General features: G+C 50.2%; 2 protein-coding genes and 1 long non-coding RNA gene across 4 annotated transcripts; 1 reads left to right on the forward strand and 2 right to left on the reverse strand.

Moving 5' to 3' along the window:
- Positions 1–17,284: 17,284 nt before the first annotated feature.
- VDR (vitamin D receptor) lies at positions 17,285–73,927 on the reverse strand. The gene is given in 13 exon segments (XM_038577464.1): positions 17,285–19,726; positions 19,728–20,050; positions 21,634–21,750; positions 21,976–22,127; positions 27,945–28,057; positions 28,059–28,117; positions 31,446–31,566; positions 31,789–31,973; positions 39,096–39,226; positions 49,601–49,748; positions 52,414–52,493; positions 72,592–72,683; positions 73,872–73,927. Coding segments are annotated over 10 exon segments (1,506 nt in total). The 5' UTR covers positions 49,747–49,748; positions 52,414–52,493; positions 72,592–72,683; positions 73,872–73,927; the 3' UTR covers positions 17,285–19,567.
- Positions 73,928–107,083: 33,156 nt separating this feature from the next.
- On the reverse strand, positions 107,084–110,524 carry LOC119866303. The gene is made up of 3 exons (XR_005379668.1): positions 109,748–110,524; positions 109,233–109,604; positions 107,084–108,054 (listed from the first exon to the last, which is right to left on the reverse strand). It is a non-coding gene; the product is annotated as an uncharacterized LOC119866303 (long non-coding RNA).
- Positions 110,525–122,515: 11,991 nt separating this feature from the next.
- Positions 122,516–127,771, forward strand: TMEM106C (transmembrane protein 106C). Of its 2 annotated transcripts, none has more exons than XM_038577465.1 (8): positions 122,516–122,655; positions 123,123–123,334; positions 124,244–124,307; positions 124,780–124,939; positions 125,032–125,172; positions 125,619–125,668; positions 126,129–126,182; positions 127,036–127,771. In XM_038577465.1, the coding sequence occupies exons 2-8, from the start codon at positions 123,151–123,153 to the stop codon at positions 127,130–127,132; spliced, it is 750 nt and encodes a 249-aa protein (XP_038433393.1). In that variant the 5' UTR covers positions 122,516–122,655; positions 123,123–123,150; the 3' UTR covers positions 127,133–127,771. The 2 variants fall into 2 exon arrangements, with proteins under 2 accessions (XP_038433393.1, XP_038433394.1); XM_038577466.1 differs by lacking the exon at positions 122,516–122,655 and adding an exon at positions 122,879–122,981.
- Positions 127,772–135,842: the final 8,071 nt, after the last annotated feature.

The following is a 135,842-nucleotide window of genomic DNA, read 5'->3' on the forward strand; positions in this document are numbered from 1 at the left end:
CCAGTTGATTGTGAGGACCAAGGCAGGTGGAGGGAACTAAGCAGGTCCCTAACCTGGTCCCCTTGCCTCCCTCCAGTGTCAACAAAGGTGATGTGGTTTCCCCTGTGGTCTGTTGCCCTAGACACCTGCAGTTCTTAGTATACATGTGTGTGTCTGTGTGCCAACAATGACCTGGGGGGGACACAGGAGAGAGTGATGGGACAGGATGGGGAGGGGCAGGAAGCCAAAGACAGGGTCTCCTTAGCCCCGAGATGAAGAAAGAAGAATAAACGCAAAACATAAACAAGGAGGTCAAGTCACCTCCTTGACTACTCTGGGACCCCAACCAGCTAGAAGAAAGGCATTGTGGGAATCAGGGCTCTGGGCTGGGAGTCTGGGGACTCGAGTTTCAGACCCAGTTCTACTATTAACTTGCCGGGTCCCAACTCTCTACGTCTCAGTTTTCTGCTCTATAATATGGCCATCTCTTGGCTACCTCTTCACAGGGCTGTTCTGAGGTCACGTGAAGTACATACTCAAACATTTGTGCCCCTGTGAGTTTTAGAATCATTGGCCTGATAGGCCCTGGATGCACGGCACACACGTGTGCACACACACCACAGTGGAGATAAAGAACATTAAAGGCAAAAACAAAAACACGGCCTCTGCCCTCCTATCGATCACAATGTGTGGAAGAAACAAAACAAACATAAAATACTTGAAAGCCTCTTGTGAAGAAGCCAAGTCTTATTTTTTTATTTTTTTATTTTTTTTAGAAGCCAAGTCTTAAAATCTCACTACTGCGTGACCTCCGGCCAAGTCACAACCTCTCTGGGCTTCAGTTTTTCTCATCTATCCGATGAGGGAGCTGGTTTAGGTCCTGGCAACTGATTTTTTTTTTTTTTTTTCTGAGTCTAAAGCAGTTTCCCTGAGACTACTATTCCAAGGGTCAGTGAGTCCACAGCAAAGACGAATGACCCAAGGGGATCAGGGCCCGAATGAAGCAGAGAGTTTTGAGCTGGGTTTTGGAGGAGCCCAGAAATGTGAATCAGTGTGGGGCGAGGGGGGTGACATTCCAGGTGGGGAGAATGGCATGTGCCAGGCGAGGCAAGGAAGCAGAGGGGTGGCAAACAGATTACCGAGGCTCAGGAATGAGGTTGGTGAGGACTGAGGGCATCTGGAGAGGGAGTCGGGACAGGAGGAGGAGGAGAGGCAGTCACCGGGCTGAGGCCGCTGAGATAGAAAGTGGGGGAGGAATATGGGTGGGGAGACGCTCTCTCAGCCCCAGAGGTCGGTGCCAAAGCCCATCCAGCCAAACTCCACCCAGGAGAGAAGGAAAGCAAGCTTCTCCTGCCAAGAGGCCCCACCCACCCTTCCCTTCTCTCCAGGCCCTACTCCCAACCTTGAGGTAAGCGAGGGCCCCCTGAAGCCAGAGCCTCCGTTAGTGACGGGAACCCACAGACGGGGCCCTGCCACGGGCCCCCACAACAATAATACTGGCGGCAAAATAATCATAATGGTCATGGTGACGATGACATAAACTGCCCACCACCTGCTCTCTGATAAGCCCCACAGCACTAAAACTCTTGACACAACTGTTCTGTTTACTCGAATCTTTGCTGTTTGAGAGCTGTAAGTAGATTTATAGGATTATCTAGTCTGTAGGATCCCCCAAACCTGACAGTATATCAAAATCACTTAGAAGGATCTGTGAAAAACAGATTTCTGGGCCCCCTCACAGACTGGGTCAGACTCTGGGGCGGAGGCTACTCAGTAACCTCAGGTTTTGGCCTCTCTGATCCAATCCAAACCACTCCTTTTACAGATAAGGAAATGGGGACCCGGGTGGGGGGGGGGGGCGGATAACTTGCCAGAGATGACACAGTTAGTCGGTTAGTCGGTGGCAGGGAACAGACGGAGAACTCAGGTGTCCCAGCTTCTAGATCAGCACTCCTATCAGCCCACACTGCCCAGCCCTGGAGATGCCTGTGCCAGCAGAGATTATGGTCAGGGAGGCAGCCACTGGGCCATACTCTAATCATGAGCAAGAAGAAATTCGTCTGAGTTGCAAAATGCCTTTCTGCAGCCAGCTCACAATTACTCGCTCCAGTGGGCCCCTGAAGGGATGCTGTGGTCCACCGACTGGCGGGCTTGGGGCTTCGGAACTGCCCTCAGTTGGACCCTCTGGAGCCCCAGTAGGTGTCCCGGCTGGAGGGTAGGGTCCGACTTAGTTATCAGTCTTAATGATTCCTTTTTGGGAACACTCATTTCTGGCCCCAGAATCTCTAGGAAGACCTTGAGGAGGCCCTGGCTTAGGGACACGTACTGATCTTCCCCAGAGGTGTCTTTCAGGGTGGGTTTAGACGACATCTCTGTAGGTCAGGGGAGTGGAGGCAGGAAAGGAGTGAGGAGCAGAGGGGAGAGCACTAGGGTGAGGCTGGCTACTCAGGATGTGAATGGGGTGTCCTTGTTAGGGCTCTGAAGTACCCCACTCCCATGTGACCACAACTACCATCTTTTCCATCCGACATAATTGCATATTTATTGAGCATCTACTCTGTGCCAGATTCTTGGACACAGGAGGCAAAGAAGCCACAATCCTTGTCACCGAGGAATTCATCATCTCCTGGAGAGTAGGGTGTGGCCAGGGAAAAGAGCCCGGATGGAGAAAACTGACAAGCAAGGGGTTCCAACACCCATCCCGTCAAGGACGCGCTGCGTGCAGAGTCACAGGAGTTCCATGTTTGTAGGGATCTGATGGACCATGGGGTCCTGCTGGGCTAGGGCAGTGGTCTTGCTTTGATGTGCTACCTCTGTACCTGAATCAGTGATTCTAGAAGTCTCTGACCCCGTCACATCCCTTAGTCCAGCTCTGTCAGAGTGGCTGGGGATGGGAGGGCACAGGAGGCAGAGAAGATGCCCCTCTCTCCTTGGGCAGACCCAGAGGCTAGGCTCCACTCTTCTCTTCGCTGAACTTTCAAGGAAACATTTAAAAATCTGTAAAAGAGGGATCCTTGGGTGGCTCAGCGGTTTAGCACCTGCCTTTGGCCCGGGGTGTGGTCCTGGGGTCCCAGGATCGGTTCCACATCAGGCTCCCCACATGGGGCCTGCTTCTCCCTCTGCCTGTGTCTCTGCCTCTCTCTGTGTGTCTCTCATGAATAAATAAATGAAATCTTTTAAAAATTCCAAAAAAATCTGTAAAGAACGGCTAAAGAGAGGGCGTGCTGTATTGTGGTGCAAAGCAAGAATTTAGAGTCAGTCCGCTTGGGCTGGAGTTTGTTGCTTACCCATTGCATGACCTTAAGCACATTCTTTGACCTCTGGGAAACTCATTTCCTCATCCTCAAACAGGGATACGAAGTGCCTGCCTCATTAGGGTTGCTGTGAGGACCAACTACACGGGAAGTGAAGCGCTTTGTGCAGCACCGGCCCACCCTGGCCTCTGTTGGGGACAGAGCTCCATGGGGACATTAGTAATAGAAGACAGGGTCCTGTCCCCTCTGTCCCTCTACGCCACGGTTTTCCCCTACAAACTCAGTCTCAAAATAAATACTGTCCTAATTTATGCAAAGAAATCCAGATAGTCTAGCACAAGCTGACCCTTCTGGGGTGTGCAGAGCAGCTTGGCAGGCCTATGGGAATGGGGAAATATGTGGGACCTTCCGTGACCCTCCCGAGGTACAGGTGTTGGCTCAGTTGAGGGAAGTCTGGACGGCCTGGCTGCAGAGAGTGGCCAAACAGACTGCAGAAAGGGCCTTGCCGCCTCTCTCAAATCCTGGCACCGTGCATCTGGAGTGATCTGCACATCTGGCTGCATCCCTGGGGCAATGTTCACAGCTGCTGACATTTGAGGGAGGAGAGATCTAGCTCCTCAGCCAGGGCCTAGGGGGCTATAAATAACCAGCTAAGAAGACCAGGGGGATGAGGTTGACCTTTGGGGGGGCGGGAGCAGTCAGCAACTTCCCCCACCCCTTTGGGTCCAGAGCCAGAGTTCTAGCAAAACAGGAAGAGGCAGCAGCAGCTGCTGGGAAAGTAGGAGTGGCTCCCCTTCCCCCACTTGCCTGGGGCCTTCGGATCCCAGCCAGGACCTGGGAGAGGTGGAGCCATCTGGGCGGGGGGAGGGAAGGGCGGACCCACGCAGGCTGCTGCCCCAGCTCCCAGTGCCCTCCTATGGCTCCTCTGGGGCACAGGCCAGGGACCTCGAGACAGACTGGGGCCACCCAGTGGGCTGGGTCTCCCACCCCGGCCCCCCCTCCTGTTCCCTTTCTGTTCCCCTATCAGTGGGACGACAGGAAGGACAGGCATTAGAAATGGAGCTTAAAATATGTATGCGAGGCAGGCAGTGTATCTAGAGACCCAGTGGTATGTCAAGCCCACCTTCCTCTCTCCTCCCTTCCCAGACCACAGGTGGGCTGAGCCTAAGCCAGAGCGGGAAGGAAAGAGGGCTCTAGACTTGGAGGAAGGATGCCTCTGAGTTGCTGGCGGGGGCCAGGGCCTGGCCCCAGTGGAATGATGGAGATCTTCCCCGTGAACCGTTGGGGTGAGGAGATCCAGAGCACTAGGGTGGCTCTGGGTGACTGTTTTCCTGGAATAACAGGGCATCCATGGGGACATGCTCTGGAGAGCCAAGCCCTAGGTCAGAGGGTCTCATGAAGTCCAGGATTAGAGAAGTTATCCCAGAAATGTTGCTTTGCTTTGCTCTGCTCTGCTTTGCTCCGTTTTGCTTTGCTTTGCTTTGCCTGAGAGAAACTGGCCACTGAGAGTCTGTCCTTCACTGTCTGGCTGGTTGATGACACGTTTGGGGCTCTGGCTGGCCCACATCTTCAGTGGGGTCTGTGTCAGTATCTGTCACGACCCATCATTGCCTCTCAACCCAGAGCCCTGCGCTTTGCCTAAGCCGAGACCAGCATCATCCAATAGAAACAGAATGTGAGCCATGTGTGTAATTTTAAATTTTCCAACAACAACAACAACAACAAAGCAAAAATAAATAGATGAAGTTAGTTCTAATAGTGTATTTATTAAATCTAATATGTGCAAAATATTATCATTTAAGCATGTCATTGAAACAGAGAAATGGGTGATTTTTTTTTTTAAAGATTTTACTTATCCATTTGACAGAGAGAGAGAGAGAGACCATAGGCAGAGGGAGAGGGAGAAGCAGGCTCCCCATGGAGCAAAGAGCTCAACATGGGCTCTATCCCCATGACCCTGGGATCATGACTTGAGCTGAAGGCAGAGGCTCCACTGACTGAGCCACCCAGGTGCCCCCAAAACAGAGAAATTGTTAATAAGATATTGTATCTCCTTTTTTCATGCTGAGTTTTTGAAATCCAGTGTGGCTTTTTAAAAAAATATTTTATTTATTCATTCATGAGAGACAGAGAGAGAGAGAGAGGCAGAGACACAAGCAGAGGGAGAAGCAGGCTCCATACAGGGAGCCCGACGTGGGACTCGATCCCGAGACTCCAGGATCACGCCCTGGGCCGAAGGCAGACGCTCAACCACTGAGCCACCCAGGCACCCCCAGTGTGTATTTTGCACCTGACTGGCCACATTTCCAGTGCTCCACTAGCGGCCACTGTAGTGAACAGCACAGGTCTAGACGGCTGGCTCGAAGCTGAGCTGCTTCCTTAGCCCTTCTAGTCCCTTGCTGGGGAACAGGCTCCAGAAGTGGAGGAGGGGGCCAGTGAGGTCCATAGGAAGGGCTGACCACCTCTAGGAGGGAGGCCACCTGCTTTGACTTTCAAGCATCTACCTCTAGACCTGGAACCAGCCCTAGCATATAGACAGGCAGGGAAACTGAGTCACAGAGCAGCATCTTCGTAGACAACGGCCTTCTCCTCCTCCTCCTAGACCTCTTGCTCTAGGCTGAAGGTTGGAGGAAACCTATTTCCTCTTCAGGTGTGTCAGCCTCTCCCCTCCTCTTTCCCCCTCCAAACAAAGCCCAAACCAGAGGGATTCAGGAGGCAAAATTAGGCAGTGTGGGAGCAGAAGTGAATTGGGAGGGCCGTAGAGTCAAGTGGCGGCCCTGTCGAGTTCAGAGGCCGGTGGGACATTTGGGGCGGGGTGAGGGGTGCTGAGTGGACAGTTGCTCTGTGAGGAGGGAAGGCAAAATAAAGAGGTGGCATCATCAGTGAGATCTGGAGCCGTAGGGAGGAGTGGATGAGATCACAGGAGCAGGGAAAGGAGGGGAAGGGAGCCGGAAAGATGGTTGTCTATAGAAATGTGAGAGAACAAAGATTTGGGGTGGGCAGAGGGGAGTCTGAGAGGGAGCAGTTGGAGATTTAAATGAAGCAAGATGAAGCAAGAGGACGTGCCACGTCCAAAGTGGGTGAGAAGGGTGGAAAAGGGGATTTGCCCTGGATTGTGATTAATGATGCTCTAAAACCATTCTTTTTTTTTAATTTTTAAATTATTTTTATTTTTATTTTTATTTTTTATCTATTTATTCATGAGAGACACAGAGAGGCAGAGACACAGGCAGAGGGAGAAGCAGGCTCCATTCAGGGAGCTCCACGCAGGACTCGATCCTGGGATCTGGGATCATGACCTGAGCCGAAGGCAGATGCTCAACCGCTGAGCCACCCAGGCGTCCCCATTCTTTTTTTTTTTTTTTTTAAAGATTTTATTTATTTATTCACGAGAGATACAGAGAGAGAAGCAGGCTCTGTGTAGGGAGCCCAATGCGGGACTCGATCCCGGGTCTCCAGGCCCAGGCCATGAGCCGAAGGCAGGCGCTAAACCGCTGAGCCACCCAGGGAGCCCCTCTGAAACCATTCTGGCGGAAACAGCTCGCACAAGTTATGCAACGAACGTGAAAAACGGTGGTAGACTGAGGTTGGAAGCTCGGAAGACCCTCCAGGGAAAGGGGGGCTACAGCGAGAGGCAAGCAGGGCAAAGTTTACCTTGCTCGACAGCAAAGCGATGCCAGTGAAAATAAGACGGAGGTAGCCGAAGTTTTTGAACATTAGTGAGAATCTGGCGAAATTTGTGTTTGACATCAATTTGGCAAGAGACAGCAAGAGCTATGAAACGTCCTCACCCTTTGCTCAGTGACGCTCGCCCAGTGTACCCTAAGCTGGGTGTCTAGGGCCAAAATTCGGGAGGGGAAGTGGAATATGTGCATAATGACGTTCAGCCCTGCACTGCTTAGAATGTGGAAAGTGAAAAACAATTTGAACACCTACAGCTGGAAAATTGTGAAGCAAACGATATTTCCACTTAATAGAAAATTACGAAGCTGTTATAAAGATGTTTATGAATGCAACACAGCATCACAGGAGAGTATCGATTTGTGTACGCACTGTGATGGCAACCGTATTTAACACACACACACACACACACACACACACACACAACCACCAAAACCCCAGCATGGGCATAGAGAAAAAGCTGGCGAGGAAATAGGCAGTAGGCACTGCTTAGGTAGGTGGGTGAGTCTACGTGTTTTTCTAGTCATTTAATGATTGTCAACGTTGTGAAGGGCTGTGGAGAGCGGGAACGAAGGTCTATGGGAAGCCGAGGCTGGGCTTCTGACAACCTTGTGCGGGTCATGAATTCATTGATCCACCTGGTTTATTTATGGGGCTCCGTGCATGTGCCAGGTGCTGTCACGGTGGGCGCGTTAGCACCGCACTTTCCTGATGGGAAGAGCTCAGGTTCCCCTGTCTGGGTTCCAAGCTCCTGGAGCCTCACTGGCTCCTGTGCCCCTGACGGGGGGTCGGGGGGTGGGGGCAGCCCTTGTCCTGGGCATGGAGGGACAGACCCCGGAGGGCAGGACCCAGGCAAGTCCACAGCAGGTACCTGGGAAAGGGAGCAGTGTGTGTGGGGTAGCAGTGGCCCCAAGGAAGCGAGGGGAGGGTTGGGGGGATCACCAAGGAGCTGAGGGGATAAGAAGACTGCTCTGCTCTGGGGGAGGAGCTGGTGGGCTGTGGTTGCCACCTCCTGTTTCATGTCTGCCCGAAGGTGACAGGGAGATGGGAGTGGGCCATCACCTCCACAGCCCCCCACAGGAACTCTCTACCTGGGCCCCACCTACGGGCACCATCCGGCCTGGGCAGCCTGCCCCTCCCCCCACCCCCTGCTCTCTTCCTACGTTGACACACTGGGGCCTTGAAATAACACATCTTTATTTATGCCATCATTTCCACATAATTTGCCTATGATTCACTCGTTTTGTCAAGAGGCATTAAAACCTCCATCCCCAGCTCCCAGGTACCTTACCGGTCCCTGCCCGCTGCCCCCAGGTGCCACCCCGCCCCTTCCCAGGATGTCTTCCCACCCTCCAGACCCCCACTCTCAGCACCTCCTCCCTGCCTACCCCCACCCCAGCTCCTCCCAACTTGGCCTTTTTTGGGGAGCAGGAGGCAGGGGCTGGGGCTGCACATGGCCCAGATGGAATCCATCGGCTTCCCCAGCCTAGAACCTGGCCGGCAGGGAAGGCCCAAGGTGTTAGGACTGGAGGTGACCTCTCACAAACAGGGAGCCCTGGAAAAGGGAAGAAGTTTCTTTGGCCTAGAAGCTGTGGAGCCCGCAGCCCCAGAGGCAGCCCCTTTTGGCAACCCTCCCCTCCCCCCAACCACCACCCCCTCACTTCCTCAGGCTGGATTTTCCTCATACCTCAAGGCTGGTCCTTGGGTCCCTCCCCCCCACTCTGTTTCCTACAGGGCACAGGGGTATAGAGTTTCCACCGTGTGTGTGTGTGTGTGTGTGTGTGTGTGTGTGTGTGTGTGAGAGAGAGAGAGAGAGAGAGAGAGAGAGAAGGTGTTGGGGGGTAGCAAGAGTTGTCTTCTCACACCCTCATTATCCAGTGGGGCCTTAAAGCTTTGTTGCCCCCCCCACCCCTACCCCAGAATCTAGGTGAGTCAGGGAGCTATGAGGTGGGGGAGGCAGGGGAGGAAGAGGGGGAGGAAGAGAGCAAGCAAGGGGGCGAGGAGGGGGCTGCTGGAAGCCGGGTGGGGGCGAGGGGAGCCGCTGTGGTTGAGTTATCTGATGTGAGGAGCCAGGTGTGCTCTGGGGGTGGGGGAAGAGCAGCCCGAGAGATGCAGAAACTGCCAAAGCCGCCTGGAGACACAGAGAGGCAGAGGCAAGAGAGAGAAGCACTGAATCAAGAGCAAGACCGAGGGCGACTTTAGATCTCTCCCCACTGGGGACCCCAGACCCCCAGGACACCTGCCTCCCGGCTGCCCAGCACTGAGACGACAGGCAGCCTCCCCTCGACACGGAGTGACAGAGGAGGGGGTGGCCAGGGACAAGGGTCCAGCCTTATCCCCCTGATCAGAGCAGTTGGAGGACAGTTGAGAGTCTATAATCTCGGTTGGGGGTTGGAGGGTGGAGGAGGCTTTGCAGGAGGAGATAATGGGGTGGAGCAGAGCCTCTCTCTCTCTCTCTGTGTCTCTCATGGATAAATAAATAAAATCTTTTTTAAAAACTTTATATTTTATTTATCCATAAGAGACACAGGCGAGGGAGAAGCAGGCTCCCTGTGGGGAGACCCATATGGGACTCGATCCCAGGACCCCGGGATCACGCCCTGAGCCGAAGGCAGATGCTCCACCACTGAGTCCCCGGCGCGTCCCGTTGAAGAGAAGTAGAACAATCAAGGGTAACGGTCATCAAACACTTGCTCTGTGCCGGGCACACCCGCTCCGTCCTCGGAACACCTCCGCAGCCAGCGTCATTATTATCTTTCTGACAGCGGAAAGCTGCCAGCACCTGACGTGGCCTTCATGTTATCCTCGCAGAGACACTATGTCACCATCATAAGTGAGGAAACCGAGGCTCAGAGACCTCAAGTCATCCCCCCCCACCCCAAGGAGGGAGAACCTACTTCATAAGCCCATGCTCTTCCTCGCTAGCTTGGCTGCTTCCCTCGGGCCAGGAATGCAGGAGAGGGGGTAGGAGGGCACCTGAGCTCCCTCTGTCTGTGCCACCCACTCAGCCTAGCCTGTGCTGGTCCCCAGGGGGAGGAACTGGGCAAGCATTTGCTCAAAGAACCAACTAACGACCAAGCACAGGTCCTCTCCAAAGGCCCCTGGTATCTGGCCTACTGACGGCGTTCCCTTTCCTCCCGTCCCCTCCTCAACCACCTCAAGGCCTCCCCGTAAACACAGCAGGAGGCAGGGAGCCCCTGGGGTGGGGGGTGGGGGTCCTATCAGAGAGGAAGTGGGGCTGGCTTCTCTCCCATCCGTGTTATCATGTCTGCCCATCCCCACTCTGACACCACCGGCTGTTCCCCGTCCCCTCCTGGCCGCTCCCCTGTGGCTCCAGGGTGGGCGAGGGAAAGAAATTGAACTCAGAGGAGCTGGGTGTGGGGCTGGGGGGGTGGGGTGGCTGGAGGAAACGGAAGGGACGCAGGTAAGGGGTTTCCCTGGCACTCTGGACCTGGCCTGGCTAGCCTGGGTTGCCCATCCTTCTCTGATGGGCCGCTTGCTCTCCGCCGCCCATCCAGGTAGGCGAGCAGAAGAAGAGGAGCCAGGCACAGGCAGTTAGGACCCCAGCCCTGTCCTGGGCCTAACCCCACACCTGCTGCCACAGGCATCAGCAGTGCTTTTCATTAGATGGGGTTGGGGCAGAGTGGCCCAGGCCTCTCCAGACGCCCTGTCGGATTCTGCGCACAAGTGGCAAAGGCAGTGGGAAGGCCTCGCGAAGCTATGAGGGGTGCTGGGCGGGGCTACGTGGACTTCTCCACTCTCCACCGGGGTAGGGATGCCTCAGGAGCTTTCTGCCCACCACCTACGGCCTTCCGGCCTTCCTCTCCTCGGAGGCAGCACCTGGGAGACTAGGCCTTTCTTCCTTGAGTTCAACACAGAATTTGCAGAACAATCCAGCTGGGAAGTGGATCCATCTCTTCCTGCATTCTCTGTATCAGCTCTCCCCGGATCCCCGACCCAGCGCCCAGATCTGGCTTAATTCTGTAGGAGTCTGTTCAGACTTGGGTGAGACCGTTGGGTCCCGAGGAGGGATGGGCTGTGGAAGCATTGACATGTTCCCCAATTCCTGTGGATGCCTGGGTCTTGCCAACTACTCCGCTCTCCCCAGATATAACGTCTCATTGCCCCCCCACTCCCCTCACTCCCATTGAACAACTGAACCCCAGCGTTTCTGGTCGGGCACTCACGTCCACCCACAGGAAGACCTCGTCTTTGACTCCATCTCGGCCAACTCTGTACGTGGTCCGCAGGCCTAAGTTTCGGAAGATATACGATTGGGGGAGATGGTCACAATATTGAATGATAAAGTGAGGACTCCAAGGATTTGAGCGGCCTAAGATGCAGAGTCAATCACGTCAGCTAAATATGAATCGAGATAAATGCTAAGTCCTGCATTTTGGTCCCCAAACAAACTGCCCAAGTGAGGAATGAGGGAAACGTGGCAGAGGCTTCAGGGGGATGTAGTCAGTGAACATGTGGGCTCTGAAGCCACAGGGACTTAACTTCTCAGTTTCCAAAGTTCAAGGGAAGGTGTTTAAATTTGCATAAGCCCGTTTGCATTTCATTCTCTAGCAGGGACCCAAGCAGAATGTTTTTCACTTGACATCTCCGGCGAAGGCCAGGTCTTTGGGGGGTCACAGAGGTGGATAGCACATTGCCTCATATCATTCATTCACTCGTCCATTTATCCAGCTGCATTTGTGGAATCTCTCCTTTAGTCCAGCCTGGTAGGGAGCCCCAAAGGCAAAACAGAAACTTAAAACACACCCACAATGGATGCTTCATTCTACAAGAGGGTGGGATGCACACTTCTACCCATGCAGGGGCTTTGCAAGGTCAAGACTACTTTCATTATAAGACTAAGGCACGGGGCACCTGGGTGGCTCAGTGGTAGAGCGTCTGCCTTGGGCTCAGGTTGTGATCCCGGGGTCTTGGGATCGAGTCCCTACATCGGGCTCCCCGCATGGAGCCTGCTTCTCTGTCTGCCTGTGTCTCTCCCTCTCTCTCTGGGTCTCTCATGAATAAATAAATTAAAATCTTAAAAAAAAAAAAAAGACTAAGGCATGCTTTGCCTCTTTACTCTCATTCTTTCACTGTGTAGAGGAATTATCCAGAAGTTCCGTGATGCGTGGTATCCTAGACAGATGGAACGCAGAGCCAGATACGAGACTCTGGCTGCCTTTTACTGAGCCAGACATTAAAAAGATCTGCGAAACCGTACAATACCGTCCTGTCACTAGATTTGTTTTGCTTCGGAGAACGTTTATTTATTCATTTACTTTGAAAGAGTTATTTATTTATTTTAAAGAGAGAGAGAGTGTGCACATGTAGGAGGGGGGGCAGGGGTAGGAGAGACTCTCTAGCAGACCCCACCCCACCCCACCCCACCCCTCTGAGCACAGGGTCCCCACCACGAGTCAGATCACATGACCTGAGCTGAAACAAAGAGGTAGATACTTAACCGACTGAGCCACCCAGGCGCCCCCATAAAAAGTTTATTTTTAATTAAAAAAAAATGCTATGTACTTTTAACTTACATTCATTATTGTTGTTTTTTTATTTTTAAAAATTTAGGGAAGCCTGGGTGGCTCAGTGGTTGAGTGTCTGTCTTTGGCTCAGGGTATGATACTAGGGTTCTGGGATCGAAGCCCACGTTGGGCTCCCTGCGAGGTGCCTACTTCTCCCTCTGCCTGTGTCTCTGCCTCTCTCTCTCTGGGTCTCTCATGAATAAATAAACAAAAATCTTTTAAAAATTTTTAATAAATAATTTCAAAGTTTCTCAACTTACATTTCCAGCATGGTGAATATTGACACATATAACCCACATAAATAAAAGCTCTTTGGGGCCCTCATTTTTTTAGGGGCCCTCATTTTTAATAGCATAAGGGGGATCCTAAGACCGAAACATTGAGAACCACCGGTGTGGAGGCCGGCCACCAAGTCACACACGCACAGTCAGGGAGAGCTGCCAGTGACCGGGCTCAGCAACAGCTTGAGTTTCAACGTCTGGACAGTGTCACTGAGAGGTGGTCGGGCTAGATGACGGTGGGCCACGTACCTCGCTGAAGGAGCAAGTGTCTAGTAGGCCCTGGAAGAGAAAGACCATACTTGAAGGAAGTTGGGGACGGTATTAACTAGAGCTCCGTGTGTTTCAGATGTCTGTGCCTAGCTTCCCATCTCTCCCACACCTCTCTCTGCAGCAGGGCTGGTCAGGTAGGGGCTGGTCTGGGCTCCTGGAGTTGCACACCTGCCCCCTGCTGGCCAGATGGCACAATGATGCCTCCCCCCTCAGCTCCGACAGCTATTTGGGGAGCAGGAGACGGAGGGTCTGTCCCAGGGACCAAAGACACCCTCTGGCGTGAGTCCAGAGGGCTCAGCAAGGATGAGTGGTCAGAGGATGGGACCAGTGTCACCTCCTAATGAAAACTTATTTGAAGCCCATGAAGCCCAATAACGATGCTGCCCAGCATTTCTGAGTCGTGGCTACGTCCGGGTAGTGTGATAAGCTGTTTACACTGATTATATCACAACAACAAACCCCGAAGTAGGCACTACTTGGTTGCCGTTGTGTAGATGAAGATTTGGAGGCTCAAAATCGTTAAGCAAATTGCCCAAGTTCCCACAGTGCCAGGATGGTGACCCAACTGTTTATGGCACCGAGTGTTCTCCTTGCCATCTACTTGGGCTGCGGGGGTGCTCTTCTGCAGGTCTGTCTTCTCCCATCGGACTGTACCTTTCTTGGGGGCAGTGACTGTCTTAGTCACCTCCGCGATGAGCTCAGCGCTTGGGCCTGAGAGCACTAAAGGCCTGCATGAGCAGGGTGGACGTCAGAGGGAACCTGGAGCCAGCATGGAAATGTCCAGAGCCACAAGAGCTCCGTCTAAGGGGGAGGCCCTTGGCTAAGGTGTGTCACATTCTCCGCTGGCTGTGATTGCAGAGGCAGCCTGGGAAGCCGGAGAGCAGGTCCCTTGTCCATCCTGCTTGGTCCCTGGTGTGAAGAGGGGGGCCTCTTCACCAGGGGCCTCCAGCAGCGGGAGTCAGGGCCTAGCTGATCTCAGCTGTCCTCACAGAGATAGAGGAGGAAGGCAGGAGCGGGAGATGGGGAGATGGGGCGAGGGAAGGGGGAGAAGCCAAGCAAGGCGCTCGAACTTGGCCCTCTAGGGCAGTAGCACCACCTCGTGGCGACATTCAAGATGATGTAGGAAAAAGCACCAGATGGTCCCTTGCTTTTTAATTCTTGCATCAGCTAGCCAGCTTCCTCACCTCAACTCGGGGTTGAGGGTCATCCCAGTCTCAGAACTCCCCATAAGGGTTAGTTGAGGCCATGGGAGAGATCCCACTTGCTTCCCTGCCACCGAAGCTGGTGGTCCTGAGACCTCTCTTCAATAAACTCCTGGTACTTCATTCTGCATTTCAGACTCAGCTTCCCAGGAGCCCTAGGAGCCACACTATCCCCTATGTCCCATATGACCCGTCTGCATATGGAGATTCAGGGACCCCCACCAGCCGCTGGTCCACATCCCCCTGTACTTCTGGGTCACTTGGAGCACAGACCGCTTCTCACCTACGCCGAGTGCTAATCACCGAAAGGACCTGGGTGGGATGAGACCTCCCCTTGGCCACGCGTAAAGACAGACCCCACACTGCAGAGAGCCTCCAAGGAGCCCTGGCTGAGGCCAGAGACACCCACCAGAGGGCTCTGGCCCCTCCAGACCGACCCTGTCCTCTTGCCCCCTGGGCCTGAAGGAATCAGTATGGCCCAGCACACTGCTGACCTATCTATGCCACATAAAACCCCCAACTATCAACCCCACAGCCTGTGATTTCCCTCTTCGTCTCTTTTAAGGAGCAGACCTGTTGACAGCACTCCCATTACAGCCCTGCCTGCTGTAAAGGGAGGCTGTTTCCTTTAGAGCTTCTATGGAAAGCTCTAGTTCACTACGGTGGCTGTCTGTCCAACAGATCAACGGAAGCATATCCTCCACGGTTAGGGCCAGACAGGAATGCTGTGTGCAGGCCTGCGCTGCCCAGTAGATTTTCGGGCGGCGAAGGAAATGTTCTGAATCTGTACTGTCCATTCCCGGAGCCTTGGGGCTGCTGAGCACTGGAAATGTGGGTAGTATAACCGAAGAGCTAAATGTTCGCTTTTATTTATTTTTAATGAATTTTAACTTCAATAGTCACCCGGTGGCTGCTCTATCAAACAGCACAGGTGTAGAACCAAAGTGCCATACGAAAACCCAACGTCGCTTTCGCCTAACCAACCATAAGGCCTTTCAGGGGTGCATTCCCCTCCGTGTATTGTAACTCACAGCCTTGGAGATTCTGTATTCCTCTCCGTCACCCATAAAATGCTAAATCAGATGCTCCTGGCGATTTTCAAGAACTTCCTCTTCATACTTCTCCAGCCAGAGACATGCCCATTTAGGCAGCTCTTGACTTTCTTCTCGACGCCCATTCATCTTTCATGACAAAATAGCCCTCAGGCCGTACCCCCAATTCTTCTACTACCATCCCATCTTGTGCTGACACACTGCAGCCTTTCGTCTGAGATCTTTACAGATACTTCTGAAAAATTCAAGTAAATCACACCTACAGGTTTCCAGACAAACCGACATAGTTTGTCTATGCACCTGCTGAGCATTATTTCCCCATTCGCAGATCACAGTGCTGTGTGTTTGGTTGGTTATTTTTGCTCGCTGCATTTAGGGAATGCTGCCTTTATCATAAACCTCACCTCCTTGGGGAACGGAGTGCGGTGCCTCAGCTCCTCTGGGTCCCTCAGGAGTCTGTCTGTGCATAGGAGTCACCTACAATTCTCCAAGTCACCGACTGGCACAGTGGCCTGGTTATCATTCTTTTTTTTAATTATTTTTATTTTTTAAAAGGTTATTTATTTATTTATTAATGAGAGAGGGAGAGAGAGAGGCAGAGGGAGAAGCAGGCTCTGTGCAGGGAGCCTGATGTGGGACTTGATCCTGGGTCTCCAGGATCACGCCCCGGGCTGAAGGCGGCGCTAAACCGCTGGGCCACCGGGGCTGCCCTTTTTTTTTTTTTTTTTAATTTTTATTTATTTACTTATGATAGTCACAGAGAGAGAGAGAGGCACAGAGACACAGGCAGAGGGAGAAGCAGGCTCCATGCATCGGGAGCCTGATATGGGATTCGATCCCGGGTCTCCAGGATCGCGCCCTGGGCCAAAGGCAGGCGCCAAACCACTGCGCCACCCAGGGATCCCCTGCCCTTTTTAAATTTTTTTTTTTAAAGATTTTATTTATTCACGAGAGACACACAGAGAGAAGCAGAGACACAGGGAGACGGAGAAGCAGGCTCCCTGCAAGGAGCCCGATGTGGACCCCGGGATCACGCCCTGAGCCAAAGGTGGATGCTCAACCACTGAGCCACCCAGGTGCCTGCCTGGTTTTCATTCTTGAGGTTGTCAGGTAAGTGTCACACTCGGTTGGACCCGACGCATGTGACCACATGCTCTCTGCGAGTAGAGCACCGTTTGACTGATCACCGCCAATTTCCGCATGTCAGGGCCTACCTGGGGAGTGGGAACTGCCCTTACATCCTTTTGGGCAGAGAGCTGACAGGATTGTCATTTTCCAGGCTACTCAACCCAGTTGGAAGCAGCATAGGGCAGCAGTTAAATAATGGCTTCTGGAGCCAGCTGCCAAGGGTTCAAATCCCATCTCTGTCACTTACCACCAGTGTGGCTCTGGGCAAGTCACCCAGCTGTCAGATGGGGTTCGTAGTAGTCCATCTGCCCCGGCCCCAGGGGTCCGTGTAAGGATAAAGAAGGTTGGTTTGCAAGAGGCTTTTATTGACAGCAGGACTTGCCACAAAGTAAGTGCAGTGTAAGTATAAGCTCATTTTATTGCCATAAGCTAAGCTTCCTTCGTTCATTTGACAAATCTCTGGCAATTTGTTATTCTCTTTGGAAATCACTCAGGAGCCACTCTTTAAAGCCTTCTTTTGCTCCTTTTCTCCTTTCCCCGCATCTGTCTTACATTCCAACCTTCTCGGTTGGCCTCCCTTGGATTCCCCGACTGGCTTCCAGGTAGCCAGCTGCAGGATTTTCCCATCTCCCAGAATCTCGCGCCTTCGGCATTTAGGTGCACACTTTCCAGCATTTCCAATAACCCAAACATTTTCGATTTATAAGTGTCCACCTTCGTTCTCTTATTCGGAAATAGAATAGATGATAATATTTTCTCCCAATTCAGTCCTGTGAAACAACCTCACTTCTCCTCCTGTCTTTTCCTCCCCCAACTCCTAGACTTCCCTTTGGTAGCGAGCTGGTGTTGCGGGCCCCAGGGCCAAGGAGCTGGTGTTTCCAGGGCCAGAGGGAGAACTGGAAAGGTGGAAACATTACAAAGACAAATGCACTTTATTGATAAGGCAACAGCATTATACAGAGCTGAGGCAGAGACCCTGTCCGGCCAGGGCCACATTCGGAGGGTTGGGGGGAGAGAGGGTTGGTCCTGATTCACATTGAGACACAGGCTGAGGTGTCCCTCCTCATCCTCCTGATGGGTCAGCAGGGAAGGAGGGCAGGGGTTCAGGGTCTAGATTTGCTGTCTAAAATCCAGACCGTCCCCTAGGGGACTAGGTCAGCCTTCAGGGGAGGGGGATGTGGGGTCTGAGCTCAAGCCTGGTGTAGTGAAAAGAGCACTGGGCAGGGAGTCCACAGACCAGGCCCAGCCCTGGAGCTCCTTCTAACCAGCTGTCTGAGCTTAGGGGACCACACCCTTCTCCAAGTGTCGGTTTCCATAGGGAGTTGAACTAGTGTAGCGATTTTTAGGCCTTTTTTCCCCCACTGACCAGCGGGCTAGACCAATGTCTGCTGCGGCTAAAATCCAACAAGGGTCTCTCCCTAATTTGGGAAATAACAGCAGGACAATAACAATAATTGATGTACAGATTTTTTTTACAATGTAAGTTTTTCCCCCATAAATATTTCCTAATCAGTGGTGCCTACTACCTGCTACATTAGAATGTAGTACAAAATGGGGTCTGATTCTGAAAATAACTCATATCTAATAAATGTCAGCCTCGGCCATATAGAAGGTATTGTGCAGTAAGAAACATGGCTGCAGGATGCTTCTCCACCAGAAGAAACACCGGGCCTGGTGGACATGGACTGTGCTCACAGTGGAAGTGTGATTGCTTCTAGGGCTTTCAGAGAACAACAGAGGGTGGAGGCAGCATCCAGGAACTCCTCCCCATTGAGACAGGGAATGCAGTTGTGTTCTCCAAACTCAAGCAACCATCCGAGGGACCCCCTCTGGCTCCTGGAGGAAGCCCCTCTGCGGTGACCCCACACGCTTACAACTCACTCACCCGGGGACCCCACCCCAGAGTAAACAGAGTAAGACTTCCCACCTCCTGGGCTGGGCCAGCCCTGGAAGGGAAAATGGAATTTGACCCTCTTACCACTTTTGAATTTGGGGTGGTGGAGTGAGAAGAAGGGAACCAGACCCACATGACTCCACCCCTAAGAGGCTCCCTCTGCCTAGCCATCAGAGGCCAGCCCACACTCGCTCTACCCACAGTGAGGTGTTGGAGCACTAGCTCCTGGGTCTCTGGGGACCAGCACACTTGCAATACACCTACACAGGTGGGGAGAGCATGGCCTGGGCTGCTGGGGTCTGGGTTCTTCTCTTCCATCCCACCTTGCCAGCTGGAAAAGACATGGCCCCGCTGGTAAGCCAAGAGTATGCCCATCTCAAGATCACCCTTGACCATCCTAGGATGAGGTCTCTCTGGTACCCGCGGCCATGGTTCTCTCTCTCCTGGGTGGGAACTAAGGTACTGGAAGGGTGAGGATGAGGATGCTGCTTGGCATTTCTCTGCAACCCGGGGGCAATTCTGTCTTGCCATGTACATGGTTGGGAGGAGAGCTCTCGCCTCCACCAACCTCTTAGATGCAGGTCAAGGAGCCATGGGCTTGGAGACAGGGACAGCTGTGGCCACCATCTACCATTCTGCTGTGGGGCTGGGTTTGCCTGTCTCCCACTTCCTGGGCCCTGCTCTCATCCTCTGTGGGCCTCTCAGTGGGTGAGCTGTGGCCTTAGTGGCTGGCCCCTGCCGTGGGGAGAAAGCCCACCTTACCATAGCTACTTCTGGGAAGAATGTTACCATAGCAGTGGGATGAAGGTGGGCACTGAAGTGTTAGGCGAGTGCCCCTTGGCCAGCAGAGGTGGGTGAGGAGGGAGTTGTGACCTTTGTCACCTTGGTTTTGGTCATCCTTGGCAGTGAGTGTCCTAGGCAGGCCAGGGGCAGGAAGGCAAAGGGAGAAGACCCCATCATGGCACGCTGCCCTGGGACAGAACAGCACAGCTTGGCTGCAGAGTAGGATGGGGGTGGGGGGTGGGGTTTTTGGCTAGTGATGTATGGTGGGTGGGGCAGGGGAAGGAGATCCCCACAAGGTTATGGACGGATGGGCCTGGAGTGGGGGGAGGTACAGGTATCTCTGTCCCTGAGGGATGGATGCATTTCTCCTGTCTGACTGTTCCCTCAGCATCAGCCAGCAGCCACTTTTGGAATGGTAGGGTTATCCCTGGGCAAGGCCCCACCTTCAACGTCTGCCCTCTGCCCCCACTTGAGTTTCTGTGTCAAATAAACAGCAATTCCTCATGACTGAGGTCTCAAGGGATGTGGGGGGGGGGGGTGTAGCCTGTGGCCTGCAGGAAAGGGAGCCTGGTGTTAGGTTGGGCAGGAGACAGGGGTTGGGTGGGGAGGGGAGGTGGGAGAGGAAGGGCTGAATTCCACGGGGTGAGGGAGGGTTGGTGTGGCAGCAGCCAGCTCCAGACCAGGGCACAAGGCCCCAGAGGAACAGCCCCACCCAAGAGCCACTGCAGGCCGTCCTAGTCAGGAAATCTCATTGCCAAACACCTCCAGCACAAGGGGTGTGAGCTTCATGCTGCACTCGGGCTGGAAGGAGAGGCAGCGGTACTGCTTGGAGTGCTCCTCATTGAGGCTACGCAGGTCGGCCAGCTTCTGGATCATCTTGGCGTACAGCAGGTGGCTGCCTGGGGGCGGGTGGCGGCAGCGGATGTAGGTCTGCAGTGTGTTGGACAGGCGGTCTTGGAGGGCCTCAACCAGCGCAGCATCCTGCACCCCGGGACGGTCTGCGAGCACAGGGAGACAGGAGAAGTCACAGGAGCTTGGAGCCAGGTCCCTTAATATTTCAATCTCCCCAGTACCCCTATGCCCAGACAGACACACAGCCTCAGCAGCCTCCTAGGTCACCCCTGTATGACTGCTGACCTGTGACCCCACAGTCCTCCCTCAAGCCTCTCAACCACTTCCGCTTGCATTTAGGATCAAGCCCCATGTCTCACCTGACCCCATCTCCAGCTCAACTCTCTCCCTCTGTCTCTGTGCTTTCTTTCTTTCTTTCTTTCTTTCTTTCTTTCTTTCTTTCTTTCTTTCTTTCTTTCTTTCTTTCTTCTTTTTTTCTTTCAGATTTTATTTATTTATTCATGAGAGACACAGAGAGAGAGAGAGAGAGGCAGAGACATAGGCAGAGGGAGAAGCAGGCTCCTCACAGGGAGCCCAATGTGTGACTCAATCCCCAGACCCCAGGATCATGCCCTGAGCCGAAGGCAGATAGATGCTTGATCACTGAGCCACCCAGGCATCCCTATGCTCCCTCTTCCCATCAGTATCTTGATGTGCCATGCTCTTTGGCCTCCAGGCTTCACATTTGTGTTCCCTCTGCCTGAACTTAGCTCTTGTATCTTTGCCTCTTACAAATCTTTTGGATAACAGCTTAAAAGATCTTCCTCAAGAGGGCCATTCCTGATGAGCCCCTATCTCTAGTCCTTAGACTGCATCAAATTCTCTCCCTCTATTATACCCTGCTATAGTATCATACATGTCTTTATTTTTAAAAACGCATCACATTAAAATTATCAATAATAGTGATTGTTTAATGTTTCCTCCTATACATCATGGAATAAAAGTCCGTGTCCTGTTTGCTGCTGAATCCCAAAGCCCAGCACAGCTCCTGATACCTAGCAGGTGCTTGAGAAATTTTTGCTGGATATATGAAGGAATGAATGCGTGAATCTGGCTGGGCAGGGAGAGGGGAGCCCATATTCCCTTCATGGGTCCCCAGCCCATCCCTGATCAGAGGCCATTTGCTTGTTCCGTCAACATAGGCAGAGGCAGGGCTGCCCCCTTTAGGCCTCATCACCCATATAATATCCCCAGGACCACAATAACCTCCTCCTCAGCTTGTCTCTCTCTCTCCTCCTACCCCAACAAACAGAAGAAGAGCTGAAGGACCAGATTGAGCACACTGCCTCCAAAATCTGTCAGGTAATCTTTCTAGGCAGAACCATCTTATAAGCCCCAAGTTTTTATACCTTACCCCACAGGTGATCTCAAGTGGCAGCAAAGTTCAGTCCAGTTCACACAAAGGCAGAACCTGAGTACTGGGAACATCTAGACCTGTCTGTGTCCTGAGAAACCCCATTTATCTGGTTCCTCAGAGTCCCACCTGTGAATTACCTGTGGTCTCAGGGCCAAAGGCAGTGAGGGACCCCTCAACATACACATATCATATGGGCTGTGCAAAACCAGAAAAGTGGGTGTTTCTTAATCTTTCTCTTCTATTGCTCACTCCGCCCTCCAGACCACCCTGCTGGCCCTCAGCAGGGCTTAGTGCTTCATATTCCCCCTTCCCAGGTTCCCAAATTCCTCATACCTGGGGAGAGAATGCAGATGGCCATGAGCAGGACATGCTCCTCCTCATGCAAGTTCAGCTTCTTCAGTCCCACCTGGAACTTGATGAGGGGCTCAATCAGCTCCAGGCTGTGTCCGGCTGCGAGAGAGATGGCCAGAAGCTGTGGGCAGAACTGAGGAGCCACCTACCCAAACCATCCCTCCAACCCCACCCACCTCCAACCCTGCCTAGGTCTGCCTTTCACCCTTCTCTCCCTGTTGCTGCCTAATCCCTCCTATGTGCCTCATCAGGGTCTATGACCCCCAGGAAGGGCAGGGCCAGATTCTGGGAGCTGGAGAGGGCGGAGGTGGGGCCCAAAGGTACCTTTGGCCACATCACTGACTCGGTACTTGTAGTCCTGGCTGCCACAGGTCCAGGACATGTCGTCCATGATGAAGGACTGGTTGGAGCGCAACATGATGACCTCGATGGCACTTGATTTCAGCAGCACAATCTGGTCCTCAGAAGTGAGGTCTCTGCCAGGGAGGGCAGGGAGAAGTCAGGTTACTGGTCAAGAACTTCAAGTCACGCAAATCAGTGGAGTGCCCTGGGTCCTTCATTGAGGAGTTGGTGGTCTGATCAGAAAGGGAAAAACTTGTTCCTGATGGAGAACAACTCAAGGCTGTGATTGGACAGCAAGGCTGGAAGTAAATGAGCTCACTTACTAAGGCAGGGAAAGCCCAGGGACCCACCAAGTGTCCCCGGCCTAAGTGGCCAGAGCTGTTAGGGACAAGAAGAGCCTGAGGACGCCCTCAGGGTTACAGTGTGAATATGGAGGTATGGTCACAGTCGTCTTCAACCCCTCTCATGCCTTCTTCTTCTCCCCCTCCTGTCCTCTCGTCCTTCTCAGAAGTAAAGCTCAGCCAACTCTGTCTCCAGGACATCTCTGGAGCCCTTGGCCTCCTTCCCACCACCTCTGGGACCGTTCTGGTTCACAGCTCCATCATCTTTGTCAGTTGCCTGTTACTCGCACTCTGGGATCCCATCGCCGTTGGGTCTCTCTTCCATGTTGCTTATGGTGACTGTAGGGAGATATCGCCTGGGCTCGGAAACCCTCACTGACTTTCAACCCCCTCAGGATCAAGCCCGCACTCCATCGCCTGGCTTCAACCTGTCTGTCCAGCCCTCTTCCCTTCACAAACTCCACCAACCCTCTATCCTAGCAACTTCAGACCACTCCTTGTTCAACATTGTGCGCGTTCTTACTCCAGCTTGCCTCTGGGCATGTGACAGCTCCAGCCAAGGAAGCCCTTTCTCCTCTCCTGCACCACCACGTCTTCCTGACTCTGAAGCCAGTGAGATGTCTGTCAGATTCCCTGCCACCCGGTGACCTTTAGGAGAATAGAGCCATTTCTTCATGGCCTGCGGCTTGCACGCCTGCTTTGCCCTTTCTCCTTCAGCTCTGCTCTTCATGGGCTTGTCTGCAGCTTGAACTGTAAGCTACTTGAGGGCCAACAACACTTCAATCACCTCAGTGTTGCCCACACTAGATTATTGAGCCCTGAGCACAACGAGAAGGTCAGTAACTGCGTGCTGATGAGTCAAGAGGCCAATGACTAGTTCCACTCTTCTGAGTCACTAGCTGGGCTTGCCTGAACAATGACAAGGAACAAGCAGCACCCACAGATCTGCTTGCTTCCAGTTTTCCCTCCTTTTCTTTCCCTGAGTGTCTAGTTCCACCTGGATATCCTGTAGAAGGGCTGCCATCCTCTCCTGTGGCTGCACTTTGCTACATAGAAAGGTGGGAACTGGGTGTTCACTGATGAGAGTTCCGTATCAACAGGGGACAGGTGATGGCTAGGATGGCCACAAAGGGTCTGCCCTGAAAAAAATCTCAAAGCCCTAGAGTTGGAAGGCTTTGTGATCTTAAAGGCATGTGATCCATTTCCTTCTTCAGCATTCCCTACAGATGCAGGGTCCTTCTGGGGCCAGGATACTGGTGGTCTCTGGATGTAGCCATGAGGTTGTTAACCTCTGGGTTACCAGCTTCTTCTGCTATTGAGCTGCATCCACTGCTTATGGTTCTGTCCTCTCAAGGAACACAGAACCAGACTTCTCCATTAGCCATGGGGCATCTTTTAATCATTTAAAGAAAGTTACCATGCTCCTCTGCATCTTCTCCTGGACAGACAGCCCCAGTGACACGGGGTCACACATCTCACCACCTTTGTCACTTTTCTCCTGATGCTCAATACACAAAAATAAACACTGATGCCTCATTGGGGATTTACCTCATTATACAATAAAAGATGCTCATTATTAAATCTTTGCAAAATACAGGAAAAATATAAAAGCAAATAAAAATTGCTCATAACCACAATGACCATTTGGGTGTATTTCCTTCCTATCTTTTTTTTAAAATGCAAATCTCCCTCTTTTTTTAAAAGAAGTTACTTATTTATTTGTGAGAGGGAAGGAGAGAAAAAGAGCGTGCACCTGCACACACGACCATGTGAGTTGGGGGGAGGGAGCAGAAGTCGAGAACCCTCAAGCAGACCCTCTGCTGAAGTGTGGAGCCTGTCTTGGGGCTCCATCTCAGGACGCATGAGCTCACGACCTGAGCAGAAACCGAGTCTGATGCCCAATCAACTGAGCCACCCGGATGCCTTGCCAATCTCCCTTTTTAAAACATACTTGAGTTCATAGCAATTCTGTGTCCCATTTCCTACACCATGAACATTTCTTTAGCCCAGTCCATAACGAGTTGCATACAATTACAGCTTACCAACATACTACAAGTTATTTAACCAGTCTTCCCGCCACCTATTTTGGGACATTTTGGGTGCTTCTAATTTTTGCCATTTTAAGCAATTCTGTAAGGCATTTCTTTGTATGTAACCTTTTGTTCAATGGCCCATTCGAAATGGATGGCCAGAAGGGAACCAGCATCCACTTGTGCCTTGCCAGAGAGACTTTAGTGGTACCTTGCTGCTGTGATCCAGGCACGCTGCTTCTATGAAAGCAAACCTAGAACAGCCTCACATTATGGCCCAGCAATTCACAGACTTTCTATGTGCGACTCACAGCCAGCAGAGGGGACAGTAGTGGGTGGGGGTACAGGTGGAAATGAAGGGGAAATCGGTCAGAGATCGATTCCTGCTGACAGGTGCCAGCTCAGGCTCCCTGCCTCCTCCCCGGACCTGGGTAATATTTATATACCCTGATCGGTTTTCACACCGGTGGCCGGCTGCTTCTGGGCACCTGTGAGGCACTCTGGAGACGTGCCACTGTCTGGTCTTCCCGGCCCCTCCTCGCCGGCATTCCCACGGTACCTCCAGCAGGCCTCTTTGGGTTCTTATCTCTTCACCGCAATTGTCTCAATGTCTATCTCTCCCATCAGACACTGAGCCCTGGAGGCCAGGAACTGTGTCCTAGTTAGCTTGTATCCTTCACAGCTTATGGAGGAAAGTTTGTTATACTAGGTGACCAAGGGGATACAGAGGAAAGAACATGGGAAGAGGGACACACTGTGACCTCAGGCCTCTGACCAGGAAGGAGCCCCTGGGAATAGAAATGGTAGTGAGGTCAAAGGCCTTTTGCCCATAGGGCTGGGCTCTAGCTGGTTCGGCCTGGTCCCTCTTCCATCTCTCTTTGCAACGAAACCTGGAGGTCCTTGGTTCTTAGATCCCAGATCGCTCCTGGCCATTTGGATGCTGCTCCGGAGACCACTTCCTCCAGGCCTTCCTTCTGAGGCGCTGAGGCAGGGAGATTTGTGGGGTGCAGGCTGAGAGGCTGAGGGAGGGGAGGTGGGAAGCAGGAGCAGGGCCCAGGCCTTGACCACAGTGCAGTTCACACCCAGCACGGCCCATTCGGTCCCGCCCCACTCTGGTCCCAAGCCTGCGCTGGAGTATCAGCCTGCCCCCGCCACCCCCCCTGCACTCACCCACACAGAAGTCTCATCCTGCCCTCCCCACACCCTCCACCCCTGCCTACAGGCAGCAGGATCAAAGACACCAGGGCCATAGCCACTGTTCTTTCACTTCTTGGAACAACAGAACCCTGAAGCACAGAAACCAGCAGAGCTGGGGAGCTGTGGGGCTGGCCCCCCCTGGGGCCCACCGGAGCCGGGCCTTTGGCCTCCATCCAGGCCCGACATCACCTCCGTCCAGTCACAGGGAGTATCCACACCAGTGTCTCCCCCACCCCCAGAGCTCTTGGTAAGGCCTGCTCCATTTTTACTGGAACATCTTCCATTCTGAGACTTCCTAAGTCAGTCTGGAGAGAGAAAAGCCAACCCAAGCACGGGTAGGATCAATGTAACCGATTTTGGATCAGCAGCTGGATTGGGTCAGTGGCGGCTCCTATATACCTTACTTTGGCCATGACTGCCCAGCTAGGCTAGGGAGCCCTGGAAAATGAGGCCGGATACGGAAGCCAGGGGGCAGACTACAACTCATTCCTGGAGAGAGACTTTAGGGGTGGGTTGTGCTACTTGTGTCAGGGTGTGTGAGGCAAGGGGAAGGGCCAGGGGCCAAGGGCATGGGAGAAAAACGGAGGTTTGGGTTACTACAGGGCGGGGGTTGCATTGGGGTCATCCGGTTAAATGGATGGTTTTTTTGAAGGACAGCTTTGCCATGTGTGCAATCCTAGCCACCACTTCGAAGCAGCAAATCTGAGCCTCTGGACAGAGCTGGGGGGCCCTGTACTCCAGCTCCCCTACCAGGCTAAGAGAAATGAGGACTGCTCTCTAGAACTAGGATAGGAGCCAGGTGCTACCATGTTTCCATCGGCACCTTGAAGTGTTTTTGTCTTTAGCTGTTTACACAAAACAAGACTTTGGAACAGACCTAGTTTGCAAACACTAAGTAGAAGAGTGTGGGAGGGAGCTGGAACTCGTGCTAAGCGGAATGTGTTGTCAGTTCCAAGGAAAGGCTCTGGAGGGTAAATCCCAGGCCCAGTGCAATCCTGAGCTCACAGGTGACACTCAGTAGCTCACTCCTGCTGGATGCCACAGTGGCCCTTGTTCCTACTGCGACCAAAATGGGCAAAGCAGTAAGGACATCTCAAGGGCGGCGGGATGCAGGAAGCGAGTTTGATGTTTTTACAATCTTTACTATTCTTTACAATTTTCAATGAATTCCTGGGGGAAGAGCATAGAAGAACCTCTGGCATCTGGGTTGCTGAGGCAAAAATAACACAGAGCCCGGCTGTCTCAGGGCGGACACAAACTGGGAAGAACTGGGCTTGGCTCTCTGAGTGATCACCAACTAGCTGTCAATGCAGTCATTGAGACACTAACTTGTGGCTTCCTCGCGTGGCAGAGAGAGTCACCAAACAATAAATAGCACGTTGCGTTGAGTTTGCATTCAGAGCGGGCCAATGTCAAATAATTTGGGGACTCCCAGAATTCCAGCACTGAATCTGAGCATCAGCATCTAGAAAGCACTCACAAGCCCCTTCTGCTGGCAACTGCAAATACTTCGCCTTGAACTCAGGCTAACAGCGCTTACTAGTGATTTCTTCCTTTCTATTTCTCAACCACATTGTATATATATATATTGCATGGCAATGCTCCAAATGGTGTAAATAATATGGCAATATAGATATAACTACCTCCCAACATTCCTCTAAAAGCGTCTACACTCTCTTACTTTAAGAATATTTAACGACGCATGCACAGCTATTTAAATAGAAGTATACGTGTCATTATTATTATTTTTTTTATACGTGTCATTATTACCAAAACAATGAAACAGCTGAATGAATGAGATGCATCAATGAATCTAAAACTCAGGATCTTTACTCCAGTAGAATTCCTTACACCTGTTTTGGCAAAAGGTCTCAGTATGGTGAGGGAAAGGCCTTTTCACAGAAATTTGAGTGAAGGAGGTCCAGGTTATGCGTGCTAGGAAATCTGTCTTTCTCTGGGATCCCTAAATTATTTCGCAAGTCCCTTGTGCAACACCCCTTCTCCTATCATTTCATTTTGGTTTCAGATTTTGGTGTGGAGGGTTAATGAAGGTTTAATTTAAAGGGTTAACATGAGGATTAGACCCAAGCCAGCTAAAGTGTCCACAGCAGTGAACTTGGAAATCTAGACCTTGGCTCTGACACATACTGGCTCTGAGACTAGAAAATGATCCTGACTGGCCACTGAACCTCTCTGGGCTTCTGTTCTGTCATCCAGAAACTGTGGGGTTTGGATAGCTCTCCAATGCTGGCCTGCTGAATAACGCTGGATGGGCTGTACTTCTCAGACATTGTGATGTAGGCGGTCTGGGGTAGGGTCTGGGTCTCTATTTGGGGAAGCGGTGGATTGGTGATCTCCACCAATCTAGGATTCTGACTCTTACCTGAACCCTGGAATCATCTTGGCAAAGCCAATGACCTTTTGGATGCTGTAACTGACCAGGTCAGCTAGGTGGGGCAGCATGGAGAGCTGGGACAGGTCCAGGGTCAGAGAAGAAGTCATCTGAGTCTTCTTCCCTCAGATCCAGATTGGAGAAGCTGGTTGGCTCCATCACGTCTGGGGAAGGATGAGGAAAGAGAAAGAGCTGCTGATACTTGAGTCAGGTGCCCTCCTCCTTGGCCCTGTGAGGACCTCCCATGCCCTAGCGTCAGGGCTAGCCAGGAATGCCATAGTGACTGCCTGTCTCCAAGGTCATTCTTCAGCCCAGCCTTTCTTCTAAGACTCCCCCTGGCTTTTCTTGCAAGCAGAGCAAGGCACTAAAATCAAAGACCAGAGATACTCCAAGAAATGAGATTTCCTCAAGCCATGATTTTGTAGATCACATGTTGTTTCTAATGACCTCAATTCAAAAATGAATTTGGAACCAATGAACTTATGGAAAACAATGTTCAACCTCACTAATGATCAAATGACTGTGGAATAGAACATCTACACTGTCACCTATAAACTAGAAACAAATATGTTTAAATGTGGATGCCAGTGTTTGTAAGATGCAGGGAATTAGGCAACCCTTGTGCCATGCGGCGCTAAACGAAGCATAAATTTGTGCAAAGTAATCAGAGAGCGATTTGACTACAGGCACCAGAAGCCTCCAATTATGTATATTCTTTGACCAGTAATCCTACTTCCATAAATTCATCATAAGGAAAAAAATCTGGAATAAGTGCAAATATTTAGCCACAAGCATACTGTTATCTTAATGAAAATCTGGGACACAATCTAGATTAGATATGCTATTGAACATTCATGCCCCAGAATACTAATCAGTCTTTAAGCATGATATTCTAGAAGTATATTGAATGACATGAAAATGATATATAATGTACTGTTAAAAGAAAAAAGAAAATTACCAGATTTTGTATAGCATAATCTCACTTGTAAATATACAAATGCATTTAAAGAAAAAAAAAAGTGGGAAATAGATATATCACAGTGTTAATAGTGATTACCTTTGGGTAGTGGGTTTAAAGATTTTACATATAAAATAAATAAAATCCTTAAAAAGGGGAGAGATGGGGCAGCCCGGGTGGCTCAGCAGTTTAGCGCCGCCTTCAGCCCAGGGTCTGATCCTGGAGACCAGGGATTGTGTCCCACATTGGGCTCCCTGCATGGAGCCTGCTTCTCCCTCTGCCTGTGTCTCTGCCTCTCTCTCTGTCTCTCATGAATAAATAAACGAAATCTTAAAAAAAAAAAAAAGGTGGAGGGGGGAGATGCCTGGGTGGCTCAGTTGGTTAATCATCTGCCTTCGGCTCAGGTCATGATCCCAGGACCCTGGGATCGAGCCCCACATCGGGCTCCCTACTCAATGGGAAGTTTGCTTCTCCCTCTCCTGCTGCCCCTCACTCCCTCTCTGCCCCACTTGTATTCTCTTGCTCTCTCTCACTCAAATAAATAAAATCTTTTAAATATTTTACATTTATAAAAATCTTTATTTTATATGTATATAACTAGCTTATCTTATCTGAATGCCTACAATAAACATGTATTACTTCTGCTTAATATTTTTAATTAAGAGTGCCAATGAGTTTGAATCTTATATATTTTGATTTATTTTTGAAAGATGGTATCTATTTATTCAGGAGAGACAGAGAGACAGAGACCTAGGCAGAGGGAGAAATAGGCTCCCCATGGGGAGCCCAATGTGGGACTTGATCCCAGGACCCCGGAATCACAACCTGAGCCAAATGCAGACACCCAACCACTGGGCCACCCAGGTGCCCCTATTTATTTATTTTTATATTAAGTAATCTCTATGCCCAACATGGGGCTTGAATTCATGGCTCCAAGATCAAGAACTACATGCTACAACCACTGAGCCGGGCACCCCTTTAAAATAAATAGATGCTATCCTGAACATACCACTAGTGGGGCTGAGCACCTCATATCAATTAACCTATGAGGGTATCAAAACTCCCAAATAATACGGGATTATTAAAAGCTGAATGTATAACATGTAGACTGATCCTCATTGATGCAAATACATATCCCACCAAGGGAAAAGAGCAGCCAAGTGGGGAGAGAAGATGAACACTTGAGAAGAATCCCTATAAGACAAAGGGCTCCAAGGGTCCGTCAATCTCTGCAAGGGTCACAGCTTCCCTCTAGTCCCTGACCACGTCCCTCCTGTCACTCCCGGGTGGGTAGACACCATGTCTGGCTCCACTGCTATCCTTTCCTGTCCATCTGACACTGAGACCCTCTCCACCTCTTTTGGATCTGGGCACAGATCCATCAATAAGTCTGGAAGGACCATATCTGAGGGTCCTCATTCCCCAGAGGAAAGGGGTTTTCCCACGCCTGCCCTCCTGTGGGATCCACGCACAAGGTGGTAGGGTTGGGTGAGAGGCAGAGGGATGAAGGACAGGGGGAGAGGGAGGATGGAGCAGGAAGTCGGAGAAGACGGTAGGGATGGACCATAAGGAGGAGCTGGAGATGACGCGTGCTATAGCGGTCCCCCAGAGCTTGGGATGGGGGGAAGGGAAGCTGCAATGGGCCCCAGTGTTCTCCTTCTACCCCAAACCTTTGATGACTATGGTCAATGATACTGTTTTGTACATCTGAAAGTTGGTAAGAGGGTGGATCTTAAAAATTCTCATCACAAGGAAAAAAAAAACTTTGTAACTCTGAGATGATGGGTAGTAACTATACTTACCATAATCATTTTGTAATTTATACATGTATCAAACTATTGTGTAGCACACACCTGAAACTAATACAATTAGTTCTATGTCAATTATATCTCAATAAATATATTGGATACTGGGAAAAAAAAAAAAAAAACCCAAACCAGAATCCCCTAAAAGGCCTAGGCTCAAAATATCATTTAAAGGAATCAGATTACGCACATGGAGGGGGGCAGGAGCAGAAGCCTGGCAGGAAGGAAAGAGCAGGGACTCCCCAGACAGACCCTGCCCGGCCAGACCCCAGCTTGGCTTCTTCCCCAGCATGGGCCCTCGGGCTACTTAGCCCTGAGCTGTAGAAAATGGGGGGTTGACCTGAGGACACTGTGTGGCACACAGTATGGCAGTGCTGTCCTCTCATCCACAGCCAAGGACAGGTGGGCTGTGGAAGCTCTGGGCTCTTGCTGGGCTCCGCTGGCAGGGCAGGGGCCGTGGGGGCTCACCCAGAGGGGCCGGGTAGGGACCCTGGCTGGGCGGGGGCTGCGGGGGGGCTCACCCAGGGGGCCGGGTAGGGACTCTGGCTGGGCGGGGGCCACGGGGGTTCACCCAGAGGGGCCGGGTAGGGACCACTGGCGGGGTGGGGGCCGTGAGGGGCTCACCCAGAAGGGCCGGGTAGGGACCCTGGCTGGGCGGGGGCTGCGGGGGGCTCACCCAGAGAAGCCGGGTAGGGACCACTGGCGGGGTGGGGGCCGCAAGGGGCTCACCTAGAGGGGCCGGGTAGTGATCCGAGCAGGAGGAAGAGGAGTCCCCGGAGACGCTGGGCGTGTGGGCCGAGGAGGGCCTGGACGAATGGCTCCCTCCACCCCCATCTCCACGAACTGGAGGCTGCAAGGGAAAGCCGGAGCATCAGAAGCGCACATTTGGGGCCACCCTCCCACCCTGCCCCGGATCTCCAACAGGAGGCTTGGAGGAAGGCCTGCGGGGGCGGAGGCCTCCCCAGGGCCAGAGCAGCCTCCACCGCTGCCCGGTGCTGGCTGCCCCCCGCGGCCCTCCGTCCCTCTCCCCCGCCCGGCTCCCACCCCGCGGCTCATCGTCCAGGCCACGTACCCGGAACTGGGTGAAGTCGGCATAGGTGGGGTCGTAGGTCTTGTGGTGGGCATCCAGCAGGATGGCGATGATGCGCTGCTGCTCCTCCGACAGCTTGGGCCGCAGACTGTCCCTCAAGGCTTCCTCCTCCTTCCGCTTCAGGATCATCTCCCGCTTCCGCTGCACCTCCTCATCTGTCAAGATGACTGTGGGGCAGGAAGGGGGATGTTGGGGGGACTGAGCCTGCAGCTCCCCTTACTCCAGGTGCTAAAGGCAAACAGATGGGAGGGGCCAATCCCCTCACCCTCCACCCTCAGAGCTCCTAAGGCCCGGCACTTACTGCCATGGGGGGCTCCAAGCCCACTATAAAGGTGGAAAATTGGGTTTCCTATTGAAAAGGCAGGTGCATGAGAGAGGAGGAAAAAGGATCTGAGAGGTGGGATGGTCAGGCATTATTAGCGAGTCTGGGTTCTCAGAAGCAAGTGATATGACTCTGGGCAAACTGAACTCTCGAGGCTTTGGTTACCCCACTAATCCAACAAAAAGTTTGCTCCATAAAACCTCTATTAAGGTCGCTTTGTGGTTCCTTCCTCCAAAAAGTGTGTGCATGTGGGGCGGCAGGGTGATACCCCCTACCTTGAAGGGTGGACAGTTTTGAGAACTGAATGCCTAACACAGAGCAGCTGCTCATTAAATGTTGGTTCCTGTCTTTTCCCCCTCACATTCGTTGCCCACGATCTTGAGGGAGACACTGGGGGAGGAAGGGTGGGAGTGGCCCTCTGTGGCCAGTCCCAGGGTCGGAAGCCAGGACATGCTGAAAGACCCTTCTACACGGGCATTTCCACGTCCAAGTTTCCAGGCATGGGCGTTTGATCTACTCTGACCAACTTAGAAAGACTTTGCTTCTTTGGTTCCCTGCAAAACAACCTCTCCTCCAGCCTGTCCAGTCTTGACAGTTCTGCCCAAGGAAGTCTTTGAGCCCTCTGGAAGTCCCGAAGATAACACCTTGAAGCTCCGATCTGCAGCTGTCTCCAGCTGCTAGCCAGGGTGTCTGATGACGGGGAGACCCTCCACCACCATCATGCTGTGCGGGGGCTTCCGCGGTGGTGCCCACCTCACCGTGCTGGGCCGCTGCCCGGGAGGGCAGGGCTGTGAGCAGGGATGCCTGGCACGGCAGCCAGGCAAACAGACCTCCTGGCCAGGGCTTGCAGAGTGCTGACGGCAGGAGTGGGCACTGGGGCCCTTGGCCTGTAGCTACTTGCTCTGTGCTGGTGTTGCCAGCACTTCTGCCCACAGAACTGGGGAGTTTCACAAGAGCAGGGAAAGGAACCAGAACCCCAGAGTGGGTGGGTGCTGGGCTTCAGGAGAGGCCCACCGGCCCAGACCCCTCAGGTGTGGGTGTGGGGGAGAACGAAAGAAGCTTCTGGGAGGTGAGGGAGAGCCTATGGGGGGCGGGGGGGAGGTGGGAGTGGGTAACCAGGGGCGAAGGATGGCAAGTTCCCTCCATAGCTGAGGTAAGCCATACTAAGAGGAGGACTGGGGGAGGCCACGCCCAGGTGAGTGACTCACCTGCCCAAAGAGCTGCCAACCCTCTCCCACAGTGGGTGTCTGCTCAGACCCCAAGAGGTCAAGTGGGGTGGAAGAGTAAGGAGCAAGGAGTGTTCCATTCAAGGCAAGGTACGAGGCCCTTACCTGGGGAATCCAAGAATAGGTGTCTGATCGTCCCTGCTCACCTGAGGGTGGGTGCAGGAGGTGGTGGGGTGTGAGGGAGGGAGCTCTGCGATTCATGCCACGGGCATCCGTGGACACGCTTCTCGGCTTGACAGGGCTTTGATAATCTCTTGTGATTCTATGATGTCACTCTCCTGCTCAGAAACTTTTTCTGGATCCTTGCTGTTTACTGTGCTCCAAATTAAAGTCAAGATTCCCCAAGATTTTACTTTTTCCTAACCTTCCAACCTCATTTCCTAGTGCCTCTGGACATAGCTTCTGTGACTATGCTGAGATTACTGACGGGCGAACATGACCCATTCTGTCTCGCCAATGCATTTCCACTTACGCGGGATGCCTGTCCAGCTGGGCCCTCCCTCCCCAGCAGCTGTGCAAGTTCTATCTATTCTTTTATGTATATATATATATATTTTTTTTAATTTATTTATTCATGACAGACACATAAAGAGATAGGCAGAGGGAGAAGCAGGCTCCACGCAGGGAGCCTGATATGGGACTCGATCCTGGGGCTCCAGGATCATACCCTGGGCCGAAGCAGGCGCTCAACCGCTGAGCCGCCCAGGTGTCCCGAGTTCTATCCTTTCTTCAGCATCCAACCCATAGCCCTCTTTCACCATGAAGCCTTTCTGGATTGCCCTGATCTGTACTGAGCTTTCATTTCTTATTTCTGTGGTATGTCCTGTCTTTCCCACGCACATTGGCACCCAAGTGTCTTCCACTCCGTAATATTTCTGGTTAGTACAGGCTCCAATAAATGCCCATATAGAGAGAAACTAGGACGTTCAAGATCTTTCTTTTCTTTTTTTTTTTTTTCAGATCTTTCACTAGAACTATAGGCTCCCTGTGTTTCCCCCTTAATGGCCAGCCCAGCGAGGCTTCCTGGCCATGGTGTTTGCTCAATAGTCTGAGAGATTGGACACCCAACACATCCACACTGATCATACCTACGAAGCTCTAGCCATCGTCCTTTGCTCAGAAAATGACAGGGAGAAGTGCACTACTACATGTGCCTTACGATGTGAGGATGGCACACATCAAATGCCTGTCCGCTGGGGAACTGAACCCAGCTTACCCTTTCAATTTACATAATTGCGACTGAAATATTTTCAAGATAGAATAAGGTTCTTATAACAGAACACCTGTAACATTGTATAACCTTTTCTTGGTGATTCAGAGGTATCATTCAGAACAATTACTGGACTTTGCAGGAACAAGGTTATGACCTCAGAATTGTACAGGGCTGTGTCCATGCACCGTATGACTCAGCCTGCTATGATCTGGAGCTCTTGTGCTCCTTTGCATCGCTTTCGGTCTCCCCCTCTCTGGTAAGCTACGTGTTGTCTCTTCTTATGGGTGCCTGCCTGTAGAAGGGGACCTTTCTTCCCCTTAGCAGTTATCTTCTAGTCTGCTGGGGAGCTGGAAATCCTGGTGGTCAAGTTTTATGTAAGAAAAAAAAATCATATTAATAAAAATGGATTAAAAATAGAATTTTTTTTTTTTATGATAGTCACAGAGAGAGAGAGAGAGGCGCAGAGACACAGGCAGAGGGAGAAGCAGGCTCCATGCACCGGGAGCCTGATGTGGGATTCGATCCCGGGTCTCCAGGATCACGCCCTGGGCCAAAGGCAGGCGCCAAACCGCTGCGCCACCCAGGGATCCCAAAAATAGAATTTTTAATGTACTGGGCACTCTGCTAAATGCTTCTTAAATATTAGCTTACATATATTTAGTCCTCATAACAACCTTTTAGCGCAGGTGCAATTATCCCCATTTTGCAGATGAGGGACCTGAGCCCCAGAGGCTACGCACTTTGCTTAAAGTCACACGGCTAACACGTGCTGAAGCTGGTACCCAGGCCTGGGCATTACAGTTCTAGAGTTCATGGTTGTAACTATTGCCCCATACCCCCTCTGATTATAATTGGCTATGGTTGCTCAGTAGGACTCTTGTCCTCAGCCATGGAACACACAAAGTGTTCCAATCCATCTGAAGAGTATGAAAAAAAAAATAAAGTAGCAAAGTTTGTAAATGATTTGCTCCAAAAGTTAAGAAGATTCAAGGTTAACCTTATGACATTGTTCCTCTCAATCCCTGTATCAAACAGTGACTGCCATCCGGCGTGCAGTACTAGAGAAAGAAATGCTGAGATCTGGCATTTTCTAACAGGGCTGCCAATCCACCGGCCTCCCTCCAGGCAATGGTGTCTGAAGACTAAATCATAAGTCTCTCCCATGTGCAGATGCTGCTGTGATTTATGAAATAAGTCTTTTTTTTTAAGGGAGCTACTAATTTAATAAGAAAAATTTTAAAAATCGTTTTCTCAATGAATTGCTACTGAGAATGCCATTACTATCTTGTAGGAGGACACCTGTTTTGCAGTAGAGAAGAGCACACAGGTTCTGAAAGAGCATTTGAAGGGCTCTCCAATGAATAAAGCACAGGAGCTGTGTCCAAGGACTTCGTGAGACCCATAGGGCTGTTCAGTAGCTTCTTTGCCTTCCTTCTCAGGTCCTTGCTGAGCGCAAATATGACTCTGCACACATTTATTCCCATGCAAGATGCTCTCTGTTTCATGAAGTCTAGAATTGCGGTTGGAAGTCAAGATCTGGAAGCATGAACAACTTAAAAACACTTCAAGTTGCCCCAGGTGGCCTAAGGGCAACATCAGACAAGAGAATATAACGTGTTTCCAAATGAATGACATAGACAATATCAGATTTGGGAGATATTCCGGACCTGTAGACCAGTGGGAGATGTAGAGATGCAAAGAAGCATCACAGGGAGCTAATATTCAGTCATTCAACACGTATTTATTGAGCAGCTGCATTGGGCCAGGTGCTGTGCTAATGTGGAGTAGGAAAGACCTACATCTGTAAAAACATTAAGCAAAGGAACATATAGGTGTTTCTATGCAGGACAGGCCACCAAGAAGCAAGAAGTTGACCATGAAATGTCTCAGGCTCCATGGACAAGGTCAAGTCATCTAAGACTTGAAGAGAGAGAAAGGGAGTCTTGGATGGAAACGGTCCCTGGAGCCCATCCCTGAGGGCAGCAGGCAGTGGAGGAGCCCTGGCCCCTGGGGGTGGGCCTTTGGAAGCAAAGAGACCATTTTAGTAGCTTAGAAGCATGAAATCTGAATTCCTCGGAGCTTCCCCTAATCTATGAAAGAAACAACAGAAGTATTTACCTATTTAGGGATTCCTGTGAGAATCTGATAAGAAAGCTCGCGTGCTCCATGCAGTATCTGGCACTGGGTAGGCGCTCGATAAACATTTGTCCTCAGACCCATTCCCTTCCCTTCCTGGGCTTCCTTTAGGGAAGGGCCCTTCTCTAACCCCTGCCAGAAGGCAGCCTGCGTTTGCAGCTCCCTTCCTAGGGAGCCCTGGGGTGTCCTGTGGTTTTACAAATGTTGACACAAAATTGTCTCTGGGAGGTTGAGCCTCAAGGCAACCACGGCCCACATGATACATGAGCAGCTCTCCTAGGGAGCTCGAGGCCCAGACCATTCTGACAGACGCCTTTAAGCTGGGCTAGCGCGAGGCAGAGAACCATAGCCTTTCCCGAAGGACCTTCCCTTCGAGTAGTGGAAAGAACGAGCCTAGTGCTGGCTCAAGGTTTTCATTTAACTGGAGCTCTGGGGCCCAGACTACAGGTCCCCGCACTGGCACCCTGAGAGTGGGGGACACAGGGCGGCCCCGGGCAGATGGCGGGGTGGGGCCCAGGGCTCTGTTGGGGAAGACTGGGGCTGTGTCTGGGGTGGCTGGAGCACAGAGATGTCGGGGGCTGGGGGTGGGCGTCTACTTCGGGATTGCTGGCCCCCCTCAGCACATGGTGTTCATGGGCAGGGGCACCGGACGCACCCAAAACCTGTTCATCGCCAGCGGTGCAGTGTTCGCTTTGGGGACCAGGGGAGATCTGGAAGCAGGCATGGAGACTTGCTTTCTGACCCCGATCCTGATATTTTTACCTTTGTCACTCCCAGATGATTTCTAAGTGTTCTTCCCATTCTGAGTTGTTAGAACATCCCCTTCCTCCTGAGACGTAGGAAAGGAGCCTCTGGGACAGCAGTGAGGCTGGCCCCGACCAGAACTTCTGGGGCAGAGTCTTACTGACTCCCAGTGGTGGAACTGCACCGTTCTTGGTTGGCAGGAGCCGCAGAGCCAGGAGAACGTGTGCCCCTCGGGGTAGGAGCAGGGGCTGTGCACCCCGCATCTTGTTTGTGGCCACCCTAGGGCCTCGCACACAGCAGGCCGCACTAAGCCAATGTGTGAGGAGCCCCATGAGCACCAGGCCTCGGCCTCCTCTGCTCCAGGATAAACACAGGAGTCGGGCGGGGCAGGGGACCGGGCTAGGAGAGATCAGCATGTCCAGGCCTGCGCACTACTGTGGGGGCGAGGAGGAACAACAGCCTGGAAACTTTTCCAAGGCCTGCCAGTGTTGACTGGGGAGCTGGGATCAGGAGTGAAGGGCTGTGACCCACCAGAGGGTAACCTGCCTCTGTTCCCCAACAACAGAGAATTTTTCTTTCCAACAAGGAGGAAATTTTCTATCCCCTGAGCCCTGTCCTGTGACTCTTCCCTTGTTCTGGACGTATCTTCCCTGTACCTGCTTCCCTCACCCCCCAAAGCAATAGCCCCATAGCCAGGAGGGCCTGCATCTGAGCGCCCTTCCTAAGCCTCCTCAGGTCCGCAGCTTAGCGGGGCATAAGCCCTGTCCCAGGGCCAAGGACGGGATCAGTGTGCAGACTGCAGACAGGAGTGAGCAAGAGGCAGCAGGGGGGCCGGGTGTGCAGAGGGCACCTGTGCCCAGGCCGGCCCACAGCTCTGGTCTCCAGCCCAGGGAGGGCCTGACCAGCCCCTCCTAGGCGCTACTGAATTCGATGGCTGTTCTGGTTACCAAGTAACTGTACCAGAGCTCAGATGCAAAGTCCAGGGGTTGTTTTTAACTGAGGGTTGGAACAAATGAATCTGCCATTCGTCCTCTCCTCCGACCCCAGAGCTGGACAGGATGTCCTATAGGACCGCCCTTCTCTCTCCATCTGGATCCAGAGGGTCATCCTAGAGTCCAGTGCTCCCCCTCACAGGCTCTTTCCCCCTGGTCTTCCCTGGTCTCTGGCCCCCAGATCTGCCCGTGGGGCCAGAGTGGCTGGAAGGCTGGGGCAGGGTGGCACCCGATGCCAGCCAGGCTCTGCATATTTATTCTCTCCATCACTCCTGCCCTTCCCCAGCCTCAGCAGCTCACTCTCCCAAAGTCCAAAGAACCCTGGGTCCTTGGGCCTTGCCTTTTCCCGGGAGGTCGAGGAACAGGGAGGTGAGAATAGTGACGCCGTCCTGGAGGAGGACCCATCTGGGAGATGGGTCACACGGGAGAGGGTGAGGCCCCTCCCAGGACTCTGTGACACAGATCCCCAAGAGGCTCGCAGGACCCCCTTGGGGCCTCTGACCCTGCTGTCCTGGCCGCAGCGCCCCAGCTCCAGGCTCTGGGTGCCTGTAGCCCCAGGGGAGCCGCACGCAGCCCGGTGGGGCCAAAGCTGCCCGAAGAGCAGCTCAAACGGTCCCCCTCCCGGGCCACCCCTGCCCTGGGCCCGGAACACTCACACTCCTTCATCATGCCGATGTCCACACAGCGCTTGAGCCGGCAGGCCTGGCAGTGGCGGCGGTTGTCCTTGGTGATACGACAGTCCCCGTTAAAGGGACAAGTGAACAGCGCCTTCCGCTTCATGCTTCGCCTGCCCGGGGAGAGAGCACATGCCACCTCCGGGTGACCCACCTGCCAGTCTCAGCCCTGGCTGCCTGCAGGGGCTGGGACCCCCGAGCCCTGCCCACAACCCCCCCCACCGCCTGGGTCTCCATGTCTCCCACAGAGGACGTGGGGCCCAGCCCTAGGCCGCCTCAGCAGCCACCACTCCCCACCTCTACACTCTGGGTGCCTCCTCCTTCTTTCCCTGCTACTCTGCTCCCATCATTGCTTTGATTTCCTTTTTTTTTTTTTTTAAGATTTGAAAGGATTTATTTATTATTACTTTTATTTTTTATTTTTTAAAAGATTTTATTTATTTTTGAGAGACAGAGACAGAGAGACAGAAAGACAGAGAGGCAGAGACACAGCAGAAGGAGAAGCAGGCTCCACGCAGGGAGCCTGACATGGGACTCTATTTTTTTTTTTTTTTAAGTGAGCTCTATACCCAATGTGGGGCTTGAATTCATGACCCTGAGATCAAGAGTCACCTGCTGTACCAACTGAGCCAGCCTGGCGCCCCTGATTTACTTTTATGATACTCTACTTCCCACGCTCTTTTTTTTTTTTTTTTAATTACACAGGAAACGTGAGTGAATTAACCTAGTGAAACTTTTTTTAAATATGAAAATCTGCAGAGCAGCCCTCACTGCTTCTAGGGAGCCGCTTGGGGAGGTGAGGACGCTGGTGGAGGCTTTAAGTCATCCAGAGTCTGGAGATCTATGACTAGAGCATCCCCGGTCCAGGGACAGACACGTGCGCAGGTGCATGGAGAAGGGAGAAAGGGCCCCAACTATAGCTTGAGGCATCCAGATAACACACCCAGAGAGAAAAGGCCAGATGAGTGGGTGGGAGACCTCAGGTCTGGCCTTGGCCTTTTGAGAGGCAGAGGAAACAAGGGCTTTGCCAGGACAGAGACCTACCACAGGCTCTTAGCTACGAAGCCGGTACCCCCAGGGCCCCTGGTATCCTATGTAAAATCACACGTGTGCACGCGTGTACATACACGTGTGCCCATGCGTGCATGAGCAAGCTTGAACACTGCACCCCATGGGACTTTTGGGAAGCTTCCCATGTCCTAGAGGTTCCTCATACTCTTCCCAGCCCTAGCAGGTGCAGGCCCCACTTTTTTTTTTTTTTTTTTTTTTGCCCTGGAACAAGTGACAGGATTTGGTTGGGGAAAGATGGTAGCAAAATCCCTTTCTCTGTGAGCAGCAGCATCTTCCGAGGAGATGCTCAAGTCTTTAAGTAAAAGCCCAGGCCCAACCATTTCCCTCTCTCAGAGGTGAGCCGGTCACACACTAGTTATGTTTCTTGGTTATGTTTCTTCACTGTTCACATTCGCTAGAAGACATTCGGGGTTTAGGGCAAACATACTCATCAGTTGACCTGGACAGAAGGGGAGCAAACCAACTTGACCCATGGGCTGGAGGAGAAGAGAACATAGAAATGACCTGCAGCAGTCACAGGCAATCAGACTCCCAAGAGACTATTGGCGTAGTCTCACCTCGTTTTATAGGTGAGACTACCTGAGGGGAGGAAACTCATCAGTGAGGTGATTTGGCAAGAAGTGAAGGCTCCCCCGTTGGCTGTTGGAGATGTGAGGCTCAGCTTTTGGCTTCTTGGTTGGAGCCTACCGCTCTCATCCCTAGAAACTCAAGCTGCTCAATGAAATGGAGCCCACAGGCCAACAGCTCAAGGCCCATGAGGTGGCTGCTCTTGGTTTGGGACCTGGGCCCCCAGCACTTTCCTGTTACCTGTTTCCTGACCCAAAGGGCACCCCCACTCCCCGCCCCACCCCAGTAGACGGGTCTATGTGGGAAGGTGGGATAACATAAAGCTATTGGGGTAGAGTCCAGCCCACCAACGCCACACCCACCCTGTGGTGACTGCCCAGAGACTGTATCAGGCTTTTGTCTACCTTTATGGAAACAGACAGCCTTTCTCCTTGGGCCTCCATCCATCTATTGCCGCTCTCCAGAGGGACAGGCAAATATGGAGGTACCTTGGCTACCCCGAAATGAGAGGCTACCATCACCACAGGACATGAGATTGATTCACCCCTTTACTCCTTCCCACTCATGGTTTCTGAGGCTCTGGCTGTTACCACAAATGTTCAGGTCCCAGAATGCCCGTAACTCTCTAAACTTACTCAAAGGCCAGAAGTTTCTAATTCAGAGTAAACTCTCATTTCCCTTTTTTTTTTTGTTGGTTTTTTGTTTTGTTTTGTTTTTTTACAACCAGGCATTCTGCCCAGGAGCTCAGGGTCGGTCCTATCCTCCCACCCGCTGTCTTGTCTGGCTCAGAGCTCTTCCTGTGAATTCTCCAGGGCTTTGGGGACCAAAAGGAGCACCTCCAGACACATGAGCCAGAGCATCCCACCAATCCTGCGCTGGGGGCCAAGAGTTTCCTGACGCCCCAGCTGGGAGGCAGCCCCGCATCCCCCACGTCTATTGCTCTGTCCGTGGGCTCTAGTGCGCCTGTCTCTGACTCTCACGGGTGGGCATCTCCCCAGCTGCAAGGTTGCTCAGAAAGAGGTTGTGGCACTTCACCACCTTTCTTTTGTTTTCCTCACTGTAAATCTGAAGCCCAGCCCAGGCTTCCACACATAGAAGAGTTGGAGGTGGCCACTCAGCCCAGCTTTGCCTGACAACAGGAATGGACTCCAATGAGGTTGGTTGGGTAGGAATCCCCCAAAATGCAGGGCTGGCTTAAAAGAAAATACTGGGAGGAAAAACACCAGTGTCCTTGCTTCCAGCTTTGCAGTTACAGAAGGGAAGGGAGCTCATGAATACTAAGAGGCAAAGGAGGAGGAGGAGAAAGAGAAGAAAGGGAGGAAGGGAGGGAGGGAGGGAGGGAGGGAGGGAGGGAGGGAGAGGGAGGGGAGAGGAGGGGAGGAAAGGAAGGAAGAAAAAAAATGCTAAAAGTCCTTCTGGCCAGGTACACTATCCCCACAGCAAGGCTCAGATCTAGGGTAAGAATGCCACACAGGTGTGTGCTCTTCACCCTTTGCCATACTTCGTCCCAAAGCCCACCAACTGTGCAACACGTCTCCACGCTATTTGAGTGATGCAGAAAGCAGCCTGTAAATTTATGGAGCTCTTAAATTATTATTATGAAAAATTATACTAATTTTTTCATACTATACTAATTATACCAAGCTCTTCCTTGGCTCCTCTAGATACAGAATCAGAGAAAAGACCCCGGAGTTGTACCCAGGGAGATGGAGGTTAGCGAGCACGAAGAGCTGTCACACTCTGGAGTGTCGATCAGTGTTCAGGGGATGGAAAGCTCCCTCACCAGCTCCAGCAGGCAGACCCAGGTCCTCCCCCAAACCAGCTTTCAGGTGCGTCCAGCCCAGTATAGTTGCCAGGGCTGTGGGTCCCGTGGGCTCTGGGGCCCAGTTCTTCCCCATTCTCCCGCCTTCTAGGGGCACTTCCACGCATGTGGCTGTCATCTAGCCTCTGCCCGTGAGGAGTCAGGGCAGGCAGATGGGCCAGCTCTGGCTCTGTGCTTTGTCCCGAAGATCCACACCCCATGCCCTGCCTTCCTCCCAATGCTAATTGCTTGTGAGCTGGTTTGGTTTTGAGAAACAAGAGCTGCGAGTTTCCATGGGAGCGCATTGCCTTAGCTGCTCTCTGAGCCTGGACCCTGTCATCCTCTGGGTGGTTGGCAATTATATCCCAGCTCAGGAAGGAGGGGTTGGGGTGGTGCAACCGGACTAAATATAAACACAGTTTCTAGAAAGTCAGGGGTGAGAGAGGACATTGACCAATTCATCAAAACATGACAGACAGGCTATTCACAGAAGCATGAAGTGCCTGGGGCCAGGGTCTCCAGCCTGGGTAGGTGGCCCTATCGTCAGAGACACACCTTATAAAACCCAAGCCTGGGGCCCAGTGCCAGCTCTGGCTTTGTCTCCACTGCCACTCTGAGTATCTGGATACCAGAGCCTGATGGAGTGCCTTCTGTGAAAGGCCTACATGGTCTGATAGGTGGGACCTACATGGCACATTTGTATGTGGCAGCATCAAGGGCTTCCCCGGGGGGGGGGGGGGGGGCTTAAAAACCAACCATAAAGGAAGCTACTTTAACACTATGGTAAAGAGCACGAGGCCTTTTTTTTGGAGGCCAGTTTGGCAACATGTAAAACACTCGGAGCCTTTAAGGCAGCAAATCTACTTCCAGGAATTCATCATGCGAATAAATCAGTCCACGGGCCCAAAGGCACGTGCGTAAAGGTGGTCACTGCAGCCCTGTACGGAGAAGCAGAGGACGGAGCCTGAATGCTCATCAAAAGAGAAGGGTCCGTTACACCATAGTGCATCTGCACAAAGCGATGGGGCTGTGGAAAGGACAGAGGAAGAACGTGGACCCGGGAACTAGACCGAGCAAACATTCTGTAGTAGGTCAGAGCAAGATGCAAGAGGGCGAGGACTGTGTACTCCCATCGTCCTGTGCAGGTGTGAGTGTGCGCGCACACCACGTGAACCCAGACACACGCTTTTTTATATAAAGAGTTTGGAAGTGAACACAATGAGCTGGTCACAGCGACAGCTTCGGGAGGAGGTAGGGACGTGAGAATGGGGTAGAGACGACGTACGCTTCGCTTAGATGTCCTTTTGAACTATTTATTTGCTGCTGCTTTTTAAACCATACTCAGGGGTTATTTACACACACATTCAGGTTCTGTGTTAGAGGAGAGAAAAGGACTTCTGCTCTCAGACACAAGCACTACGGAAGGACAAGGATACAGCGAGCACCTCCTGAGAGCTCTCTGCGCCAGGACTTCGGGCATTCCCTCCGACGCACCCAGTAGCCGTGCAGGTAGGCTCTATCCCTACCCTACAGGTGACAGGGAAAGGCGCTGGGAAGTTAGATCACTTGCTTCTTGTCATACAGCTAGTAAGTGTGAAGATGGGATCAGAACTGAGATCTGTTTGATTCCAAAGCTTCCGGTATTCCTCCCCAATAATGGTCCTCAGCATGAATTTACCATATCCCAATCCAAGCCAGAGCAGCAGTCCAAACATGCCCCCTAAAGTCCAGGGCACCTGGGTGACTCGGTCAGTTAAGTGTCGGCCTGCAGCTCAGGTCATGATTCCAGGGTCCTGGGATCGAGCCCTGCGTCAGGTTTCCTGCTCGGCGAGGAACCTGCTTTTCCCTCTTCCTCTGCCCTTTCCTCCCTCTGTCCCCTACTTGTGCTCTCTTGTGAGCTTGCTCTCTCCCAAGTAAATTAAAGAAAAAAAAAAATCCAAGAGCATGCAGCAGAGGCTGCTTGAAGGTCTCCTCTAGGACAAAGCCATTGGGATAGAAGCAGTCCCTGAGATGGGTGGTTTGGGAGTGTGGGGTAAGCCCTGGTGGTCCTCTCTGCTGGCCCTATAATGCCATAGCACAGAGAGGACCCCCTAGGTGTGCTGAGAGTGACTTCACACCAGTGAGCCCTGCTGAAAGTGCTGAGTTCCCAAAGATACAGAAGACCTTCTTCACACGCTTGCAGCTACCTTTCTTGACAACCCCAGTGACATTTCCTATTCAAATATTCTGGCCTCCTCTGCTCAAGCCTCCAAAACTCCTCTGGGCCCATCCACAGATAACCTTCCTTGTTCTCTTTCATTCACAGCCTTGAGCTGCCACGGAAGGGGGCCGGCTGCCAAGCTGAATGGACAAAGTTTTCTCCAGCAACACTGACTTCGTGGTGACTCATTTACTTGTGCCCATAGAATGCCCTGGGCAGCTCCTCCTCTCTCCTCTCTGTTTCCTCCAGTGCTGGTGAGCACTTGGAGTCTGAAGTCGTTGGACATCTCCCCCATTTCTCTGCTCCCCTTCACATCCTGAAGGGGATCCTGAAGTATCAGGCCTTCCTGAAAGCCAGGACATTCCTCCTGTTCCCAGATCCTTACCAGCCTCCCTTTTGCCCCCTGCACTCCACAGAACTCATAGTTAATGAGGTCCCTGAGAGCCTCGGGGCCAGCAAACGAGAAAGCATTTCTCCACACTGTATTTGTTGGCTTGATGTTTGCAGTGCACGGCTTCAGGGTCTGGATGAAGGAGGTATCAACAGGCAGGGAGAAGACACGCAGAAGAGGCAAACGCTAGATCTGTTTCTCAATCCTGCCTTCCAGGACCACCTCTTCAATCTTCACTCTCTTCATCAGAGAGGTCCCTCTTATTTTCTTCTCTGTCCTTTATGCCTTTCCCTTTATATTAGAGCCTGGACTAAGCCACCCATGACCCGAGATTCATTCACATCCATAGATCACCCCACTATCCACTTTGTAGTAGACCTACATACTTCTCCCCTCTGGCCCTTATGTGCTGGTGTTAACATAACCAGGACACATAGCCTTTTACAAGCCTGCCTATGCCAATGTTTTATTCACACTGGAAATATCATTTTTTCCCTGAGGATGTCCATCTATTCCAGAGAAGCAGGAGGCAGAAAGAGCATGAAATAACTTATAGGAGGAATTGGCCCATGATGGTCTCTAATTTCTGATCATAGATCAATAGAACCTGGTCTCTGTCCAACCTTCCTAATCCCATTTTGGTTTGATTATGAGTTTTGGATCTGCTGGGATGACCACAAGTAGATCCTCAGGCAGGTTAGTTTGACTCTCTTCGAAGTCAAACCAAACAATGAATGGTCAAATGGGATTACTGGTCCCCAGGGCTGGGAAAATCATCCGTGACTCAGCATGAAGGGATGCTTTTTCCTTGAGAATGACCATGAAAGGGCTGAGTGAGCTCCCTGAGAGCAAGGGCATGGTTGAACTTATCTTTGTGTTTCTAAGGTTGCGGAGTCTGACAGAGAAGGTACCTCCCACCGGTATAGACCTTTCTTCCTGGGATCAGGGTTTCGCAAACAGACAGAAGGGACAAGAGGGTTCTATTTGAACTAGACTAAAACAGAAAAACACTGAATAGAATTTGGTTGAAGCAAAGGCGAAGCAGGGCAATTGGGGAGAAAAGAGGAGCAAGTGTGTATATTTAGTGGATTCCTCTCATTGGCACATTGGTTCTGTGAAGTCAACATGAACACAGAACTAACACATCCGGAACCACTGTTCCCAGGGTTAGCCTCCTGCGAGCCTCTGGTCACAACATTTTCATCAATCAAGCAATACATAACCTTGTTTCATGTGTGTTTTCCATTTAAAGATGCCTTATGTAATATACGTTGTTGATTCATGAACACTGAACTTGGCCAATAGCACTATAGCTCATGTCTGAAAGAAGCTTCTTAAGCACAGGTTTTCTCTACAAAGCACGTTGAAGCTTCCTTGTGCTTAAGAGCACTCAACAGCACTTCGGCACCATGCTTAGGGCCGTCTTAGTGAGATAACCATCAGAAAGCAAAAAACCACAAAAACTGTGGCTCTAGACAGCCCATGAAAAGGACACTCTTTTGTAGCATGACAGCTGAAACAAGGAGGCGGAATATCACCTTGTTCCGTCTTGCCTGGGAATGTGTACACCAGGGGACTTGAATTTTTCATCACTCTGAGCTTGTCCAGAAATGACCACAGAAATGCTGCAAGCATTGATGTGGGGATTATAAGGAAATTTTAATAGGTGGGCAAGTTTGCAAATACAGAATCCCTGAAATAATGAAGATCAATCATGTGTGTGTGTGTGTGTGTGTGTGTGTTTATCAAACAAGATCAAGATAAACAATAAGACATGTTGACTTTTCAGAAAGTGCAGCCTGGCCCAGTCATCAAGGCAGGGACAGGAAAGATATAAGGTGGATAAGGACAGGGTAACAAGACAAATAGCAGGCTGCCCATAATGCCAGCACTTTCATGTAGGGGATTGTTGGAAGGAGGGGCCGAGGGTGAGTGACAGCATAATGTGACCACAGGCATCAGAGCCACACTGTGGTGACATGGATGTGCAAACATACGGTCCCTGTCCATTTGGCCATTTCCCACACCTGACCCTGGGCATAAGGGAACCTGTCCTCTCTCCACCCAGATGCCTAACATGGTCCTGTCTCAAGGATTCGGGGCCTAGTAGTGTGTCCAAGGGCAGGAAGCACAGGTGCATGGGGATTGGAGCCACTCTTGAGGAACTGACTTCCAATATGTCATTACCCCATAAGCAGCCACCTAAGAGTTCCATCTCCCAGAGCTGAACCCCATGGATAGGTGGCCTGGAAAAAGGGAATTGGGGGCATGAGTCTCTGGATTAACCAAACAGCCCCAAGAACTGTTGGAGACCTTTGGGTTGCAGACTGGTGACATAGGGCCTTTGGTGAGAGTCATCATATTGCCAGCTCTTAGCCCAGTGCCTTGATCACAGATGTTCATTAAGATCTGGTGAGTGAGTGTGTGAAAGAAAAAACAAAAGAAGAGCGATGGCTGGAGACACTTGTGTTTATTTTCTTAGGGCAGTGTCCCATTAAGGACATAAGTATTGACCCATCAAGCTTGAAAATAACATATTGTACTTTATGTCTTTTTAAAAAAGATTTATTTATCTAAGAGAGAGAGAGAGAAGAGGGGCACAGGAAGAGGGAGAGAGAGTCTTAAGCAGACTGTGCTGAGCGCTGAGCCTGATGCAGGGCTTGAATCTCATGACCCTGAGATCAGAACCTGAGCCAAAACCAAGTGTTGGTCACTTAACCAACTATGCCACCTAGGCACCCCTATACTTTATGTCTTTTTTTTTTAAAGATTTTATTTATTTATTCATGAGAGACACATATGAGAGAGGCAGAGACACAGGTAGAGGGAGAAGAAGGCTCTAGCAGGAAGCCCGATGTGGGATTTGATCCCAGGACTCCAGGATCACACCCTGGGCCGAAGGCAGGCTCCAAACCGCTGAGCCACCTGGGGATCCCTACTTTATGTCTTTTAAGGCACTTTTATACATGTCATCTCATCAATCCTCAGATTAATACTATATATGTATGAAAGGGGTCAGATATCAAACTCATGTGCTTAGTTGAGGTGACTGAAACAGAGAAGTTGAAAGATTTGAGCAAGGACATACAATGGCATGGTCAGCTCCCTAGCCCACACATTTCTGACTCCTTTTATGATAAGAAGCAGCCCTCATGGGTGTACCCACCCCCCTTCTCTACCTGCAGAAAAGGGTCCAGGTGGCACCTGGGCTCTGGAAGGCCCACTCTGCAGGAAGTGCCCAGGAATGAGAGACGTGGCAACAGGATCTTGAGCCAGCGATGCTGCCAGTCTGGTTCCCCAAGCTGGGGAGCAGCCTGCCAGGAAGCCAAGCGGGCAACCCGCGCCAGGCCAGTCAATTAGCACCCACAGAAACCCCGCTGCCCAGCGATTGCTCAAGGCAATGAAACTCTAGGCCTGCTGATTCCCGGGACAGAGGGCAGGTGGGTTGCGGGCTGTGTTCATAGATGGCCCACGAGTCCCGGAGTTGGGGGGGGGGGGCGGGCATCGTACAAGTCCCAGGCTCTGATTCACTCTGCCCTCAAAGCCACTGGGTGAGCCCTTCGGTTCAGAGAATGAGGCCGACCTCAGCATCCCTGTTCTGGACTTGGTTCACTCTTTCCTCTCTTGGTGGCCAAAGCCCTGTTCTTTTTTTTTATCCACCTCCAATTAAGACTATTATACAGAAGCACTCTTTTTGATAAGTTTTTCCACAATCCTCCCTCTTGCTCTCTCTCCAATATATGCCAAGCCCACGTTTCTCATGGTTCCCAGTCCTGTATTGCAATTCATCACTCTCCCATCCTCCCTTCCTGGCTTTGGATGGGCACACCCTGCGTCCAGCCTTTCCAGTACTTTCCCCATACTGTTCATACTTGTGACACTGGGCTCATTGGAGAAAAGAGGAGGCAGCCGGCAGAGAAACTGGCCCTGACTGAACAGGAATGCTGGCACTTTGCTGACATTGCCTGAGCTTTCTAACCCGGGACAGCAAGCCACGGGTGAAGATATGGGCGCAGATCAAGAATGGAGATCCAGCCAGGGTGCAGTTTCCCTTGTTCCAAGGAATGGTTTGATTTGGATCAGAGGACAAGCTCCGAAGCCAAGTTCTGGGGTTTTCCCAAGGACATGCCTCTGATCATCAATCTGTTCAGAGGTTCACTCCAGAAGGACAGACACACAGGTTCCGATAGGGGGCCGTGGGTCCAAGGCGTAATGGAAAGACGGGCACGTAGGCAACAACCTCGGAAACATCATCTCTGAGAGGGGCAGAGGCCAGAGCTGGAGCTGAGGGGAAGGGAGGAGGGAGATGATCTCACCAAGACCCTGTCACTCCCAGGGTGGGGAAGAGCTGGCATGTTCCATGGGCATGGGAAGGAAGGAGACACGGGAGATGCAGGGGTTGTCTTCATGGGAAACCTTGCTTCCTCTGCTTCCCCTTGCCCTTGGGGAGGACTCACCTGAAGAAGCCTTTGCAGCCTTCACAGGTCATAGCGTTGAAGTGAAAGCCTGTGGCTCGGTCTCCGCACACCCCGCAGATTCGGGGCACGTTCCGGTCAAAATCGCCAGGGTCAGGCAAGGAAGTGCTGGCTGCCGTCGCCTCCATCCCTGTAAGAATGGCAGGCAGGCCGAGGCCAGCGCTGGAGTCAGTGCCAGGGCTGGCTAACATCCTTCGCGCCCCCACCCCCATGTGCCCGAAGCTCGGCGAGGCTGGGCAGCTCCCCAGGTCCCAGGCCTGAGCAGGATTTCTTGGGCGCCCTCACCTCGTGACTCCATGGGGAGCAGAAGCAGGGCTCCCTAACCCAAGTCTGGAGAGACCTGCGGTGGCCCGGCGGTGGAGCGGCTCTATGGTAGGGTTTGGGTTCACAGGCTGCACCTGCCGCCTACCACGCTACTTTGGGTGACGTGTTTAGCCTGTCTGTGCCCTACCACCCTCACCCGAAGAATGGCGTTTTCTTTACAGGGTGTGAGGAAGGATTACATGAGTGAACATACGCCTACCACCAGCATTGGCTCATCTCCGTAGCAGAACCGCAGCAGGGCAGAGGCCTCTTTCCTTCCCAGTGCCTCGCAGCCACACAGGTCAGCAGTGACAGGCCTGTGTCCCTGCTGTCCTGGCACCAAGGCAATCAAAATCTTGTTGCCTCTTCTTTGTGCCCCCCCTCCCAGTATAAACTTAACACATTGATTTGAACATCCTTCTGAATAAGGTGAGTCATATACAATTAACTAATTTGGCTTTCAGAGATGGCTTGTATAAATAGGCATTAGCATCCAGAGATGGATTTCATACTTGAGGAGACAGAAAAGAGAGAGGGAACAAAATCTAATAGCTTTGGGGAGCCCTTCTCAGGAAGCAGCTGACTTAACTCTTCCAGTAGACAAATTGAGCCCTCGGCTTCACGATGTCAGGCCCAGAGCTCCTCGGGCCTCCCTAAAATGCTTCAGAGCCTGCTGCCTCCCACTTTTCTCTGGGTCCTCACAAGGGCCATTGCAGGGTTAAGTGGCCCCTTGGCCCCAGGGCAGGAGGGTCCCTCGGGGCAGAAGAAACACAAGACAGAAAGCCAGTTATGAGCCAGTGCCGTGTTCTCCTGCCCCGAGGTGAGAGAGGGAGATTCCAGGGGGGCCCTTGGGAGAGGCTCTGAGCTTCTTTCCAACGTAACCTCTGAGCTGAGGTTTGGCAAACCAAAGCCCCTTAGTGTCTTATCCCATTTACTCTTCGTATCACCCAAAGAGACAAGTGCTGTTACTATCTCTCTCTTTATAAACGAGGCCCCGAGAAGCCCACCGCTTGAGGTATCTCTAGCAACTATGATTACAAAATACACAAAGCGAATACCTAATTTTTAAAAATTTCACAAAAAGCTTCAAGCCAAAGGAAGAAAGTAGGACAGATAAGGATAGAGGTGATAGAGGGAACCCTGATCACAGATGGCTGTAGCTCCCTGAACTGCCTCTCTCAGCTTTTCTTTTCCTGGGAACTGTAATGCACTAATAGTGACACTATTGCCGTCCCCATCACAGCTAGACTGATACTTGTTCAACTGCAATGTTTATATATATACACATTCAGAGAGAGAGACTTAAAAAAAAAAAAAAGAAAGGAATGATTAACAGAAACTTTTGAGGGACTGAGATGGGGGACAGGTACGCAGAAGTCTTATGTAGTAACTATATTCTATTTCTTCGAGTGGTGGGTATATGGTATCGTCTTATTTTTATTTATTATTATTATTATTAAAACACGATGTTATGTTTTATATGCCCGTCTGTGTATATACAACATTGCACAATTGTTAGACAATTAAAAATAGAAGAAAAAGCGCCTGTGGGTTTGTCAACATTGTCCCTGTAGCCCATCCCAAGTCCAGGCTGTGGGCAGGGATCCCAGAGGCCCAATACCATCGTGGGGCAATAGGAGAAACTGTCTAGGATGCTTGTGGCTTAACCCCAGGTCAGCTGAGATGTTGCAACTCTCAATCATCATGAGGTTGCTACAGAGTCTGTGTCATCCAGGCGACCAAACATCTGGTGGATTTGGTGGAAAAAAGAGAAATCAAATGTGGGCGTGGGGGGAATACCAGTTGAATCAGTCCAACAAGTGTGCATCATCACATGGCACACTGGAGATGTCATGATGCAGGAGAGTTGGAGCAACAGGACACCCCAGCACGGCAACAGTGCTGTCCTGCCACTGGGCGAGCTTGACATCAGGAGGGCTGCTGGCCAGGGGTAGAGGCCCGGGCCCTGGTCAGGCCGGACAGAAGGCTGGACCCAGCAGCCAGAGGCCCACAGAAAACAGGACCGTTTCAGGGGAGTTGAGAGAAAACTTAGCCCCGCTTGGGGTTATTTGCTGCTACCACGGAACCAGGGCCCAGGCCTAGAGTTTAGAGGCAGAAAAGAGGCCCAGGCACATATGGCGTGACAGCTGACCGTCCCAGGAATGGTAGGCAGAGACTGTGGGGAGCCGGAGAGAGAAAGAGAAGACTGGAGCTGGGCAGGAAACATCACCAGGCTAGACAGTCCCCTGGGGCCCCGGCCTGGGAGTCGGCGAGCCCCTCCCTTCTGCGCCCCCACCCCGCCCGCCTGCAGCTGGCTCTGGGTCTCAGCTGGCTCTGGGCACCACAGGTTCTGCTGACACAGGGCCTAACCCGCATTTGCAAAGCCCGGGGCAGGGGTAGCGCTCTCTCCCTCCCCTTGACCCCTCCCTCCTGCGGCACCTGCGCGGCCAACAGAAGGCCAGGGAAGCTGTGGCTGATGAGGAAAGACCCACCTGAAGGAGCAGGGGGGCAGGTCAGTTGAGCCCAGGGGTGCCCTTCTGGGAGGTCACAGACACGTCCAACCAAAAGGCCTCTGGAAGGAACAAGGGAAACACTTTACCCGCAGCTCACACTGCCCTCACAGCCAGTCCTCTACGAGCCCGGGAAGCAGCAGGCGGGGTTCCTTCCAGAGACTTTAGTCTCCAGGTCAGGGTGCCAAGTCGTCACCGGCAGGGGTGAGGGCGTGGGAGCCAGGCAGCAGCCGGGACCGGCCCTCCCTTGGGGCAGGGAGTAGCGAGGAGCAGCGGGGACGGGTGGGGGGCAGCACCCAGCACGTGGCAAATGGAAGGAGCCTCCAACACCCTGCTGTGGGTGCCCCTGTTTCTTTCACGCAGAGGGGGTTGGAGGGAGGGAGGGCTTTCTTCCTGAGGGAGTCCTGCTGCTCCCATGGCATCATCACCCCCCCCAAGATTTGAGGGATGTTCAGTGGGGAGCAGAGCCAGAGGGCGGCCTGGCACATTGCCGGGAAAGGACCCCCCCGGACCCCCCCCGCCCCCAGCTAGTACTGCAGAGACACCTCAGGGTCTGGCCTCTTGGGACAGCCTCAAAGACAGGTGTTTGGGGGGATCCCTGGGTGGCTTTGTGGCTTAGCACTGCCTGTGGCCTGGGGTGTGATCCTGGAGACCCGGGACCGAGTCCCACATCAGGCTCCCTGCGTGGAGCCTGCTTCTCCCTCTGCCTGTGTCTCTGCCTCTCTCTTTCTCTCTCTCATGAATAAATAAATGAAATCTTAACCGAAAAAAAAAATGACAGGTGCTTGGGATCCCTGTCCCTGCAGACCGGGTGTGGGCGGAGCAAGGGCTGCAGGGGGTTAAATACAGCAACTCACTGCTTTCAAACAGGATGTTTTCTGCCACTTTTAGCTCTTCCTGAGCCGGCTCCACGCCCCCGGCCTCAGCAGAGGCTCGAGGTGGGCTGACTCTGGGCCCAGAGGCCATGTGGTAGTAGATGCTGGGTCACTGAGGTGGGGCTGCCCGAAAGTCACCCTTCCCACTCCTACCCACACCCAGCCTGCTTGTCTACCGAGGAGACAGACAGGCCACACACACACACACACACACACACACACACACAGGTGCGCTTCCTCCCTCCCCCGATGCCAGCAGGAGGTGCCTGACCCAACCCTGGCGAAGGCCTTTAAGCCAAACCCCAGACAGGGAAGGTCCAGACCCCCAGCCTTTGTTTCTCTGCCTCCCCGAGGCCCCCACCAGCAGGGAAGGGAAGGGCCCAAGGCAATTCCGAGAGGTGGGCCCTGGGACTGTCAGCCCACCGAGCCAGCCCCCAAGGAACATCCAGGGAATATGCCCGGGGTGGGGGGTCAATGAGCAGAAACAACCTGAGCCGGGCTGGCCTGCTCCCAAGGGCCGTGGGTGGCCGGAGGCCCACCTGGTGGAGACAGACACGTTGTCACTTACCCCCAAGCCAGGCCCTCCTTTGCTCCCCCTGCTGGTCCTGCCCACAGCCCGCAGCTGACCACTCCGCTGGGCTCCGGCCGCGGCCTTATGGATCCCCAGACTCCCTGCGCTCCTCGGGGGCTGAGGTGAGGGCTGAGCCGGTACAGAAGGGACCACTGCTGGGGCGCCTGGGGGGCTCAGTGGCTGAGCATCTGCCTTCGGCTCAGGGTGTGGTCCTGGGGTCCGGGATCGAGTCCTGCGTCGGGCTCCCCGCAGGGAGCGTGCTCCCCCCTCTGCCTGTGTCTCTGCCTCTCTCTCTGTGCCTCTCATGAATAAATAAATAAAATTAAAAAAAAAAAAAAAAAAGAAAGGACCACTGCTTTCCTGCCTTCAACCCCTAAGGTTTTCACATCAGACTGGAGATCCAGGTAGACTGCCACCCTTGAGCTTAAGAAAAGAGTGTCTTGGGGCGCCTGGGGGGCTCAGTAGCTGAGCATCTGCCTTCAGCTCAGGTTGTGATCCTGGGGTCCCGGGATCGAGTCCCGCATCGGGCTCCCCGCATGGAGCCTGCTCCCCCCTCTGCCTGTGTCTCTGCCTCTCTCTGTGTATGTATCTCATGAATAAATAAATAAAATCTAAAAAAAAAAAAAAGAAAAGCGTGTCCGGAGTATCTACCATGTGCCAGGCCGCCAGGCGCTATACGTACCGCCGACAGAAGCCTCATGGCAATCCTGTGAGGTGGGGAGCAGTCCCACTTTCCAGACGGCAAAGCCGAGGTCCAGACTACTTTGAGTGACTTGCCCAGGGTGCCATGGCCCGCCAAGTGGTGGGGCCAGGGGCCAAACAAGGACAAACTGAGCTCCCTGCCCAGATGCTTCCCCCGACTCCTGCTGACCCCTCCCGCTCCAGCGACAGTCACCAGCCGCCACGCCGTACTCTGTGCTGAGCCCTGCTCCGAGCTCTCCGGGATGCTCACTCATTCGAGCCTCAGGACAACCTCAGCAGGCGGGCCCTGCTATCATTCTTGTTTCAGCCATGGGGAAACTAAGGCACAGGGACGTGGGCTGTCTCTGGAGCCTGGCTTTGAACTTAGGCAGCTGGTCCCTGAGTCCCCCCTCTGCTGCCTTTCCTAAGGGAGAGGGCTTCGTCCTCTCCCCAGCCCGGAGCGCTGCATGCCCTCCGCTTCCCCTAAGTCAGGGAGCAAGGAAGAGAACAATCCCCTGGTCATGATGGAAGCACGTCATGGCTCTTCTCCTTCCACGGCTCCCGGAGTCAGAGGATGGCACGCATGAGCCAGGATCCCCTTCCTGCCAGTCAGCCCCTCTTACTGGGCAAACCCCATTCAGCAGACTAGCCCCTCCTCCCCACGCGACTGTGCACTACTGGATGGTCCTTTCAGGAGAGATTAACCTAGATTTAGCCTGAAGTTCATGTGCATGGAAAGTGGGGCAAAGGCACAGGGTAGGAAAAGGACAAGTGGAAAAAAAGTGCTTACTGCCACCCCCCTTTGCCACATCACACAACCCCCACCCCTCCTTACAATTCATGTTCTGAGTACACAGAACGTCCTATTACTTCTGCTGGGACTGTCCCCAGAGCAACCCCCTCCTGCCCTGCTTTAGAAATACCCAAACCCCTGGCACTGAGCCTTGGAGACGTGGGGTGAGGAGCTCAACTCTGCAGAAAGCCCCTGGCTTCCATTCCCCTGGGGACTGCATCCCACATCAAAACCCCTGCCTGAGCGTGACCCAGTCCTGACCTTGCCTTAGCAAGAAGTGAGGAGATAACGTGTTTCCTTCCAGTCATTGAAGCCACAACCACTGCCCCTCCTACTTGTCTGTCTGTTAGCTCACACAACACGTACCCCTTCTTCCAGGGCTTTTGCTAAATGGGCATCCCCAGGCAGGCTCGCCCAGAACAGTCTCTCGGGGTGGTGGCTGCAGGGTGTGCTGGGCAGAGCCAGGGAAGACAAGGATCAAAGTGCCGCTGGGCTCTTTAACCCCACCACACTCACTGAACCCTCCTCGGAGTCCTGAGGGCGATAAAGCTATGACCCTGAAATATCCGATAAGCCGTGGACAAGAGGTCTGACCTCTAAAGTGTTTTCCAGCCCTGAAGGTGTGCAGCTCCAAGGCTGGATTTCCCATCACAATGAGGCCATACGACCACTCACTGAGCTTCCTCTTCGACCCCCTCTGGAACCCGTTGGGCCCCAGCACCATGCTAGTACAGGTGAGGTTCACTCACCCTCAGATGCTAAGGACCAGGGAGGGCCTGAGTGGTGGGGCCCCTCTTGGGCCCCACGGAGAAGGGGAGCCCAGGAGAGGGGCTCTTGCTCACCAAGCTAGGCCTGGAGTCATCAAAACCGAGCTTTCTAATTGTTGACATTGGCTCAGAGCTCCCCCTCCTTCTAGAAAGAATTGGAAAGCTAAGTGATTTCCCAGAAAAGGGAAAGAAAATTCTTCTTCCTGAAATCAGCACACACAGAGCGAACCACATGTGGGAGTAGTACTCTCTGGAGTAAATGGGCCTGTGCGTGTGCCAGCCATGCTATACACGAGCTTGTGCATGCACACCCTTTCCTTGGTGTTTTTTACTTCATCATCTTTCAGCTCTGTCCACAGGGTGCTGAACGCGATAGGACCTGCCTCACTTCTGGTCATCTCTTTATTCTAGCATAACTCAGGTAGAGCAATGCCACGGCCAGCTAAGGTGATGCCTTTTCTTCCTTCCCACCATCCTCAACATGTATCCACATTTTTTTTTGTTTGTTTGTTTCCAGAACAGTCTCAGCATCACCTCCCAGAAGGAGCTGAGGGGGAACAGAGTGAAAAAGAGGGAAAGGGGAGAGGAAAAGTATATTGTATAAACAGAACTTGTGTCCAAACTATTTCTTGCTTCATTGTGTCCCCAAGCCCTACACACACACACACACACACACACACACACACACACACAATTACAGTGAGAATGGTTGGAAATCATGTTCTGCAGACTCTAATGTCCAAAGTAAAACCCAATAGACATCCGTCACCTCAGACATCTCAAGACTGGAAGGAAACTCTACCCAGTCCAACCATCTTAAGTTCCCCTCTATAATACTCCAATTTGTACTTGAGTATTTTTCCTGATGGAGAACTATCTCCCATGGCAATCCACGTTCTTTGGATGGCTGTATGCTTAGAAAGTTCTTCACTATGCACAGATGAAATAGCCCCTGTAGCTTTCCATCGCTGAGACCAGCCTTTTACAGCCATCTAAGGTGGCCGTAAGTTGAAGTTACTAGGCCATTCCCACAGAGTTTCTGCAGGAAGGGTTGGCGGGACCACCACATGGTGCCACCGTGCAGATTAGACCAGGGCCCATTCCTCACCCGCTGGGAAACTGTTATAAAAAGTAGAAAACTTTATGACGTTTATAATGTAAGTGAGGTTGCAGGAGAGAAGCAGAGAAGATACCGGGGGCTACACTTAACGTTGGCTCAGACCTCCTGAACTTCCCAGGTATGACCATGACTCCCACAAGGGCAGTAATTAAGGGGGCGAATGCAGCGTCTGCCTCCGTGGCCTTCGCCTGGAGAGAACAGCCTCCAGGGCAAGGCAAGGGCTCTGTAGGAGAATGTGAGTAGCTGCATAAGCTCCCCCAAGCCCGCCTGCCTCCTCCGGCTTTAGCTCAGCGGTGTCCAGGGGAGGCTGGCCCCCAGCACCGCAGCACTAAGAACACAGGCAAAGCATCCTAAACCACTGAACGACTGACCGAACAATGGGAAATTAAGTGACTGATGACTCAGCAGTTGTAGGAAAGAATTTACCCTGAAGGTACTTCTTATTTATATTTTTAAAGATTTACTTATTTATTTGAGGAGGGGGTAGTGGCAGAGGTAGAGGGAGAGAGAGTCAAGCAGATTCCCTGCTGACGGAGCCTGACACAGGGCTCGATCCCATGACCCTGGGATCATGACCTGAGCTGAAACCAAGAGTCAGACACTCAACCGACTGAGCCACCCAGGTGCTCCTGAAAGTGCTTCTTAATTAAACCTTTGAGGAATATACATCACCTTCGAGAACCCGATAAAGGTCATGGACTGCCATCCCATATAGGATCAAGGGTTAGTGGGCCACTCCCGAAACCATCCTACCAGCTCCACTCCCAAGGCCATTCACCAAGACTCTTTCTTAGCTGACTGTCCTGTTACCCTTGGGAGCACTGGCAGCTTCCAGGAGTTGAGCAGAACCCAGAGGGAGGAACCCACAGGGCCCCAGACAGTGGGGCTGGAGAAACATAGCTTACTGAGATATATTTCCACTTCTTATCAACAACAATTATTCCTGCAAGCTGCTTTTTTCCAGTGGAAACTCTGCCCTTAGCTTTGTCAACAAGATTTCTGGGTTGATTACGGCTCTCCAGGTAGCAAGCAGGCCAGGCCCTGTCACTGCTGGAAAGTGTGGGCAGTGACAGTGTCTGGTGAAGCATAAGGAACCGGCCCCTTCATATGCTGCAGCCCAATCTCTCTGGTTTCAGAGCATAGAAACTGAGGCCATTAGAGAGGGAGTGACTCATCCCAAGGCCACAAGTGAGGCCAAGTGTTTCTCCACCTCCACCCTGGGCAAGTTCTGAGACCTTTCATCATCAGCCTGGGCAGCTTCCAGGGGGTCAGGGTGGTGTGGGACAGAAATGGGCCATGGGAGGAAGGTTGGATGTCATCCTTTGAAGGAAGGGAGCTGTGGGAAGCCACAGAGGAGGCCCTGACATTGCTTGCAGTGGAGCTACCCAACACTGATGCCATCCTGACAAGCAACACAGAGGGACAAAGTGGGTGAAGCTTACCCACCTGTTCTTGCCCAACCAGCTCCAGCTCTTGGCTCTGGCCTCCACAGCCCGAAAAAATGGACCAGGACTCAAGGCAGTATGGGAATATGTTAGAGGGAAGTGGGATGTGCCTAGGCTGCTGTCTCCCTACTCTGGGAGGCTCTCCTGGGATGCTAGGGTGGGAGTACTTCCCTGGGGTATCGTCTGCTCCAGGCCAAAGTTGATGGGACAAGGAGACTCTTGGTCCACTGACTTGAAGACCAAGGGATAGAAATTGGAGCCGCCCCCATGGAGAATACCAAGAATATAGGGCAAGTGGCTCTAGCCCTCTTCTGGGGAGACCTGAACTCCTACTATGGCTAATGTAGCTGATGGCTAAATGGGATTTAAAGCAACAGCAATAATGGCCTCAGGACAATAGGAGAAAGCTTCTCCCTCCAGAGACAGTCCCAAGTCCAGTCTCTGCAGACCTCTACCCCGACTAATTATCTCTTACTGCTGGGCCCCCAGCCCAAGTCCAAGTAGGCCTGAGTCCACCCCTGACCAGACAGATGCCTTTGGGGCCCACCCTATGCCAGTCCACCCTGGGGTGGGCCCCTGGCCAGGCTTCTTTTCCTCATTTCCCTCTGGGACCAATGCAGTCTTTGCATCACGCAGAGTCTTCCTGCACTGTGCGAAAGGTCAGTACCCAGGCCCCAGGCCCCCCCAGCTCAGAGATACTCAGGATTCTTAGCATCAGATCCCTTGCTTATGTCCCCAACCAACCTGGCCAGCCTGACACCCTTGGCAATCTGACTACCATCCAGCTTCCCCAAAGCCCATTCCTGCATCCTCCTTGACAAATGAGGCCACCAGAGCACCTGGGTGACGGGGCTGTTGCAGGGACCAGCTTCTCTGCGCAGCACTCAGCACGGTGCCTGGCGCCTGGCATACTGCAGTTTGATGTAAGCTTGTGCTCATTGGAGCTGGAACTGCTGTGGGGACAGTCACTGGAGAGTCTAGAGCCTGGAAAACGAGGAGACTTACAGGCTCCAGAGAGGTGCACGGAGGGCAGAAAGCCTGCTCTTGGTCCCAAACCCACCACTCCCAACGAACTTTGTCCAGAATGCCACATTTCCCCTGAACTGGGCAAAAGTGGACCATCCCACCCTTTGGCTGTGGCTTCCGAAAATCTGGCCGTTCAGAGTGGGGAAAAATAGATCATTCCCACCTCTCCCCTGCAAGCCGAGAAGCCGAGCTACACATCTGCGTTTTTCCTCTGCAAGGACCCGCGGCTCCTCAGATGCCACCAATTATCAAGCCCTTCGGCCCATCACCCTTCCCTTCCTCTCTCTCTGTCCCACAGTGCTATCCTTCTCCTACCTCTTCTGTCCCTTAGGGCTGGTCAAGCATCTGTCACCTGGTTGTTCTCTCCTAGTGGGTCCTGAAGCTCAGTGGCCCTGTGATGCCACCTGTGTGTCATCAGGGCAGTTGGCACTTCCTCACCTGCTTTGCCATGTGAATGCACAGTGTGCAGGGAAAGACTAAAGTGGCAAGCCAGGGGCTGGGGCCCAGAGGTGGCAGTGAGGGCTGCAGCTGCCCTGACCAAAGCGGCCCCTAACCCAGACACTGGGCTAGCTCTGGCTCACTGGGCCCGGACTCCTGTTTGCTCCCAGCTCTCAGGGGCCTTGCAAAGCCTTTCCCTTATGCTGGGATAGACTGTTAGGCCTGGGCCAGAAACAGTGAAGGATCCCGGGTCCTCCGAGACAGGTAGGGTGGCTCCAGTCCCAAAGGTGCTGATCTACCCAGAGGAGCCCCTCTGTCTTATTAGTGAGAGGGTGGACATTCCCCATATATTCAGGAAGCTTCTCAGGGCCTGGGCCAAATAGAAAGGTTCCCATTCCCTCTAGAGCACAGAGCGCCTTGGGAGCACCCCAAGGTGACACCAGGGGCTCCTCAGTTTCCCATTAGAATGATTTGCCCCTAAAGATCTTTTCCAGAGCTTCAGCTTTGTTGGGATTCCAGGCATCCTTCTGTGTAGATGTCTTCTTGGGGGACCCCCCCTGGATGGCCAAGGAACTCTAACATTTCCTCTTGGCCTCACACTATGCTGGGCATTGGTTCTGGCTTCGGATGCCTTATCTTTTTTGATGATGACCCCTGGCTGGCTTTGAGTACCGACACCATGGCAAGCCCTGTCCTGGACGTCAGAGACACAACGGAGAGACCCTGTGCTCTTGGAGCTTATAGTCCACCAAGGAGGACAAACAGGAAGGACAAGTCCATGCTGTGACACAGGCAAGCGCACATGCCGAGAGCGTGCAGGAGAGCCCCGGGCCTTGTGCTGGAGAGGCAGAAAAGGCTCTTCAGGGGGAGGCCTGCGAGCGGAGACGAGAAGGATCATAGTTCAACATGGCAGTGGTGTGAAGGGTAGCGAGGGTCCCAGGCAGGCAGTACTCATGCAGAAGCCGAGAGGCAAAAGGGAAAGAGCGTACTGGAGGCAGGAGTTCTGCACGGCCGGAGAGCCAGAGAGGCCTCCAGGAAGAGATGAACCAACTGGCCACGCTCATTGTCATAGGAAGTGTATTCCATTCTTCCTTCTACGGAATACTTCTTCTGGTAAACCCAGAGTCCTGAATACCAGGAATTGTAAATTATTGTAATGATATTTAAGCTGAAGACTTTCAGACTCCAAACAGAGTCCTACTCCACCCTGAATCGAGCTCGAGTGCTGTGCAGAAAATTAAAATAGGGCTCTCTCCCACTCCCACGAGTTTATTGGGAAAAGGCCCCACGGTCAGCAAACAGTGGGCCTCTTCTTTAGACACTTGAGTCCCAGCTGGTGCACACGCAGAGCCACCCACCCCCCATCCTCCTTTGGGGCAAATGCGCTAGCCCAGGAATAGGACCATCAAAACTGAGCTGAAAGGCAGAGATAAAGGAGAGCGCTCTGGAACACTCAGCCCCGCTCAATAGGAAAATATATGTTCTCTGAGAGAAAACCAAAGAAAGAACAGAAGGTTCGGCAAGGGGAGACGGAAGTAGGTGAAGCGCCCAGCTGCATGTCACCAGTTCAATCCATACTGAGTGCACCGATCTGTCCAGAGTGGCCAGATATGGTTGCTGGGCATGGGGAGAGCTGAGCTCTACACAGCCACCCGATCCCCAAACCTGCCTCCACTGATCCGCTTGGCTCATTGCTCTCTCCCGGTCAACAAGGTCACTTCCTTGTTGCCAGGAATCGCTGTAAGGAAAGGGCATCAGCCACAAACACACAATGCTCACAAACAACTTGTCCATGGACACCTGTGGAAAGTCCCCGACATGTGTGGGCACACGCCAGCCCATACCCTGCCTCGAAATGTCCACACTCGCTGCTGGCAACAACACAAGCCTGGCCTTCCCCTCAGAGCTGTCACTGAAGATGACCTTGTTTCAGGGTTTCAGGCCAAAACGTCTAAATCTCTCTGGAAGATTCTTCCCCAGAGCCACAGAGTGGTAGGAAATAACTGCCTTTGTCCTAACCCATGAACTCTCTCCAAACTGTAATCCCCTCCCGGCCCTATCCACTAGCCATCTGCCTTTTCCTTGTTTTTCTTTGACACCCAGGGGCAAAGATGGAACAGATTGGCTACACAGAGCACCTTTCAGGGGTGCTGCAGGGCAAGGGAGGAGCTACACCGGGGTCTCCAGAGGAAGCACCCCCTTCCCTCCTCAGCAGTCACCTGTCTGCAGGCCCCAGCTGCCCAGAGGCCAGAGCCTGCTGCCCACCTGCGCCTCCGCACCAGGTAACAGAATTGCCCCTCCTTTCACTCAACCTTCTTTGCTTTTTCCCTGCAGCAGCAAACATCCCTGGAAAAGGCTAGTGAGGGAGCAGCTCAGAGCCTGTACTCAGGTAAGGGGCTGTGAAGGACCCCCCTCCAGCTGGCGGGGCAGGCTCCCCTCCATCAGCTGGAGCTGCTGCTGGTTAGGCAGCTGCTGGCAGCCTTCTAGGGGAGGAGGCCAGGGGCCTGTGGCCCATCTCTGCCCCTGGCTTGGGTGGCCCAGGGGGTCGGGGGAGCTCCTCCTACTGCTTCCCCCACACTCCCGGATACCTCACTTCAGCTCCCCCTGACCTGAAAAACAACTCTGCAGCCAGGCTCTTCAGTAGCTCAGGATTGAAGTTTAACAGAGACAAAAATAATTCCCTGGAGTGAGCTATTTTCTGCCCAGCTTTGGGAACAATAGCTCAAGGTGGCAGGCAGTGGGGGCCTGGGGAGGAAGCTGGCCACGGGCCACCCACTGGTTTAGGGCCTTCTCCGCACTCACTCCACACTCCCACCCTGGAGGGGGATTTTTTTTTTTGGGGGGGGGAGACCTTAGTTGGGTTAACCCCAGGTGAGGAGTGGGGGCGGCAGGGAAGGGCAGGCCTGTGGGAACCTGGTACGGCCCGCACCCTGGGTTTCAATCCCCCATGGTTTCTCCTCTCATGGAATGGAAGGAAGAAGAAAGAGAAAACGCTGCTATCCATCTGCCTATCTCACTATACAGCACTGCTGTATCGGCGGAGATCAATGATTTAAAGTGTTTTATAATGTGAGACTCCATAAGAACGTCAGTTACTAATTTACAATTATTCCCCCCAGGTTTTTAGAGGAGGATGAGGGGATCCCTGGGTGGCTCAGCGGTTTAGCGCCTGCCTTGGGCCCAGGGCATGATCCCGGGTCCGGGGATCGAGTCCCACATCGGGCTCCCTGCATGGAGCCTGCTTCTCCCTCTGCCTGTGTCTCTGCCTCTCTCTCTCTGTGTCTCATGAATAAATAAAGTCTTTTAAAAATTAAAAATAATTAAAAAAATAAAAAAATAATAATTTAAAAAGGAGCTTGAAATTCAGGTATGAAAGTAGAAGGCTGTGAGCTCGAACACTGGGGGTATGACTCTCTCTGTGAGGAGGTCCTCACAGCCTGGGAGAGCCCGAAGTGCAACTTCTGCATCATTCAGTGCCTGCTGAGCCCAATCCCCAAATTCCTCTTTCTTTTTCTCTTTCTCTTTCTTTCTTTCTTTCTTTCTTTCTTTCTTTCTTTCTTTCTTTCTTCTTTCTTTTTTTTCTTCCTTCTTTCCTCCCTTCCTTCTTTCCTTCCTTTCTTCCTTTTTTCCTAGAGACCTTTGCTTGACTATTTGTTTCTTTTTGATTTCTCTATGCAGAACCTTCCTTCTAATACCTATGGGAAAATATCTGACGGGGAATACAGAGTCAGGGAGTGGTGGTGGGGATTTGTTCATGGAATATCACTGGACAGATTTCATTCTAACTCTCCAGAAAGAGACACTCGACCCTATGAAGTTTTATCATGTGCTGGGAAGGGGGCCCCTGGAGAGCGAGCATGCCCCGACTAAGGAGCTCTATATCAACAAGGGCTGTCCTGGTTCCATGCTGTCTAACAGTCACATGCATGTTCAGAGGACGCACTGGAGGCCCACAGGCTAAACCTGGCCATGAATGTGTTCTGTGTGCCACTCCCCACCATCACCACAGGCCATCATGAATTTTTAAAATAGTTGCCAATTTTTTTGAAAAATAGATAGATTTCACTTTGGGAAAAACTCTGGATGTCCAGCTGCCTGTTAAAAAAAAAAATGGGAATAATCTGGCCACACTGGGCTGTAGTTCCACTGGCAACCCTACTGCCCTGAGATGGAGCAACTCTTCCAGACCGGGCTGTGCCCTCTGCCCCACCCCACCAGGGCCTGTAGGCCTCCAGCCTCACTCATCATCTGCCCACCACTCTCAGCAGAGCTCTGTGCTCAGGGAGATAGGGGTAAGAGAAGAGGCCATGAAGGCAGCCTACATGAGCACAAACCCTGCCTCCTGGCCACTTCCCACCAGCTGCATCTCAGAACCAGCCATCAGAGCCCTCTAAGCCTGCAAAATGAGAAAAAGAACAATACCTACCTCCTTGTCTGTGAGGCTCAAATGAGATAATGCCCATCAAGTGCTCAGCATGGTGCCTGGCAGTGGCACCTGCTCGAAAAACACCTTAGCTGTTCTGCAGGATTGCTTCAATAGCCGGGGCCAAGTCCTCTGAGCTGCAGCCCAGCTTTTTAGAGTGTTTTAGTCATGCAAAGCATTTGCCTTTAAAGTCTCTTTTATATAGCTCAGGGCTCCCAGGCTACCCACAGACATAGTTCCATCTAGCAAACAACTCTTGAGCATATCTGAGTTAAGTATTGTGTGGAGTAGGGACACTTCAGAGATGGAACCCAGCCCTGTTCCCAGACAACACAGAGGAGGCATGGACAGCTGAACAGAAGGCCACAGCCCTGTCAGGTACAGCTGAGCATAAAGCTCTCCCCTCCCGGCCCTGCCCCAGCTATCCAGGAGCTTGGCATTCAAGATGGCACCAGGGGTGCCTCTGACTCTTCTTTCTCCTTCTAAGTTCCAAAACTTTCCAGAGCTTTACTAAGAAACACTTAATGGCAAATCAGCCCCACTTCCCCTCCAGTTTCTCAGGCTCCACACTTGAATTCTTCTACTGCACACTGGTTAACATAATTTCATCTCAACAAAGCCATTCAGATCTCAGATGGAGTTCATTATAATGGAATTTTACCTGAGGCTGTCATCCCCCACTTCTTAACATCATGGCACCCAAGATGTCGGGGTGCTTGCCAAATAGGCTGGGCAGAGGTACCTTCCCACCCCTGGCAGAAGTCCGGAAATTCAGAGTTGTTTGGAACAAAGAACTCTGCCCCGAAGGTGTTTTCCAGCATCATCCTGGCCAGCCTGGAACTGTCCCATTCACCTTCTACTGGCACCATCTACTGCCTCTCTTCCGGCCCTCCTCAGACAGAAAGGGAAGAGAAAAGATGGAGCCTAACAACCAGGTGACTGTGCAGGACAGGTGGTGGGCAGGTGAAGCGGGGGCAGCTGTTCTAGACTTCAGAAGATCTGAATTTAAGTTCTGGTTCTGAGAAGCTCGATGACTTTGGGCAAGAAATTTAACTACTTCTCCTCCTCCTCCTCCTCCTCCTCCTCCTCCTCCTCCTCCTCCTCCTCCTCCTTGTCAAGGTCCTGCCTCATACCTGTTTCTTCTTCTTTTTTAAAAAGACTTATTTATTTGAGAGAGAAAGAGAGAGCAGGGGAAAGGGTAGAGGGAGAGGGAAAGAGAAACTTAAGCAGACTCTACGTTGAGCGTGGGGCTCCATCTCATGACCCTGAGATCACGACCTGAGCCAAAACCAAGGGTTGGACACTTAACTGACTGCACCACCCAGGCGCCCCCCTCTTCACTTCTTTGAATGTCAGTTTCCTCTTCTATAAAATGGAGATAACAGTATTTCCTACCCCATAGGACTATTAAGGAGCACATGTGAGAAAATGCATGAAAAAATTTAACACAGTGCCTGGAATGTGTGAGTTATAATAACCCTTGGGTTATTATGATTGTCAGCTTTTTATATGATATGTTAGCCTCACAAAGGTCAAAGGTTGGTGCAGAGAGAGACAATGGGGGCAGAGTTGGGGTGGGAAGTGATTGGAGACGAGGTGGGGCCCTACCACCAAACCTGGCGCGGGCCTAGTGACCAAGATGAGGCCCAGGGCAGAGGCACTCGCCTGCCCTGGAGCTGACAGGCACAGACTAGATGGGTAATTACAGGATTGCGGCCTGGGGTGGCCCATGCAACTGCCCAGCCAGCCACATTCTTTTGTGGGTGGCTGGGTGAGTGGGCAGCTGGCTGTTTATGTGGCTGCCAGGACACTGGCTCTATCGAACGTCTATTCACCCCAGTACCTCCAGGCAGAGTGTTCAACCTTGGAAGGGGAAAGGATTCTCCGTGGACATTCTGCTCCTTTCCCCAGGGCACCTCCTCTGTTCTCTGCATCCCCTGCTCCTCAGATTGGACAAGTCAGAGGGTCAAAGATTGAGGCCAGACTCTGAACCTCACCTGAAGCTTTCAGATGTTCAAAAAGCCCTGGACAGATGTAAATCCCTCACTGTCCCCAGCACCCTGAGCTCTGATTAGCTAATAAGCACAAAGTTCTGATATTTCCATGTCCTTTTCTCAAAATCAATGCCCAGAGAAGATAAACCATCCCAACACCCCTGACAAAATGCAATTCAGTGGTTATTAATCAGTCACCTAGTATGCGCTCAGCACTGCCACCAGGCTCTGGGTCGAACTGAACAGAATGCCAAGTGTTTGGATGGGCCTGGAGACATGGGATCCCTCCCTCACTGTTGTTGGAAGCCCAACAAGGAAGACTTCAACCGCACCCAGGGACGCTTGCACAGAGCTCGCAGAGTCAGGCCGTGGCCAATACAGGGCCACCTGTGTACAACACACCAGATAGGTGGACACAGAAGCTGGTCAAGGAAGATTCAATTATGCAACTTTTTCATTTTAGAAATGAAGTCTATATCAGGTGTTGAAGAGGATGGGGGAAGAAGGGGAAATTTATCCACTGCTGAAGGGAGTGCTTTTCGGTACAACTGTGGAGAAGGGTTTGGCACTGCAGAGCAATGCCAAACAGAATTCCATGTGCCCCAGCAGCTCTACCCACAGGTGTGTGCCCCGGAGAAACACCTACGCGTGCACCAGGACACAAGCACAGCGTAGTCCAGGCAGTGGTGCCATAATAACTCCAAACTGGAAACAACCCAAACGTCTATCACCGAGACGGAGGATGTACAAATTGTGGCACATCCTTGCAATGGACACCACACTGAGTGAAAGCTAGTGAACTGCCTCTGGGTGTGTCAACACAGAAGCATCTCAGAAACGTGACCCGGAGTGAAAGCCATACATCACAGAGAACATGCATGTGGGTGAGCCCCAAGACATGTGAAGATAAACAATACACTGCTTTGTAAAGCTGACATAGATGACAACTTTAAAAGAAAAGGAAGAAGAAAAAAAAAAGAAAAAGAAAAGGAAGAAAATAACTCATTAAGATTCAAAATATTAAAGGGGTGGAGAGGGACAAAGGGGATGCAAATGGGGGGGAAGAACAAGAGCTGTTAAGGCACTACAGATGTTCCATTCCGAATTTGGGTGATGTGTACAAGATACATATAAGACATAGATATTATATTATTTTTTAATCTATACATAAACATATTGTGGGTATAGTTCACAGTTTAAAAAAAAAAAAAAAAGGAATTGAAGACTCCGAGTCCCAGAGAAGCTAAATAACTTTCCCAAGCTCATTAGCTAACAAATGGCCGCAAGAGAAATGTACCAAATCTGAGTTCAGCCAGGTGCCAAGGCAGTCACTCTTGGATTCTAAAGGGACCTCTCTCAACGATGAGTTTCTGGTCTTGTAAATTTGCGAACAGTTGCAAGAGTCTTTTCTTTTCTTTTCTTTTCTTTCTTTTCTTTTCTTTTCTTTTCTTTTCTTTTCTTTTCAAATTCTTTTTTTAAAATTGGAGTTCAATTTGCCAACATAGAGCATATCACCCAGTGCTCATCCCATCAAGTGCCCGTCACCCACTCACCCCAACCACCTCCACCTCCCTTTCCACTACCCCTTGTTTGTTTGAATCTTTACTTTTCACTGTTAAATTCCCAGCATCTTGAATAGTGCCTGTCACACAGTAGGCCCTCAATGCATATCTGCTAAAGGACTGTCTGCCCATGCTTTTCGAGGACTCACTTTGTACCAGAGGCTTATGTCATCTCTAATCCTCATACAGCTCCATAAGGGAGTTATTCTTACCCCAGTTTATAGATAAGGAAACTGAGATTCAGAGAGATTAAGAAACCTGCCCAAGGTCACAAACCAGAAAGTCACAAAGCCAGGATCTGAACCCAAGTATGTCTAACTCAAACCCTGTATTCCTCCTCTTCTGAGAGCACAGCTTCTACCAGCACAGCTGAGCATTTCGATCGTACACCAAGGAACCCTGAGGCCCCCGCTGAAGGGCGGCCTGAGCACTTTCTCTTCCTTTTTCCTCTGTCTCCAGGCTCTGGCTCTGCGAGTGGTTTGGCAGGGCCAGGCCCGGCACCAGCAAGCAGTGTAGAGCAGTGGTCATGGGTTAACTTTGCAGCATGGCAGGCTGCTGCATCTCCTTCAACCTCAGATTTCCATATACATGCTGGAGAGAGGAACAGCAGCTTCTTCCAAGCAGAAGCTATCAAGGTTAAAGGAAATAAGAAATTGCAAATGCCTGGCGGAGGTCGTCAGATGTGGCTAGAGTCTGTTTCTCCTTCCAGGTGGACTGGGTTCAGGAGGGTTTCTTGAGGGGGAGCTAGGAGGGGGAAGGGTAAATAGGATGAGATTAGCTCCCGGTTGGCCAATGGGACAATGACTTTCCCTTGGTGCCCTTAGCACATAGTAGGTTGTCAACAAGCAGTTTGTTGGAAATTAAGAGAGTGCTTGTTATTTGCCTTCCAGACCATTCGAGTCTTTTTCGATCCCATGCAATCTCTCCGCACAGAGCTCTCTCTCTGAGTTCTTGTCTGCAATTTTTACCCGAGTTAGGTACCCAAGACTGCTGGAGAGGCCCCGAGGCCTGAGGGTGCTGGCAGAGGGAGCCTCCTTCTGAGAGGTCACTGTCCCCAGAGTAACCTTTGGGCAAAGCGAGCTTGCTCCCAGGTCAACCTGTTCAAACCAGTTAGTGAATCTAACCCTGCCACTCACAGACATTTATTGCAGGCCTATTATGTACAAGGCATGGCACTAAATGCCCTGTGGCTTCCCATGAATGTAGAAGAGGTTAAGAGGGACCCAGATGTGAGTCCTGACTGTCCCGCTCATCAGCTATGGCACATTGCTCAACTTCACGGAGCCTCAGTTTCCCATTGTAAAAGGAGCGTAGCAGAGATTCCTACCTCACAAGGCTGTGGCAGGTCTGGAAGGCCTAGCACAGCACCTGGTACAACAGAGCTGAGCCGTCAGTGAGTAGCTATTCCTAGAGCTACAAGTCCAATGCCAGCAGATGGCACACACTGGACATGTCACCAGCAAAGCCTTGGGCCTCATAGGTGCCCCACAGTGCCTGGAATGTCACACCTTGCACAATGCCTCAAAGCTCCAACCTGTGGTCAGTAGGCCAGTGAGAGGCAGCAGCTTCCCAGGAACCAGCTTCTGGGTCCTGCCCAAACTCCACTTGCCCGCTGGTACTGCTGCCCACACCCTGCTCAGGACCAGGACTCTCCCCTGTGCAGAATGGGGACTTTGTGCGGCATCTGGTTCTGGAAACACTGCTTGGCCTATTCCCTGGCACGGGACCTGCAGGGCAGGTTCGCAAAAGCATGACACACACTGAGATTCCCCTAGCGTCTGCTGCTTCAGCTTCTCGATTTTGCCTTTACGAACCAGCCACCCCTCACCCCTCCAGCCCAGGAGATCTCTTCCCTTCCCTCTCCCTACAAGTGACCTCAAAGAGTGGGACTTCCCAAGAAGTCTTCATTTGTCTTCTTCGTTGGTTGATGCTGAGAACAACTTCCTTCCTGCCAAGGGTAGACGGTGCCTACTCCATATCAGTGGTGCTCTGCCCCCATACCAGCTCCCCAATCACTCTCATGTTGGACCTCTGGGGGTCTCCAGAGAGCCCACCCTTAGTATCTACACCACGAGGACCAAGGACACTGAAGGGAGAGCAATTTCTTTACATGTTACTGCAGCAGGATGCCTGCTAGTCGCTGCCACCAACGCCTAGAGCTTGAGTTGAGCAAGAATAGTTTGTCCCCACCCTGGACCATTTCCCCAATGGTCAGACCAGAAGAGACAGTCAAACTCCAGTGTCCATGGGGAACTGACTCCATCTCCTGCTAAGCAGTTTTCCTCTGGCTCTGACCTCCACTCTGCTCACCAGTTCCCCAGAACCTGACTACAGGTGACCTGTGCCCTTTACCCACACGAGCAAGGTTTGACTGCCTCTCCTTTTTGTTGTTTACACGCTTGAGAGCTGGACTTCCCTGTGGCACGGTGTGGCCCCCAGAGACCTGGGAAACTGGACAGACAAAATGAAGAGGCTGCGGATATGGGGGAAGAGGGAAGAGGAAGCGTGAGGCAAAGTCTTGGCTCCATTATAAATCCCAATTCCCTTGGGGGCAGCTGAAGGGGAGTTGGCAGGCCTGCCTGTCCCTGTCTGAGGTAGGGGTGGGGCAGGAAAACCAAAGGTGGAGCCAGTCATAAGTCAAGGGTGAAGGGAAGTCACACAAGTGAGTGCTAGGTTGGGTTGCGGGAGAGGATGGCTGGGAGCAGTGCTGCCCTCAGGGAAAAGCCTGGAATCCAGGGAGCAAGGTGGGGTGTTGGGGCTGCCCTCAGAATTAAGCTACAGCCAGCATCCCCTCATCATGAAGGACCTCTCCCACCTTCTCTTTCTCATTAAACCCACTCCCTGCCATCTTCCCCTCACCAGCATGACCTCGCTAGGTTTGGAAATGTCCCAGTGAGGCCTGGACAGCTGCAGCATATGTCCACTGTCCTGACATCAGCGATTGACAGCACCCCGTCACACATGAAGTCCCCAGTTTGGTTAGTAGATTATATGGTCACTGTCTCGAGCCCATCTGAGAGGGCAGTGACACAGGACAGGGCGGAGAGGGAATTAGAGAAAAGCATGACTGGAAGCAAGGCCCTGCGGTCCAGAGCGACAGGCAGGCTAGCTCCTGTCCTGGATCCTCTCAGAACCAGATGGTAGTAGAGAGACAGATGAGGGAAGCTGCCCCTCCTGGGGCTCACACTGTCTCAGGGAAGAGGCCCAATTTGGTGGGTTCTGCTTCCTGTCATCCCACAGAGGGCCTAGCACCAAGCTGGGTGCACAAGAGACTCTTCATCAAACCTTGTCATTTCCTTACTTCCTTCTACCTGCATCCAGAACAGACTCGAGGCAGTGACGAACGGAAAACTGGAGTGCCAGAGTGCCTCCTGCCCAGAAACGAACTGGAATGTCATCCAAGCTCAGACTTCCAGATGCTCCTGACTCTGGCCCTCTGGCCACCAGAACCCAACTGCTGGACAAAGACAGTAGCAGGTTTCTAGCAGAGGTTCCAGAAGCAGATTTCGGCTGGGATGGCTGCTGCTTCCTGAGCATGTGGGGTGCACAACTGAACAGCTGGAGCTCCCTCTCCTGCTTGGATAACTGCTTGGTCTGGCCCCCAAGCCCCAGGCCAAATGTGGGAGACACTGGCTTTGGACACTGGCTCCTTGCTGTGAGAGTGGAGGGTGGGGTCCAGGAGGTCCTCCTCGTGCTTCCTCTGGGACTTAGCCCCCAAAAGGGGCTAAATGAGTTCTGATGTGGGATAAGGGAGAAGACTGAAAACCCATAAATACAAATAACCAGGGCACCCCAAACTGTACCAGACCTTCCACAGTGTTTCTACAAATAAAGTGTGATGGCCTTGACTGAGGAGCTTTGAAAGGTCAGGAGAGCTTCCTAACTCTCTTTTCCTCCTTCCTTATCTCACTCTCCTTCTTTTCTTACCTTTTTCCTCTTCTCTCTTTTCTTTCTTTTTACCCCGGAAAGGGTCCAAGTCGTGGCTAATGAGGGACCAGCCAAACTGAAGCCCTGGGTCCCAGTTAGAGTACAGACTATGAATCTCCAGCCGTTTTCAGTTTGAGTCAGCCCCACACCACAGCCTGGTTGTGGGCTCAACTCATAGGGATCCAGAGAGGCTGCTGAGTGGCAGGTAATGGACTCTGGGGCTCCTATTTCTCCTCAAGGATCTGAATCACCCAAAACAAAAGCCAGAGAGAAATTTACAGGCTCGTTACCTCCTGGTCTGGCTGCATACCATTCCAGAAGGATTCTCAATTTCCTCCAGCACTTGGACAGGGAAGGGACAAGGAAGGTCCCCCAATACACAACACTCGCAGTTCACAGGGTGGATGTGCCAGTGCCCAGACTACTCATTTCCACCTCAACAAACCACCCCCACTTCTTAGCTTGGCTCAAAACTGTCGTTGACAACACCATGCCTTCCCTAATCCCAGAATCTTCCTGACTTCTTGTGCACACCCACCTTGTTAACAGAGATGAGCCGCTAACAAGATCACTAGGCAGAAATGGAACGAAAGGCTGGAAGTCTACAGCGCTGGGGTGCACCTCCCGATCCTGGGAGAAGGAGAAGAGGGGTGGATTTACTGCAAATCCACAATCTCTTCACAGTCAACCCTTTCTGGAATCCTACCACAGCCATCCCATAATCATTGCTGTGTTGGGTGTCCCCTTCGCAGGAGTGGCCACCACCGGCCACGAGGAAGACAGCCTTCCAGCAGGGAGCTGGACTGGAGCTGACTCTGCCCAGGAGAGCTTCTGCAATGCTCAGAAAATGCCTGCCCAGTTGCTTGCCTGGGCTCTGGCCCCTCTGGCTGCAACTGAGCCCAGACAGGAGGCTGACTCACTCACCGCAGGGAGGAGGAGGAAGAGGAGGAGGAGGAGGAGGAGGAGGAGGAGATGCGGGAAGGGCCTCTGCTGGGAGACCCAGTGCTCTCCCAGCCCAGGCAGTCTGGGTCTCAGCCTCAGTGGTCCATGGCGGGGGGGGGGGGGCAGTGTCCACTGCTCCCTCCAGATCACGCGTTGTTCCCTCCTAGTTACTTCTCCTGAATTCTCCCCCCACCACCCACAGATGTGGGACCCCTCACTCCCCAGACAGAAACTACTCCCTGAGCCCCCTCCTCGATTAGGTGCTTGCGCCTGAGTTCCTCTCAACAGCTATGGCTAGGCTCTCCTGAAAAAAAAACAAACAAACTAAATCCAGGGTATTAGGGCCAATCAGGTCTAAAATCATTGGTGGTTTGGAGAAGAAAAGAAAGGAAAGGAAAAACTCTACTTGAAAGATCCAATTCCACCACCGCAGGTGGCCCTACACAGCTCCCAGAAGGTGACAAGGCTACGCACACGCCTCCCCGAGACCTGAGACCTCGGCACCCCCGACGGCCGCTCTCCCTTTCTCATTCCTCCACTCCATGCGCAGGCTCCCCAACAGAGGAAGGAAACAAATGCTTCTTGTTGCCCAAGTGCTGAGCACTGTGCTAGCCGAGCAAGTGTGCGTGGACTGCCTGGGCGCGGAGGCACGCGCTGGAGCCCCTTCTCCGACCTCCCTGTCCCCGCCGTCCGCGCCTCTGCCGCATGGCACGACAGCCCAGATCCCCGGGAGCCGAGCTTGCTGCTGCGATTTAGACTCTGGCGTGCGTGCACCCGGACCCTCCCGGCCGGGACCCCGACGCCCCGCCCCCGGGCCCAGGCCCGATCCTCGGACCCCCGCCCATCCCCGCCTTCCCCGCCGCGCGGGGTCCGCACCTGGTCCGCGGTGGGCACGCTGCTCCGCGCTCCGGGCGCCTCCCGCTCGGCCTCTGCCTTTTGACAAGCAGAGACAGCCCAGCACCTGGCCCCGCCCCTCCTAGGCCCCGCCCCTCCTAGGCCCCGCCCCCTCGTGGCCCCGCCCCCCGTGGCCCCGCCCAGAGGGCCCGCTGGCCCGGCGAGCGCGCGGGCAGCTTAGGGACCCGCCTCCCCGCCTCGGGATGCGCAGGTGGGAGGCCGCGCCCGGGGTCGTCCTCCTCGCCTGCGGCGCCCGGGACCCGGCGGGCTTCTGGCCTCGGTGCGGGGGCGTTGGCCGTGGGTCTGCGTGTGCGGATCCACGCTCCGCCCGCCCCCCGCCGCCCGGGTTCTGCCCCGCAGGTGCGGACGCCTCTTCCAGGTGCGTCAGCCGCTCCCTGGGCCGACCCGCGCGGGGCTGCCGCGGGCACCCCCCGTTCCCTCTGCGCTCGTGGGAAATCCCGGGTGCCGCTAGCCGTCGCGGTGCCTCTGCGGAGCTCCGGGGAGCCCAGCCCGAAGCCACACGCTAAATTAATAGAATTAAAAAAAAAAAAAAAAAAAGAATAAAAAAAAAGCAAACGGAAAAACGGCCCCAGTGGAGCCCGGAGCCTTGTCGTCCCCTTGCCCCCCCACGCCCCAAGTTCCCTCGCTGCGACCGCGCTGCTGATCAAGTTCTCGGCCCTGTTGCAAACCTCATCCAATGAGCATTGTTAGTCTCAGCTTCCCTGGGACCTGGTCCTCAGGCCCCCCGCCCCCCGCCCCATATGACACTGGTGTGAAGAGAGGAGTTAAAGAGTCTATCATGAGACCTGGAACTGTAGGTAGACGGGGAAAATAAACCATAGGAAATTTTGCCTAGAAATTACTCTGTTTCCTTGACTATGCCCTAGGGACCACTGTAGGTGCTAGAGGACAGATGAAAAAATGTGGTCCCCCCCTTAGAGCTCCCAGGCCAGGGGGAGAATGTACAAATAAATGGTCGTTACAGCATGATATTCTCTAATGGAGATGCCCACAAAGCCATCCAGCGGTTGGTGAGCTCTTCTAGGCAGGGGAGGGAACCATGGCACGCAGGGCGACGCTGAACAGGTGGAAAATTGAGGCATGGAGAGATTTCGTGATTTGCCCAACATTACACAGCTACTCAGTGAAGGACGGTCTGCTAATAATGCCTCTGAACCATTTATGGAACAGTCATGCTGGACTGTATGGCAACCAGCTCCTCTCAAACTCAGTAAGTGGATTAAGAGAAATGTGCTGAGGCTGAACAGAACGAAGAACCATCAAACAGCAAAATTTGTTAAGCACTGACACAGTTCACGAAGAGACGATCATGGAAACTTTAAACCTGGAAAGGTTTAAAAAAATAGAAGAGAATTTGGGGATGGTTGAATTTGGGGATGGACCATCTATTCCGAGAAGCAGATGGAAGGAAGTGCCCCTTTGAAGATCCTGCCAGAAGGATGAATGGATTCCCTGCTTGTAATGAAAATAAAAGAAAGAAGCCCCTTGCCCAGAGCATCATGGGAAATCCAGCAGTGATTCTCATGGGAGGAAAAATACAAGAGGAGATCTCTAATAACCAATACCATGGGACCCTGGGACCTTCTCAGGAAGTTTCATGAGCCTCTGTAAGAAGTCACTTTTGTGGTGCTTTATTGGCCAGATGAGTGAACCTGGCATCTTAAAAATAAACCTCATCAATCAATCAATCAATCAATAAAAAAAATAAACCTCATCAAAAAGTGGTAGAAGATGACTGGTGAGTATTCCATAACCATTGACTATTGGTCCGTTTTCACAACTCTTCATCTGCCATTCATCACCACCTTTTGAGTCAGGGAGAGTAGAAAATAACTCTCCCTGTTGCACCATCAGGGACAGAGTTGTTAAAGTTCTTGCAGTTTGGGAGTGACAAAAACTTGAATCTAGGTCTTCTCTCTACACTTTCCATTGTTTCATGGTGTCTCTCAAAAAAAAAAAAAACCCCAGTTATTTCCATGGGTTTTTCACCTGTTAGACCACAATCTAGATAACCCAGAATTGTAGATCATAGAAGTCATCTGAGTCCCCAACATGTTGTGCTCCCATCAGCTCTATCACTTGTCCCTAACCAAGTTCTTTTTATCTTCCCCCAACACCTGAACTGCTCTCTCTCATCTGTATCTCCAGACCAATCCTCTGTCCGCTTTTTTCTCTCCTGTCAAACCTCTGGTGACATCTCTTGGCCAAAATAACTGTCAGTTCTCTGGGCTTTGTAGCAAGTCTTGTCTTTTTTTTTTTTTAAAGATTTTATTTATTTATTCATGAGAGACAGAGAGAGAGAGAGAGAGAGAGAGAGAGAAGCAGGCTCCTTGCAGGGAGCTGGATGTGGAACTCGATCCCAGGACTCCAGGATCACACCCTGGACCAAGGCAGGCGCCAATCCACTGAGCCACCAGGTGTCCCAAGTGTTTGTTGTCTTTATGGCAAGGTTGACCACCTGAAAATGAGCCTGTTTGTATTTACATTGAACAAAGATGGATCTTTCACCTCAGCTTTATTCTTAGGAATGTCATTTTGTGAAAATAGAGACGCAAGAATCCGTGAGATTCACTTCTCCCAGTTTTGTTGTAATCAATAATCAGCTGCTGATCCTACATCACCTGAGCCAGGGATAGGAAGGGTGGTTGCTCTCTCCAGACCCTGTTCTCTTGAAGACTTTGATGACAGTCAGCATTCCTGTGCTACAGAGTAGCTTTGAACTCCTCTAGTTCGACTGCGACTTGACACATGTTCTAGAACCTCCACAGAAAACACAAATTTTCTCTTCCTTTTCCCTGAAGTTAACATTTCTTATACTCTCATTTGTCCCCGGGAGGGGTGGTGGTCCTTCCAGGATGTTCACATCGTGTTTTTGTCAATACATCAGAGAATATCTCATAGGCACTTGCTCTGTGCAAGTTGCCATGTTGTAGTGCTATAGACCCAAAGGTCTGTAGAGAAACAAAAGAGCCCTTCCAGGTATGATCTGGCTGGGAGGAAGGATTCCAGAAGTGCCAGGCTGAGGTCACCCCTGTGCACTTCATTTCACAAAATCTGGGGAAAGGCAGAGCCTGGCCTCTCGACCTCTCTACCAGGCTTCTGGTGTCTACGGTGGCCTAGGCAGGCCTGTAGCCAATCCTCAGCTGATGAGCTCCTATTTATTTATTTATTTATTTATTTATTTATTTATTTATTTATTTATTCATGAGAGACACAGAGAGAGGCAGAGACACAGGCAGAGGGAGAAGCAGGCTATATGCAGGGAGCCCGAAGTGGGACTCGATCCTGGGACTCCAGGGTTACACCCTAGGCTGAAGGCAGGTGCTCAACCACTGAGCCACCCAGGCATCCCCTGAAGCTCCCCTTTTTTGCACTTTTGCACTCCCCTTTTGAGGCTGACTGGTATTCTCTGAACTTCTTGCCATGGTTCCAGAGCTGGAGTGGACCATGTTGTCCCTGTGAGGTTCCCAGAGACCCTGTCCCCACGGACAGAGGTTTATAAGCTGTTCAGAGGCTACACTCCAGATAAAAATGTGCCCTTTGAACTCCCCGGAGCACTCCCATCTAACTATTTGCTTTCCATTTTTTTAGGGCTCTTTTCCTTCTTAAATATTTTAGAGTTATGGGCATGATGGAAATGAAGGAAAGACTCTCAGTAAACTCCCTAAGAACATTGTTTTTTTTAAGATTTTATTTATTTATTTGAGAGAGAGAGCAGGAGGAGTGGCAGAGGGAGGGGAAGAAGCAGACTTCCTGCTGAGCAGGGAGCCCAATGTGGGGCTCCATCCCAGGACCCCGGGATCATGACCTGAGCGGAAGGCAGACACCTAACCGACCGAGCCACCCTGGGGCCCCCAAAGAACATTCTGAGAGACACAGAGATTCATGGATTCATAGAAACAGAAGCCACCAGGCATCCTTTCTGTTCCATTGTTTTAGAGATTAAAAAACATCAAGTCCAGAAAGGTTAACCCATTTGTCTTTTCTAACCCATGCTAGGAATGTTCACTCTGTTTATGTTCCAGATGGTGAAAATGGAATGAATAAATGGAAGAAGCTGTAAGCAGTGAAAGCAACCCAAACAAAAGGGTCTTCCCAGGACAGTGTTTTTCAAATTTTTAACTGCAACCCATAGTAACAAATAAGTATTTATCATGACCTAGGATACCCATGCCTATGTATGTTTTATGAAACAAGAAATGCCCTGCATTATTTTCTATTATTTTCCCCATTCTTTCCTCCTTCACTCCCTTCTCTTTTTCTTCCTTCCATCCTTCGTGCCTGCCTGCCTGCCTGCCTGCCTTCTGTCTTTCTGTCTTTCTTTTGGGAAGCCATCAAACTGACTTCACAACCAACAACAAATTGTTAACCTAAAGTTTGGAAAGTCCCTCTCACCATGGGATCCCCTCCTTTAGAACCTTCACCATGAGATTCCCGGAAAGGGCTTTGAGAGACCAGCGTGGCTTACACAGAGCACCCTCAGAACTCTGTAGTGACTCCATGGTGGCTCCAACGCTTTGGAAGATTCTGTCTCCAAGGCCACATGGTCAAGGTAGGTCACTGAGACACATGTATCCACTCAATTTTTGTGGCCTTAGCTCAGCTATCTTACCATGCTCCTGTCTTTTCCAGCGTCAAAGGGTTCTTTTTGCCTTAGGAGGTTTTATGGCATCTCAGAAATCCTGACTTCAGAACAGGACAGCTCTGGAGGAGTTGTGTGCAATGCGATAGTGAGTGTCCACAGAATTGGCCTGCCCGGGAAGAGTAGAGCACAGATGGTTATTCAATCCAAATTCATCTGGCTCCAGGGCTCCATTCCCAGTAGCCCAGCTCATGTCTCCATCCCCTGGGCTTTTGGCGCTTGTCTTTCCCACCTGCTCCAACATCCTTGAGCCCTAGGCTGCCAGCCTACTGGCCCACACACAGTGTCTGCTGGCAGGGTAAAGCAGAGCCTAGGGGCCGGATGAAGGAGGGTATAGACTCCCACCTGCACCTCCAAACAGAGGCAGCTCCGAGCTCTCCCAGGCTCCCAGGTATTTGCTGGGCTCCCATCCAAACCCCAGCAGACAATGATGACTCTTCAAGCCCCAACCCCAACCATAGAGACCAACAGAATAAACTAGAAGCTCAAGGTCCTTTCCCATCTACAACTGCCTGTGGCTCTAAGTTTTGCAACAACTACAATCACTCTAGAAAGAAATAAAGAGGCCCCTAACCCCTATTCCTCTTATTCTGCTCCTCTAATGAAGAGTGTCTTGTGGGAGAGCCTAGTAGGGGAGGTGAACGGAGGGCCCCATGGCATATAGGAGTAGGTGTCTTGGGAGCAGGTGAGAGCACGGGCAGTCACATCACTGCTACAAAGGTCAGTAGGAGAAAGCTGACTGTTCTCAAAAGAAGCCCCGATTCCACAGAGGGGAGTCTCCTAAGGCAATTAAGCAAAGAGCTCCTTTTCCTTCATACCAGTGAGCAGAAGCCCCACAAGCCTCATCCTGGGCACGCCTGCTTCTTTCTCCAGAAGAACAGGAAGGACATTCCGTAAGCAGTCCAGGAATGCATTAAACAACTCTCCCCTGGGGCCCCAACTCCAGAAAGATGTGGCTGTTGACAGCTCTTCTCCTTTGCCTTTGGCCTCTGGCCTAGGACAAACACTGCATAGCATGGATGCCCCTTTGTTGTATGTGCCTCATTGTCCTTTGTCATTAAAAATGCCACCATTGTTGAAACTGTTGTTTCTGGTGTCCACCTCCACTTCCAATAGAGTTTCGATAGTGGTGTCATGTTGCTTTGTATCATCCACATGTCTTATAGCCAAAAAAGTGGTCTCTAGATATTTTGATTATAAATACCTATTGGCAAAAAAGTTGCCATCCCTATACATGAATATGATTCTTAAAGTTCTATCATTAGCTCATAGCTCAAGTCACACTATACAGTTATGGTGGGATTCCTTATCAACATTAGCAAATGTAAGTATTTCAAACAATAATTTTTCATGTTTCAAATGATGCTCTTGATACTCTTGAAGCTCTTCACTCACTTCCCTGACACTCCATCTTTCCATTCGGATACTTCATCCAACATACCTCACACGTGGCAATCTTATAAAAGGACCAAGTGAGGGTGCTGGTGTCAATCTGTATATTAAAGGTATTAAAGCTTCATTTTTAAAGGATAAAAAAACAAAAAAAGAAAGGCTTTAACACTGTCCTCCTGTACCCAGTAGATCATGTGGTCCATCCTTCCTTGTAGACATCTGCACTAGAGAATGGAGAAGTAGGTTTTAGACTGCGAGGATTCAGCAAGTTCGGGTGACCCATCCAAGTGTACAATTGCTGAGTTACAAGGCAGGGACCAGAGGCCAGATCGACAGCCATGAAATCCAGGTCTCACTCTGCATCACCCTGTGCCTCCTCTCTCCTCTGCTTTGTGAAGAAATGGAGGCACACTATATATGAGAGTGAGACTCCCTTGAAGGCTAAGAAGCTACATTCTTTGATCCACGTGGATATTGAAGCAAAGCCTGAGGCAAGATCCAGGTAGAACCTACTGTGGACTGTGTCTGGAACCAGAGCTGCCCATAGTCTGATGCCACAGGCCCCCAACAGACTAAAACAGAGAGGCAAACAGGACATGCTCTCTTGGCACTGGCTACTAGCAGGAAAGGTTGTGGTGACCACTTGTAGGTAATTAGGAGTAGAAGAGTAGCCTTTACATTCTTCACTTGGCCACCACCTTCCTTCAACCCACATTCTCAAGGATAGTTGTCACTCAGTTAGGGTTGCTAGAGCCAGGGTGTCCAGCTTGACCTCTGAGTGGTAGTGGCCAAGCCCAGAAAGAGCATGATGAAGAGGCCTGAACCACCAGGGGTTTCAATTCCTCTTCACAGGCCTCACCTCAGTGGCACATCTTACCCATAACCATCCTCCCCACCCTTCTCTCTCCAGACAAGCCAAGTACTCCTAAGAATTTCCTTTCCTGACCTCCCTCTGCTCCCAGCTTACCTCATATATCTCTGTACTTTATTCATCACCAATCTCCTCATCTGTCAAGTGGTGAGGAGTTTAAGAGCTGATGGTTAGTGAGTCTATGACTTGGACCTGCCCAGATAGGAGAATAATATTCTGGTTACCGACATTTCCCTGCATTCTCTGTGCCTTTCCCTCTAGTGAAACCCAAAACATGGGTAAGGATAGGTCGACAGAAAACACTAAAACAAGTAGTTCAGTTGCCCCATCATGAACGTGCCCGCTATTGGCTCCTCACTGGGTTGGGATAGAGGTTCTGAACAGGATGCTGGACCCAGAGCAATGAATAACTGCAACTGAGTCTGTGTTCTACACCATCAAAGTAATCTCAGTATCCCAGTTTCCTGTCCTCTTTTCCTCCCCACAGGAACCTTATGCTTGATCTTGACAGGAATCAGAAGCAAATCCCAAAAGCAAATGTCAAAATCTCCACTGTTGCTTCCTAGAGATGACTAAAGTAATTCAACCACTTTGACCATGTTGGGAACTGGAACTCTAGAGAATGTCTCTACATCACCTTCCCCTCCCCTATTTCCTCCCCCATTCCATGAGACTTAAACTTTGGACTGATTCGGTATACCCTTGTCAGTTGTGACATTGCAATCTGCCAGATAGGCTGATTTGATGCCTGCAGCTGGTTTACTTCCTTGTCAAAGCCCTGAATGCAAGTACACACAATCCTTGCTTTGTGATTAATAATAGTTTCCCCTCTAATCACTTGTTATCTTACTGCATTAGACTATCCGTTGACATTTGATCTGCAATAATTAAGGTTTTATTGCCATGTTTCTTTCTCCCAAACAGCATACACCCTACAAATAGAGGGCATTTGAGAACAAGTGGTGTTGGAACCAGAACAATTGACAAAGAATTGTATGTGTCAAGGTTGCTTACCTTCATCTCAACCCCAGCCTTGAAAAAGATGTTTCATTTCTAACAGTACAATGGATTAGATACCCTGAATGACCCTCTCAGCTAAAATAACAGTTTTAACAAAAACAATTTTAATTAAACAACATTTAACCTTAAATGTATCACCAAGCTGGCACAAAAGAAAGAAAGAAAGAAAGAAAGAAAGAAAGAAAGAAAGAAAGAAAGAAGAAAAAGAAATCTGAAGAACTCAAAATAAAATGAAAGCAGGAGCAGAGATTGGTGAGCAAGGACCAAAGACAGTCTTTACTCCAAGAGTATCTTTAGAATCCTGGGAACCTTGAGCTTTTATACTGGTAGCTTCACAGGGTATGTGGACAAGAGATACAGCCAAGGTATTATCCTGCATAGAGTTGGGCCCTCAAAGGGTATACCCCAAAACTCTGTGTAAGGAGAATGAGAAATAGACCTTCACACAGAAGGAAACAGTAAGGAAATTGATCTGAGTCATTCCAGATGGAAGGAAAAATAATAAATATCCCCTCACAATTCATAACCACATTGGGGCACCTGGGTGGCTCAGTGGTTGAGTGTCTGCCTTTGGCTCAGGTTGTGATCCTGAGGTCCTGGAATCAAGTCCCACATTAGGCTCCCTGCAGGGAGCCTGCTTCTCCTTCTGCCTATGTTTCTGCCTCTCTCTCTTGTCTCTCATGAATAAACAAATAAAATCTTAAAAAAAAAAAGAATTCACAACCACAAACCTGGGTTTGTAGTCCATGCTCTACCATCTAAGCCAGACTGGCACCCCCAGGTTTGTAGTGCAAATTCATATGCTGTGTGATCCAAACAAGAAAAACAAAAACAAACAAAAAAACCCATCGGGCAGAAATTTTAAATTGAACTTAAGTTGGTACTACTTAGGTAACTGGCTGAATCATAAGTAAATCCTCTCTTTGGGAACTCATCCTCATCGCAGCATTCAAAGATTTGTCATGGGTGAAATTTCAAGGAAATGTATAGCTCATAGTCTAAGTCACAAAATACACCTAGAAAAAAGCACACTGAGTGGAAATGAGCAGAAAAGGTCCACGAAGTCTTTAGATGTCTATATTTTAAAGATTATTTATATACTTGAGAGAGAAAGAGAGAGGAGGGGATGGGCAGAGGGAGAAGAAGAAGTAGACTGCCCACTGAGCAAGGTGTCTGACCTAAGATCCTGACCTGGGCCGAAGGTAGATGCTTAATGGACTGAGCCACCCAGGTGCCCCCAGTTTTTTAAATGTTTAGTCACAGAATATAACATAGCTAAGTTTAATAGGCTTAAAGAAATGAAGAAGAAGCTCAAAAAAGTGATCAGGGAATAAGAGACTATAAAAAACTAATCAGACTTGGAGAATAACCAAAAAGAATTTCTATAAATAAAAAGTAGTAAGTATTAAATCTTAAAACTCAGTAGATTGATTAAATAGCAGATTAGACATGGCTGAGAAAAAAATTAGTAAGGTGGAAATCAGAACTGAAAAATTATCTAGAATGTAGCCCAGTAAGATAAAGATATGGACAATAATTAAGAAGCTAAAATAATTCTATATGTGTATGCATTAATAATGTAACCTCAAAAATATGGAATGAAATAACAGGATGATAAGTAAATGATAAATCCACTGTCATAATGGAGATTTTAACATCTCTCTCAGGAAGTGATAGACTAAGGACATAAAAACTCAGTGAGGATAAGAAGACAGCTAACAAGCTTGATCTAATGTTCATTAAAGGAGCATTGCACACAACAATTAGAGAATAAACACTCTTTGCAGGCCCTACATGAAATGTTTATGGAAATCTGCCACATTAGTCCATAAAGCTCATCTCAACAGCTTTAAAAGATTGCTTTCAGACAGATTGTATGCTTTGACCATAATTCAGTTAGAACAGAAATAATATCAGATAGAATAGTATAGCTCATGCTGTAGTAACAACATCAAAACTTGAGGAGTTTGACACGGTGACATTTACTTCTTGCTCAAGGTAATAGACAGTCCTCCAGGGCAACTGCCTACATTATGGGGCTCAGTGTTCCAGACTGTTCTTATCTGATGACATCTGCATCTCAATATGTGTTTCTCCAATCCCTGGGGAAGTGAGCATGGAGAAGGGGAAAGAGCATGGAGAATTGCATGCTGCTTTCTTCAATGCTTCTACTCACAATCCATTGACCAAAGTAAGTCTTTTAGCTGTTCCTAATGTCACAGGTCAGCAAACTGTAATCCTCCCAAAGGTCCAGGAAGAGGGGAGCACTGGAAATATTGATGAACACGGTAGTTAATAACAAAAAGCTCAGGAAAAAACTTTTACAACTAGAAACTTTAAAACATACTTTTTAAGAATAAATTATAATATAAAAGAGAAAATACATAGAGCTTAATAATCATTAACAACACTATGTATCCAAACTTACAGAAGCAGGTAAAGTAGTACTTAGAGGTAATATACAATACTAGCACTTACTTAGCATTTGCTATGCCAGGCATTATTTTATGTGCTTTACATATTTTACTCATTTAATTCTCACAAGAACACTTGAGGCAGGTGTCAATGAGCAAACTGAAGCACAGAGGAACAACCTGAAGCCACACAGCAGGCAAGCAGCAGAACCAGGAGTCCAACTCGGCCACTCTGGCTGCAGAGTCCATGTGTGATCATTGCAAATACTTACATTAGAAAAAATTCAAAGCTCAGAATTCATTCATGAAGGATCTTATTTGAGAAGTTGGGGGGTGGGAAAGCAAAATGACCCATAAAGCAGTATAAGAAAAGAAAAAAAAATAAAAGTAAAAACTAAGTTGAGAAAGATGTAAGAGAATAATCAAGAAAATCAAAAGCTGGGTCTTTAAAACAACTAATAATATAGACAATTTATGGCAAGACTAATACAGACAAAATAAAGATGATGCAAAGGAATCAATAAAGAGATCTCATTAGAGATGCTATGGAAATTAAACAGTGGAGAAAATATCATAAACAATTTTATGTCAATAAATTTGAAGTTGTGGAAGTGGATAAATGCCTAAAAAATAGAATTTGCTAAAACTAAAGAAGAAATAGAAACTGGGATAGTTATATTAAGCATTGGAGAAAAAGAATTGAATTGATGGTTTAAAATGTTCCCACCAATAAATTACCAGACCAAACAACTTAATTATAGGTAGTCTGGGTGCCCCCAGAAAGTAGAGCCCAAGTCCATGGCTTAAGTGTAGATGGTTATTTTGTAAAGTGTGGTGTTTAATTTGGGGATTGGGGAACCAGGAAAAGTGAAACACAGAAAGAGAAACAGCCAACACAATGGTGTCACCACTACAGACAACTAAGGCTCAACTTTGCTAGGTGGAATGTATCTTAACATTGTTTGCCCAAGGGATGGAAAGAATTTATCCCCCACCTTCTACCCTTTGTTTGTCAAGGTTTGCTCCAAAGGATGTTAACTTTCTTGAACTTCCAGGTTTGCAAACCTTCAAGTGCTACGGGTTTCTCCAAGCTCCCCTCACAGCAGTGGTTGAAAAGCTTTAGGACAGAAAGTGACAGATAGGTGGGGCAGCTGAGACCACATGCCATGAGGTTGCACCTGTATGAAGCTGGTTGTCACTGCAATAGCTGGAATAAAAGGAGAGCCAAAAGGATGTGATGTGGGACACAGAAGTTGATACACATAGTAAATCCTAGAAAGCACTCAAGGACCCCATCATTTCAATCTCATGCACTTATAGACAATAGATTAAGAAAGAAAATCTCTCAACTCATTTTATTAAACTAGAATAGCATTGATACTAAAACTAGGCAGAAACAGTATAAAAAAGGAAAATTACAGGCTAATCTCATTCATCAATATAAACAGAAAAGTCTCAGACAAAATATTAGCAAACCAAATTCAGCAGTGTGTGAAAGGCAGAGAAAGACAACTAGACCAAGATACCAGAATTGAAACACAAACCCACACATGTAGAGACTTAGTTGTGACAGAGTGGGTATTGCATATTAGTGGGTGGGGAGGTGGGGTAGGGGGAAGAAGGGACTATTCAATACAAGAAGCTGGAAAATTGGTTATCCACATGGAAAAAGATTCAATTATATCTCCACTTCAAACAGTACACACAAATTCATTGCAAGTTGATTAAAGGCTTAAATAGAAAAATACAAGCCTAGAAAACTTGTAGAAGATACTCTAGGAGAATATTGATATATTGATATATACTCTGGGACCTTCTTTTATACTCCAATAGACCATCATTTATTTTGTTGCTCAAATTGTTCTACCTTTGGCCATGGAGAGCTCTGAAGGCTTCTGTGTCCCTTTGACATACCCCCAACATTGTGGGGGCTTTTGAGCACATCCTTACTTTTTTGGTATCATAAGATGTTCTAGGCTCATCTCACATGTTTCCTACCCAGTGCTAGAATCAGCCATTCCTCCAAAGATACTTGGATCTGGGCACTGGGTCTGCCCATTGCTATTGGGGTATTGTAGACCCTCTCAGCAGACAGAGCTAGGAAGTACACGTGTGTATATCATATATGTATATATGATCATCTATAAGTATTTCTATTTCTATCCATCAGGATTTATGTTAAGCTAAGCATGAATTCATGTTAAGGTCTCCAGCTCTCATCCAGAACCATGTGGTTTATTCCAGCCTTGTTAACTTGCTTGTCTGTAACCTCCCTCTCCAAAAGTGAGAAATTTGTCTCCCACAACCCATGTTCTATAAATGAATATCCACAGTAAATAAGTAAATATTAATTAGTGATTGAATAAGTAAATAAGTAGGGAAAACTAGACAACTCTTCTGTACCAAAAAATAACAAATTAATTTATAGATACTCCTCTCTAAAGGAGATGGAGCATGACTCCAAACTCATTAAGTATGGCACACACAGTATGACTTCTTTCTAAAGAGTACAGTATGGAAAGGGGTGAGAAATGTTAACTTTACAGTGGAGAAACCTGGCAAAAGCTACCTCAGCTAGGTGCTCAAGGTTGACATCATCAGTGATAAGTAATGTTTATAGCATATACTTTTAATAAGGTATGATGAAAATAGCATTTTACCTCTGTAGTCCTCTTATTGAAAACCCATAACTCCTGTCTAACGTGAAAGAAACATTAAACAAACCCAGTTGAAGGCCATATTACATGGTCCATGACCAGTATTCCTTAAAACTGTCAATGTCATAAAAAAAACAAGGAATGTTTGAGGAACTGTCATAGTCTGGAAGAGCCTAAGGAGATTTAACAATTAAATGTAATGTCTTGGGGATCCCTGGGTGGCGCAGCGGTTTGGCACCTGCCTTTGGCCCAGGGCGCGATCCTGGAGACCCGGGATCGAATCCCACGTCAGGCTCCCGGTGCATGGAGCCTGCTTCTCCCTCTGTCTATGTCTCTGCCTCTCTCTCTCTCTCTGTGTGACTATCATAAATAAATAAAAATTAAAAAAAAAGTAATGTCTTTTCCTGGATGGGATCTTGGAACAGAGCAACTAAGGCAACCTGAATAAAATATGGACTTTAGATAATAACAATGTACCAATATTGGTTTATTAGTTGTGACAAATGGATTATAGTAATGTTTATAGGGCATGGGGTACCTAAGAACTGTCTCTAATATTCTTGTAACTTTTCTATAAATCTAAAACTATTCAAAAATAAAAAGTTTATTAAATGTTTAAAAGGGGGAATTTCTTTTTTTTTTTTTTAAAGATTTTATTTATTTATTCATGAGTATACACAGAGAGGAGAGAGAGAGAGGCAGAGACACAGGCAGAGGGAGAAGCAGGCTTCACGCAGGGAGCCCGACGTGGGACTCGATCCAGGGTCTCCAGGATCACACATAAACAATTTTATGTGTGCAGGCGGCGCTAAACCGCTGTGCCACTAGGGCTGCCCAAAAGGGGGAATTTCTTAAGAAAAAAAAAAGAGTAAAAGAAAAAAACTAAAAGAAAAAAAAGACTAACAATTTTGATTGCATTAGAATGAAGAAATTCTATCTATAAAAAGACACCATCAAAATAATAAAAATAAAAGCCAAAGAGTAGAACAAGATACTTGCCATACAGATAACCAATAAAGGATCAGTATCAAAGATATATAAAGAACAACCATGAGTCAATAAGAAAAATACAAACAATTGCAAAGATGATCAGAAGACTTGAATAGGCATTTCACAGTAAACACAAAGGGTCCGTAAATATATGAGGAGGAAAAGTCCAACTTCATTAGTAATTAGGGAAATGCAAATTAAAACCACAATTTAAAAAAACACAATATAATATCACTTCACATCTCCCAAATTAAAGTCAGTCATCTCAATTTTTAGCAAAAATGTGGGGCAATCAGAACTCTCATTCACTGCTGAAGGCAGGGCTAATTAGAGCTACCATAAGAAAGAGCTCATTACTACCTAGTGAGGTTTAATATGCTCAAACCTTACAAGCCAGGAAATGCATTCCCACTTGTGGGAATTTAAGATAGGTAAGTTAAAGATAAGGTAGTTTCCATTTAAGATAGGTAGTTTCCAGAGAAAATCTTATTCATGAGCCCTAAGAGATAGGTACAAAAATGTTCACTTAAAAATTATTTGTAATAGCAAAAAAAAACAAACAAATGAAAAGCCCTAGATGAAAACAGAAATCCATCAATAATATAATGAATAGATAAACTGTGGTATGTCCAAAAAAGTGGAATACCATATGGCAGTGAGAAGTGAAGACACTGCAACAGCACATTCCACATGGGTGAATTTAAAAAATATTGAGCCAAACAGACAAGTGACAGAAGGATATGATATGTACAGAATGGTTTCATTTATTTAATGTCCCAACATGCAATATTGGATCATCTAATTGTTAGGGCTAAATACACAGTTGGCAAAACCACAAAGACAAAGAAATGATTAAAATAAAGTTTAGAATGATGGTGAACCATCAGGGCAGGAGTTTTCAGAGGGCTTCTGATGTACTGATACTGTTCTTTTTCTTTTCTTTTAATATTTTATTTATTTGTTTATTCATGAGAGAGAGAGACAGGGAGAGAGAGAGAGGCAGAGACACAGGCAGAGGGAGAAGCAGGCTCCATGCAGAGAACCCGACGTGGGACTCGATCCCGGGTCTCCAGGATCACACCCTGGGCTGAAGGCAGCGCTAACCCGCTGAGCCACCCAGGCTGCCGAAAGAGCCTTCTTTTGTGGGTTCTTGCCCACTCACAGCATCCCAGGCTTCTTGTTCTGCTGTTTGTGTTCTTTCCCTCTCAAAACAAGAAAAAGGTTTAGAAGGCACCTGGATGGCTCAGTTGGTTACACGTCCAACTCTTGCTTTTAGGTCAGGTCATGATCTAAGGTTTTGAGATCAAGCCCCACATTGGGCTCCATGCTCAGTGGGGAGTGTGCTTGAAGATTCTCTCCCTCCACCCCTTCCCCCTCTCAAATAAATAAATAAATCTTTTTTTTTAAATAACAACAACTTTTGTTTGTTTGTTTATTTATTTATTTATTTATTTATTTATTTTATTTATGAGAGACACAGAAAGAGAGGCAAAGACACAGGCAGAGGGAGGAGAAGCAAGCTCCATGCAAGGAGCCCGATTTGGGACTTGATCCTGGGAATCTGGGATCAGATCCTGAGCCAAATGCAGATGCTCAACCGCTGAGCCACCCAGGCATCCCACAACTCTAGTTTAGAGGACTGTATCCTGACCTAAGATTCCTTTTCCCCAACTTACCTTCAAACTCAAAATTTCACAATCCGTGTTTTGCCTCTGTGTTTTAACAGCATGGAGTCATGATTAAGTATTATGGGCCTGGACTCAAACTTATCTAAGTTTGACTCTCAGACCAGATATTTAACAACTGCCACGTTCAGCTATTTATTTAACCACCCAAATGCCCAGCTTCTTCATTTATTAATAGGGATAATTTTTCCTCACTTCAAAATACGTCATGAACATTAAATTAAAAATGCACACAAAGCACTTAGCAGGTTGTCTGAAATGTAGCAAGCACTCAATAAATGTCAGATATTATCCCTGTGTTTTTTTTTTTAAATCTTAATGTTGTTTTGTTTTGAAAGCTACATTCTTTTTCATGGTAAAACTATTTCTTGTTTACTTTTCTGGACTCTGAAATAGTCCTTTCCCCCAAATTTATTACCCTCCTACAGTCACTTCCACCACCTTGGCATCAAAATGGTATTCCAGGAAGTTAACCTAAAATCTCCCCAGATATGGGGAGCTTGTCCAGGTCCTAACAGGCCCATGAGTGGCAAGAACATTCTATACTATTTTTCACTAATTCCCCACAGTGCCACATTCTTGTGCTAGTCTCGAGACTCTTCCTGACCTTTGACTTCAATTCCTTTTCCTGGGCTCATGCCCATTCACTTATTCTCTCCTTGGTGGCCTTAATCTTCACCTCTCTGGTGATAGCTGAAAATTCTCTATCTCTCTAACTCTCCTCTCATCTACATGGAAGAATCATAATTGGCTTGTCCCTCCCTTCTCTCTCTCTCTCTATCTCTCTATCTATGGCACTGATTTCAAAACTTTTTAGGATATAATAGAAAAGCCAACATTCAAGAAGCTTTGGCATTAAAATATTTAAAACTTACAAAAATTAGAATAACACACATAAATATACTACATTACCAACGTTACATAAACAACCTCCCATAAACTTTTAAAGTAATCTCTGGCAACCAGGACATGTCTGATCATTAAAATAAACTTCAAAAGAGGAAAGAAAAGGAGGGACTCTCCCATGTGCTAGTGGAAGTCTGCAGCTCTACTTTCGAGTTTTGTTCTGTTAGAATAAACCCCTGTTAGAACACAAATTCCTCCAGGATGATGCAAATATTCTGAAAGGGATAATGCTTTTGGCCAGGTTTAAACTATGATCCCCAGCATGCTAGTTCTATGGGAAGTTAACAGATATTTTTACACTGGAAAAGTATCCTATGATCAAGTATGATGGGAAATGCTGGGTAAATATCTTGCTGTAGGTGACAAGGTCCTGAGTGACCAACCCCTCCTCACCTCAGATCTCACCTTGAACCACTCCTGGCTCTCTCTAGTCCAGGTGCACCTGCCTCCCATCTTTCAGACCCTAACATGCAAAGGCTCCCTCCAGGCTGACTATCTTTGCATTTGCCAACCTGCTTTGCCAGGGATGCTTTCCCCAGACCTTCACATAGCTGCCTTCTTCTGGTCATTCAGATCTCTGTTCAAATGTCACATCCCCAGACAGGGTCTCTCCTGACCATGCCATTTACAGTAGATACCTACCCCCACCACCACTTAGTTACTCCTCGCTGCAATCTTTAACAGTTTTACTAGTGAGTTATCTGCTCCCCCAATTAAAACAGAAAACTCTATGTGTTCTATTCATTGCCAGAGCTCTGGTGCCTAGAAAAACATCTGGTACACTGTAGAAACTCAACACATATTTGAATGAATGAATGAATGAATGAATGGACCCAATATCAAATAGATTCCTTCAATGCGGGACTTCTCGGGGCCTTTCATGTGGGGATCCATGCTGGAACTCTTTCTTCACAAAGAAGATGTAGTATGCAGGGCTTTCCAAGCCTGAGTGCTCCCTGGAGCATCTAGCAGAGCACTTCATTGTTTGTGCTTTTGGAGACACTGCCTCATTTATAATGACTGTATACCTCCATGAATTTTAGATTCTATTTACTAATTTAGAGGATTGGAGATTCCAGATGATTCGTGAGGCTGTAAACAGAGTGAAGGTGTATAGATAATGACAGTGGGGGTGGATGAGATCCCAGAAGTAGTAGATAGAGACCTTTGTCCCAGGTTGACCCCAACATCTAGATCATTAGATCAATCTTAGGATACGTCTTTGAATTAAGGTCTTGCTCAGGCCAGTCATACCAAGTGTTGGACTCACTTGCTTCTGCTGAAGCTTTATTTATAAACAGGAAGGTTGCCACCCTCAATAAAAACAGAGTCACACACACCTCACATACACAACTTCAATAAATGCTCCAAATTACCTCCTGATGGATGAATTAGTATGTAAGTAGCTAAGTAGCAAGGATGTTATTTTGTAACTAGACAGGATTCCTGCCTCTCCATCATGGTTGTTCCCTATCTGAATGTCTCAGCAATTGCCTTCTTGAAGCATACACTGAGGCCTGAAATCAGGGCGGACTGGGAAAATGCCAGGGAGATAGTTTTATCCACTTTCCATTTTCTGGAGAGAGAATATTGAAATGTCCTTGAAAATGACTTTCTGAACTTCTTGACTGCTTTCATCCGGTGGCTGACAGATGAACTGGGGAAGGAGAAGGGCATGGTGATGGGGTGGAGGAGAGGAAGCCGCTTCCTGGGAGAGTTGAAATAACACCCCATTTCATCTTGCATAAACTGTAAGCAGGTTCGATATTTTAATTTGCTCAGATGTTTTTGCTAAACATTTCTCAATTGGCTTAACAGTTCAGAGGAGAGAAAATGATTGTTACGGAAATGAGCCCCCCAATTAGACCACGTACTGGCGGCAGAAGTACTGTGATTGAACTTAAAATGCAGGTATCATGCTTTATTTTCTGGAAGGAGGTATAAAAAACTGACAACAGTGACAGCCTTTGGAAAGAGGAAGTTGGGGTGTGTGAGGGATTCATGGAGGGAAATCTTTACTTTCTGACTTTTTGTTCCACTTGGGTTTTTATCATATACATGTATTGCATCTATTATTTTTTTAAAGATTTTATTTATTTATTCATGAGAGAGAGAGAGAGGCAGAGACACAGGCAGAGGGAGAAGCAGGCTCCATGCAGGGAGCCCGATTTGGAACTCGATCCGGGAACTCCAGGATCGCACCTTGAGCCAAAGGCAGACGCTCAATTGCCGAGCCACCCGGGCGTCCCACATTTATTATTTTTTTAAGGTCAATACAAAAAAAAGGATGAATTTTCTTAATTGGGTGGCTTCTCTCCATTTTGGTCGATAGGTTTAGGATAAGAAGAAGAGGAAACTGGAACACATGGGAAGAACCAGAAAGGACCATCTTGGAAGTCCTACAGGAGTTGAGACCTAGCAAAGCCACTAGGTTTGATACCACTTGCCGTATCTCAGGTGTGTGGCAAGCTATCTATACATTATTACTCAAAAAAGAGAAGCACTGTATTAACAGGATCATCTCCCCCCACTCCTTGATCAGTAGACTACAAGCAAGAAATCATCACCCTTATTTTTGAAAAGTATGATTCTCCAAATAGAAAAACATTTTTCTCATTTCCCTCAGAACTTTGATGCTAAATCCAGAGACCCTGCCTAATTCATATCTGTCTGAACTGGAAACATTCCCGCACCTTCTAGCCTGTGTCCTTTGTGGCCTGGCCTCTTGGCCCCTGCCCTATAAGAGTGGGAATGACCACTGGGCTTACACAATTCAGGATCAGCTTCTGGAATTGGTTCTTTTCATTCTGCTAGGAAACACAGGTAGGACGACATTACTTCTTGTCGCCCTGGGGTAGTAATTAAGTGTTGAATGTGAAAACTTTCCAAATCAGGTTTGAAGAGGAAGGACGGGAAGAAGGAAGAAAAGGAGAAGGTGGGAGAAGATGCAGAAGAAACTAAAAAAGAAAAAAAAAAAAGGGAAGTGGTCCCAGAATCCTTGATATCCTGTGACCTTTCAGGTACTGGTCATTAGGTCCTTATAGCCTCTACCTAGTTCAGCCTCCCTACCTCCCTCCTTCCCTTCCTTTTCTTTCTGCAGATGTTCATTGAGCACCTACTAAGTGGTAGGCATTGGTACAAAAGAAAATACAAAGATGAATAAGACAGATTCCTATTCTCAAATTGCTCATTAAGGCGATGTGCTAAGAAGTCCAATGGTGTGCCAGTGAAGTGCTAGGGGAGCAGGCAATTCTGAATGAAGAGACCAGAAAGACTTTAAGGCTGTGATAACATTCGAACTCAGGAGAGTAGGTGTGGTGAGCAGAATTTTAAGATGGTCTCCAGGAACCTTTACTCCCTGGTGTTGTCACTCCTGTGATTATGTGGCAAAAGGGAAAATATCCATGGGCACCTAATCTAATCACACAAGCCCTTTCAAAGCGGAGACTTTTATCCAGCTGGCCGCAGAAGATTAAGTCAGAGAGATCTAAAGCACAAGCAGGACTTAACATGCCATTGCTGCTTTGAAGATGGGGGGCGGGGGGAGACCACGTGAGGAAGAATGGGGGTAGATTTAAGGAGCTATGAGAGCCCCAGCTGGCAGCCAGCAAGGCAACAGGGACCTCAGTCCTTCAGCCACAAGGACATGAATTCTGCTAAAAGTCTGAATGAGGCTGGAAGCAGATTCTTGCCTAGAACCCCCATACAAGAGCCCACCCGGCCGATAGGGTGACTCTGGCCTTGCGAGGCTCTGAATAGAGAGCCCAGTGGGGCCACCTGGACCTCTGACCTGAGGAACAGGGAGATCATAAGTGGGTGTTGTTGTAAGCGGTTGCATCCATGATACTTCTTACATAGCAGTAGAAATCTAAGAGAAGAGCCTTCTATTCAGAGGGAATATAGCAGAAGCAGGGTGGCATGAGAGTGCTCGGAGACTTTGGGGGAGAGCAAGCAGCTCAGAAACTCACAGCGCAAGAGTGCACAGGGAGGGGCATGGGAAGTCTACAAAGCTGAGTTTGAGCCAGATCGGAAAAGTCATGGAATTTCATACACGTCAAGGAGTTTGGGCTTTATTCATGATCACCACGTTCTTCCTCCCTTCTCCCCTCAGCAGCTAGGTGATCTGCCCAGCGTGGAAATCCTCCTCTTATTTGACTAATGTCTGGGATGTCCATCCAGTTTTCTATGCTTCTCTCTTCCTTTTCCCTTCCGTTTAATATCCACCTGCTTTCCACCCTTAGTGCTATTCCTCTTCAGGTGGGAGAATGCCCGGGAGTCCTTCCTGATGATGTGGCAGGAAGAAGACTTAACTATGTGGCCATAGATTTGGTGGCAATGTCCCCCTGACCAACTCCACCAATGTCCACCACCAGGACCTTATGAAAGGGACTGGCTGATGGTGAAAGGGAGTGAAATCAGCTTCCCTAATCAGAAGGAATCACATGGACCAGAACCTGGGGGTCTCACTTAGATGATAAGAGAAGTATAGGCGGCAAGGCTCTGAACCCTGACTCATGCCTCCTATGAGCCAGAGAAGTGCTATCTATCTATTCAGAAAATTGGGAAGGTGAGGTGAATTAGTCAGGGCCCTAACAGAAAATATAATTCACCCCTATAGGGTCAAATGAAGAGACTTTGAAGAAAGGTCCATTGGCAGGTGGATGAGGACAAAAATGAAGTGTGGATATGGCAGGAAATCATCACCACCGTGACTTCTACGGCCCAAGGGATAAGGGAAGAAATTGTGAGCAGAGCCCAACAGGAGCTGGGACCATGAAGAGCTGGCCACCTGGTGGGAACTGAAAGCCATAAAGGCATGGAACTATTGCCAGAGAAGTACTTTGAAGTAGAAAGGAGCAGGGAAAAATACCCAGCCTCTCTCTTCTCCCTCTGATCCTTTGAAAGTGCCTCTCCTGGCTGGACCCAATCAGAAGCTGGTAGGCCAGGGAGCCCAGAGAGATGAGGTCCAGGGGGCCAGCCTCCTGGGATATAGAACAGAACAAAGAAAGAGAATGGATCCCAAGGACATGTAGGAGTGAGGAACAGAGAATGCTCAGAGTATGAGGGGACCAAGAAGCTCATTGGCCTTGCAGTAATGTTGACTTTGCCATGACCTGGGCCGTGTATGGGGTCAGTCATAACCATATTGAACCCCAGGGTCCTCTCTATGGCTACCCTCGTGCTGGTGGGGCCCAGAGAAGGGACAATCTGAAAGGAAGAAAGATCCCATAACAGCAAAGCTCACAGCTTGGCCCCTCTGTGAGTGCAATAACCTCCTACAACAGGAGAAGTTTGGGGGGAATAAACACAGGGGTATCACATGTCATTGTGGGAGCTTGAGCCCAAGGACATCAGGGTCTTCCCAGAGATTCCAGCCTGAACTATTTAGGGTCTATATGCTCCAAGTTGTGGGAAACCATGCATAGAGCTGCGGGCTGCATTGACCATTTCTGCCAGGACTGGGAGGCTGTGTTTTGAAGGGGAGGGTAGTGAAGAGATCACATAGGGGAAGGATGTGGTTAAGTCCTTCTTTTGGGGCCCAGCTTGTTATCTTTTGGGTCAAGAAAATTATAGGGAATTGATAAATTTACTAGAACAGCAAGAATCACATTATTTTTTTTCCAGCTCTAAATAAGGACTTCTCTTTTCCCAAAATATTCTCCTTGGGCTTAGAATGATACTAGGAAAGTTTCCGACCAACCAGAAATTTTAAAGTTAATTCTGGTGAAGAGCCACAGTCAATACTATTAGGACAGATGGAGTCTTTGAGCAACCCAAATCCCACTCCATGTACCACCAGTCTTCTTGTCCAGCTTGGACACCCCCTGTTCCCTCACAACATTTGGCTCAGAAAGGTTAAGTATTACCTCTGACCACTGGCCTAACCCCACAGCTGGCCCAGTCCCCCAAGCTCACAGAGGTAACTTCTCCAGGGACTTTAGGGACTTTAGGGACCAGGTCAGTGACTGTGAGCAAAGGTAAGCCCCACATGAAAGGCCAGGGACAAGGCATTAGGCCCAAGGGAGGGTGCCCCTTTGGCTGAGTACAGTCTCTCCTCCCTCCAGATGATTCTGTGTCCCTCAGCCTCAAGCAGCTGGCCAGGGCAGTTCTTCCCAGGAACACAGCCTGTTTACTCTACCCCCATGGCCCAAATGCCCTCTCTAGCCCAAAGAAAGCCCCGACAGCAGAGGTCTGGCCCCAAACTTACACAATCAGGCCCTCTTCCCCGGGTCCCCAGACACAGGGGGACCAGGCCAAGTCGGGGGTGGGAGGCCCAGGTCAGCGTGGCCAGCGGGGAGGGGGGAAGCTGCCCTCAAGACCACGCTGCCCTGTGGTATCTGCAGCCTGCCTGGGACCGCAGGCGAGACACACACAGAGGCGTCATAGCCCCTGCCGTCCGGCCCTCTATGGCTCCCCAGGGACTCTTGGAACCCATGGGTTTGGCCGGAAGCCCTCAGCCAGACTCTGTACTCATTAAACACGGGCTGGAGAGATGGGTGGGGGGATGGAGGCTGGGCAGGGATGGCAGCCATCAGCAGATCTTCCCTGGTTTGATGTCCAAAGATAAACGAAGGGCCAGACGTGGCTTAGAGTTCATTAGCTTCACTCTAGGCAAGAGAACCCCCCACCCATGTGAACAAACTTAGAGATCTCTGGGTACCGTCAGTGCCTCCATCCCTGCCCTAACCCCCCAACTCCAGCTCCTGAGGTCCCCAAGGAGCAGATTCTTTCTTCTGGAGGCACCAGGTGCTGGGGTGCTCTCTTTGCCAACAGGCCAGCTTTCAATTTCCTAACCTCAGTTTGTTGAGTTCAGGTCACCCTGCCACGCACACCCCCGCCCGATTATACACCCCTCACCTGCCATGGCGGGAATCGCTAATCGGGCAATTACTCTAACTGCCGGGTGCTGGGGAGGAAGGGACCCACCCACACAGCCGCCGCTGAGATACTTTCTTCCAGAGTTCTGTTTTCCTCCTCCGAGTGGGACTGACACCTGGGTGCTATTTGGGAACTCAGTGCGCCCTCTGCTCCCAAAGACTTCCCTCCCCACCCCACCAGAGGAGATAGAGCTCAAGGCAGGTCAAGGGAGGCGGAGAGCACCCCCCTGTCTCCAGGATGCTACAGACAAACCTTGAACCTGTCTCAGCCGAGCAAGTGAGCCACACAGGGGTGATGTCGGTGAAGAGTCCACCGAAAGATTGGGGTCTGTGCTGAGTTGCCCGAGACACATCCCGCCCTATGCTGTGGGCTGTTGCCCCCTCAGCCCGAGGTTCTTGCTGCCCTGCTCCCACGGCCAAGAACGCTATCCTTGTCTATAGCTCTGTCCATCCCGGTCAGTCTGGACCAACTGATATTCAATAGCTTGGTTATAGCTGCTTAGGCTTGGGGACGAACAGAAGTAGAGGAGGAAGTCACCCAGTGAGAATATGCCCCCTCTCCTATTGTAGATGAGAGCCAAAAACTCACTTGGGATTAGTACACATGGAAGCTTTGATCTCTTAGCTTATAATTAGCACAAGGTCTTGTATGGATGGGTCCACCCACACAGTGACTGCCTTTTACCTCATCCTTGAGTACTGAAAAATTGGTTTATGGACTGTAAGTCATTGTTTAGAGATTGTTTCAATGTACCCAAAGGTCACTGATTTATGTGAACATATATTTTTAATGGGGTTGTTTGGTTCTTAAGCATAGATTATAGTTTCTGAGAACCCTCTTTGAACCAAGAAAACCTGGCCCCTTTAATGGCTTCCCCTCCCCAGCAGGAAGGCTTTCAAGCAATGGCAGCCACCCCCTGCCCCATCCCCAGTAGGATCTCGGATGAGCCGGTCTTTAGATCCTGCAAGTTTGATGCAGATTGGATGGTGGCCATGGGCCTGATGATACTCACAAAGTCCCTGTTCTCACTCCCACCCCCAGATTCTATCACACCGTCTCCCTGGGTCTCTATACTCCACCTGGCACATGATTGGGCCCAGAGGGTCGTGTGGCATTATGGAAAAGTGATGTTCTTTTTTGTTCATAAGGTCTCTTGGGGCCTCCTTGGACTTACCCACGTGGCACCGCCTGCAGACTCCTAATCTGCTGTAGGCACAGCAGGGCCTCTGCCTCCTACCTGTCAGGGCTTTCCCCAGACCACAGACACAGCCTCCAGTTTCCTACCCCTAAGCCACCAGGGGTGCGGCTTTCAGAAATGATGCCACCTCCCCACTCAAACTCAGCTCAGCCTTTTGAGGTCTAACCTTGGGTTGGATGGGGAAAGAGCCTGGCTACCTCAAGCCCAACCCTGTGGTGGGCAGGAAATTCAGGACTCACAAAAAAGTAAATATGGCTTAGTGAGTCTTCCGCACTGACACCATTTGGACATCGGATCAGTGTTGCTACCTCCCTTTCCCTTTCCTCCCTCTTACCCTAAACATCAGAGCAGTTCATCCTGGAGCCAGTTCATCCTGGAGCCAGCATAGGAACTTGTGGGTGTGTGTGTCTGTGCACATGCATATGTGCATGCCTGTGAGCACCTGTACATGCAAAAGGGGGGAGTTGTGGAGGCAAATATCAGATAGGAGAAACACAGTGACGCAAGGACAGGAGGACAGAGGAAGATCCAGGGGGACAAAGCCTGAGGGTTTGGTTCAAACTTGAAGTGCCAGTGCTGAAACAAGTCCACACATTTGTGCATCCCTCCTATGAGCTGAAGAAAATGGACACCCCAAGTACAAGGCCTTCCTGTGGATTGTGTGAGCCAAGCAGTGGGGGACAGAGGGGCACAGGACAGATCCCAAGTCAACAGATGCAGCTGGCAGTGAGGATGACTGCATCTTACACGGAAGATAAGGGTGCAGATAAATTAACTTCCAGGGCCAGGACTCAGGAGATTTGTGAGATAGTAATTCACGTTGGCTTTCCCGGGAATGGCGATGTCATTCTCAGTTCCTCTAGACACCCTGGCCTTACAACCCAGGCACACTAGGAAAGTGAATGTGGACAATGCTAACAGACACCATGTATCTGCTAAAGGGCAGAGACTCTCAGATTTGCAAAAGTCAATCTATACTTTGTTCATAATAATGAAAAATGTTGAAGGTGAAATGATAGAAAAAGAAAGTTGGGATAGCAATATTTGTATCAGCAATAATAATACCGTTAATTAATAATTAATGTCAAATGAATTTTGAAGCCAGAAAAAAAATAAGCATTACAGGGACCAAGAGGATTATTACTTAAAGAAACTATACCAGGAAGACACACTAATAACTAAATCTGCATGCGGTTAGCAGTATGGTCTGGAAATACATGAAGCAAAGATTGACAGAATCACAAGAAGAAATTAAAACATCTGAAATGAAAGTGGGACGTTTACATTCATCTCTTCCAGAAACTCAAAGCTTAAAGATGTCAAAAATTGATGAGGCACCTGGGTGGCTCAGTCGGTTGAGCATCTGACTCTTGGTTTCAGCTCAGGTCATAATCTCAAGGTCATGATCTCAGCTTCGTGAGATTGAGCCCCCCATAGGCTCCGTGCTCTGTGCAGAGTCTGCTTGCCCCTCTCCCCGCCGTTTCCTCCCCCTGCTTGCAAGTGTGCGCTTTCAAAATAAATAAATAAATAACATTAAAAAAAAAAAAGAAGAAGAAGCCTAAAATTGAAAAAGGACATAGGGATCCCTGGGTGGTGCAGCGGTTTGGCACCTGCCTTTGGCCCAGGGCGCGATCCTGGAGACCTGGGATCGAGTCCCACGTCGGGCTCCCTGCATGGAGCCTGCTTCTCCCTCTGCCTGTGTCTCTGCCTCTCTCTCTTTCTCTCTCTCTCTGTGACTATCATGAATAAATAAAATCTTTAAAAAAAAAAAAAAGAAAAAGGACATAACTCATGAAAAACAAAAATAGAACTTAAATCTTGATCTGAAGGACATATATAAAACCTTTGCACCCTCAAACTGGAGAATACACGTCCTTTTCAAGAACACGTAACAGAACATTTACAAAAATGGAACATAAAGCAAGTCTCAAAAAAGACCAGAAAACATTTTTATGCATTCTGTGACCACAATGAAGTAAAATACAAATTCAGTCTCAAACGGATAAATAAACTCTCATCTGGAAAACTTCAAGTACTCTCCTAAATAATTTATGGGTCAAAGAAAAATAATTACTGTTATGATAGTTACAACCAAATAATAATGAAACAATACATATTGAAATTCGTGGATGCATTGAAATACTCTTTATTGGAGAATGTGCAATTTAGGATACATTGAGAACAACATGAGGTTGAGGAGCACCTGGCCGGCTCAGCGGTTGAGCGTCTGCCTTTGGCTCAGGGCGTGACCCAGGGGTCCCAGGATCGAGTCCCACATTGGGCTCCCCGCAGGGAGCCTGCTTCTTCCTCCGCCTATGTTTCTTCCTCTCTCTGTTTCATGAATAAATAAATAAAATCTTTAAAAAAGAAACATAAGGTTGAGTGTTAACAAACTACATATTCAGTTAAAGACTCAAGAGGATGTTCAAAGAAAGTAGAAACTGAAATAAGAGCAGAAACAAATGAATCAGGAGACAAACTCAAAAGCCGGTGTCTGAGATTATTAAACCTGACAGACGTAAAACGAAAACTAAAATAGCATGATTCATCCAGGGATAAAAAAGAAAGAGGTGGTGGAAACAGCCTTCAGGTTGATCAGAGGTGGTATAGATGTGACAATGGCCTGTGGGACTCTCCTGGCCGGGGAGGGGGACACATCTGGCCCGCGTATTGCCCATATCTTATTTATCTTTGTATCTTCACAGGTTGGCTGTCTAGTACATAATAGTGGGTCTGTTGCCTAAAAATCAAATTCCATTCTTGAGCAGATAGTCCCTGGCCCCTGTGAGGAAGCCAAGAGAATCTGTGGAGAGTTCTTAACAGAGGATCACATGTCCCTGGCTGTCCTGATGTTAATTAAAGCATGCAAATTTAGGAGCACCATACTTTGTTCAATAATTATGATCTTATCTCTTGTATGCCTTTGTTTTTTTAAGATTATTTATTTATTTATTCATGAGAGACACACAGAGAGAGAGAGAGAGGCAGAGACACAGGCAGAGGGAGAAGCAGGCTCCATGCAGGGAGCCCGAAGCGGGACTTGATCCCGGGGAACCCCGGGATCACCTCCTGAGCTGAAGGCAGATACTCAACCACTGAGCCTCCCAGGCTCCCCGAAGTTATCCTTATCGTAATATTCTTGCCTCTTTCTTGGGTGAGGCTGGCCTGAGTAAGGGAGAGGTGCAGAGTCTAGCTGGGGCAGGGGCAGGGGAGGGAGTGGTATTCATTGCCCAGGATGCACGGGAGGCTGTGTCCCATGTGTCTGCCAAGCTATTGAGGGGATAGGGAGGTTGAGAGCCCCCGGTTGATAATGATGGCTGTGCCCAAGCTCCATATGGCCAGGAAACCTGCATCTGCCAGATTTTCACATCAGTCTATGACATCAAAGAGTTGGTCTCAGCTCTCACAAACACCCAAAGTGGGTCAGGAGCAAGATCGGGAATGCACACGGCAAGGATGGAATATTTCTGGCTGGCAATGGAAAGTCGCAAGGCATACAGAGGCAGGACGCTGGAGTCTAGGATTTCAGAGGTAGTACAGAGGCCTCCTAACCCCTTCCAAAAACACCACCCTTTGCAGGCACTGAGGCCTGGACCACTCCTCTAGTTCTAACCCCCAACTTGGTTTTGTCCCCTAAAGAGAGGTCACCCCCAAGCCTGATGAGCCATTGTGAACTCTGAATTCGTGTGTCGGATGCTTTCCTGACTTGAGGTCTGATGGGGGCAGGTTGGGTGCAGTGAGTGAGGACAGGAGGGCAAGAGGGCATGAGGACACCGGCTGCCCGAGGGAACAACCCGGAGCTCCAACTGCCTAGCGCAGAGTCCTGCCCAGGGCCAGTCCTGAGCTTGTGGTGAGCTGCAGGGAGAGCCCACAGGCTGGGAGCCAGATGCCTTCCGGATGCCCCAGTGCAGCTGGAAGCCATGTGGCCGCTCTGGGTCAAGGGCCAGGAGCACAGGCCAACCAGCAATCAGAGGGTGGAGGGAGCCACACACCGAACATCTGCCTCTGCAAACAACAGCTTCCAGGGAAGCGGCTTCACGTGAGTGCTCTGCGGAGGATGGGGGCACTTATCACTCCATCCTCTCCCTGCCCTGTCAGCAGCAACGGAGAGTCTTTGAAGGTAAAGCCCAGCAACCTCCAAACAGTAATAACACACGTCTGTAAGACACTTGACAAACATAGACAGGGCTTTCCAATGTGTCATCTGCTATGGCTTCACAACATCCTCTGCGAGTATGTGTTTAAGACTGTTTTTATTTTGCAAAAGAGGAAACCGAGGCTCAGCAAAGATAAGAGACTATGGCAGACCTGGGACCTCTCACTCAGCCCCACTCTGCTAGTCAGAGCGTGGTCCATGGACGAGCAGCATTAGCCTACCCTGGGAGCGTGCTAGAAATAAGGCATCTCAAGCCCAGATGTAGTGAATCCGAATCCGGATCTTCACAGGACATTCACATTTACTATGCGCGTGAAAATTTGAGAAGTATTATTTCCACCATATCAGAACATTCCTCATAAACACCTGATGATCTACTTGAGTGATGTACTCTTGGGGAGTCTCAGTAGTTCTTGAGCTGAAAGGAGCTTCTCAAAAGCACGTGTACCTACTGATGGAAAAAACTGAAGACACGGACAAATTTTCAGAAGCAAACTCCTAGCAAAACTGAGGTGAAGACCCAAGTCTCCTCTCTTTTGGCTCAAGAGGCTTCCATTACACCTACCCCCTTCCTATTTCTTTAGTTTTTTTTTTTTTTTTTTTTTTTCGTATTTGGTGTTTTTCATCTGGGGTTCTGTTTTTTTTTTTTTAATAAAATAATTTTGTATTGGTGTTCAATTTACCAACATACAGAATAACACCCAGTGCTCATCCCATCAAGTGTCCCTGGGGTTCTGTTTTAAAGGCAGGCTGTCTTTGCCGGTTACGTGCAATTTAGGCTAATGGTAAACTTCACTGCATTTTCTGAGCACACACTGTTAGAAAAGGAAGACAAGAACAAAAGCAATTATGGCGTTTTCTTTGCTGGGTATGTGCTACTTTTTCAGTGTTTTTGTAGCCATGGTTCAGTCACGTGATAGGCAGTTGTAGAAAACCAGCCTGGTAGGAAAGATTAGTCCCGAGTAATCTGGGGCGATCACTGGGTTGGTTACAAATACACGTTAGATGTGATAACATGTGGAGAGATATACTTAATAATAATGTGTGAAGGGATATCTAGGTATCTGCAAGGACGCAGGCCGCCCTAAAATTTGTGTCTGTCCAACACAAGTGCAGGACTTCGGCAATTTTCTGGTTAATTTGCTAAGTCTAGATGGCCAAACCAGATAATTCAGGCCAGTGGTAGATATTTTAACTTACATATTCTGGTTTGGCCGTCTTCGTTTATAAAGTTAACCTGATACTTGCCAAGTCATGGAGTGTGAGCCCTCTCAAGGGGAAGAAATGCTCATGTGAGTGTGAACGCACACGGGTTTTAAAATGTACATTCCCATGTAATTCCACTTGGGTCATGTTGCTCTGTGAGAAGAAGTAATATCGACTCCAACATTCATCCCACAGGTGGTGGGAGGTTCAGGGTCCCTCTCAATATTGCCAGGCATGTTTGGGATGGAGTTGGGGTTGGCCTTATGTTCCCCTATCTGCCCAGTGGCTTCTGGCTCCCAGTTCCTGCTTCTGTGGAAGTTTCTCTCTCTCTTATGTCTTGTCTCCTGTGCACATTTCCACTCCCTGCTCACATTGAATCAAACATCTAAATTAATCCACCATCCAGGATTTCTCCAAAACATCACTCACCAAGACCAGTAGGTGCAGTAGACTTTCCCTCTAGATGTGAAGTAACCGAGGGGCAGTTTTTTGCTGCACAATAGAATAGATCATACTGTTGATGACTATAGAATCTCTGTCCTTAAAAGTCTTTCAGCTATTCCCTTTCTCCACCTTCCCACCATGGGGATTTGTCTTCTCCTTGGGCTGAAGCCTCCTATCATGTTGTGGTTTCTCCTTCATCCAAGTTCCCTCTAAGCTAAATGACTCTTCCCCCTCAAATCCCTGTTTGGGTGTCTCTTTGTCTCAGTGCAAGCCGTCCCGTTCCACGACTGCCTCTACCACCCGAATGACATGTCTGATGTCTGTTCAACAAAGGGCCCAAGGATGAATTCTCCCACAGGCTGTCGGTGACAGTGGGCCCTCTCCCAACACTTCAGTGTCTTCTGTTACAGAACAGACAGCTGGACAGCATCCCCCTGCGTGTGTGAACATACGTGCAAGCAGGGATGAGAGGGTGTGTATGAGCTTGTGTGCAGTGTGGGACTGTGTGCACACACGTAGGGAGCAGCCGTGGGAATTAGATCAAATGCAATTAGGAAAATGTGTGAAGTGCGTCTAGATCCATTCATTAGGTACTGGAGCCAATGCTGGGAAATCCCACATGTCAGACCCATGAAGGACTCAAGGAAGGGATTCCCCACATCCGAGCTACATGTCCTTGGGGCAACATGGACACCAAGGCAAGTAAAGAGGTAGAACCATGGGGAACAGGAAAGACCAAAAGAATGCGTTGAACAACAGGTTCCAAGGTTGAATAAATAAATAAATAATCTTAAAAAAAAATAAAGGCATACAAGAGATAAGATCATAATTATTGAACAAAGTATGGTGTTCCTAAATTTGCATGCTTTAATTAACCTGGACGACAGCAGCCTGCCACAAACAGCACTGGGAGGGGGAAAAGCTGGGTAGAAGTTTCTACTCCTTGGGCGTAGAAGGCTCTGGGGCAGGTGAGCAAGATGTGCAGTGCCGCCTCTCCTTCCCAGGAATCTCTAAGGCCCCAAGAGCCTCCTCGTCAAAGCAGGGGAAGGGCCTGGCCTTGTGGAGGGAGAAGGAAGGCAAGAACGCCCTCTTGGAACCCACGCTGACCTGAAAGTCTGATACATGGGTTTCGAGGAAAGGAATGTGAGCCCAGCTATGGCCCAAGTTGGAAGCAACAGGACTATCAGAGTGGAAGGGAGGACAGGGTAGGACTAGCATTTCACCAGCCCCTTCTCCAAAACTGCTTGTGTCCCCCGGGGCTTAGTTACTTCTGGAGGACTGAGGTCACCAGACAGTATGTGTAATGTCACTGGGGAAGGCTGGTGAGACCCGGATGCCAGTGGCCTTGCGCTAATGGCCTTCCCCGTCATATGTTCCAGGCAGCTCTCCTGGGCCTCGGTGGAAAACAGCGGCTAGGAAGTTTGTGCCTTACCTCTTATTGTGCGGAGCACTGTCTGGGTGAGTCCCCCCGCCCTCCGATCACCTCCTCCTGCCCTGCTAGCCTCTGACCCGGTTCTGACAGCTGAGACGCTCCAAGAGGGAGGAGTTCTTCTCCAGGGGGTCAGAAAACCAAATCTGCATCCGGCCTCATCACTTCCTTCCTCTGCGACCTTCGCTAAGTTACGGAGTCACCTGAACATTTATTTCCTTGTGTATGAAGTGGCAGCAATAATGCTTTACCTTGTGGAGGGAGTCTGGAGGATTAAATGAGGTAAAGCTGGGAAGGCACCCAGGTCTGTGTCTGGGGACAGTGGGTACTGGTGATGGCTTTCCTCCCAGGGCCAGATCACGCCGTCCAGTCCTCAGGGACAAGTCTTACTCATCTTTATGCCCTCAGTACCTGGCCCCGCGCCCAGTAAGCCCTAGGGTATCCGGTAAGCGTGTGTTGAAATGAACAAAATTTGAGGACAAGTCAGAAGGTCATGGAAAAGGAAGGGTCTCATAGGTTCCGCCCGTGATCTTAGAAGGTCAAGGACCTGAATCTCCACTGCCACGCCAGGCCCCAGCTCCCCTACCCCTCACCCAGAACTTAGTCCATGTCTCTCAGAGCTTCCTCTTTACCTCCCCTCAAGGGGGCTGCACACTGGTGTGCTGTTGACATTTTCTGCTCCTCCCAGATCAGGTCCCAGACAGCTCCAGCTGCCCCCTGGCTCTGTGTACTACCCCCTTGGCCCCATGATACTATCAGGCTCTGAACCCACTTCCATCCCACCCTCCTCACTCTCCAGGTTGCCAGATAAAATCCAGGATGCCCAGTTAAATTTTAACTTTGGACATACCTATACTGAAAAATGATTTGGTGTTTAACTGAAATTTCTATTTAAATGGGTGTTCCGTATTTTTCTTTGCTCATCTGGCAACCCCACGTAGGGAGTATCAGTCTACCAATCACAGGCTTCCTGTCCTCCATACCTTTCTTCAGCCCTACCAGAACTTCAATGCCTATCGCAGCCAAGACCCCTCATTCATTTACTCACTCACTCATTCAGCAAATTTTAGTGTCTGTCTACCAAGCCCCAAGCCCTCTGCTAAGTACTGGAGGTACACTGCTGAAAGCATCACAGTCCCTGCCAACATGAAGCTTATATTCTAAACAAATAAAATTATTACAAGCAGAGTAAGTCAGGGATTAAGAAAATAAACAAATGTATTTGTTTATTTATTTTAAATAAATAAATAAATAAATAAATAAATAAATAAATAAAGGGGTTGAAATTGAAATTAAAGGCTGATATTTTATTTATTATAAATAAATAAATAAAATAAATAAATAAATAAATAAATAAATAAATAAATAAATAAATAGAAATTGAAATTAAAGGCTGATGCGGTCACAGGAAAATCTCTCGAGAGAGACCCCAGGCTAATCTGAGAGAGGAGAATGGGGCTGGCTTGCGTGTGTGTGTGTGTATGTGTGTGTGTGTGAGTGTGGGTGTGGTGGGGGGATTCTAGGCCCTAAGGCAGGGAAAGAACTTTGACCATCAGGGACGAAAAGAAGACCCAGGCGCCAGTCGGCCAGTGGGGAGGACACAAGACAAAGCTGGGAAATGAGAAAACAAAACAAAACAAAACAAAACAAAACAATGCTTGAGGCCTTATAGGCTCTGGTCACGTTCGGAACACACACACAGCACATTGAAAGGCTTGTGGGGAAAGGGTTTGTGGTCTGAATGATGATTATTTAATGCTTCATTGTGATTGAAACGGAGGAGCCTCCCTTGGAAGCAGGCAGACGGGCTGCAAGGCCACCGCAGAGTCCAGGTAAGGGAGGATGGTAGTTCAAAAGGAAACCAGGTGGTGGCAACTGAGACACACTTTGGAGGACCCACTTTGGAGGAAGGATTTGCTGGACTTGATGGTAAGTTGGCTATAAGAAGTAGGGAGGAATCCAGGACCACAGCCTCAGCAGCTAGGAAGGTGGAGGTGATACAGGCAAGACGCGGGCAACATGGGGTGAGAATCCAGAGTTCTCCCTGCGACGGGTCACGTTTGAAACATCTGGGAGGCTTCACGTAGCAATGTCAAGTCTGCTTCTAGGAGGCAGAGCTCAAAGAGGAGGAATAGGCTGGACAGAAACAGGGACTTGTCACTTGCACGGTGGTGCCTACAGCAATGGACTGGCTGAGAGAGGCGCTCACGACCCAGGCCAAGGGCACCGACATCAGAGCCACGTTGCAGAGGAACCTGCGGAAGAAAACCAGGAGAGCACCACGTGGGGAGACCCAGAGAGGGGAGCACATGGGGCCAGGGGCCGGCTGAGTTCAAGCTGCAGACAGAGGAGGTAAGCGAGGCCAAGAAAGTTGGGTTTGGCAAGTTTCTTATGGGTGGGTGCGGTGAGGTGGGTGGTGGCACAGAAGCTGGACTTGGGGGGAGGGTGAAGAGGCAATGGCAGGGGAGGAGGTGGAAGCAGCCAGTATCGCCCGCTCTCGCAAGAGGGTGGCCGTGAGAGCAGCAGGGCAATGCAGCCGGGGCTGGCAGGGCATGGGTCTTGGAGAGGAGGTTTTTTTTCTTTTTTTTCTTTTTTTTTTTTTTAAGGCAAGAGCTACAGCATGTTCGGGTGCGGATGGGAACATTCTGGCAGGAAGCTGCAGAGTAAAGATGCAAAGGAGAGAGGGTTAGCCTGCCCTCAGATGCCCCTGGCTTCCCCAACACAGACGAGGGCGACCTTGCCCCTGGACCCAGACCTAGGCACCTGGCCACCTCCCTGGAGTTGGATGGCGGGGAAATGCCGAAGACTTGGGGTAAAGGGAGCTGGGAGGGGAGGGCCTGGTCTTGCCCTAGAAATAGAAAACCAAAACTGGTAACTGAGTAACTCCTGGAGAGGGGGCAAAGGCATTGGCAGCCTCTGAAGGAGCCAAAATAATCTGTCCCGCTTGGGCAGTGAGGCGGGTCCGACGTGGGGTGGAGGGGACTGGCCTGGGGTCACTCAGCCCCCAGCAGCCCTCCTTGGCCCACGGGGGCGAGCGGGGTCCTCAGGCTTACTCTGCCCATTCCCCCGCCCCGGGAGCGATGGGGCTTGGTGGGCAGAGCAGCCTCCAGCCAAGGTCATGCGCCCCGTGCGGGGGGCCAGCCAGCCGGGTTCCCTCTGTCCCGCAGCCACAGCCCGCTCTAGACCCCCACAGGCAAGTGTTCCTGCCAGACAGACAGACAGGTCAACAGAGCAGAGCCCCAGGGAGCCCCAGCCAGGCAGAAAAGCCTGAGCACAGGGTTCCGGGGGGTGGGGGTGGGGGGCTGGCCTACATCCCTCAACCCCGCCGGCCACTCCTGCTCCAATCACCCCAGCTGGTCAGGTCTTAACCGGTCACCCAGCCCCCAGGAGACAGGCCTCCGTCTTCTGAGGTCCCAAAGTTTGTGCCACACACCTCCTCTGACCCCCAGCCAGATAGCAGCTTCCTCAGGTCCGTCTCATCTCACAGCACCTGTGGGTGGACTGAGTCGGGGGCTGGTTTGTGCGTGTGGAAGCTGCTGGCAGGACCGGGGCCCTCCTCCTCCTAGCTTCGGCACCTCTGTCCTCTCTCACCTGCAGGGGAAGGCTGCCCAGGCTCACCTCGACGATCACAGGAAGCAAGGACACATCTCACGAGCTGACGGTGCCAGGAGATGCAGGAGGGCGAGGGCGGAGGGCTCAGCTCCCAGGTGTGTCCCTCCTCGGAGGCAGGCCTTGTCCTGGGGAAGCAGGGGTTTGAGGGAAGGACAGTGCTGGGCTCCAGAGAAGGGGGCTGGGCCTCTCTCCACTGAGGAGGAAAAGAAGGTGAGAATCACTGACCTGGGAAGTTTCCATGAACTCTGGCTCTGGGGGAGGAAGAGGGGGAGAGGGCAGCAGGAGCAGGGCCAAGCGCAGGGGGAGGGAAGCAACGTTGCAAAGTGGTTTCCTTACCATAAACTTCTAATTGGATCCCATGGTAAACAGACACGCTGGACCTGCCCTGAGGAATGAGAAGGGCCAGGCACCGCTGGCCACCGGGTAGAGAGGTGTTTGGAGCAAGGGGACCCGTGGACCTGGATGACTGGGGGTGCGATCCTGGGTGAGGGGGGCAGCTGGCCCAGGACCCACACGAAGGCTGCGCCCATCCCGCCCCCTCTGCCTCCCAGCACGGAAGTGGTGTCTGTTTATTGGTACTGAGAGTGTGGGGCATGAAGGAAGGGGTCACGGCTGGCTCTTGGTAGCCCCAAGAGCTGCACCACCTGCTGACTCAGTCACCCCCCCACTCCACACTACACCTCTCTCCCCAGCTGATGGGAACAAAGTGGCCGCAAGTTTCCAGTTGTAAAAATTGGGGAGGAGCATCAAGAACAAAGATCAAGGCTCTGGATTTTCCATGACACTTGGGCAGGGGCGGGGGCACCGTGCCTGGCTGGCACAGTTCCCATCGCCTGCACCCTCAGGGAAGCAGGAAGCTGCCATGCGGGCACGGGGCAGTCCCAGGCTCACGGTCTGCGGGGCGCCCTCTCCTGGGGTGCCCTTGGCAGCAGGTGAGCTGACCGCCTTGCAGGTTGTCCGCGCAGAGTCTTCTCAACTCTGGGCCTTCCCGGCTCCAGTTCCCCCAAGGCCAGGAGCTCACCCAGCAGTCCCTGAGCCTGCAGCAGTAGGCAGAGGTCTAGGGTCGGGAGAGGGACAGGGAGGGACATGGAGAAAAAGACAGAGCACAGGAGAAGGAAGTGTGGACTTTGGGGTGGGTGGGGTTGTAGGGTTGCTGGAGGTCAAAAGGCAACTGGGACTGGGCTGTCTTCCCGAATAAGGCCAGTCTCCTTGCCCTACCACTCCCCTTGCACCATACTCTCCACCTCAGGAAGACTGGGGGAGCTGGGGAGGAAGACTGGGGGAGCCTACAGAGAGGCCAAGCCTGTTAGACACACCATGGTACATCTGTTTCGAGGAGTACTCTTCAGCTGTTACCAAAAAAAAAAAGGGAAAAAAATCCATACATACTAACAGAGAAGAAGGCCAAGGTACAGTAAATGAAAAAAAAAGTTGAAAGACAGTATGTAGATTCTGATTCTATTTTGTTAAAAAATAATTATTTTTAATTACCAACAATTACTTAACAACTATGAATTAATTAACAACTGTTGCCTTTAGATACGTACATCTAAATAACTATTTATTTGAATGTGCTTAGAAAGAAGCACAGAAGGATACATGCCAAACTGTTAAAAGAAATTATGTCTGGGATCATTTGGATTAGAATTAGAAGAAAGGAGAGACTTTTGTATTTGAAATTTCTTTCTTTTTTAATTAGTTTTTTAAAAGATTTTATTTATTTATTCATGAGAGTCGCAGAGAGAGAGAGAAAGAGAGGCAGAGACACAGGCAGAGGGAGAAGCAGTTTCCCTGTAGGGGAGGGACTCGATCCTGGGACTCTAGGATCACACCCTGAGCCGAAGGAGGGTGCTGAACCTCTGAGCCACCCAGGTGCCCCTGTATTTAAAATTTCTATAACAACAATAATCATTTTATAATGAAAAGAAAACAGCTGAGGGTAGGGGGAATGGTCCCAGGCACTCCAAGTGTGCAGATAGAGCTGGGCATACGGACATACCAGGTGCACACATACTCACACACTCGTGCTCTCACACCAACCCACACCTGGACCACCAACGAGGGCACACCTGGTAAGTCTGGCAAAACCTTGGGCACATACCTGGCTCGGGCATGTCCTCATGGTCCCGGGCTCCCTTGGCATGTGGCAGGCAGGGCCCTTTCTAGGCATCTATCCCATCCCAGATGGGCTTCTAGCTCCTTCTAGCTACAGGGTACTTCCCTGACTTCCAGCTACTCTCCTCTGGGCCTCCATCCCTTCTTGTCAGGCACTCATACAGCAGGGCCCTAAGGAGTCAGAGAGTCAGCAAATCTGGGAAAGGAGCACCTGGCCTGGCTGCAAAGACAGCCTCCCCCTTCTCCGGGCACTGGGGAGCTGCTCTCGAACATCAACACTGGGGCTGTCCCAGAGATTCTGATTTGACTGAGAAACCGCCCCAGGCATCAGCCAATCCAAATATGCTGCTGGTTCTCCACTTACTGGGTGGGTGGCCTTGGACTTGATGGCTAACCTTTCTGAGCTTCGGTTTCCTCATCTGTAAAGTGGGAATAATAAGGTTACTGTGAAACTCAAAGGTGATACTATCTAAGAGACTAAATGCTTTGGAAGATAAACAAGGAAATGACGATCACTAAAGTCAGGATACAGTCCTCTCCGGGGTGGAGGGGTGGGACTGATGAAGGGGGGCAGGCAGGACTTCTGGGGCACTGATGCTATTCTATTTCTCTGCCTGGCCTGTGGAAACCTGGGTATACGATTTAAATTATTTGTTAAACTGTACATCCATTTCTTAATAGAAGCATATTATGTTTCATAATAAGAAAAAAAGTGCTTTGTGAAGCTCCCAATTCAACATGAACATAAAATTGTATTAGGAAGTACAAATTCCCATTCTCCTAGCCCCTGAGAACCCTCCAGGACTCTAAATTTTGCGGTGGTCCAAGTTAGCCAGCAGCAAGAATCGCCTAATAGTAGCAATTTCAGTTATAAATTGAGACCTGTGTGTTGTCTTCCTTGCTGGGGGAGACCCAGGAGGGAAGATGTGTCTGGGGGTGCGGATCATTATGAGGGCGGCCTCGAAGACAGCCGTCAGCCCACTCGCAATCCTGAGCCTACCCTTCCCCGTGGTTCCTCGCCCCTGCAGACTGCTGAGCACTGCGGGCACGTCCTCCCACCCACACTTCCTGGCCACAGCAATCCTCAACCCCCCGAAAGACAAGGCGCTCTGAAGCCCAGACAGCCTCCTTTCACCCCCACCCACCACCTCTTATTCTTCAACAGCCTGGCCACTTTCTTGGTCCTCAGGCCCAGCGATGCCCTGCTCAGCTGGCACCCCAGCTCACTCCTGAAAAGTCAGCCCCCAGTTTCCAGCCTTTCTACCCCTGCTACTGGCTCCCTGAGATTGCAAGGCACTCTGCGCCCCACCTCCCCCCAGCTCCACCAGGCTCCAGAGCCCACAGGGGCATCCCCCCCCACCCCGCGGGCTCTGACTCCAGTGGAGGGAGCCCTCAGAAGAACCTGGCGTGGAGGGCAGGACCTCCCTGCCCGACCAGGCCCGAGACCCCCCGCTGGGCCCCCGTACCCGATGGCACCAGGCAGCCCCGGGAGCTGAGCCCACCCTGCCATCAGAGGCCACAGGAATTTCCATGTGGGTCTGGCCAGGGCACTGCCTAGTGACTGTCAATTCCCTACCCCCACATCTGACTCGCTCCCTGTCTCTTTCTGACTCGGCTTCTGTTCCACTCTATGATTTGCTTTCTCTCCCATCCCTGAATTTCTGTGGGTCTCTGTCTCAGCAACCCTCCCCCGGCCCGCACAGGGGCAGCGTGAACCCTCCATCTGCGTGTGGGGCAGCCCGTGGCCGTGGCCCCCCGCTCCTGGCCCTTGGCCTGGGCCTCTGCCGGCTGGGGAGGTCTCCCTGGCTGAGGCCCCACCACTAGCGGGAGGTAACTAAGGTGACAAATTTGGAAAAGAGTCTGCGGGTCTCAGAGGCAGAGCAGAACTGAGCGGGACAGGGCTGCAGATGAAGCTGGGGTGGCAGGAGGATGGCACTTCTCTTGGAAGTTTGGAAGCATGGGGTGGTGTTGGGGGAATGAAAAGCAACTGGGGTGCCCAGGGGCTCCCGGAGGTATTGTGTAATAAAGGCTGAGAAGAGGGACGCCTGGGTGGCTCAGCAGTTGAGTAACTGCCTTCGGCTCAGAGTGTGATCCCGGGGTCCTGGGATCGAGTCCCACGTCAGGCTCCCTGCATGGAGCCCGCTTCTCCCTCTGCCTGTGTCTCTGCCTCTCTCTGTGTGTCTCTCATGAATAAATAAATAAAATCTTAAAAAAAATAATAAAGTCTGAGAAGAAAGTTGAGTTCTGGAGAAAAACAGGTCTTGGGTGAAATAAAGGTGGGCTTCTCAGTGTCTAACCTCAATGCCGTCTGCTGCAGAGCCAACTCTTTGCATCTTCAGAATTCACACGAGGCATAAAGTGCGAGCAAGTGCAAGAGGTGCTTGTGAGCGGCAGAAAGGCTCTCTCCTCAGCCTGGGAAGCTACCAGGGTGTCCCCTCCCACCCCCAATCACCTGATAGCTCCCCAGTCCTTGGCACGACCCAGAGACAGACGGAGCTGTCGGCGGTGGCAGTTTCAAGTCACTTAGACAATCTTCCTTTCACTGGTTTATTTATTATTCTCTTCCCACCTCTCCACCCCTTCCCCACCAGCTGCTTAAAATATTTTTTCAAACAGAAAAATCCAACCACAGCTGGAAACCAACCCTAAAGTTAGTGGAGAACGTGGGAGCTGCCAGGGAAAATTGCCGGAGTTCGGGCGGGGCCGTGAGAGGAAGGGCCCCAGCCACGGAGACAGCCCCGCTCTCGGCAGGGGCCCCGGTGGTAGGGCTGCGGCCCAGGGGAGAGGGCCCTTGCACCCCATCATCACTCCACAGTCTGCGAGGATCCGCGGTGGGGGCGGGGACACAGGTTGGCTTAAGTAAAAGAGGGGGACCCTCCCCTCAAGGAGCTGTGGGCTTAATGAGGAGACAGGGCACAGACACAAACACACCAATGACAACAACAGCCTCCACTGAGAGAGTACCTCCATGCACCAGGTCCTGGTCTAAGTGCTTTACATGCATCGACTCCCTCAAAGCCCTAACAACCCTGTAAGGAAGGTACTATCATTATCCCGGTCTTGTGGAGGAGGAAACTGAGGCACGCGGGAGTTAAGAAACTCACACACCAGCACACAGCTGGTGTAACAGTGGGGCTCTGTGCTCAGCGGGCCCAGAATCTAGGGGCTCTTGGCCACCGTGCTATGCCGCCTCTGGAGGACCATGCAAAGGGTGAAGCAACCCCGACCCCCCTACCCCCCGCCCCAGAGAGAAGTCTAGAGAAATTAATGTGAGAATCTGCAGAAGGGAGAGAGGGTCCCTGGCAGAGGATTAGGACAGAAGTGCTTCACGAAGGAAGTGACATACGCGCTGCTTCTGGAAGGAGAGCAGGGATTGAGGGCCCATGCGCAGTGGCAGGGAGACGACCATACGAGCAGAGAGAGATGAGGCATGAGCAGAGGCAGATGCAGGACCCAAGAGGCCCAGCTCCCAACGTATGGCGCCCATCGCTCAAGAGGCTGTCCTCACAGCAGCCCAGAGCTCGGAGAAGGATGTACAGGCGCCCAGGCCGCCACCGTGGACAGTGAGTGCTTGCTCGTTCCGACCTCTCTGTGTAGGACATTCTTTTCTCCCTGCCTCGCCCCACTCCACACCCCATCTGTCACCGTGGACAGATTCCTGCTCCATCTCTCTACACCCTCAGCTGCTTCTCACCTCCGACCCCTCTCTTACCTGCCCAGTTCTCTCACTCTTACTGTTTGTGCTGTCCCCTGCAAACTTGTCCGTAAGGAGGGGTGAAAGACAAAACAAGAACACTCAGAAAGTCTTTATAATACAAATGTTTGGTGCCATTTAATTTAGACAAAAATCACCAAGCTGTCTCAGTTGGGATGGATGGCCCACCAGAGTGGCCACACAGCCATGTGGCCCAAAGACCCCCAAGAGATAGGGTGGTGGGTCAGGGGACTGGAACCTTCTCCCTGCCCTGCCTCTACTTGTCTCTGTGACCTTTATCAGGTCACTTGGCATCTCTGGGCCTCAGTTCTCTGTCTGGACCTGTCTGGTGTGCTCCCTTTCAGATCCAAAAGCCCCATGAACTCAGAGTCCCCTGAGTCCTACAGGATCTTCTTTTCCACATCTAAGGACTTGGAAGGACCGGCTGGGGGGGATGCTCAAAAGTAATCCAAAGATGGTGACAATGCTGCCAGGACACAAGTCTAGCTCTTCTCCTATATACCTTCAACTGCAAGCTTCTGAGGGCCGGTTCATAGAGAATCGTCACCATGATGATGGCTGTGATTTCTTGAATGCTTACTACCTGACAGGAACTCCTCTAAGGGGCTGTCATGGGATACCTCACTCCATCATTTTAACAATGTTACACATGAGGAAACTGAGGTACAGAGGGGTTAAGGTCAGTGCCCGAGGTCACACAGCTAGTGAGAGGCATCCCCTGCCTCAGTCTGGCCCCAGAAGCCACTGGAAGGAGGAGGCAGGTGTAGGGCGTCCACAGAGGAGAGGGGGAGCACCCGGAGGGCAGGGACTACGTCCTGTTTGTCACTGCCGCCCAGGGCCCTGACTCCCTAAAAGATTGGGTTGGCCTTGACTGACATGGGGTAGAGCAGAGAGACAAAGCTGTGAGTTCTAACGAGTTGCTAGTGTCCAGGAATTTGTGCACGCCCACGATGTGGAAGGCTCTGCACCCATTCCCAGTTCAGCTCCAGCCAGAGCCACCAGCTGCAAGCCTCTATCTGTCCCAAGGTGGGCCTTGCCCGGGCGCATCTAGATGCCAGCAGCTGGCTGCTTCCTGTCCCACCAGGCAAGGGCCAGCCAGCCAGGCCCAGGCCTGCTGCTGCAGTAACCCAGCTTTGGGTGGGCTCCTTCCCTTAGAAGCTGGCCGTCTCCTTGGCCCTGCTGTGGAGGGGAACAACCCCAAACTTCTGCAGGTTTTAAGGCTGAGCCTCAGGGGGAAGAGAACTTCCAAGGTGGAGGCCTCCGATGCTGGGCCTCCCGCGCCCCCTGGTGGAAGGAACAGAGCGGCGCCAGGCCTGTAGGGCCACCTAAGCTCTGCTTTCTTTCCCCTCTCCCCCCACTCTGTCCTCTGTCCTCCTGCCTCTGGTCATTCACCATGACTGCACGTCCATTGGGTACCAAGCACGTGCCATGAGATGGGGACACAGAAAGAGTCCTGTGACTATGACACTGTCCCTGCCCTCCCCATTCATTCACTCAACTCACTCAACAAAATGTTGATGGAGCACCTACTCTCCGCCAGGCTTTCTTCTAGGCCCCAGGGACTCCATCCCTGCCCTCAGGGAGTCTACAGTCTAGCAGGGACATTTAAGTGCCTGGTTCACAGGCACTTTAAAGCACAGTAGGGAGAGCACAGGTGCTGGAGAAGATGTGACGACAGCTGTGCTGACGCTGAGCCGTGTGTGTTCCGGGACAGCGGGAGGTAGGTGTGCAGGGAAGGGTGCAGAGTGGCATCTGGGCTAGGCTTGGATGGCCGCGTAGGAGCTCTCCGGGTGCAGGAAATGGGGTGTGGAGTGGGGCGAGGCGGGGAGAAAAGAATGTCCTACACAGAGAGGTCAGAAGGAGCAAGCGCACACAGTGCCGGCGTGTTCAGGGAGCTGCAAATAGTCTTCTGTGGTCGGAGCGTGTGGTTAGTGGGAAGAGAGCAGCAGGAGAGTACAAAGGGCCTTGTCAGCTTTGGAAGGGGTTTGGGTCTTTTCCTGAAGCCTGTGAGGAGCCTCTGAAGGTCTTAAGAAACAGAATGATATGACTCCGTTTGCGTCTTATTAAAGGACCTCTTCCTGCGGAGGAAGAGCGGGAAGGGCACGTGGCCAGCGGGGTGTGCTGCTCCTACGGCGCCGTGTGATGTTGGGCAAGTCACCCCACTTCCCTGAGCCGCAGGCGTCCTATCCATCCAAGGGGGGCGTCGCTAGCCAGCCTGCAGAGTTGTTGCGAGAACTAAACACGTAACCAGTGCCTGCTACAGTGCCGGACGCGTAGTATCTACTGAAGAAACTGCTACCTTTCTTAAGCCAGGAAGCTTACTAAGAAGGCCATTGCATTGCCCCGGCCAAGGATGTCCATGGCCTGACCATAGACAGAGAAGAGAAGCCGCCAAGAGCTAATTCAGACAGTTAACTTAGGGGATGGGGCTGAGGATGGATTTTGTTTTTCTCAAATCCTCTAGATCACCTCTGCCGTCTGTCCTCAGGCTCTGCCCTGCGGATCCCTCGTTCCTCGCCCACGGTTTTCGCTGCCCCCTTTGCACAGGGTGTCCACCCATTCACTGCTTGTCCCTCTTCCGTTCGTCTGGTGGAGTCTCAGAGACCACAGGGGGCCGAGGCTCTGCTGGCTGAGGCCCCAGGCACCCTGCCCAACGCAGCGGCACACACAGACAGGAGTTTAATGGCAGTTTGTGACAACAGTCAGGTGTAGATGTGTTTGGCCACCAGACTTGTCCCTGAGGCTGACACAGGGGGTAAGAAAGGCAGTGCTGGGGGAGGTTGACCAGGAGACTGGCTGACTCCTGCTCGGGTTCCAGCAAACACTCACTGAGGAGTTAAAATCCAGCAAGCCCACGTTGGCCTCCCCACCTCCGCCAGGCAGGCTTCCCTGCTTCGCCGGCCTAGACACCTTCCTCCCACACCTGGCCTGAGGGTGCTGACTCCCGACACAGTTCCCACTCAGGAGGTCCAGAACTTCCAGGCAGGGGCACCTAGGGGTGGCAACTCCTGGAGGGGGGAGGCCATGCAGTGCACATGTGTGTAGCACGCACACTGATGTGACTCGGCGTGCGTGTTCCTCTGAGGTTGCCAGCGGGGCTGGGGGGGGGGGGGGGGCTTCTGGCATTTACTAAGGACCAAGGCCCCCGGGGCCATCAGGTGGACACTGGGGACAGTTGTTAACAGTATCCGAGGGCCAGATAGTGGTCTCCTCAATCTGGGAGTCCCCTGACAAGAGAGCCTGGTTCCAGTGTTTATTTTAAGATGTTGGTTTGTGTTTGTGTTTTCCTTGTATTTCTGTCCCTTGTTCCAAAGAGATAACAGTCCTTTCAGTTTCTTTGATTTCTGTGGGGCAGAAATCTTTCTTAAAAGATGGCTTCTGGAAAATCCCTCAACCATCTTCATTCCACTGAATGAAGTCCAGCTCACTGGGGAGATGACACCAGGTATCCCTGAAGTGCCATTGAGGAGAAAGGGGAAAACATGGGGAGAGCAGGGAGAGACGCAGCCTGTGCTAGGTGGGGAAGGGACCTGGGGCAGGTGAGCCCGCTGGAGGGTTCACAAGGATTTGAGACCTTTGCCCTGGCACCGTCGTGGCGAACAGCGTGCGGGTCCCAGCCCAGGCAAAGCAGTCACATCACTCAAAGCAGAGGCCCGTGGCACACTGTCCAAGGAGGAGAGAGCAGCTTCCCGGGCTTAGAAGCAAATGCTGACTGTTTCACGTACAGGGTGTCCCTTAACTTCAAGCAAGTTCTCCCACATGTGGAATAGATAAAGGGAGCAGAACCCTCAGCCTCCACGTCAGAGCAGAGGGAGGTTAGCATAGTCCTAAACTCTCCTTTGCACACCCGTCCCTATGTGCGAGGGGGGAGGGTATAGAGCTGAGCAGAGCTGGTCTCCGTCTCCCCCATCCCTCGGTGCCTCTCAGGATGGCAGCCCTGGGGCCCCTACTGCTCCCCGCCTGTGAGGCCCGGCTACCTAGTGCACAGGGAGCAACTGAAGAGGCTGGGAGTGCAGGGATCCCCAGGTGGCCCCACTCTGCCCTGGCCCACCTGGAAAGCCCCAGTGAGCTCATGTCTGCAGTAACCTCACTGCTCATAACCAGGATGGTGAGACAAACCTGGAAGCCAGGCAAAGGTGCGAAGTGATGGGTGCCTCCTCAGGAATGCGCCGCCCAATTAAAACTGCCTCCCGGATGGCACAGGCAGATGCCGGGACTGCTCCCCCAGGCAGTGCTGGCCAGCCTTCGGGCTGAGCCATCCCGCAAGCATTTACTGAGAGCCTACTATGCAGGCGTCGGGCTGGGTGCCGGGGACACAAGGAGATATTGGAGCCACACTGGAGAGTGTAGTCTATCTGTCCCACACTCACTTTCAGAAGCAGATGACCAGAGAGCCTCCGAGGTTCTTCTGCTGGTTAAGGCCCCCTTCACAGCCTCTACCAACCCGAAGCCCTTTTTTGTCTTCACCACAAGCCCAAGTGCTTCCTTAGCCTGTTCCCTTCTCTTTTCAAAGCATCCACAGCCTGCCATCTTCCTCTGGTCTCCACCTCCTATAAATCAGGCAGCTGCATCTTCACCCTCCCCGCTCCTGGGACAGCCAGGACGCTCTGGAACGCCCATGTGTAGTGTGGACATCAGTCCTTGGCAGGGTTCCAACAGAGGCCATAAGGTGAGGCAACACCCACGTGATGAAAGGATGGGCTCATTCCCCAGATTCCCCAGATGAATTCTCTGTCAGAAGAGGGTCCTCAGACAAGAAAGCTGAACTTGGAAGAATGGCTTCACACAGGAAAAAGGCCCCCCTCCTACTAAGAGCAGACGTTAGCAGAAGATAGAAACCTAAGTGTGGCCTACACAGTGTGTGATTAAAGCAGTGAGACTGCTTGTCTTAAAGCCCAGGCTTCACCCCTAACTAGGTCTGTGTCTGTATCTTTTAGGATCACATCTCATGGTGAGAGACACGCCAAAAAACTCACTTTTGGTGGGGAGTGGTTATTTTTCTCATGTATTGAGAAGTCAAAAGATAGGCAGTCTGGGGGCCTGAATGTGGCTCCAAGTGCCACAGGGACCGAGGCTCCCTGTATGCTTCTACCCTGCCTCCCCATAGCATGCAATTCTTGCCTCACGGCCACAAGAAGGCTGCCCTATCTTCAACATCAAGTTCAAACTACAAACAGGAAGAGGAAGGTCAAGGGGCCAGTTGAGTGTCCATCCCTTTTTTTTGTTTGTTTTTAAGATTTTATTTATTTATTCATGACAGAGAGAGAGAGAGAGAGGCAGAGACACAGGCAGAGGGAGAAGCAGGCTCCATGCAGGGAGCCCGACGTGGGACCCAATCCTGTACCAGGCCCTGGGCCGAAGGCGGCACTAAACTGCTGAGCCGCCTGGGCTGCCCGTGTCTGTCCCTTTTAAGGAAATATATTTTTAATTGAGAATATCGTTGTCTCAAGACAAAATCAGATTTGTATAAAGAATACGAATTGATATAGAGCTTGCAAAGAGAGGTGAAGATCAGATTTCAGGAGGGAGAAGGTACAGGCTGGACACAGAAAAAGAAGAACAATGGCTCCTTGTCGCTTCTGATAAAGATTCTTTGCTCGACCAAACTCTAGTCAGGCTCCTGAGACTTCTCATAGGCCCATCTGTGTGTGTACTGTACAAGCCAGTCTGAGCAAGAACTCCTGACCCTGGATACTTGATCATTCTCCACCATCCCTCAGGAAATGTCTGATCACCCTGGCCTGTCTTCAGCAGGAATCCTGTTAGGTCGGTTTAGCCAGAATCTTCCTTACGCCTGAGGTTTCCTCTTAGTAATTTTCCATCCACTGACCCCTACCCTGCTCCTTGGCTCTAAACTCCTCCTTGCCCATGTTGTATTCAGAGCTTCGCGCAACCCTTCTCCCTCACACCAAGTCCCTGGTGCAGCCGTCCCTACCCCTGTGGCCATGGCCCCCTTCAGTCAAGTCTGCCTTACTGTCTTTAACAAGTGTCATTCTCTCTCTCTTTTTTTTTTTTTTAGCACTTCTTACTCTAAGGGCTCAGTGGACCGACTGTGACCAGCGGTTGGGCAGGCGGCTAGACAGCGGAAGGGGAGGCGCCAGCCTTACCCACGGAATGAGGAGAGAGATTCAGAGGGGCAGGGGCCTCGGCAGAGGTGGCCAGCCTCACTCCCCCTTGCCAAGCAGGCCCCTCATCCTCCCAGGCCAGACTCTCTCCCCTCCCCAGCATCATCTTAAGCAATGTCACCTGCTTAAGGTCCGCCGCTGCTGTAGGCTAAGCTCCACGGGGCAGTACGTGCAAAGAAATCCACCTTTTCTTTTAATATTTTGTTTATTTATTCATGAGATACAGAGAGAGAGAGAGAGATGCAGCGACACAGGCAGAGGGAGAAGCAGGCTCTCATGCAGGGAGCCCAACGTGGGACTCGATCCCCGGTCTCCAGGATCACGCCCTGAGCCAAAGGCAAGCGCTGAACCGCTGAGCCACCGGGACCGCCCCCACCCTTTATTTCTATTTATTTTTTACTGTTTTACTTATTTATTCATGAGAGACACACAGAGAGAGGCAGAGACACAGGCAGAGGGAGAAGCCAGCTCAGCCCGCTGCAGGACCCCATCCCCGACCCCGGGATCACGCACGGCCTGAGCCGAAGGCAGCCGCTCAACCAGAGCCACCCAGGTGCCCCGAAATCCACCCTTCAAAGTGTTCTCTAGGGCAGCCCCGATGGCGCAGCGGTTTAGCGCCGCCTTTAGCCCAGGGCGTGACCCTGGAGACCCGGGATCGGGTCCCGCATCGGGCTCCCCGCGTGGAGCCTGCTTCTCCCTCTGCCTGTGTCTCTGCCTCTCTCTCTCTGTGCCTCTCATGAACGGATAAATAAAATCTTTTAAAAAAATAAAATAAAAAGTGTCCTCTACCCCGTCCTATACACGCCTTCTGTGCGTGCGGGCTAGGACTAAAGGCAGGATGGGGGCAGCAGGGGGCAGCGCGCGCGTCCTCTGCATCTCCGTCCCGCCCGCGTCCACGTAGTTGAGAACGGCTCCGCCACCGCCGGCTCCTTCCTCGTCCCGCCGCCCGCCCCCCCGGCGGAGACACGCGGCCCCGACCCGCCTTTCCGAGGAGCCGCCCGCCGCCACCTGCCTCCACCTGCCTCCACCTGCCTCCACCGCCCCCTGCCGACGCCCCAGCCGGGCTGCGAAGAGCGCACGCGCGAGCTCCCGCCTGCGTCTCCCGCGCCCCGCCCCCTTCCCAGGCCCCGCCCCCTTCCCAGGCCCCGCCCCCACGCCGCTGGCCCTTCGGCGCGTGCGCAGTGAGCGCCCGCAGCTGCGAGGAGCGGAGAGGCAGGTCAACCTGCGGAGCGGGCAGGTGGCGGCGGGTGCGGCCGGAACCGGAGCTGCCGGGAGTCGGCGCCCTGCAGGTCCGGGGGCGTCGGCGTCCACGCGGGCGCCCGTGGTGGGCTCGGAGCGCCGCTCTGCCAGGGGGCGTGACCTGAGCGCGCCCCCCGGGCTGGGCCTGGAGGGGGATGGGGAGCCCGGAGCCCCGTCGTCGGTCCGGGGAGGTCTGGCGGAGCGCGCAGAGTTTGCGCAGAGCGGACCGGGCGGGGCGGCGCTGGGCGGGTCTCCGGGCTGCGGGGAGCCCGGCGGGGGGGGGGGCTGTGGCTCCTTGGGCTCTAGGGAGGGGCTGGGAGGGGCTGGGAGCGGTGGGGAACGTACCTAGAAAATGACCCTTGATGAAATTGTGCAGGTGTGTGGAATCACGGGACGGCAGTTGGGTCATTTTTGTGGTTTCGCTTTTCTCCTAGAAAGATGCAGTTTCTTCTGTTCCTGGCTCACTCAGTGCGGCCACTCAACCTGCACTTACTTTGCCTCTCTACCTACCTCCCAGGACATGACACAAGTGGCACATCCCGGCCATGGGGTCCCAGCATTCCACCTCCGCTCGCCCCTCTTACTGCAAGCGAAAGAAAGAGAACAGGGAGGATTTGCTGGCAGAAAGGGAGCAAGAAGAAGCCATTGCTCAGTTCCCATATGTGGAGTTCACCGGTCGAGATAGCATCACCTGTCTCACGTGCCAGGGGACAGGCTACATTCCAACAGGTGAGACTCTGGTCATCATGGGAGGGGTTCCCAAGGTACCCTCAGGGCTTCTCCTGTCTCCCAGGCAAAGCTTTTCTTCTAGCAGTAGTGCCGTAGTCCTAGGCAGTGTCCCGAACAGGAGCCAGTTGAGCTGACCTGATAGGCCTTGGGTAGGTTCCACAACTTCTGTTGGTCTCCTTATATCCGAAAGCCTTTCTTCACTTCCTCTCTTTTGTTCTTTGTTTCCCTGCTTTGGAATGCTCCATTTGTTCCACGTTGTGGGATTTGTTGACAGGCACATCTTTTTATTGCTCGCTCTCACTCATGAGGCCTGGCACAGCTCTACAGGTGAACCATCTTGGAAGCTTCTTTTCAAGGAAGCAGGTAGTCAATCATTAACAGCCTAAGGTCTGGAAAATATTTCAAGTGGGGAGAGAAAAACATGTGCTCAGGAATGAAGCCTTGATTAAAGTGCAGGATCATGTGTCACTAAGTTGGCCCTCAGAAAGTCCTAACAGTTTAGATGGAGCATCACGGATGTTTGCAGCTGGTAAGAACCTTAGAAAGCATCTACTTCAGAGCCTTCGTATGACACATGAGGTGACCGTGGCCTAGAGCAGTAATGACTACTTCCCCAAGGCCATTTGGCAGCTCCAGGCCGCCATGCGGTAAAACTAGAACAAGATCGTAAGTTTCTCAACTTCCGTGTCACAGTCCTGGTATGACTGATTAATGTTTTGTAATTTGTAGCACACTCTATAGCTTTACTTGTTTCTTGTTCCTTAGACCCAAAATGTGAAACCCGTATCCTAGAAATGTCTAATTACAGACAAGTGTGTGTTACGGCAGGTTGACGTGTGACATAAAGGAAACTACCACCAGCACATGAGGTTAATTTCTACCAACGTTAATTGTTTGGTTCTTTCCTAGAACAAGTAAATGAGTTGGTGGCTTTGATCCCACACAGTGATCAGAGGTTGCGCCCTCAGAGAACGTGAGTTATTTCCCTCTCCTGTTAATAACTGCTTCTGTCCTATAAATTTATGAGCACCTGCTAACTCTTTGAAAACTTTTATCTGTTCTTGTAAATTCCCCATTTCCTTTTATACTGTTTGCCGAAGCAAGATATCTCTGCCCCATCACAGTCTGGGGAAGGAAACTGCTAGACATGTTCTCAGGGCCAAGTGAAAGAGCTGACTTGGAAGACTTTGGAGAATAGGGGTATCATGGGAAGTGAGGAAATGTTTCTGTCCTCGGAGCTGCTCTCTTCAGCTTCTCTCCCAGATGACAGACAGCAGTCAGATGGGTTTTAAAGGCTCCTCCCACTGCACTCACTCTTGCCTGATTCATGGTTCCTGGCTCTTTGTACTTTCCCTTTTCCCTCACATCTAGTTTTGCATTTAATCTTGACTAATTGGACCTTGATCTCTGACTGCCCGGTTGATCATGTGCTGTGTCATTTGCAGTAAGCAGTACGTCCTCCTGTCTGTCCTGCTCTGTCTCCTGGCATCTGGTTTGGTGGTTTTCTTCCTGTTTCCACATTCAGTCCTTGTGGATGATGACGGGATCAAAGTGGTGAAAGTCACATTTAATAAGCAGGACTCCCTTGTCATCCTTGCCATCACGGTAAGACTTAGGGCCTTGCCTCCCAGATCATGCACCTGCAAGTCTGGGACCCAGAACACTCATAACTTGTTTCCTCACTTGTCCGGATGCAGGCTACCCTGAAAATCAGGAACTCCAACTTCTACTCGGTGGCAGTGACCAGCCTGTCCAGCCAGGTTCAGTACATGAACACAGTGGTGGGCACATATGTGACCACTAACGTCTCCCTCATTCCTCCTCGGAGCGAACAACTGGTATGCTGTTCTTTGAGGGTCCTTGCTTCACAGGTTTCCAGGAGGAGTAGGGGCTATGGGATGCTGTAGCTTCGTGACTTTGCGTTTCCTCATTTCCACTGGTAGAAACTGGTTGGTGGGGAAGACCCATCATGCCCTGTGACTGAGAAATTAGGGAGGAAATCAGCGTTTAAGTATTAGGGGAACAGAAGAATTTGTCAGAGCAAGCAGTTCTCTACAAATCAAGAAGTGGGGGTAGGCCACCGGACAGTCCGAGGTCCATTGGCCTCAGAAGAGAAGAGGTTGCAGGCATTGTTAAAGGGACACAGTCTGTGTCAAGGACAATCTTGGGGAAGTATTTTGTATGTGATAGAAGAATGCTCCCAGGTCTATGAATTGCTCCTAACAGTACCATTCTGGGTCAAGCCTGCCTGGCCAAAAACTGACTCTGGTGTCTTTATTTTCAGGTGAATTTTACTGCGAAGGCTGAGATGGGAGGACCATTTTCCTATGTGTAGTAAGAACAGTTTTCTCTATATGTGTGCTCTCTGCCAGATAGAAGGGATTCAGAGTGTATTCAATTGATTGGGGCCAGCCCTACCTTAAGTCCCAGGCTTCGGCCTGTAGGTTCCCTAAGCTTTGGCCATCCTGAAGTTTCTTTGGAGGATGTGTTGTTGAATAGGAGACTGAAGTGCTGGAATTTCTAAGAGAACATTAAGGCACTAGAAACATCTCCAAGCTTCAGCATGTATATGGTGGGTTTGAAAAAACCAGAAAAGCATCATAATGTGGGAGGATGCATGGACACTGTGGGAACTCAGAGCTAGTGGACCTTGGCAGACGCTTAGGTCAGAAGGGTGGGGGAGGAGAGGAGCCCCATACAGGGCTGACCATGTAACTCAGCATTCTTATGATTCTTCTTCTTCTTCTTTTAAACAAAACGAAACACGACTGTTTCCATATTTGCCGTTTGGTAGCTTCTTCTGCACATTGCCCGATATCCTGGTGCACAACATAGTGATCTTCATGCGGTACGTTGCTCTTCCCCTATCCCCATGGCCTTTGTGTTTGTGCCTGGACCTCACCACCTTTGCTCGGGAGGTGCTTTGTGACCCACAAAGTAGAGGCACCTAACCAAAGCGGAGACACCAGTGCCATACAGGCACTCTCTTGGGTGTCCTCTAGAGGCTGCGTCCAAATCACAAATCACCAGATTTACAATGAGCAGTTAGACCATTTTCTCCATGAAGTGAGGTCTAGTTTTGTGATCCCATTAGAATTCTAATGAGGCTAGTTAAGAAAAGCTTCTCAAGGTGTAAGGTACTGAGCGTTTCGCCAGCTTACTTTGTCCACACAAATTACCCTATGCCACGGATCTTTAGAGCTGGGCCTAGAACCATGACTGTTAAATCTGCAGATGAAAAGCACCTGCTGCAGGCATTTGAACTACTTTTAGGGTCTAAAGCAGGGATTTTCAACCTCAGCAGAAGATTCACAACCCTTTTTGTGAGGGGCTGTCCTGTGCCTCACAAGATGTTTTACAACAACCCTGACATCTACCTGCTGAACGCCAGTGACAGTCACCACTTCCCCCTACCCTCAGTTGTAATACCCCAGAATGTCTGCAGACAGTGCCAGAAGTTTCCTGTGGGGTAAAATTGTCCTGGGTTGAAAACCACTTATTTAGAAGGTCGTCTCATGGCATAGCATTTCTATGAATGTACAGAGATCTTCTGGCCTCCTGGTTCTGTAAGCAAGAAGATACGCAGCTGGAACCCGTGGATATTGTTGCCTGAGCTTGCAAAAAATTATGTAGGCATTTTTTTCTACTTCATCTCAAAAACAGAACTTATTCTTCTTGTTTTTGTTTTTTTTCCCCCCTAGAACTTCAGTGAAGATTGCATACATTGGCCACATGACCCAGAGCTCCTTGGAAACCCATCACTATGTGGACTGTGGAGCTAATTCCACAGCTGTTTAGAAACTGCTCTTGGTTCTTCCATGGCAGCACCTGCCAGAAGAGACACAGCACCTGTTCCCAGGGCCTGAGTTACAGACCTATCCCAGGTGGTAGAAGTAGAGGAGAAATTGGTTCTCTTAATCCCCAGCAAACATCCTCCTGCCATTTAGGGGTGGGGGTGGGGAGAGCTCCTCTTTGTAGCACCATCTGTATTTCTCAGAACCAGCAGAATCACTGCCCAGTGCCTCGCTTGTGCCTGGCAAATAGTAGGCACTTAGAGCAAGTTTGAAGAATTGAATTCCCATCTTTTCAGCTGTTCTTGGGCATTACACATTGAAATCCTACCGCGGTTCTAGGTTATCAGACCATGGAGAGTGACATGGAGGTTGGACTGTTAGGGCAGCTCCAGAACGGGTCTCCCTCATCTGTGCAGAAGAGGCAGCGGGTGGGAATGTTTGAATACGTAAGAAAGCACAGACTGTCTAATACGGGAAATTTTTTCATCTCGCAAATGTCTAGGAACTTAACAGAAACCTTTTTCCTGTAGAAAATTACAGTTGTTTTTACATAGAGTCTATGTGAGGCTTGATTTACCCTTCATCCATTGGCTGGAACATGGATTGGGGATTTGGTAGAAAAATAAATCCTGCTTTTGATTCATCTGCGTCTCCTCTGATTGTCTGGGTGTCTTAGGAGCCACCTCCGGGGGACTCTAGAATAGTTGCCTGCTAAGTGGGTCAGCACAGGATTAGGAGGGAGGAAAAGGAGCCCTGACTGCACTGTCCCCGTGAGCTCCCATCATAGAAAAGCAGCCTCCGGCCACAGCAGCCCTGCTGCTCTCCATCTGTCCCTGGTGGTGGGAGGTTGCCCTCCTGCTCTTCTGAAACGGAGCACTCGGTACCCCTGGAGGTAGCTCGAGATAGCGCAGATGTCTGAGGAGTGAGAAGCTACTTTCCTAAGGAGGAATCCCTTCCCCCATCGATTGGCTGTAGTGCTGACTTAAGAGGACCTGGTTCGAGGCCGACCGTTCCTTGAAGTGTGACCACCACCCTCTTGGCGCCCAGAGAGTGGGCTCCAGCCCCGTGACGGCAGCGAATCTAGTTGAGTGGTGAGTTTTCAGGACTCGGCTGAGATGTTCTCCCTCACAGAGCAACAGATGGTGGCAGGGAGCCTAGCTCAGTTTTGCTTCCCATCCCCGGAGCGTGCCTCTCAGTATTCGCTTAATGATTTCTGGACTCCCAAATCTTCCAGCCACGGTTTAATGTCACAACTGTTTGGCTGATGTTGACTACGATTGAGTAACCCAAAGCTGAGGGTGAGAAGTCGAGTTTCAGTGCTGCACCAGATCCTTCGGGGGTGTTCGTGTGCGTGTTGGCGATGCCTGTTGGGTGTAGTGGTGCGGGGGCACGTCGCCATATCAGGGCACTGTCCCAAACCAAAACGTGCCCTCAACACAGGAAGACATTCACAGTTACACGCTCTCTCTTTAGTCTTCCCTTTTGCAAATAGCCTCTAGCACATTTCTCATGTAATTTTGGAAAAGTCGTTCATCTTGGTACTTCAGTTTTGAGTCCCGTTTTATGGCCGTGTGCCTCAGCATTTCTACTACATATTAACCATAGAATTCAGCTATGATAGATGACAGCACCTCACAGTCTTTAAACACGTCTGACTGCAAAATGCTATGTGGCTTCCCAGGCCTGTTTATATCCTGACATCCCAAACTAGCCTTCGGGCTGTTCTGCGTGGTTGCTGTCAGCAGCACGAAAATAGGGCAAGTGGTTGGCTTGGGCGTCACTGCCGTCACTATTGTTTTTCTAGTGCGCTGAGGTTTGGAGAGAATATGTTTCTTCGAGATGAGGCTTCACTATTGGTATCGCTGTAGTTTCTGGCTTGGCCTGTACTCTCAACTTTTTTGCTCTCAGGTTACTTCTATGTCACCTGGTGGAAATCTCCATTTGTTTGTTTACTTGTGCCAGAAAAATGTTAACTGAGCACCTGCTGTATGCCAAGGGTTGCATTTTGTCCAGAATCAGAGCTAGAAGTTTATCTGTCCCAAGCTTTTGATATTTGCCAGGCTCCATATAGGCCACAATTTGCCTCCCCCTCTATTCTGCAACCCCAGTTTCCTCAAAGCAGGATCTGCGAGATCTTTGGATCAGCTGTTCTAGGGACTCTGGCCTCAGGTGTGAACCAAACTATTTAAAAGGTTCCACCTATTCGGGGGGGCCCTGGCTGGTTCAGTTGGTAGACTGTGACTCTTGAACTCAGGTTTGTGAGTTCAAGCCTCACGATGGATGTAGAGCCTACTTTTAAAAAATAAATAAGTATGGGACGCCTGGGTGGCTCAGTGGTTGAGCGTCTGCCTTCAGCCCAGGGCGTGATCCCAGAGTCCCTGGATTGAGTCCCATGTCAGGCTCCCTGCTTGGAGCCTGCTTCTCCCTCTGCCTATGTCTCTGCCTCTCCCTCTCTCTCTCTCTCTCTCTCTCTCTCTCTCTCTCTCTCTCTCTCTCTGTCTCTCGTGAATAAATAAATAAGATCTTTTAAAAAATACTATAAAAGCTGTTTAAAAAAGCTCTACATGAATCTGAAGGGCCGCAAGTACTTCCTCTGGGCCAAGCAGTACTTATTCTTGCCTGTATAAGTAAGATTTTTGTTTTCAATGTAGTTAACACTGTTATATTAATTATAAGTATATAATTTTAGTGAATCAACACTTCTGTACGTTACTGAGTGCTCATCCTATGTGCTCTTCCCCTGCTTCACCTGTTGCCCCCATTCCCCACCCACTTCCCCTCTGGCGAGCATCAGTTTGGTCTCTGTAGTTCTCTGTTTCTTGGTTTCTCTCTTTTGCTTTGCTTGTTTTATTTCTTCAGTTCCACGTATGAATGAAGTCATATGGCATTTGTCTCTCTGGTTTATTTCACTTAACGTCATTCTAGCTCCATCCGTGTTATTGTAAATGGTAAGATTCCATTCTTTTCTATGGCTGAGTAATATTCCACTATGTACATATATCACATGTTTTTTATCCATCCATCCATCAGTGTACACTTGGGCTGCTTCAATAATTTGGCTTTTGTAAATAACCCTGCAATAAATGTGGGGGTGCCTGTATCCCTTTAAATTAGTGTTCTCATATTTTGGGGGTAAGTACCCATTCATGCGATTATTGGATTATATGTTAGTTCCATTTTTTATTTTTTTTAAAGATTTTATTTATTCATGAGAGAGAAAGAGAGAGGCAGAGACATCGGCAGAGGGAGAAGCAGGATCCATGCAGGGAGCCCGAAGTGGGACTCGATCCCAGGACTCCAGGATCACGCTCTGGATTGAAGGTGGCTCTAAACCACTGAGCCACCCGAGCAGCCCCCACTTCTGATTTTTGAGGAACCCTTATACTGTCTTACACCATGGCTGTAACAGTTTACATTCCCACCAATAGTGCAAGAGGGTTCCTTTTTTCTCCACGTCCTTGCCAACACTTCCTGTTCCTTGTGTTTTTTATTTTAGCCATTCTGACAGGTGTGAGGTGATACCTCATTGTAGCTTTGATTTGCATTTCCCTGATGATGAGTGATGTTGAGCTTTTTATCATGTGTCTGTTGGCCATCTGTGTGTCTTCTTTGGGAAAATGTTCATGTCTTCTGCCCATTTTTTAATTGGATTATCTGTTCTTTGGATGTTGAGTTGTATTAGTTCCTTATATATTTTGGACACTTGCCCTTTATCAGATATGTCATTTGCAGGTATCTTCTCCCATTCCCTAGGCTGCCTTTTGGTTTGTTTGAATGTCTCCTTAGCGATGCAGAAGCTTTTTATTTTGATGCAGTCCCAGTAGCTTCCTTTTGCCTTTGTTTGCCTTGCCTCTGGAGACCTATCTAGAGAAATGTTGCTACAGCCAATGTCAGAGAAATTACTACCTATGCTGTCTTCCAGGATTATTATGGTTTCAGGTCTCACATTTAGGTCTTTAATCTATTTTGAGTTTATTTCTGTGTATGGTGTAAGAAAGTGGTCCAGTTTCAATTCTTTTGCATGTAGCTGACCAGTATTCCCAACACCATTTGTGAAGAGACTGTCTTTTTCCCATCGGATATTCCTTCCTCCTTTGTCAAAGATTAATTGACCACATAATTGTGGGTTTATTTCTGGGTTTTCTGTCCTGTTCATCTTTGTGTCTGCTTTTGTGCCAATGCCATACTGGTTTCATTACTACGAGCTTTATGTTATGAGTTGAAGTCTGAAATTGTGATACCTCTAGCTTTGCTTTTCTTTGTCAAAATTGCTTTGGCTATGTGGGATCTTTTGTGGTTCTGTATCCATTTTAGGATTGTTTGTTCTAGTTCTGTGAAGAATGCTGTTGTTATTTTAATGGAGGTTGCATTGAATCTGTAGATTGCTTTGGGTAGTACAGACATTTTAATGATATGCTTCCAATCTATGAGCATGGAATGTTTTTCCATCTCTTTGTGTCATCTTCAGTTTCTTTTGTCAGTGCTTTAGAGTTTTCACAGGATAGCTCTTTCATCTCTTTGGTTAAGTTTATTGCTAGATTTGTGTGTGTGTGTGTGTGTGCAATTGTAAATAGGATTGTTTTCTTAATTTTTAGTGTATAGAAATGCAATGGGAGGTGCCTGTGTGGCTCAGTCAGGTAAGTGTCTGCCTTCAGCTCAGGTCATGATCTGAGGGTCCTGAGATCAAGTCCCACATGGGGCTCCCTGCTCAGCGGGGAGTCTGCTCCTCCCTGTCCTTCTGCCCCTTAACCTGGCTTGTTCTCTCTCTCTCTCTCTCTCTCTCTCTCAAATAAGATCTTTTTTAAAAAAAATAAATGCAATGGATTTCTACACATTGATTTTGTATCCTATGATTTTCCTGAATTCATTTTCCAGTGTCTATATATAGGTTTGGTATCAGGGTAATACTAGCCTCAAAGAATGAATTTGGAAGATTTACTTCCTCTTCTAATTTTTGGAATAGTTTGAGAATAGGCATTAACTCTTCTTTAATTGTTTGGTAAAATTCACCCATGATGTTGTCTGGTCCTGGACTTTTGTTTGTTGAGAGTTTTTTGATGACTGGTTCAATTCATTGCTAGCAATTGGTCTGTTCAAATTTTTTATTTCTTTCTACTTCAGTTTTTGGAGGTTATATGTCTAAGAATTTATCCATTTCTTTATGTTGTCCAATTTTTTTGGCATATAGGTTTTCATAATCTGTTAAAATTGTATTTCTGTGGTGTTGGTCATTTCTTCTCTTTGATTAGTGATTTTGTTTATTTAGGTTGTTTCTCTCTCTCTCTCTCTCTCTCTCTCTCTCTCTCTCTCTCTCTCTCTCGTCTAACTAGAGGTTTATCAATTTTGTTGATCATGTCAAAGAACCAGGTCCTGGATTCACTGATAATGTTCTGTTGTTTTTTTAGTTTCTATATCATTTATTTCTACTCTAATCTTTATTATTTCCTTCCTTTTGCTGGTTTAGATTTTTTTTGTTCTTTCTCTAGTGCCTGTAGGTGTAAGGTTAGGTTGTTTATTTGATATTTTTCTTGCTTCTTGAAGTAGGCCTGTATTGCTATATACTTCCCTCTTAGAACAGCTTTTGCTGCGTCCCAGAGATTTTCGACCATTGTGTTTTGATTGCCTCCATGTATTTTTTATTTCCTTTTTGACTTCTTGACCTGTTCACTGTTTAGTAGCATATTATTTAACCTCCATGTATTTATGTTCTTTCCAGATATTTTTCTTGTGACTGATTTCTAGTTTCATAGCGTTGTGGTTGGAAAAGATTCATGGTATGACTTTGATCCTGAATTTGTTGAGGCTGTTTTGTAAAAGAATATGTATTCTGCTATTTCAGGATGATATGTTCTGAGTATATCTGTTAGACCTATCTGGTCCACTGTGTCATTCAAAGTTGTTTCCTTGTTGATACTCTTATTTGAATGGTCCATTCATGTAACTGAGTTGTTAAAGTCCTCTACTACCATTGTATTACTCTTTATTACTTCCTTTATGTTTGTTAATAGCTACTTTGTGTATTTGGGTGCTCCTGTGTTAGGTGCATAAATATTTACAATTGTTAGATCTTCTTGTTGAATTGTTCCCTTTATGATTATGTAGTGTCTTTCTTTGTCTCTTGTGACAGTCTGTTCATAAGTCTGTTTCGTCTGATACAAGTATTGCTTCTCTGGTTTTCTTTTCACTTCCATTTGAATAATAATTCTTTTCCATCCCTCCACTTTCGATCTGCATATGTCTTGAGGTTTGAACTGAGTCTCTTGTTGGCAGCATATAGATGGGTCTTGCTTTTTTATCCATTCCATCACTCTGTGTCTTTTGTTTGGAGCATTTAGTCCATTTACAATCAACATAATTATTGATAGGTATGTACTTATTGCCATTTTCTTACTTGTTTTATATTTGTTTTTGTACTTCTCTGTTCCTTTCTTCTCTTGCTTTCTTCTCTCACAGTTTGCTGGCTTTCTTTAGTGATATACTTGGATTCCTTTCTCTTTATTCTTTGCATTATCAGTGGGTTTTTTTAATTTGTGGTTACCATTATGTTTGTCTGTAATCTCTTAGGCATGTAGGGGTCTATATTAAGTTGATGGTCACTTAAGTTTGAACCCATTCTTTACTCCTCTCCCCCCACCCTACATTTTAGGTTTATGGTGTCATACTTTATTTCCTTTTGTTTTGTGAATCGCTTGACTGATTTTTACAGATATACCTATTTTTACTGCTTTTGTGCTTCCTACTTTTTCTTATTCCTACTTATCTTTATTTTCCACTCAAAGAGTTCCCTTTAATACTTCTTGTATGGCTGGCTTAGTGGTCATGAACTCCTTTAACTTTTAGGTTCGGGTTTTTTTTTTAAGATTTTTTTTTTTTTGGATTAAGAGAAGGGGTTGAGAGGGAGAAGAGAGAGAGAATCTCAAGCAGACTTCCTGCTGAGCTCAGCCAAGTGTTGGGCTCAATATCATAACCCTGAGGTCATGACCTGAGCCTAAACCAAGAGTCAGATGCTCAACCGACTGAGCCACCCAGGTACCCCTAACTTTTGGTTTTTTGAGAAAATCTTTCTCCTTTGAATCTGAATGATAGCCTTGCTGTATAGAATATTCTTAGCCGCAGGAATTTTTCTTCCAGTACTTTGGCCTACAAAGGTGCTGCCAGAAAGTACCCTAATAGCCTTATGGGGTTTCTAGGTTTCCCTTTTATATAACTTTTCTCCTGCTGCATTTAAAATTCTTTATTACTTTTTGCCATTTTAATTACTGGGTGTCTTGGTGTGGACCTTCTTGGGTTGATTTTTGGAGGGGCTCTCTTTGCCTCTTGGATCTAGATTTCTTTTTTTTTTTTTAAGATTTTATTTATTTATTCATGAGAGACACAGAGACAGCGAGAGAGAGAGAGAGGCAGGCAGAGACACAGGCAGAAGGAGAAGCAGGCTCCATGCAGGGAGCCCGACATGGGACCCGATCCCAGGTCTCCAGAATCACACCCTGGGCTGAAGGCAAGCGCTAAACCTCTGAGCCACCCAGGCTGCCCCAAGATTTGTTTCCTTCCCCCAGATTCAGAATGTTTTCAGCTATTATTTTTTCGAATTTTCTGCACCTTTCCTCTCTCTTCTCCTTCTAAGATACCTATAATGTGAATGTTGTTATGCTTGATGGAGTCACTGATTTCCCTAAGTCTGTCTCCACCCCCTCTCATTTTTTTTTTTTTTCTCTCTCTCTCCTATTCAGTTCTATTGATTTCTAGTGTTCTGTCCTTCAGGTTGCTGATCCATCCTTCTGCTTCTAGTCTACTATTTATTCCATGTAGTGTATTTTTTAATTTCAGTTATTGAGTTCTTCATTTCTGATTGGTTCTTTATGTTTTCTGTCTCTTTGTTAAGGGTCTCACTGAGATCCTCCACTCTTCTCAGTACAGTGAGTATCTTTATGACCATTACTTTAAATTACTTAGTCATACTACTTATCTTCATTTTGTTTAGCCCTCTTTCTGTGATTTTGTCCTGATCTTTCACTTGGGACATATCCTTTTGTCTCCTCATTTTGTCTAACTCTCTGTGTCTGTTTCTCTGTATTAGGAAAGTCAACTATGTCTCGCTCTTGAAAGTAGTGGTCTTATGAAGGAGAGGTCCCGGATTGCCCTGCAGTGTAATGTCCTCTGTTCACCAAGACCTGGTCCTTCAAGGGTGTCTCCTATGTGTTCTGCATGAGCCCTGCTGTTGTGGCTGAACCGTGTTTGCCTTCAGTCCAGTCATCTGCAATGGCTCTCTTTGCCTATTGTGGGCAAGGTTTGGCCCCTGTGTTAGTAGGCCAGTCTGGGGCTGCCTTTGGGCTTGAGTTGTCAGTCTAAATGTTTGCCAGAGATATAGTAGCACCAAACTGCAGGGTGCTTTCCTTGTGTTATCCCCTGAGAGCTTTCATTGGTGAGTGGGGTCAGCAATCACATCAGCTGCCTGCCCCTAGCCCACTGTTAGGGCCATAGTTGGACTAGTGTGTATGGTTATCTTCACCTTTCCCCAGGGCATTAGTCACTTTGGAGTGGTGCTGGCCCCTGTTTGCACACTGCCACGCTTGTGGCACCACTTTGGGTAGGCTCTGGCCAAAGGCATATTGGAGGGGACAGGTCCACAGGACAGCATGGGAGCAGGGCTTGTGGCCAGTAAATCTTGTACCCTTCCACTGTGGGGGAGGATATGCAGCTGCCTAAAACTCTGG

Source organism: Canis lupus, chromosome 27, assembly GCF_011100685.1.
Source record: "Canis lupus familiaris isolate Mischka breed German Shepherd chromosome 27, alternate assembly UU_Cfam_GSD_1.0, whole genome shotgun sequence".
In the NCBI taxonomy this organism is placed as follows: domain Eukaryota; kingdom Metazoa; phylum Chordata; class Mammalia; order Carnivora; family Canidae; genus Canis; species Canis lupus.

Coding starts and splice junctions, on each gene's coding strand:
- TMEM106C (XM_038577465.1), top strand. CDS start 123,151: ATGGGGTCCCAGCATTCCACCTCCGCTCGCCCCTCTTACTGCAAGCGA. Junction 123,335..124,243: donor GACAGGCTACATTCCAACAG/GTGAGACTCTGG, acceptor GTTCTTTCCTAG/AACAAGTAAATGAGTTGGTG. Junction 124,940..125,031: donor TTGTCATCCTTGCCATCACG/GTAAGACTTAGG, acceptor GTCCGGATGCAG/GCTACCCTGAAAATCAGGAA.